Source organism: Phyllostomus discolor, chromosome 4 (assembly GCF_004126475.2).
Source record: "Phyllostomus discolor isolate MPI-MPIP mPhyDis1 chromosome 4, mPhyDis1.pri.v3, whole genome shotgun sequence".
In the NCBI taxonomy this organism is placed as follows: Eukaryota; Metazoa; Chordata; class Mammalia; order Chiroptera; family Phyllostomidae; genus Phyllostomus; species Phyllostomus discolor.
In genome coordinates, this window is record NC_040906.2 from 16,371,818 (window position 1) to 16,514,085 (window position 142,268).

Genomic DNA, 142,268 nt, shown 5'->3' on the forward strand with positions numbered 1-142,268 from the left:
GAAACAATCAGGTGAAATATTGTGGGTTTGCCCCAGAACCCCCTCCTTGCGTTGCTGGCTGTCATCAAAGTCAAAGGCATGGATTAATAAGCATGTATGCCCAACACGGCGCTGGCTTCTGTGCAGGGCGAACGCAAGATTCCCTGACCTCTGGGAGTGAACAAGCTCAGGCAAAGCCTTGCTGGGCTACATGTAGGCCGCCCCAGGGAGGAATGGAGGCGACGAGGAGGGGCCCGGAGCCCAACACAGAGCGCTGGAAACGGAGAGAGCAGACGGGGCCTGATAAGATCAAGCTAGGCTACAGTCCCATGGGCTCTGTGGGGGTGAAGGGGGAGCTTGCAAATGCGAAGAGTCCCGTTTACACTTCCCCTTTCATGCTAACTATTTGTCGGTTTAAGCGAAGCTTTCTCTACTCTCTCAAATGTATTTCAAGCTTGAATTCAGGTTGAGCCCGACTCCCAGGGAGAAATATATCAAACCCTATTGTATCAAACCCAATATATCAAACCCTAAAGCCGCTTCATTTATTCATAGCCATTGATGGTGGCCCAATAAAGCTGAACCTTTGAAAGCAATTGGCTATCACAATGGTTGCTTCAACAAAAGCACACTTCCCTGCCATTGCAAATTGTGCTTCTCTGCTGGACACTGGGTACCCTATCTCCAGGGTTACAGGTGCAGGTCCAGGGTGAATTCATTAAGGGAGAATTTGAAGAGGCCGAGTACAAATGTAATCCCCCTGAAGGTGACCTGGAAACCTTCCTGTAGGAGGTGTCATTTGTCAGGAGCTAATTGTGATTCCCAAGCTCTGCCTTGTTTGGGAATATAATTGTGGAACCAAGGACTCGAAAAGTGTAAGCATTCTTCTAGGAAGAGAAAAGTAACAACAGCTGGTGTCTTACAGCAGCTGGGAGAGCCTCAGAATTCTGTTTTCCTGCCTGTCTATCATTTTTGTCATCTACACGTTTTCTAGATCAATACCTAGAATCTCCGGTTTATGGCACTTATTTTCTCTTCTCCATGTTAGGGGTGGGGGCCAGTCACAGGTCTTCCCTGAGCTGCTCATCCTCACTTCCCCAGGCTCTGCAGGGCCCACCATTTCTCTAAGAGAAAGCCCTTTGGCAAATCTCACCCTGGAGCTCAGACCAGAAAGCAACGAAAACGGAACCCCTAATCTAGTCCCTTAAGAAGGACGGCTGCTGTGAGCCCAGATGACGCCCGCATCCCACCCCCACCCCCCAAGCCCTGGCTCCTTCTCTCCCCAGGGATGGGCCCCCAGCCTCCCTCCTGTCACCCGCCCCGGGGACTAAAACAAACAGTCCTTTGGAAATGCAGTGAAAGGAAACGGCTGAGTCAGGCCTTCTGTTTAAATAGTCCCCACCTGTTCTCTCAGCCCTTGCCTCCCCCACTCCCACCCTGTGCTCCCCCTACTTCCCTTTCTCTTTTCTTTTCTTTTCCCCTTTGTTGCTCATTTTCAAAAGGGCAGAGTTGACAGCTCTCGCCTTGAGCAAAGCCAACCCAGGAGCCAGCCAGGAGCAGCCCCGCGCTGCTGACCCAGCTCTCCCGTGGCTGCCCCACCCGCAGCCTGCACGTGGCTGTGTCTGGTTCACGGGAGGGGGGGGGGACCCAGAGAACCCCACCTACCCAGCCCCCTCCCCTCTTCTCTTGAACTCCTTTACCAGGCCCCAGCACCCAGGCACCCCCAGCCCAGCAGATTTGAGAAGCCTGTGGGAGAGAGGGCGAGGGGACAGACGGGGTAATGCCTTACCGAGGGATGTGCCTTCTTGTTCACTGGAGGCCCCGTGGACCCATGCCCTGGGTGCTGTGTGTGAAAATAACTTGTGGGCATTGGAGGAAATGAATTAGTGACCCATGTTCAAAACCGAGGAAAAATAATTTTTCCAAAGCGACACAAATTGAGTCAGAGTCATCCCCTCAACCCACCAACTGCCCTCCACGGCACACAGGAAGCCTTTTAGAATTACCCTGTTCTGCTTTAGAAGGGAACAGCGCTCCAAGCCTGTTGCTGTATAGGTCAAAGCCTTTATTTTGTTTTTTATTTTTTAAATTTGTTTTATCCTCACTCAAGGACATTTTTTTCATCGCTTTTAGAGAGGAAGGGAGAGAGAGAGAGAGAGAGAGAGAAACATCAATTGGTTGCCTTCTCAAACACACTGCAACTTCCAACTGGGGATTGAACCTGAAACCTGGGTCTATTCCCCAACCGGGAACTGAACCTTTCAGTCTGTGGGACAATGCTCCAACCAGCTGAGCCACCACACCTGCCAAGGCCATTTCTGTTTTTTTTCATTAAACTTTCCATTTTGAGATAACTGTAAGTTCATATGCAGTTACAAGAAATAATAGAGGTCTCTTGTATCTACTCAGTTCCCCCAAGGTAACATCTTGCAAAACTGCAGTACATAATCACAACCAGAGTATTGATATATATGTACAGTCAGCATGCAGAACATCCCCACTCCAACCTCCAACCAGGGCCCCCCACCTTGCCCTTCCAATGCCCCTCACCTTGCCCTTCTATAGCCAAACCCACTTCTCTCCCACCCAACCCCCTCATTAACCCCTGGCAGTCACCAGTCTGCTTTCTATTGCTATTAATATAATTTATTTTTCAAAACTGTTATATAAATGGAATCATAGTATCTGAGATTGCCATTTTTCATCCTGCATAATTCTCTAGAAATTGCTCCCAGTAATGTATCAATAGCTTGCTCCTTCTTGTTGCTAGGTGGTAGTTCATGGTATGGACGTACCCCAGTTTGTTAACACCCTCACCTGTGGAAGGACACCTGAGTTGCTTCCAGTTTGGAGATATTACAAGTAAAGTGGTTATAAACATTCATTGTTGTGTGAAGACAAGCCTTCATTTATCCAGAGTAAATGCCCAGTACTCGATTGCTGGGTCCTATGATAACTGCATGTTTAGTAGTGCACCTCTTAAAATTCTCCTCTAAAACTACTCTTTACACACTTCTAGGAGGGTTCCAGGCTAAGGGGTAAGCAGCAGAAGAGGCCAGAAGTAGAAGAAAGAGGCTTGAAACCGCAGTTCATAGAGCTGAGTTGCTGCCGGCACACACACCCTGTGACTGCACCAGAGAGTGAAAGCGTGCCAGGAGTAAACCCAAGTACGGTGGGCAAAACAATGCCCCCTCTAAAACAATGCCCATGCTCTAGTCCCCAGAAGCTGTGAGCACATTAAGTTACATGGGAAAACGGAATGAAAGTTGCAGGTAGAAGTTTGCTCATCACTTAGTTGACTTTGAGATGGAAGAGCATTCTGGATGATCAAGCTGGGCCCCGTGTAACCACGGGGTCCTTAAAAGTAGGGCAGGGAGGCAGAAGAGCAGACCCGGAGAATGATATGACTATGGAAGAAAGGCCCCAAAAGATTAGATGTTGTTGGTGGTAAAGATGGGGGAAGGCAACTCAGAGTCAAGGCACAGGCGGCTTCTAGGAGCTGGCAGATAAAGGAAACAAGTCCCCCCTCCATCCTGCAAAAAGAAACATGGTGCTGGTCTTTGTAGGCCAGAGGTTCCTGCATTACACCTCTGACCACAGAACTGTAGAACAATAAATTCACGTTGCATTAAACCACCAAGTTGGTGGTAACTTGCTATTGCAGAAAACAGAAAACCAACACACCAAGTGACCTCTCTGTGGAATTCAGCCTTCAGAGTTCATCAGCCCTGCTCCTGAAGAGAGTTCACTGGTGTGTCTTATGAAGGGAAAAAAGAACGTGGGACTTCTCCAATGCTTGGTTCAAGGCCCCTAATCTTCCTATGTGTGCCTACACTCTTCCTAACCAGCCACAGGCTCAGGCCTCTCCTTTCCCACACCAGCAGCAGGGTTCCCTGTTGCTCCTTTCCAGTGGACCCCCCAGCCCCTCTGGGCCTTGCCCCGCCCCCCCCCCCCCAGGCTGCACCTCAAGCATCAAAGACTCTGGGAGCTCTGGGAGCCTCCATTCAGCAAACCCAAACCTCAGCTGAGCCTCAAACATGAAAAAACTTAAAAAAAGCTTTACAATTTGGAACTTGTATATTCACTGGGATTTAGCACTTAATTAGTAGAAACCCATGTTTACCTGTTTCTTTTATAGCCAGAGACTTCTCCGCAAAATCAGGCAATTGGTGAATCACTAGCATATTAATAAACTGAGCTATGTTCCCTCTGATAATGACCTCAGAAAGTGATGAGGCCAGGATGTGGATGAAGGCAATCCAGAGAAGCGACATCAAAATAACCCTTTCACGAGGAAGCAAAAGTGAGGTGACAGTTCCCTAAATGAGTGATTCTCACATGAGGCGTGAATCTAAATCCCCCAGGGAATTTTTTCAACCTACCCACGCAGTCCACCCTCACCCGCTCACAAGCAGACACAGCAGACCCATTCCGCTCCCTTAGGGTTGTCGTATCTCTGCGAGGACCATAACCTGGAGAGCTTAACCTGTGTGGGCAGCAATACACAACCTAACCAAGATGCAAACACATACCTATGAAAGTCCCCTCCCCTGCCGCCCCCCACCACACACACTTTTCATTGGATCCCGTGTGTTAGCATCTAGTTAGGTTTTGGCATGCAGCCAAGACTAAGGCGCTGGTCTCAACTGGAAGACTCCTCTAATTAGTGGTCTGCCCCCAAGTCCTCTCTCACCTGAATGTGACATTCCTCACCCTCCTGTTTTCTCACTTTATACAGGCGGTTGGGCAGTAGAACTGGGGAAGGAGAATGGACAATTGTCACAGCCTCCGAGTTCTCCAGAGATACAACCAAAGAAAATATCCTACTGACAATGAGACCTCTGAAACACCAAGAATATCTCACTCATTTGTTTTGCAAATATTTGTTCTGCAAAAACATAAGAGCTGTCACCCGGGTCAGACCAAAGGTGCCTGTAGCCCAGCACTGTGAGCTCTCTGACCTCATCTAAACCTAGCGACCTCCTATAGCCCCCACCTCCAAACACCACTACATTGGAGGGTAGGACTTCAACACATACCTTTAGGGTGAACACAGCATTCGGTCCAGTGCAGGGACAGAGGTGAGTTTCAGAGACGGCCCACATGCTCAGTGGAAGACGTGAGGCCCACTGGAGAGGATGGAAGAGAAAGTGTCAGCGTGACCAAGGGGTCCACTCAGCACCACAGCACTGAAGGGAACACGGGGATGCATAAGGAAACTGGATCCTTTCATAGATTCTAAGACGTTATTAGGCTGCTATTGTTGACTGCATTGTAATAATTGCTGGCTCATTGAGGGCTATCTTGAGTTCTGTAATCATATCAAGTGTGTTTCCAATATTATGCCAGAAATGCAGAAAGGTTGGAAGCCACCAGGTTGGGGATATACTCCCAACTCTGCTAAGTTGACTTAAGCTTTCATGTCACCTACCTGTACCACATTTGGAAGGTAATACTCTTCACAGAAGGTATTAATGGCTCTGTGAAGTTTGTGTCTTTTTAAACTCTTTTCTAAAATTATCCATTGCGTGCTTCCAGGAATGTTCTCTCCTTCTCATGGAGAAGGAATTGAATATCTTATCCACGTTTAGTCTATTCCAACCCTGAATACTAAATCGATACCTTGCAACTTCTCAGTCTCCATATTTCAGCAGGAGGAACCCTCTGTAGATGCAGACAACAGCCTTCCATGAGCTGCGACAGGAGGTGAGCCTCTCTAGTATTTTTATTTGATACCCAGCAAGTAGAATGTGCTGGTACCACAGTTTGTATGAGGAGGGCAAAGCATTGACTTCTGGCTTCAATATCCTTTTTTTTTTTTAATTTTTGTACAGAATGGTACTTGTTGACATGTGACATTACATTAGTTTCAGAATTACATGACTCACTATTTGCCCCATTTGTCTTTTTATTTATGTATTTTTTATTGTTGACACTATTACAGAGGTCCTTAATTTCCCCTTCTCCTGTGTCCACCTCCACCCTTCCCCCACCCTTCCCTCTGGCCATCACCACACTGTTGGCCGCACCTATGGGTTATGCATATATGCTCTTTGGTTAATCCCTTCACCTTCTTTCATCCAGTCCCCCTTTCCCTCCCCTTCCTCTGACAGCTGTCAGTCTGCTCCGTGTGTCCACGCCTCTGTTTCTACCCTGTTCATCCGTTTATTTTGTTGATTAGATTCCACGTGTAAGTGAGATCATATGGTACTTGTCTTTTCCTGACTGGCTTATTTCACTTTGACGAAACTCAGCATTGTGTTGGCTTTCCTTCTGCCAAAGCTAATCAACCTACTTTCGGAAACAGCCTGCAAAGACTCTTAGTTTCCGTTTTTAGGGCTGCACAATTCCAGTAAACCTTGAAGCAGTCTTGCCTGACCTTAAAAAGTCATGGCAAACAATTTCCACCTCGCAAATATGTGTAGTGAATTTCACATATTTTTATCATAAAAGCAGAATCAGTTCAGTGCACTAACTTAGAAAATAGAGAAAAAGCGCAAAGAAGACAAAACATACTATGTGCACATATCTGTATGTAAATACTTTAACATTAGCAGAACCATGTATCTAATCTGTACCTAACCTGCTTTTTTGGTATATTAATAAGAGATGAACATTTTCACCTCCTATTTATGTAGATACTTGCCATCATTTTTCATAATAGATGGTATTCTATCATGAGTATATTATAATTTATTAAATTTATCCCTTATTGTTAGTTATTTAGTCTGTTTCTAATATTTTACTACTTCAAATTATCCTCTTAAAAATTATTGCATATTAAATCCTAACCTACAATTCACTATGAAGCAAAAGGTTATCAGAAGTAAAATAAGATTTAAGTATGCCAATTTCATGATGATTGACAAGTAGCTCACTGAAATCCATTTCAGCTGATAATTGTGATAGGCACAAGAAAACAAACCAAGGGAAACTGTAAAAAGTCAAATTAAAATTGAAGATGGTATTGCTTCATTAGGTTTGGAGAAGTGCATCAACCAGCTAAAAAATAATTCATTGAATCTAAGATGCATTTATTGTCAGGTGCACCATTTAGTTGAGGTTCCTCTAAGGAAGAAAAAGGAGCCGCCAAAAGTCAGATGATACCATCACTTATGATCAGCATTCACGTGGTTCAGAGGAGCAAAGGCCCAATGAAGAAAGCCTTGCTAAAGAGACACCGAGAGGAATAGGATCTGGGTTGGAAGGAATCGGTGAGTGGCTGAGTGTAAGGCAGTTTCACCCTAAAACCAGCGGCTATATTTAGAACATTGAGAATAGATATCCCATGACTAAGATGGAAATCAAGCTGACCTCCCCGGGGAAAAGCAGACGGGCATGGCCAAATCATGATCATTTTATAAGACTGCATGTTATCTGGAAATGATAAAATAAGCCTTCGGCCTTCGCATACAGTGCAGGAGTCATTCTCATCTACTCATAGCTCCCTGACTGCCCCAGGCTGTTTCAGCCTCCAGGGCCTTTTCAAAAGCGGTTCCTTCTGCCCCCATATGGTCCAGACACCCATAGTCATCCAGAAAACACACCTCAAGCCTTGTTTTCTTGGGAACCTTCCTCGACCACCCACAGGAGAAAACCAGCCCCTTCTCAGACCCACCAACCTTGCACACCAGGTACTGCATCACCTACGGCCCTCTCAGACCTAAACAAGCTGGGCCCAGACAGACGCCCGGGCAAGGGCAGTTCACATGGGGCTGCGACTCTAAGAGCCAGAATCTTGCCTGATGGTCAAGGCAGGTTCTCGGTCTGAAAACAATAACCTGGAATACTTGAGCTTTTTGAAGACACTAAAAGGATGCTGAGACAGGCAGTGCCCAAACTCTGCAATAAATTCTGTATACGTTTCACTGTAAAGAAAGCTTTCCCTTAACCAATGCAACCACGAGGCTGCAGAGGGTGTTCTCCTATCATCTGCCAGGCTCCTCTCCTGTGAACTTGAGAGGACACGCTGTTCAGGCTTGGCCTGTCCTCCAAGAAGTGCTCCCAGCTCCTCCTGCCCATGCCCTTACCTGCGCATCCTACAACTTTCTCTACATCTTCAGTTCTCTCACTTACTAAAGCTCAAATTGCTCAGTTTGTTTAAGAAAAAAAAAAAAAGCAAACCCTATCTGAGTAACAAACTGCACACTTAGTCCGGGCCTGCTCATGCAGCCCAGGGGCTTTCTCTCTAATCTGGGAATTAAGATCTCAGACTCCCAGGGTCCTCTGCGCCAGACTGGGAGGGTCATTTCAAATGGCTTTTCACAGGAAAGGGAAGTTTCTTCTTGGAGACTTAGAAAGAAATGGATCAGTTCTTCTGTCCTCTGAACCCATAGCAATTTAGGAGCTTAACTATTTAACCACTTTATGCCCATTTGGTTGCAGTCCTAATCCCTGTGTGTTAATAAAAAATTTATGTATCTATCAAGGAGCTCCTGGAGGTCTTCCAGGGGTGTCCAACCTGAGGCCCGTGGGCCTCATGCGGCTCAGGATGGCTATGAATGCAGCCCAACACAAAATCGTGCATTTACTTAAAACGTTATGAGCTTTTTTTTTTATTACGTGTCACAGTATATTAATGTATGGCCCAAGATAACTCTTCTTCTTCCAACATGGCCAGAGACACCAAAAGGTTTGGACACCCCTGCTAAACCATGTTTTGTTTGTCTTTGAATGCATATTGCCTGCAACTCTTAATAGGTATTAGTTTGAATGAATGAATGAATGAATGCACACATGCATGCATGAATGAATGAACAAACAAACACTGAGGTCAATTCAAACTGGATATAATTTATCATTTATTTGGAGAGCTCTGGGACACTAAAGGTTAAGTTAGTCACACACCCACACTACCCCTTTCACTGTGTACTTCATACGATCACCTGTCCCTGCAAGATGCTTCTCAGTCCCCTGTTCCTTTCCTTCTCTGTCCCCATCCCCATCCTCTCCCCAGCCCCTCACCAAGCACATAAGGTTTAACCTAACAAACCAACTGTCCACATAAAGTTCATTCCTGAGATGGCTCCACGCCGCAGTAAAGTTGCTTGGCACGGTTAAGTAGCTGAAGAGAGATTGTGCAGACAGTGCGGGAATGCAGGAAATAAACAGAGAGAAGGCAAAGGCCTCCAGGTTGAAGTCTTGGGAGGACAGCCCATTCTCAGCTGCCCATGACTCCACTTGCTCTGTCAACAACCCCCAAAGTTATCTGATGCACACATTAGGGAGTCTTCTTTGTTGAGGAGTTCAGGCTGCTTCTCATTGTCACCCCCCTAGTATTCTTTCTTCTCATTAGAAAACATTTCATGGACACAGCAACCTAGGATTTTACCCCCTGAGGGTATACAGCATGTGTCTATGATGGATCCAAGGCAATCATCAGGCTTATCAGTCAGGACAGACACAGGTTATGCTCTGTAACAAATAAGCCCCCAAATCTCAGAGGCTTAAGACAACACAGGTGTGTTTTATACCACAGGTGCATTGCAGATCTGCTGCAGTGCCCCATGTCTCCTCCCTCCAGGATCTGGTCTGAGATAACCCAGGCTGCCATCATCTCAAATGTTGTCACTATTAATGACAGTGGACACTGCATGGTGAGTATCAATCCCAAAGTAGTCCCTAAAGCCCCTAACCAGAAGTGATACCCATCACTTCCACTCACCTTCCATTAGCCAAAGCCAGTCATTGGCCACATCTGAACGGATTCCAGTGGGTAGGGAAGGATAACTCTACCACATGGATGTAAATAGTACCAATGACCACCGCACACTGTGCCTTCCATGCAGTTGAGGCTCAACTTGCTTGACAGGGAGGAAAACCCCACTTACTTGTCTCCAAGGGTAAGGGTAAGAAGACCCTTGCTCCCCAGGTGAGGGGGTAAGGTGTGGGTATGCATAATGAGAAGGCAAATGAGCACTGAGTTGCTCTACGTGAGAGGAAGACAGATCCAGGGGAAAGTCTAGGAGTCCTGAGCTGCCAGAGAAGGCTTGGCTCTTCTTGAGCAGGGAAATAGAAATTAAAGAGTAAGTTGGCAGAAAGGTGGAGAGAAAGAATACGGAAGCCACCAGAGGGAGAGTAGAGATGGTTAACGGAGACATTTAGAAAGCTGTGTTCTACGGGAAACGATGTGTTCTCTTGGGGCATCTCCCCTGCCCCGCAAGCGTGATGTATGAGTTTTGGAAGTGACAACATGCTGAGGCTGCTCACAGGGCAAACACAAAGCAAGGCCAGAGACTGCCAAGGAGGCCCAATTACTGTACAGGCCAAAGTCAAGTTTTGTTTTGTCTTGTGTCCCTGATCTGGCTCCAACTAACCTATCCTTTGTCCTGCACTATGACCTGGTGTCTCTGCAGGGGTGTCCTCTGGGCTCTACCCCACCACCAGATTTGGGGTGCTCCGCACTGCTTCACCCTGTGCCTTTGTTCTCATTGTTCTGCCCACCTCCTAAGCCCCAGGCCCAACTGTACACTTCCCACTTCTCTGCCACTCAAAATCTTCTCCTCCAGCTATAGCTCAGAGGCCCCCAATTCCCTCGAATCACTAAGATGAGGTTCTTGTCCCTCTCCATGTCATGGCCACCCCCTCCACAAAGGAATGCCACGTACAGAAATTACTGTTTGACATGCTATCTCCCCTAAAAGACTGGAAGACCCTTGAAGGTAGGGAGTAATTTTTAACTTTTATCCCCAGTTCCTCATACAGGATTTGCTATGAAGTAACAACCATGATGCCTCTAAGTACTAGTAACAGTAACAGATGATATTTACCAAGATCTTTTGGAGTTGGCTCTATGTTAAGGGCCTAAGTACATAATCTTTGTATCTGTACAACCACCTTGCAGAGTCTTATTAGCCTTACTTTACAAATGAAAAATAAAAGAAGAAAAGGAGGCCCAGAGAGTAAGCAGCCAGCCCAGAATGACACAGCTCTGGTGCCAGAATGACCTCAGTTTGAACACCTCCCTCCTCACTAGCTCCAGTGGCTAATTACTTCTCCAAGGTTCTCAGCACACATTTAGTGGTGGGGCTTAGCTTCCAGCCGAAGTCTTTGCGATGTCAAAGAGCATGTCCTCCAACACAGGTGCTTGTGGCAGAGACAATCTAGCTGTCGACCGAAGTTTACCACCAGGGGATTACATTTCTAGCCTGACACACGTGTTTGGGAGGAGTGTTAAACACCACCTGTGGACCCTAATCATAAAAAACTTCCCATGGGGTCCTGCATGGTCTCTCCCTCCCTCCCCTCACCTCTGACACCACATAGCTTTGAGGCTCCACGGAGGACTCAGAGCTATAGATGAAAAGAGCCACCAGATGGATGAGTGACTTCAAGGAACGGAGACCCCCACCCCAGACAACTCCACGGTCCTCCCCCAGAGATGGGAGCAAGAATTCAGCGCTTATTGTGGTAAGCCATCAGGGTCTGAGTACAGATGGCGGAAACAGGTAACCTACCCTAACTAAAACAGTGCTGGTTTTAGAGGCCGCACTGTTGAGATGCAGCCAATAGATGGCCGATTGTAAAGTGATATCTGGGGCAACGATGATATTGCAGGAACTGTCCTCTGTCAGGTGGAGAGCAGGTTCCCAAGCATGATCAGAGAAGGCTTGACATCTGTTCATCCATTGACCCGACACAGCTTGAGAGCAGGGTGCTGACTACTGGTCTGAGTGAAGGAGCTGATGTAGGGGGAGCCAGGGCTTGCTGAGCTCGGAACCCGGGAGCAGGGGGGGACAGGAGATGTGCTTCAGAGAAGGCTGCTTCTGTGCAGAAGGACCAATAGAGCCACTGAGGACAGCTAAGACGGAAGGAGTTTAGGAGTTTAGCCCTCCTGACAAGGGACGGCTAGGGAGGTGTGAGAGGAAGCCTGCGCGGCTGGCAGCCTAGGCAGCCCCGGCAGTCCAGAGGCTGCAGCTGAGATCTGGCCCAGTTCTTTCTCAAGCAGCCTCTGAAACATGATCTGGCACTGTGTCCCTGCAGCTGGTTTCCCACTGCCTACTCTCACTCTTCCTCCTCTTTCTTTCTCCGAACTCTCCTCTTCCTGCCACCACCCTCCTACTCCTCAGTCACTGCATTAAGGAGAGATTGACCATCCCCCGGGGGCACAAAACTCCCCAAACCTGCAAACAGGCCTCCCTCTGCCCACCCACACACATTCTGCCCCACTTATTTACATGTCAATACCCAGAATGCCACAGACATTAGACACAATGGACGGCAGTTGCCAGCGCCTGAAGCCCGGAGTTGGCAGAGCCAGTGTCCCTCCGAGGGCAAGGTGTTTGCTTTCAAGCCAGCTACAGTGGGAATGAGTTGCATCACCTGCAGCCTCAGTCTGTCTCCTCACAGAGTCCTGCTAGCATGGCTCAAGTTGGCACAAGGCAAAAAGAAACACAGATGCACTAAAAAATCATCTTTGAAGCCATTTGACCAGCTTTCCAAGTCCCCACACTGCTGCTCACCAAGTCCATCCACCAACACAGCCCCCTCACATTCCAGCTCAGCGCAGCCCCCAGCCTGAGCGAGAGTGCAGCCTCACTGGTCACCACAGCTGCAAGAGAACTTGCTCAAAACCTAGATTTGGGGAGTTTCTCTACCCTGTCCATCACTGCAGGGTACAACATCTTTTCGGGGGGTTCCGAGAAGGCATGCAGCTTTGACATGTGGTGCCAAACACAACACAGGCATAAAGAGCCCCCAGCCTTGTCTCAGAGTTCCCCCAAGCTGCTACTTGAGAGGGTTCAGTCCACAGTCCCCAAGAACAATTCAGGAAAAGCCCACTTCTCCAGGTCAGAGAGAGAAGAGTCAGACATCAGCACCAAGACATGTGAGAAAATAATCGTAAGGTATGATGACAAATGAGTGTGTGTGCAAACTAGGCAGGAAGCAGAGGATATAAAGATGGATAAGAAAAACAGCAAACAGGACACAACTTCCATGCTCCACCTCATCCAAGAAGGGCCTCTTTGTTTTAAGATTTTATTTATTTATCTTTAGAGAGAGGGGGAGGGAGAAAAGAGGGAGAGAATCTTTAATGTGAGAGAGAAACATTTATCAGTTGCCTCTCACACGTGCCCCAACCAGGGACCAAATCTGAAACCCAGACATGTGCCCTGAGCGGGAATCAAACCTGCAACCTTTTGCTTTGTGGTATGACACCCAACAAACTGAGCCACATTGGTTAGGGCCCAAAACGGCCTCATTTGTGTAGAGTGTATGAGACATATCTGCTCCTGCTCATACGGACTATAAAGCCCTGCCCCTGACTCAGACTCGTGTTTAATGACTCAACGAGTCATTCATTCAGTAAAACGTAACATGCTTGCTCTGTGCCTGGCCCACGGTAGTAACTAGGGACACACCGATGAAAGATGCGACCTCTACAACATGGTGCCTGCATAGCCAATGTGGCCAGCAAGCCCCTTTCCTTTCTGCCATATGTGGCTGCTCTCCAGGTGTCAGGGATGGGTCCCCCTGAATCATCCTGTACCTTGGTCAGGACAGCAGTAGGCCTGGTAGCACAGGAGGAAAAGCGGAGTCTGGAGCCACCCTGCTCTATTCTCAGGAGGCTTTGGTGCTTTCCAGCTTGTGGATCTTGGGCAAGTTCCTCATCTCCATGGCTCAGCTCCCTCATCACACAATGGAGGTAATGACAGAACTCCCTCCTAGAGTGCAGATGAGCACTGAATGAGTTAACACATGTAATGCTCTTAACACAGTGTCTGACACACATCAAGCGCTCGATAAACATTAGCTATTGTTATCATTGCAGCTGGCCGCACACATTAACAAAAGTCACTGCCAAGCTTAAGGAAGCAGCAGCCAATGGCCACAGACCTGAGCAAAGCTAAATGGTTTTTATAGGAACTAGACCATGGATCTGACCTTGTTGGATGGGGCCTTATGACCAGATAAATACAGGATATCAAGCCCTTATAATATGCCTAGACCAAGGGCGACATGGAATATTGGAATGATGATTGGCCAGTGAAGGAGGAGAATTTCTGATTTAAACACACACAGGAAGGCCCACCCCTGCTCCCTGGCTCTCAGCCACGGCCTTGCTGTGGAGTGGAGGGCAAAGGAAGTGGGGAGGGAGTCCCAGGGGGACTTCTGAGACAGGGCTGTGGCCCAGAACCAGAAAAGGCAGGGGTCCTAGCAGGAGGTTAGTGTAACCCTAGCTCCTTGAGAAAGGTGATGGGTGGGCCTCCGCTAAACGTTTCACAGCCTTGACACCACCCTCTCCTTGGTGTCTTCCTACCTGCCCTCCCCAGTCCCAACCCTCAGGGCGGGGTCAAAGACAGAGGGATTTGGAAGACCAAGCCCCAAGTCGCAGGAAAACTCCTTCCTCTGTTCCCCAGGATTAGGAGATTAGGAGGCGAACAAAGGAGCAATTCACCAGTGGATTCTACAATTCTCCCACGTCCAACGCAGCCACCTCCGAGTTCCCACCATCTCAAGTGGCCGGCGAGAGGGTTGAGACAAGCTGGCTAGCCTTAACAGTGTGCACACAGAACTCCTCCCAGAGACACTTCAGGGTCCTCGGTGCACGTAGCTTGGGGTAGAAGGGGGTGTGTGTGTGCGTGTGTGTGTGTGTGCATGCACGCAGGTTGCTCAGAGAAAAGTCAGAAGTAAAGAAGATAGATATGAAACCAGAAAACCTCTCACAGGTCTTCTATTCAGACAAATCCTGGTTCCCACCCAGCTTTCTTAAATCCAGAAGACCGACCTTGAGCAGGTGACAACTGTATGACGGACAGAACCCAATCCCGCCTCCAACAGATACACTCTGCAAAAGGGTGCATTTTGAAACTTTGGGGAAATTGAGGGGGGGAACGTACCCACAATTGCATCACGGGTAGCATTTTGGTGTATTTCTTCCAGTTTCTTCCCCTACATAACCTTTAAAATAAATACAATACCAGCCAATTCACACTTCCTTGGGTTCTGCACTGTCTTCTTGTCTTCTTTTTCCTAACATTATACCACAAGCACTTTTCCACGTTGCTTCATTTTGCCCATCCAGCTTTCTTATGAGATGGACACCAATTTGAGCTCTGACTGTTGTATTGAAGTGGTTCAAGGTGATTCACAATGGGGAAGGGAAGGCTAAAGCCAGTCCTGAGTTACCACGTTTAATCTCCTGCAAGGTACTTCCAAATACAATACAGTCCAAATAAAATAAGCGGAAAAGCAATGAAAACTGAAGCTGTAAGGGAAATTTTGCTGACTGTTAAGATAATTACACTCCAAAGTGGATTTAAGTTCCCTGGATCTTTCTGTTCAGGGTGAATTGTGGCCAGTCCTTCCCGCATGCCAAGAGATGCACAAAATGTGATTCTGCTTACCAAAGGGGGTTAGTGTTTGATCATTCTTAACAAGTCTTTGCTTGGTTCCTGCTTTCCTCTGTAAAACATATTCACATACTTTCTCGTTTCCTAGAACCACACCCTCCCACCTCCTAAGCATACACAGCCCCTCTTCCTCGTTTTCTCTAGACTTGGTATGTTCCAAATAGGTGGCATTGTGGGACTCCTAATAATATCGCTTTAACAGCAAATGAACAAACAAAACAAATTCATGCACACAGACAGCGGTATGGTGGTTACCAGAGGGGGAGGGGGTGGGGGACGGTAAAAGGAATCAAATATATGGTGACTCGACTCTGGGCAGTGAGCACATAACGCAATACACAGATGATGTATTATAGAATTGTACACCTGACACTTACATAATGTTGTTAACCAGTGTTAACCCCAGTAAATTTAATGCTTAAAAATTGCTTTTCCTATGGAATTGGAGATCTGTTGGCAAATGTAACTTTTAACAAGGGTTAGGATATCCTGTTTCTGCCAGTACTTAGCTCTACCTTCTCATTCTCTAGACAGAGATCCAGAAAAGGGTTAGATGCCATGTCTGAAGCAGAAGTATGTTCGCTAAACAAAAGTAGTCGTTAGACATTGCTTTGCTGAGGGGATAACCATCAGAAAGGTGACAGTCCAGGTGGGGGGCGAAGCAGGACAGAGCAGAGAAGCTGCTGACCGTGGCTTGGAGGGGCGATGCATCCTGCCGCTCAACTCCCTTCTCTGGTCCATAGAGCAGGAAAGACGCACTAAGACCAAGAGAGAAGCTCACTCTTCCTCTCTCTCCAGCCTCCAAAGAGACATCACCTACCTCCAGCTGGGTCCAAAATACAAAAGACCCAGCTCTGTGGGATCCTCATGGAACGAACACCCTGCCAGTTGCTTCAGGTCAGTTTTACCGTGGTCCACAGAGCTCAGGGAAGGCTCAAGATGTGAAAGGACCAAAAAAAGAGCAAATATGAGTGGTCACAGTTTGGAAGAAAAGAGGTTCTTTTTTCCAAGGTTAATTGCCCAAACACCTTGGATGGGAAGAGAATGGAGAAGTTTTTCATGATTAGGAGGTTATCATTAGAGGTTTCAGCAATCGACCGATGCCATTAATGATTGGTACCCTCCCCCTGCTTTCTTTGGAGATCTCATTCCTGACTCAGCTTTAGCCTTCAGTGTCTGAGTTCTCAGGCCCCTCACCCAGCTGCTCATGGAGCCGTACCCTATTAACCAAGGGTGAGCAGGCAGTGAGGAGTGGGGTGTGAAGCAGCACAGAATCATTACAATAAAAGCCCAAGCCCAAGTGAAAGACAAAAGCCATTGTCATCTCTAGCTCCCAGGAAAGATGCTGTTGTGGGCTTTAAGTGGTTGATAAGTGTGACGCAACAATGTGGGGACAAGGTGTTGGTGATTCTTTCAACTAGTTTTTTTCAAAGTTCTAACATATCAACTACAGCTAGCAAAAGGCCCTCAAAGATCATTTCTAAAATTCCTCCTTCTGCAGCTGAAGACATGCAGGCTCAGTTAGCCTAACTGGCCTGCCCAAAGTAATGGTGGGTTAGGTCAGAGCCAAGGTTGAAGCTGGTGTTTTTAATCCAGTTCTAGGGCTCTTTGCATGATTCCATGTTCATATGGAATATACCACCGGCCTGTGAGCCCTCCCAGCCTCACTGGTGTTGCCCTCCCCGCTCCCCGCCACAGCCCCAAGATGCATCCCGCTTTGGAGTGAGGATTACTTTCCATCAGGGCTGCCTTGACTCTTAGTGTACAGTCTGACACCATGCAGAGGTGGAGAGCTTGGGAGACGGGGGTGGGAGCACATCAAGCATGAAGGTCTCTAGGGAAATCTTCAGGAAAGGAGAAAATGGCTGAGAAATGGGGAAAGAGCAAAGACCTTAAAACATTCAGAATGGGAAAGGTCAACAGCTGAGAGTGGTGTTGAAGGGAAAGCTAAAAAACGTGTGCTCCGGGAAAATGCAAGCATTCGTGTCCCCTGTTCCTCTTCCCTGTTGTTTCCTCTCTCAGACACCAAGCTCTTCTCCGTCATAAGCAACATGTTCTTGCAGTCAAGAAACTAGTGAGCACTTTCATGCAGAAACAGAACTGACTGAAAATTCTTTCACACAGACTCCATGAGATGTCAGATCTACATGGGACCAGAACATAACATTGCCAACCCAGTTTGGAAGAGAATTTTTAAATCTAGAAGCTAAATCATACATATCATCATCATCACATATATATTGTGGGCCAAGAACATAAATCCAAGCACTTAGCACCCTGCTTGGCATACCACAAGCCCTTAGCAGGGGATGGCCCCTCAGAAGTTAACCCCAACAATGCATCCATTCTCAAGAGACCTTGACCTGGGTAGGTATTTTCAGGATCAAACGTTAATTTGTGCAAATGTCCTTGCAGGATAATCTGCCACAGACTTCACCTGAGCCCACTCTCGGGTCACCCTAAGATTTGAAAGTGTATCCCTTCCAAGAGGTCATTATCCCTTCTCTGCTAGAACTCAGGAAGAGTCCAGATGGGACAACGCACCCCTCTCCTTTTCCTTGGCCACTGCAAGGCTAACACACCAAGGGGAAGTTATATGCAAATGTCTTTGTTAAAGAATTAGGGAAAACCCTGGCTGGCGTAGCTCAGTGGATTGATCACGGGCTGGGAACCAAAGTGTCCCAGGTTCGATTCCCAGCCAGGGTACATTCTTAGGTTGCAGGCCATGACCCCCAGCAACCGCACATTGATGTTTCTCTCTCTCTCTCTATCTCCCTCCCTTCCCTCTCTAAAAATAATAAATAAATAAAATATTTAAAAAGAAAAGAATTAGGGAAAACCAAAAAGGGACTGATCATTTGGGCTAGACAAACTTCTAGAGAGCTGTAAATAATGGACTCTCTCAATGAGCTCCCAAGGGAAAGTATCTAAGTGTGGACTTTCAGAAGGAAGAGGTCATCCGTACAGGGCTGCCGTACTACACGAGTCCTGGGAGTGCCATCCACACAACGGTCTATGCAGTGGCTCCCCTGGAGGTGTGCAGGGCCTGGTGCACACAGCGATAGAGGGGGCCTTGCCTCTTCTCTAAGTTGTCCCACCTGCCCTCAGATCATTCCAAGAGGACCCACTTCTGCAAGTCTCGGTGTCCTAAAGGCTACTCCCCTTCAGGAAACTTCCTCTCTTTTCCATACAAGGAGGTCTCAGCCCCCTAAATCAGTCCTATGCTTTACCGTCTCACATAGGATTATAGATGCAGCCATGCGGTCAATGTCAGCATGTTGGTCATCACCAAGCCTTAAGGTCACCAGTAGAAGAATAAGCTCCAATCCCATAAACACAAGTGAATATAGATCCTTTGATCCCCCTACCGGGAAGAGCTCTCTCAAAGACAAACATTAAATGAGGGTGAGGAGGGAAAATGTACAATTTAAACCATAGTGTGTAAAGGCTCTGGCCCCGCCCTTGTAGTCAATAGGTGCTCATTACTGTGCAACAGGAGTCTGGATTCTCTGGGGCAGTCCCCATGGACAGCCATCTCCAGAAAGTGGCTACACTGGGACTTACTTGCTTCCCCATCTAATCAAAAAACGTTAACAGTAACCTGCATGATTCCTAGATGATAAAAACCTCTCTCTAATACATGTATTTATGGGGATAATATCATGAAAATTACTTCTTGGGAGGAATAAAAATAAAAACGTAGATGTTACCATGATTTGTAGCCTCCAAAGAATCATGGTACATGAACAAATGCAGCATACATAACGGAGGAGGGGAAATGATAAGAAAACCATGGCCTAAAAAGGCTCTTTAGGGGAATGATAGTGACAAGAGGTTGGAAAACACTGTTCTAATAGAGGAAACAAGGATGGGGGAAAGTCGCCAATTCTAACTGCTAAGATCATTGTTATTGTTGTTACTATTATTATTATCATCATCATCATCATCATCATCATCACCATTGAAAACATTCTGTATTTGTGACCTAAATTAATTCTCCTAACCATCTTAAGGGGTAAGTACTTATTCTACTCATTTAAGATAAAGAAACTGAGCTGTAAAGGTGTCGTCCAAGGTCACACAGCTAGTAACTGGCAAAAGACTTGATTCCAGCCCAGTTCTGTCTAGCTCCAAATCCACGGTCTCAACCACCCTAGAATATCGACTGCATTGTCAGCCCAGAGAAGGGAGACTGGTCTTAGAGCAGCCCATCTCTAAACTCTACCCTCTATTCCACCAGCCCAAGTCTACCTCTGAGATCACAGAGGACAGTTAGGTTCTAAGAAAGGAGACCGAGAAGTCCTGGGGAAATTCTGGTTTGGGTTGAGAATGAGGAGGGAAGAAAATGGCCTCCCTGCCCAAGAGTCTTCCTCCTCCTCTTCCAGCAGGCACGGAGCCAGTGGGACCAAGTGCCTGGAACCTGAGGCCAGCGGGAGCAGTGAGAAGGGGGAGGGTGGCCCTGCTATGTGCTCAGCTACTGCTGCTGAAACCCCAGCATGGGGCTGCAGCCAAGCCCAAGAGATGGGGTGACCTCTATACAAACAGAACTTCCCCGGGCAGCGCTTCTGCAAATATAAACATGGACTCACCACGTGATGGGTTCAACCAGTTCAAGTAAACACCAAAGGGAGAAAAAATATTCGAGAGAAAGAAAAATATGCTCCGAAGGGATGAAGCAGGATATGTAGTTTTGTGACTCAAAGAAAGGAAGACCAAGGGCTAACAGGCTCGGAACCCACTAGTCTGCAGAGGGGCTCTTCCAAACCTGGGCACGGGGAACCTCGATCCCCTCATGGGGTGGGAAGTCCTGTGTCAGGGGCAGCGATCCATGCATGGTTGGCTTCTCCCCCATATCGGAAGCACATTGGGTTAGACTGCCTTGGAATACAGAGCCGTTAGCCCCAGAACGGGAGGGCCAGCAGTTAGCTCTCAGAAGGGCTGCTCCATGCCAGGTGCCCCAGTGGAAGGACGGTGCCCCCAGAGGTCCATTTAAGCTTGGGAGCAGCTGACCTGCTTGGAGGTAGGGGATGGGTGGAATGAACTCTGAAGAAACAGCACTCGCTCCCTCCCCCCAACCCTGTTGTTTGTGCTGGCAAAGAGGATGCTTTCCCCACGCCCCACGTTATCTGTGAGAATGCCAGTGGAGTCTGTTGCTTTTGCAAATAATCCATGCTGCCCCTGTGAGGAGAGCCAGCTCTCCAGAGCATTTGCAAATATCTCGCCAGTAGCGTTTTGACAGCACTCCATCTCTGCCTTTCCCAGGCATCCATTACCCGAAAATAAACCAGCCAAGGCAAAGGCTGGCAGCTGGAGCCAGTGGACAGTAGGAGACAGGATGCTCGGTGCTGCTGTCGTGGACTCCCCAGAATTTCCAGAAGGAACCGCAGAGCTCTGGGATGCTGCCACGTTCGGGGCAATCAGAGGTCTCCAACACTGGTTGAACCGGGAGGACAGTGGGTGCCTCCCATGGCTGTGTTGGGATTTGTTCAAGCTAGCGTAGCCTCCTGGTGGCTCAGCGGGGCACCTGAGAGGCCCACCTGGGGACCAAAATTCCACACAAACCCAATGCAGCACAGGGATGGGAGAGGGACAGGGAAAGGAGACAGCAGCAGGCATAGCCTGGAGGGGACTGGAAGAGGCCAGAAGGCAGGATTGAGAAGAGAGGGGAGAAGGACAGGTGGATTTCAGTATAGTCATGACGGCAAACCTTACGTGCCTTGTTCTACACATTCACTTTCATAGTATCACATGGAGGCACTCGGGAGTATCTGTAAGGGCCAAATCAGTAAGTCTGGTAGCAACAAGATGTTTGGGGCAACCCAGTCCAGTGGACTCCTTGTGAGTCCCCACTTTCTTAATCTGTGACCTTGAGCAAGTAACATGACGTCTCTGTACCTTGGTTGTAAACTGAGATTAATAGTGGGCCATACTAGAGTAGTTAGAAGAATTAAATGAGTTAACGTTTGTGAAGCACTTAGAACAATGCCTGGCACATTTCAAACGTTACTAGTATTTGTTAAACACACAGAGGCTCAAATGAATCTGCCCAGTATTTCATGCCAAAGGGCTCCTCGCCCTATTCCTTTTTTCCATTCATTTATTTATTTGATAAATATTTAGTGGGTGCCTACCACATGTCAAGCTCGGTGTTGATACTGCAGCTGCGAAAAAGAGCAAAAACAACCATGGCCCGTCCACGCTCGGGGCTTGGAGTCTCCAGGTCAGCTCTTAAGATGAGCTTTTCCTCCAAGCACCTCCAAATCTCTGGCAGGTGAGACCTGCCCAACCTAGATCAGATCTCACCACGGGGGACACGCCCCTGGATGTTGGATCTGCGAAGGAAAATTACTTATGGTTTCCCCGCTCTCCCAGCCTTGTGTGCCAGAGAAAAAGCTGCCAGAGTCATGGAACGAGCCCCAATATTCACAATACAGGTGGTGTGAACCCAGCTTAGTCCCTGGGGCGGCAGATTCAATTGCCTTGCTCAGCACCCATTCCAGCTGCGAACAGACTTTTTTCTACTGCGTGAGGTAGAACATCCAAAATTACACTTCTCAGACACTCAAGCGGTTAAGGTTTGGGGTGCAACCTGGGACCTATGAAGCATATACACTCATTCAGGACTTTGATTTGCAATCAGGTTATAGAGGAAGAGAGGACCAGTACGGGATGTCCGTTTAACTGGAACCGACTGGAGCCACGGCAGGCAGGCTTGGAGCAGAGGCCACGGCCCCCTGATTTGCACGCAGCTTTCTGATCACGGCCAGGGCAGAAGCTTGCATAAGGGTCCAACGCTGCCGTGAGCTTTGAGAAGTCATTCCTGGAAGCTCCACCTAGCATCTTTTTCTCCAGTCCTCCCAGTTAGTCCATGCTATCTGTACCTCCTAATAGACCAGCAGCTGGCACGGATCCCCTCATCTGCAACCAGGAACGGAAGAACCTATGCGGAGCTGACCATCTCTAACAATGTAATTATGGTTAAACCAAGGCTTAAACCTACTGGGAAAACGATGTTCCCTGGGGTGCCGGGAAGGCGGAGACACCCATTTCCTTATGCTTTAACAAGTACCAACAGCAGGGCCAGCCCTGAGATTCAAAAACATCCCTCCCGGACATTTTGTTTAGAGAGGGCCTCCCCATTCACCAGGCAGAGAAAAGGTGGGACGGTTTCAGCCGCCAGGCCTGAGGAAGGACGTCGTGGAGGAAGAGGAGATGAGTGTAGCGCTGTCTCCCTCCACCCAAGCCTCCGTCAGGCAGGACTTGTTTCTCACTCTCAAACACCCCACGTGTGTTCCTGCCGCGGGGCCTCTGCTCGCGCTGACCATCTGCTGGGAGGTGGCTTTCCGTGACATTGCCCTATCCTATCATCTTTGTGGCACTTATTGGTCATTTTATTGGTTTATTTGTTTATGCATTTATTATCTGTTTTCCCCCACTAGAGCATAAGCTTCTGGAGGTCAAGAGTGTTCACTTGTCCGCACTGAACCCCCAGACGACAGAGCATGCCTGGAGCGTGGTAGGATCTCCAGACACATCTGCGCCCTGACTAACTTGTTCACTGACTCTCAGTCCTCAAAACTACTTTCCGAGGCAACCAAAAAGACCCAGCCTTTGGGGCGTGAATTACGTCCCAAGTATGTCGTGAGGACAGAAGGGGCTCATGGGTTAAAACCTGAAGGTCAATGGCGGGGAACTCCGTCTCCCCTGAGAAATTAGTAAGTTAAATCAGATGGAAATAAATTTAATCTTCTCCTGCCCCCTTATTATTCTAATTGATTTAATTTTATGGCAACTTTTCAGCATTCTTACAACAGAAAGCAACTCATGTTGCGTTGGTAGCCCAGAAAGTAATTACCCTGTGGTTTCATTCTAATTCACTAACAGACACTCTCTTTGGCTTTGAGAACCCCTAAGAATGGAGAAGTAAATCAAGAAGATTAGAAAGTGCCTTTTGCATTTCTTATGCTTATTTTACAATTAAAAACTATGCTGAAATGATTAGGCTCAGCAATTATCTTTTTCTTAATTAAAAAAGAAGGCATGTAATTCAGAGTACAATGTAAAATATGAATAAATAGATAGAAGCATTTAAATACAACTGGCATCCCACTCGCTGACCTTAAACTGGTTTCAAATATTGCTGAATGCAGACTTGGTTTTATTCCAGACCTGAGTAAATTAAACTCTTTTTGATTATCCTAACTTGGACATAATGACTCCCCCGGGCTTATCCCAAGTCTAGCGTGCTTTGTGTCTTTGTAGCACTTTCTTGTTTAAAAAAAAAAAAACAATAGTGCAGAAAGCTTCTATCTCACTTTGATGTCTAACAAAAAATAAAAATAAAAATAAAGACCTTTAGTGTCCTACTTGCAATTTATTAAGGAAAAGCCTAATTTGTCCCCAAGCTCTCTTCCTGCTTCCTCCTCTCCCACTTTGCTAGCAACCAAAAAGAAAGTAAAATTCAGATCAATGTTTTTTAGCTTCATTATAACCTCACTTTGAGATTTCCAAGCCAAGATGCCTGTGATTTGCATATAGTTACATCAGCACTCCAAGGAAATACCTGCCATGGCTAGAGACCATTCTATTAAGAAAGGCATCAATTACTGTCCTTGACACCACACTTATTTTAAGCAAGTAACAACATTATTTAAACAGGCAAGAACGTTATTTCTCTACCATGTTTGTATCCCATCCATTGCACCCAAATGTACCTGCAAGATCCTTTGAAAGCCCTGAACAAAGTGGCAAAATAGAGACTAGGATAAGTGCCAATGGAAGAATAAGGCACTGGTGACGGCCATCCAAGCGCCCCAGGTGCTTCTCGCCACTTGTCAAGCAGTGGAGCAAACTTCCCGGGCTATCACCACCAGTCAGTTCGCCCAGACAGATGCTGACAGTTTGGTTTACGAAGGACAGAGCTAGAGAGGCAGAGGAGTGGGAGCAGGAGGAGCTGGGTTTCCAAGGGCACACCAGTGCTAGGAATCCCTCGGGATTCCTCTCCCTCCTCCGTCTCTCACTCTGCTCCGGAAACTCTCTGCGCCGTGATGCTTCTGCGTGGCACAACCTCAGCTCCCTCCTCTCGTCCCTTTTCTTCTTTCTTGGTGGTTCCTCATGCTTGGAGAAGCCTCCGAGGATCATCTAACATGGTGGTTTACAGATTACACAGAAGAGTAAGATGCCCTCCGATGTTTGCGTCAACATGGGCATGCCAACGCCTCGTTTCCCAAGTGCAATGTTGGTTAAGGGGGCTTTCAGAGGCAAGTAATGGAGAATCCAATGCAAACTGGATTCTCCATCAGTACTGGACATCCATCAGTAAAAAGATGTATCTTCTCACATCACTGGAAGAGCAGAGGGTGTCACATGAGCGGCCTGAGGTCGCTCATGGAGGTCCTGAGGTCCTTCCTTCCCTCCAAACTGCTATCCACTGCATCCGTAATTTTCCTCGTGGTTGCGAGAGGCTACCAGTGGCCATGGGGACTGGAAGCTTCCACTGAACGCAGGGAAATCTCTTTCCCAGACATGGAATATAAATCTTTCCATGATCCAGTCTGATTGGACTAATTTGGGTCACTTACATAACCAAGAGCTGTTACCAGGGCAGCCCAGTGGTTCTCAAACTTTCGCATCTTGGGACCCCTTTAAAATTCTAAAAAATCATTGAAAACCCCAGAGAGCTTTAGTTCAGGTGGGTTATATCTCTTGATATGTATTATATTATAAACTAGTACGGGGAAACTTTTAAATATTTATTAATTGACTTGTTATAAAATAACAGTAATAAACTCATTGCATGTTAGCATAAGTAACCTATTTGTTATGAAAAATAACTACCTTTCAAAGTTTAGTGACAAGTGTGGCATTGTTCCATATTTTTGCAAATCTCTTTAATGTCTGGCTTAATGAAAGACAGCTGCGTTCTCGTATCTGCTTCTGCATTCAGTCTGTTGCAATGTCACATGACGGTTAGCCTCTGGAAAAACCCAGGGTATACTCGTAAAAGAAGGAAAGTGAGAAAGGCAAATAATGCTTCAGTAGGAAAATAGTTCTGACCTCCCAGATGCCGTGGAAGGGCCTCGCAGACACGTGTTGAAAACCGCTGGCTTAGACTGCTCAGCGTTACCCTCGGAAGCAGGCCGTGGGGAGAAGGTCTGAACAGGACCGGACCCTGTTGGAGGTGGGAAAGGGGTCTGGGTTTCGGTGGCAATCAACAGTGCCTCCTTCGCTGACACGAACAACATGCACACAGCCGAAAGCAGCTGCCACCTACCGCATCCCACATTTCTTTAGAGGGGGAAAAAAAAGCATTTTGATATCAAAGACACTGGGTGCACACAATTTCAGAATAAAGCGCAGTCGTTTTGATTGAACACATAAAATGTAATGAAAAGCTTACTGTACGGATTGGCTACTGAGGAAGGGAAGGGAAACATACCATCGTCTCTGGCTTGAATAGTAAATGGAAGAGGATGACATTTGCCGAGACAGAGACGTGGATGGGGGAGGAGGCTGGGCTCTGAAACGACGAATCCCACCTTGGGCATGCTCAGCTTGACTGAAGCTTGGGAGCCAGCCAAGCGGAGAGGTCAGGAGAGGAAAAGTGTGGGGAGCCTTGGGGATGTGAGTGATGAGTGAAGGCCCTGTGGTTGGGGAGAAGCCCTGGGGGACTCCACAGGCAGGAGGTGAGGGAGGGTCTATGGAGAACCCTGAGGGGCACCCATTTTTAAAAAGGAGGGGTGGGTGGGAGAAGACAGGCAGACGACAATGAAGAAGAATTGCCAGAAAGCTGGGAATGCATGTTCCGATCCACGGTCCTGTCAGAAAGGAATAACGACAGTGAGGCAGACCGGTGACAGCCACATTCCAGAGGGCTGTGGGTGTGAGCATGCAAGCTGATTTACCGGAGGCCTTCAGGTCCGCCTCTTGCCCCCAGTGCCTGCAGCCTTGAGCTTCCTCTCTGTTAAAACACAAAACAAGCAAAAAAACAAACAAAAAAAAAAACCTTCTTTCAGCAAAGAATCTCTTACAGATTTCTAATGGCTGTGCCACAGTGTCGTGGCGAGTGATCACCTATACTGCCAAATGAAAGAAGCAAGCCACCAAACAGCGTATGAAGTGTTCCTCTACTGTTCCGGTTTGGCAGGCGGGGGGTGTCCATCTAGGTGCACTGCCATGAGCGTGTGCACACGTGTAAACTGATCCATACACGGCTAGATAAAATGAGGCCCAGGGTGTGCATGGTCCGGCCTTGGCCCTTCAGTTCTTCTGGGTGCAGCTGCCGGCGTCGTAAGCTGAGGAGAGCTTCGGGGAGTGTGGGAGGACTTAAGTGCCAGGGGGCTGGAGAGGCCACGGAAGAGATTCTTAAGACAGAGACAGAAGAGAGAATGAGATGATTCTCACTAGAGCTAAAACTTTGGCAAAAGCACGCAGATGTTTGAAAGTATATGAGGGGAGATGCTTTTTTTTTTTTGCGTACCATGATAGAAAGATCTCTGCCATCTCCCAAAATAGTCTAGACAAATGTATGCATGCTCTGGGAACTGGAAAGGGGTAGGGCTGGGGACCACAGTGACTGGCCTCCAGAGAGCACCGGACAGGAGCCACTGAGTCAGCCCAGGGGCCTTCGCTATAACAATAACGACAAACAATAACAACAGCAGCGATACCACTCACACCTCCCATTGCGTGAGCCAGGCAGCACGCCAGGCACTTCACCTGTGTCAACTCGCTAAATCTTCACAATAGCCAGTAGCCTGGGCACCACGGTTATCCCCATTGTACCGATGAGGCAGGTAAGGCAGAGAGCACTCGCTTGTGTAAGGTCACAGAGACAGCAACCGGCCCAGCACCTGGCTCAGAGATTTTGCTCTGAGCTCCACACACCACTATGCTTTTCAGTAAACTGACCACTCTGCCTGTTAGAAACTAGAACAAAACCCACCGCTGTCTCTGGGTTATAAGAATATGGGTGATTTCTATTTCCTTATGTAAGCATATACAAAAGGACACAATAAAATCCTTATGTATATATCATAAATTTTCTACAGTGATTAGGTATGACCTTCATAATTTTATGAAAGTAAGAAAAGAATCCTATTACATCATCAATTACATAAACATCATTACAACTGATCAGAGCATGAATGAGACCTCTTTAGAAGGGTTTCCGTTTAGAATAAGTAGCAAATCTCTGAGCAGAAGGAAGGAGATTCTGCATCAGCAAGCGGGCTGGGAACTGTCAGAAGGGAGGGAGAGATCTCTCAGACTGTGGAGTCACCCCACTACCCACCACCACCTGGACCAACCTGTGCTCCCCAGAACAGTCCCCACAAGGAAGGCAATGGTGGGGGATAGTACCCTCCAAATGGAATCAAACCCTGTGGGGGGCTCAGAACGGTAACTGAACCCTGGGTTTGGGTGAGCGGGAAGGTGGGGCCAAGGGACCTGCTGAATCAGAAACCTGTGTCATGGCCTGGCAGCCTGCGGACAGTCGGAGCTCAGAGAAGGTGGGATGTGTCCCCCTCAGCACCCCCTTAATTGGGCACAGCGTTACCTGGTAAGTGCTCAGTAAATGTTTGTTTAGTTAATTAATATAGTTTTCCTTTCCAAAGAAGAAAAGAATGAGAACTGCCCCCAAGGAGGAAGTTTGGGGGAACTTTCTGACTCCAAAGCACCTTAAACCAGAGCTCGGGCCTCCAGAGAGACTGGATTTGCGTCCCTGGAAGTGTTTCCCACGATGGTGGACTCCGGTCAGATTGGAGGGGTGGAGAGGTGGAGGGATGGCCACAGTGACCTTTCATGGCCCTCGCGGCCTGGGCAGAGGTGGCATGCCTTAACTGGAGAGAAAACAAGCAAATAACAAAACACTTTTGGGCCTGGGTTTGAGTCCCGGCTTACAGAGGTTTCTAAACTCTGGGGGTTTGATAGGATTTTGAGGGTTTTCGCATTGCTGTCCCCAGCCCACATACAAACTCCTCGTACAGTCTCGCCATCTGGCAATCCTCTAACCTCCATCTGCCCACATCTCCCTGGTTCCCCAAAGAGCCCACTCTAAGAACGATCCTCAGAAAGTTAATAAACAAACCTCTCCGAAAGTATCAGTCACATGAGGGACAGAGACCTTGAATTATCCTAATATGTAGAGCCTGGTTGATAGCCAAGCCAGAAGGTTCATGAGACCCGACTGTGTCCTCTTTTGTATCCACTGGGGCTACAGCCTGTCATCAGAATAACCCAGACCCACCGGCCAGTGCTCTCTGGGGTGCTTGATTCATGTCTTCAAGCCTTATTTCCAAATAAGACAAATCACTGCTAACTCCTTGAGCTTGATTAAATCTCTAACCTTTCTTAGCCCTCTATTTCCTCATCTGGAAAATGAGAAATGAGATGAGACAATCTCTGCCTGACATCAGCTCCAAGGCTCTCCCTGTGATCCTGTGATTACACTTGCTGGTAAGGTGGCAGGTTGGGGGAAGGGGGGAGAGGGAGAAGGTACTCAGGATTTACGTGGGAGTCAAACCTGAGCTCCAGGTCAAACGGCCTTGGCAATTAGCAAAGGCTGAAACCGTGAAAAGTGGGTGTATTTGCAATTAAGACCTGGATGGCTGCCCAAGGCTCCAGGTACACAGAACAAGGCTAGGTTCCAAGCCACCAGGGGAGGGGCCCACCTGCTCAGCAGCTGCCAGGCTAAGGGAGAGGGTGGGCAGAGCTCCCACTCATGCTGCAGCTCCAGGAAGCACATCCACCCGGCACGGCCCTGGGCCCCTCAGGGGCTTGGGAAGGTCGGGTCTATTCCAGGTGAGGCTTCAAAAACGTCTTTGCAGAGCTTGGGGAACCACCGGGCAGGGCAATTCGTAACTGAGCGGGGGGAGGGAGGGATGAAGTGTATAAGAGGGGAGACAGCACAGGAAAGGCTGGTGAGAATTAGAATGTATCTATCCAGAGTCACGTCCCAGAAAATGCTCACCCTTTGTATGGATAGGATGGGCTGGCACCCAGATGCACCCACCACGTTCCTCGGCCCTGGCCCAGCACAGCGTCAGGGCAGACAGGGCGGTGTGAGCGGAGAGTGCCCGGCCCCCACCCCACCCCTGGCTCACCGCCTCGCTCCTCGGACCCAGTGTTTAACCTTTCTCAGCTCAGCTTCCTCCTCTGTACAATGGGGGTGATGATGATCTGTATAATAGGGAGACTATTTCCCTCCCTCATAAGTTCTTATGAGGGTTGCATGAGCTGATTTTAAGGAGCACTCAGTAAATGTCCAGAACTGGAGACACACAGTCGTGATGGTAGTGTCTGCGGTCACTGCATCTTGTCCCCTGACCAGCCCCTCCCAACAACAGAGCTACCGTTCATTCCTGAGATTCCCGACTTTGGAGAAGATGATGGAAGGGAGCATTGACCAGTAGGAAGAAAAAATTTATCCCAGTGCTAAGCTAGAAGAAAGAGTTATTTTCTTCTCTGGGTTCCCCACACCCAGAGGCGTCCCCATCACTTTTGGCTACAGGCCCGTGGGGAGGCATCCGGGACACCCACAGGTGATGTGGGCTCCCATCTGGGTCTGCGGAGTGGCCTAGAGGCTAACCTCACACGTAGCATTCAGGGGCCTAAGGGTCTGATCTGAGTAAGTCACGGCCCTTGGAGGAGAGACAAAAGAAGAAACGTTTTGCAAGGATGTGTGTGAATGGGGAGAAACAGGGAAAATCAGAAGCCAAAACCCAGTGCGGAGAGTAGGGTTGTCAGATAAAACACAGGACACCCAGTAAAATCTGAATTCCAGATAAACAAGGAATAATTTTAAAGTACAAATTTATCCAAATATTGCATGGGGAATACTTATACTAAAAAAAAATGTTGTTTATCAGAAGTTCAAATTTTACTAGATGTCCTGTGTTTTTATTTGCTAAATCTGGCAGCCTTGGCAGGAAGCACCATGACAGCATGCTGGCGGGGGTCTGTGGGGTGGGGAGAAGGGAGGGGCACCCAGCCTGGGGGGTTGGGGAGGGCGGGGAGAAGACCAGGGTCGGGAGTGTGTCCAGGAGGCGTTGATGAGAACCTGATGCTTAGGCGGCGAGAGATGACAGGGGCTGGTCAGGCAGAGGGAGGAAGAGGGAGCGGTGGGCCTTGCGCGCAAAGGGCCGGAGTCGGGAACAGCGTGGTGTCCTCCAGGGAGGCCCAAGGCAGGGAGAGGAGGGCTTCTCAGGGAGGGCCTGGGCACCCGCTCAGGAGGTGACCCTTGCTCCAAGCATGTTTATGCAGGACTGTTTCAGCGCCTACCATGTGCCAGGCTCTCTTCCTGGGACACCGAGGCGAACAGAGACGAGCTCACCGCGGCGCTCAGACCGAGGCTGACTTCCAGCAGGAAGTGAGGGCATTTCAGGCAGCTAACAAGTAAGGAAAGCGATGAGAGCCGCAAAGAGCCAGACCTCGCCCGACTCCCACATTTACCCGGCTAACTCCAAGCCTACCTGGATAGTGTCTCCTTCAGGAAGCCTTTCCTGAAGCTGAGATTAGGAGTCCTCCTTGGTTTTCCCAGCACAGCACTTAGCACACCTTGTGGAATCGAGTGTTTACGTCTCTACGGGTCACACGAGACTGTGGGTCTCTGAAGGAAATGGACCGCTATGAGGTCTCCAATACTCAGGGTAGTGATCAGGGCCTCATACATGCTTAAAAAAGTGATCTGTTGCCCTGGCTGGTGTAGCTCAGTGGACTGAGTGCGGGCTGCAAACCAGGCATCGCAGGTTCGATTCCTAGTCAGGGCACATGCCTAAATTGCAGGCCACGGCCCCCAACAACCACACATTGATGTTTCTCCCCCCCTCTCTCTCCCCCCTTCCCTCTCTAAAAATAAATAAATAATAAAATATAAATAAATTAAAAAAGTGATCTGTTGCAGAACCGCGAGGGTTTGGGACATGCAGCACGGCTGTGTACATTCTGATGGGGAGGCCTAGTCCACTGGATTTATGAATCTGAAAATGGGAAAGGGGGTCAGGGGATGCAAATCAGATTTTTAAATTCCAATATAAGGATGGTATGTTGGGGGCCCTGGATGGGAATATTCTTGTTTAGGAAAAGAATAATTATAATAAAGTTAAATTAGGTTCTTTCATTAGGAGCAAACAAAATGAACACTGATAGTCTTGAAGGAAAAAAAAAAAAGCCAAACCACACAAACAATAACAAAACCCACTTGGGGACTAGGGATTAATTGGGGGGGTGGGGGGGAGACATAGGAGGCTCCATGGGTCAGAGGAGAGCTGGGGGGACCAGGTTCACAAAGGCCAGCTGCAGAACAGGTCAGGATATTTGTGGAGCAAGAAAGAAGCTCACTCCAGGGTCACTCGATTCTCCTCAGTCCCGGGAGAAGAAAGCTACCAGGATCTCTCGGGGCACAGACCTGCCTTGTGGTTGGATCAGAACACGACTTTATTGAGACCAAGGGGTTTTTCTGCTAGATGAAAACAGGGTGGAGCCCTGGCTGGCATAACTCAGTGGAACCAAAGTGTCCCAGGTTCGATTCCCAGCCAGGGTACATGCCTGGGTTGCAGGCCATAACCCCCAGCAACCGCACATTGATGTTTCTCTCTCTCTCTCTCTCTCTCTCTCTCTCTCTCTCTCTCTCTCTCTCTCCCTCCCTTCCCTCTCTAAAAATAAATAAATAAAATCTTAACAAAAAAGGAAAAGAAAACAGGGTGGCATTATCAGGAAAAAGAAAAGGAAGTGTATGCTTATCAGTCAGTACTCAAGTGGCTTAATAATTATAAAGCTTGGCCGAGATGTCAGAATGCAAAGCATTTGAACGAGTGACCCGAGGACGCTGCAAAGTTTCTGCCTGTGGAACTTCTAAGAAAAACCATGTACAAACCCCTTCCTGAGAGGATTCGAGTGGAGCATTGACTGGAAACAGAATAAGCAAGGCCATATCTTTAGTTGTTTCCAGATCTACGAGAATCAACATTTTAGGACAACCGAAGGAGGCTGGAAGGTTTGATATCATCTGTTAGTGCGTCCTTTCTCCGTGAGATAGTATAAAATGGTGGCGTTTCACTTTTGGCGTCATGGTGGCAGGAGTGGGGGCGAGGGGCCACGACAGGTGAGCGGCTGGAGTAACCAACTCTAGGCTAGATGGGTAACGTCTAATTTACGTGTGCTGTGCGTTCCGAGTTGCAGGCCTAGATGTCAAGATAGACATCTAGACGTGTTGAGATGCTGCAGGCAAGCTGCCCTCCCTGCTGGAGCACCTGCAATGTACAGATTTAGAAGGGGCCTCCCCGTGCAAGGGACTGTCAAGAATGATGGATGCTGAAATCTCAGGTAGGAGAAAGGCATAAAGGAGGGGCCTGAGCTCTGGGAACCTGTTGGAACTTAGTTCCATTCTCTTTATCCTCAGCTTTATCAAGGGCCAGTGATGGGTGATGCCTTCCAAGGTACGAGAATAGTGATTGCAAAAGTAGTAAAAACAGCTCAAAATTCTTGGAGGGGTGTGGGGAAGAGAGAGGGGAGCACAGAGAGGGCGAGGGAGATGACGGGGCAGAGGCCCCATGGGAAAGACCAAAAGGTGATTTTGAAGGTCAGTAAGAAACTGGAGCCCTGGCTGGCGTAGCTCAGTGGATTGAGCGTGGGCTGGGAACCAAAGTGTCCCAGGTTCAATTCCCAGCCAGGGTACATTCCTGGGTTGCAGGCCATAACCCCAACAACTGCACATTGATGTCTCTCTCTCTCTCTCCCCCCTCCCTCCTTTCCCTCCCTAAAAATAAAAATAAATAAAATCTTAAAAAAAAAACAAAGTAAAATTAGAAACTGGGATGATTTTCCTTTGCGACTATTGTTTTAACAAGCAATTCTATGCTTCAGCTGTGATACCACTCACCTTCCCCCTAATTTTTAAAGTTCAAGCATGTTTTCATGACCTTCCTAAATCACCCTGCCCAGTTTCTCTTTCCTTCCACTTCCCATCCCTCTGTTTCCTGTTTAAAATCTAGACGAAACTCACGTAATAGGCGTTGAAGATGCTAAAGCCCATAGACACTTCTCCCCAATTTTGAAAAGAAATAGCAGCAATTCCGTTCATGGACATCGTCCTGATCAGATTGAAAAGCATCATACCTAATGCGATTCCATCCAGTTGTCACACTGGCCCTGTGAAATAGGCGGGTGGCCTTATTTGGCTTCGGAGCTAAGAAAACACTAATAGGGGAAATAAAGGTACGTGTTCAAGATGATGTGGCTGGTGAGGAGTAAAGCAGAGAGGTTAATCCCGATCTCCTTGTTTTGTCTTACTGCTAGGAACACTATTGATGCCTATGTGTTTAAACACTATCTACAAGTCTTGTAGTGTGGTGGTCACATTTGTTCACTGAAATAACACTAATCTCACATCTGCACACAGGCAGCTCCTTGGAGCGGTGGGCACAAGACACCTGTTCGTGGTGCCAACGGCAAACAGGACTGGAAAGACCAGGGCTGCACTGCAGCTGAGGGGAGCTGCGTTACAGGTCAAGAGGAGCTTCCTCACTCTGCTGGGGCTCGGACACACCTTCCAAGAAGGTCGGGGTGTTTCTTTTTTTGGAACTTTTTAGAAAAGGTGGACACCGCTTAATGTCCAGTGTGGCTGGCATGTGAGGGGCTCACTGTGGACAGGTGGACAGATGTCTAGTGCTCTTGAGTGACAGGAGCTGAGACAGAGGTCTCAGAGTCACAGCAGAGCCCACTGGGTCTCCATGCGGACCACGGGGGAAGCCGTGTCCGGGGCTACCCCCCTCCGTCCAGATTGGGCAGGCTTAAGGGTAAGGGAGGCAGGGACGAGGCTGTAAGAAATGAATGACATCATTTCCCTACAACGATCTGGGCATCTTGGGAGAAAGTGTGGCATAAATACCAGATACTATTGTTACAAATCAGAATTTCTTTTCTTTAAATCCCTTTTCCACTTAACACTCTTAGCAATAAGCCATCTCTAGGAAAAGGGAGTAGGAGACTTGAGAGGTGGTTTTCCAGCTGAGTGGAGTGTTTTGGATCCTTTCAATAGGGTTTCACAATCTTTTATTTTTTTCTTCTCAGGATCAAACATCACCAACTGACCAGATACCATCCTGTCTAAACAGGAAATTCCCAACCCTGACCTCCACCTTCTCCTTCCGTCCTCCCCCACATCTTCTTTACCCCTTGACCTGAACATAATATAAATGTTTAATCTAATTTATTACCTGGAAATTATCTGTATTCATTCTGTTTGCTTAGTGACACTTACATAAAAACAAAACAAAAACTCCAGGCTTGGGTCAAACAACCACTGTGTCCAATTTTTCCACTGAGGTACCAATCCCGTTTGGTATTTAATATAGATAATTGACTGATTGCTTCCCAAAGACACACCAGGGATTTTCCCTCTTCTGTTGCTTTCAGTCCTTCCCTACCCCCACTTCTACATCCCTTCTCTGCTGGGGAAAATCCCCCTCCACTTTAGATTCCACATGTACGTGAAATCCTATGGTATTTGTCTTTCTGACTGACTTATTTTTTTTAAGATTTTATTTATTTACTTTTAGAGAGGGAAAGGAGGGAGATAGAGAGAGAGAGAAACATCAATGTGCGGTTGCTGGGTGTTATGGCCTGCAACCCAGGTATGTGCCCTGACTGGGAATCGAACCTGTGACACTTTGGTTTGCAGCCCGAGCTCAATCCACTGAGCTACACCAGCCAGGGCTTCTGACTGACTTATTTTAATGAACATGATAACCTCTAGGTCAATTCATGCGGTTGCAAATGGTAAAATTGTATTATTTTTGCAGCTGAGTAATATTCCATTGCATGTCCCACTGCTTTTTAATCCATTCCTCTATGGATGAGCCCTTCCATAGCTTGGCCAATGTAAATAACACTGCAGTGGACATAAGCATGCATATAATCCCTCCAAATTAGTTCTTCAACTATATACGCAAGAATGGAATCACTGGGTCATCAGGCAGTTCTGTTTTCAATTTTTTGAGGACTCTCCATACTGTTTTTTACAGTAGCTGCTAATGAACATAATAAATGAATACACAAAATAGAAACAGACTCATAGATACAGAGAACAGACTGACGGTTGCCAGAGGGGAGAGGGGTTCAGGGGCTGAGTAAAAAGGTGAAGGGATTGAGAAGTACAAACTGGTGGTCACAACACAGTCACGGGGAGGATGTAGAATACAATATAGAGAATAGAGTCAATAACACTGCAATAACTATGCATGGTGTCAGGTGTACCGAAAATATCAGGGGGATCCTCACTTCATAAACTATATGATATACACCTAAAACTAATATCAAATAATATTGAATGTCAGCAGTAATTTAAAAATGATTTTCCAAGACTTATTTCAAATACCCCTTCTCCCAGGAAACACCCCTGACAGCCCCTTCCACCTTGGCCACAAGGCTGGCGCTCTCTTCTCTGTCCCCAGAGATCCTGGCATACACCTGCATCTTTGATCTTATCACAGCGTGCGATCCTCTGGGACCTCCTAGGAGACGATGAAATGGAGATGTCCCTGCAGGACTACAGTCATGCTTCCTGACTTCTAATACAGACTCTACGACTCTCTAGTTCGGAGACACAAGTTCAGTGTCTTTGTTTTTCTACCGACCAGGAACCCCACATCACAAACTGAGCGATTGGGGAAGGCATCAGGGGACAGGAAGCAAGGGGTGAGCTTCTGGCTTCTAGGAGATGCTATCCAATGCTTAGAGGGTGGATAGACAAAGAAGAAAAAGGAACTAAACAGAAGAATAAATAAAGATGGCAGTTGGGGGAGCTAGAGGGAAGAGGCAGGAAAAAAGGAAGGATTTTTCTAGTGAGAAAAGAACACATGTCGTGACCCCTAAGTTAGTCCCCCACACCCCAGCCTAGCAGCCGCTATGGCCTTTGGTTTGGGGGTTGGAGTTAGCTCGTCAGCGGACCCTGAGCTCCTGCACACCCGCAAGGTCTGGAGCTGAGCTGAGGCTTGAGAGCCTCGGCAGGATGAGACGTGAACGGGCAGGTTCCATCAGTCTTTGCTGGCACTGCTCACAAAGTCTGCCTCCAGGGCAGGACCTGGCTTTGAGACTGTCCCGCCCCTACCTTACCAAGCCAGATCTGCTTAGCCTCAGGCTGGAAGAAGCCCAACTCCACATAACTTGGGATCAACCTATCCTTTTAACACACAAGTCAGACCATGCCTGTCCCTTGCTTTCTGTGCCCTGATGGCTTCCTTAATCACTCAGCACACCATCTAGTGTCCTTACCATGGCTCAGCCCTGACTACTTCTCTGCCCTCTCTCCCCACCTGGCCTCTTTGCTCGGTTCCCTCTAAAGGCTTTTGCACTTACTGCTCCACTCTTCCAGATACATGCAGGGCCTGCCCCGTCCCCTTATTCAGGGCCCCGCTCAGATATCACCACTTCGGAGACATCATCCATGACCACCTTATCTAAGGTAGGCTCCCTCCATCTGCTCCCACATACCTTGCTGTGCATACCTCCATCACCCTCATCTCACCTGCTGTGACAACTGTTACTTGCTTGCTGCTTTATTTGGTCTGCCTCTCTCCCCGGGACACAGGCTCTGTGATTGCAGAACTTGTATGCTGTTCACCACTGTATCATTGAAGCGCCTGGCACATAATAAGTGCTCAGAAACGGTTGTTGAGTAGATGGCAAAATGCCAGACTCCAGCCCTCTCATTCACAGTGAAGACCCAGAGGAGGAAGAACTTGTTCAAGGTCACACTCCCTGGCCAGTATGTAGCAGATCCTGAATTCAACCCATTTCTCCTGGCTCTCAGATGGAGGCTTTTGTGCCACTCCACACTGTAATCTGGGGCATGACTCACTCACCCCCACCATTCATCCATGCACACACAGCAGGGTGGGCTCTGGAAGGAAGGCTTAGCTGAATAGAGCCCAGTGCACAAGGAAAGCACCTCTTGTTTCCCGTGCTGCACCAGAGTCTCTTTGCATCTCTTATTCCAAACAAGCTCTGAATCTCAATGTAAAGTTGTGTTAAGAACCCAAGTCAAGATGACCACAGTCTGGAGGTGACCAGTCGTGGACTATGTGCACAGAGGGAGAGACAACAGTCCGCTGGATTTGATTGGAGTGGGGTTCGAGAGCAAGAGGAATCCCTAACAACAAAAAACAATCAGAATCGGAATGGGCTTCCAAGACAGGGTGAAATATTATCAGAACCCTGCAGAGACAGGAGAAAGCCACAGCTATCAATTTATGTAACAATCATTCAATCATTCAGCAAATATTTATGAGTGCCTACTAGAGTATTTTAGGATATCTAAGAACAGGTAGGATGACCTGTGAGGCCTCACAAGCCCAAGGAGCCTGCATCTGTATGACTTTATCCTGAAAGAGCCTCTTTGAAGGACAGCTTCTTCATCAGTTCAAGTCCTGAGCAATGGGGACAAGTAATTTCCAACAGGGGGACACCGTCTTCCTCTCCCTTGGCTCTGCTTCAGTGGCTCAGATAACAATGACAGCCATATCACAGAGTCACAGATGCTGATGTTGAGCTACCTGGGTTCTCCGGAGCTCATTTGGTCCTTCCCCTTGCACCTAAGAATAAACAGTACTTCCTTGGACCAAGGCGCTGGTAGATGACTTTGGAGATTCCCCAGCACAGTTAATTCCACTGCCTCCTTTGTTCAATAGTCAGTGACTACTACCAGCCCTTTCCATCACAAAGGTCCTTCTGAGGTCTGCCCTCACACTTGCTGCTACACCTTTCTATGTTGTTTTTCAAAGTTAGTCACTGTCACCAGAGATAATTCTCCAGATACTAGACACTCTTTTGCACCATTTACTAAAGAATACATTAAAAATCAACCAGCCAACAAATTGATGCACTGGACATCAATTATATGCAAAAGTCTATGGTAGGCTTAGAGAAGGTACAAAGAGAAGGAGAAGGAAAGGGTGGTGGGCCTGGAGATAGATATTAAGTTGGAATCACATCTCTGACACTTGACCCCATAAGGACAAGTTCTCTTCCTCATGGCAGAATTGTCATCTGTGAAATGGGGCGAGCAATTCTGGTTTCCACCTGTCACACTGGGCTGTTGTGAAGCTCAATAAAAATTGTAATAAGCAGGGGCTTTATAAACTGTAAAATTCCATAGAAACGTGAGTCAAATGCAATATGGGGTAGTGGAAAATCACTGAACTTACAGCCACAGGGTTGGCAGACATGACTCTATCAGTACTGACTTCATCACTCACTTCCCCTGGGACTTTGAACAGGTCACAGAACCACAGTTTCCTTCTCCGTAAAAATGACTGTTGTGCAAATGAGGACACTGCGAGTAGAAGCCTCCATCATTAGCTCCTGATACCTAGCAGGTCCTTGGGGCATATTTGTTCAATCATTTGCAGCTGACGGGGAGAGAACAGTGTGAGCACACAAGATAACAGCAGTGAGGACCTTAGTCTGACAAGGCTTGAAGGGCCCGCTGAGGACCCAGGAGAAATGCCACTGGAGAGCTATGACGAGGAGAAGGGGAGGAGAGATGCCAGGCTAAGGATTCTGGGTTTGAGAAAAACATTTATGGGCATTAAGGAGCCATTGATAATTTTAGAGCAGGGGAATCATTGATGAAAAGTATTTCTGTTCTTTGTGGGAAGTGGCTCAGGGATGGGGAGCATTCTGGAATTGTGGGGTCCCCACCTCAAGGGCTAGTCAGCTAACCTGCTGGAATGGAACACAGATTTCAGAGGACCAAAGCCTGACCAGTACCTCCTTTGACTAAGCTAGAGCTCAGAGCAAAATCCCAGCTTTCTAGAACTTGGGCCTTGTCTTAGTCATGTATAGCTGCATAAAAAATTACTTCGGGACATAGTGGCTAAAAACAAACAAGTAAATGTATATTATCTCACAGTTTCTGAGCATGTCCTAGCTGCGTGGTTTAGACTCTGTGTCTCTCATGAAGTTGCAGCCAAGATGTAGCAGGAACTGCGGTCATCTGACGGCCAGGGGGCAGGGATCCACTTGTATGACGGTTCGTTCACATGACAAGCAGATTGGTGCTGGAAGCTAGTGGAGGGCTCAGTTACTCACCATATGAACCTTGTCATAGGGCTGCTGGAGAATGCTTGTGATGCAGTGTCTAGCTCCCCAAAGCGAGTGTCAGAGAGAGCGACTGCTATTCTTTGATGCCCAGGCCTCAGAAGACACAACCCCTCACTCTCACGCTGACCAATCCTGCTACAGTGCAGGAGGGGTCCACACAAAGGAGTGATTGAAGATCCTTGAGGGCCTTCTTAGGGTCTAGCTACCACAGCAGGGAGAGTGGGGTATTTAAGAGAAAGATCTTAGAACCAAACAGACCTGGATTCAAAGCTCAGGTCCTTGCCTTATTCCCTGTGTAAACTCAAGTCACTTAAATCTCAAGCTTTTGTTTCTCTCTGTAAGAATAAGAAATAGTAGTGCCAGCATCAGAAAGGGTTGTGAGGAGTCAGCAGGGCACTGCACAGGGAGGGCTTGGTCCAGCTGCAAGCACGGAGTCCATGTTTGCTATGTGGAAGCTTTGTGTACCGGTGTGATGCACAGGCAGGTAGGTAGAGGACTGTTCTGGAAGCACAAACAATCCCTGTGGTCAGTTGAATAATGCTCCCCAAGGATGTCCATGTCCTGATCCCTGGAACCTGTCATCAGTTTACTTTAAAGGGCAAAATAGATTTTATAGAAGTAAGCCAAAGGATCTGAGATGGGAAAATTGTCCTGGATTATCTGAGAGGGCCAATGATGCAGTCAAAAGGGTCCTTGTAAGAGGCAGGCAGTAGCATTATAAGCAGAAGGCTACATGAAGAAGAAGCAGAAACTAGAATGATACGGCCGCAAGTCAAGAAGCCAAGGTACGCCAGCAGCTTGAAACTGAAAGTGGCAAGAAATGGATCCCACTCTGGGGCCTCCTGCCATCCCCTGATTTTGGTCCCTTCAAGGCTCACTTCTAACTTCTGACCTCCAGAACTGTAAGAGAATAAACTTGTGTTGCCTTCATCTACTAAATAAATGTGTGGCAATTTGTTACAGCAGTAAGAGAAAACTAATATATACTTTGAGGGGATCTCGTTGTGACACGTTATGACAGGCACACATGACTGAACTGCATCGAGGGAAACCCACTGCCCTCTCCCAAGAAAGTGATGTCCCGATTCTGCAGGATCTGGTGCTACCTGAGTAGGAGGCATGGATTCAGGACCTGAGCAGAGGCAGGGAGAGAGAAAGCCAAGGGAGACAGGGCGGGTCTGAAGATGACTGGCCTGGCCATTTATAGCGCCTCTTGTTTGCCCTGATCAGTGTGGCTCAGTTGATTGGGCACCATCCCACAAAGCAAAAGGTTGCCAGTTTGATTCCTGGCCAGGGCACATGTCTGGGCTGCGGGTTTCTTCCCTGGTCTGGGCGTGTACAAGAGGCAGCCAATCAATGTTTCTCTCTCACATCGATGTTTCTCTCCCTTTCTCGCTCTATTCTCCTTTCTCTAAAAATAAATTAAATTAATTTTAATTAATTAATTAGCTAATTAATTAGTAAATTAATTGCTTAATTAACTAACTAACTAATTAATTAATTAAGTGTCTTTTGCTTGGCAATTGCATCGGTCAGTTCCTGATTACCTCAGTGGCCCTGCTCCATGACGACTATTCTGCAAGCTTCTTTCTCTCCCAGAAAAAGGACTGGGAGAAACCATCTCCTGAAACCTTGGGGAGATGAGTGGAGAGGGGAAAAGAAGGAGGCTCCAGAGGCAGGCCTTCCATAGACAGATCCTAAAGGAAAACTAGCACAGGGTTTGGAGGCAGAAAAGGTTCTTCAGTTCCAGGCTCTGCCCCTTTCTGCTTAGTGACACCAAGGAAGTTAGTTCCACTTCTCTGAGCCTCAGTGTCATCATTTATCGGCTGAGATTGTGATGAGGATTACATAGGTGAAGGCATACAGTATATTCTATACCATAGGCATACAGCAAGCAATTGGTAAATGTTAGCTAACAGTATGATGCCCAAATTTATTTTAAAAGCATTTATTAAGTGATTACTATGCATGAGCTAGTGCAGATGCTAAATAAGATGCAGTCTCAGCTCTTAATGAGCCTGTGGTCTGGTGGAGGACACAGGCAGACCCCCATGGGACCCAGTGTGGCATCTAGGATGGGCTGGAGACCCCCGAGGCTTTCCTGGCTCTCTGAAAGATACGCAAAGGGCTGCCGCTGGAGCAGACTTCCTCCGCATGGCCACTGTGAATGGGCCAATCAGAAGAACTGCAGGAGAAAGTCTGGTCTCAGCTTCCCACCCACAACGTTCCATTCATAAGAGGGCAAATGCCCTACGGTTGGTGCAAAACTTTCAGTGAAATAATCTACCTGGCAACGGCCTCATTGACATCAGTTACCCATACTACTATGAAGAACCCAAGCTTCGGCATCACAATTCCTCATCCCAACGCCAGTGGCATACTTGTAAGCAGTCAGTCGGTAGACTTCACTTTACCGTGTAAAGTCAGTGTGTGGTTTCAGTTCAGTAAGCATCATGGATTATCCATGCAATAGGGATGGTTATCCCCTATGTACAGAGTTGCTCAGCAGAGAGGAGACACTAAATGTAGTTAGTGTGCCTGCATGTAATCTACTGCTCAGTACATGAGGGTGGCTACTGTGGTTACTGGCCTGGCACATGTGCAGGGAGAAATCCCTCACATTGGGTGGAAATTGGTAAAAGCACCTCTATCCCCTATGACCTTTGTCACTCACCTGGCTGGCCCTGCTCAAGAGTAATGACAAAAGTGCTGAGCTTTGGCTTTGTGCCAGACACAGCCAAGTGGACAAGTAGGAGAGGAGCAGTTACTGAGCCAGGACTGGTGCTAGCCAGAGTACCACAGGGCGCTCTGTTCCCTGGGCAGCCACCTCCAGGCAGCCTCACCAGCAGCCTGCCCTGGCCCAACATGAAGGCAATGCCTTCGTCTCCAGGGGCCACACCGACTGGTTACAGGCGGAAGTTCTCGCCAGCACAAAATCTCAATCCTTTCTGGGAGGACTAGGCCCTGGGTGGGGTGAGAGAGTAGGTGTGTCCATGTGGTCTCCTGCAAAAGCAGACATAATAAAAAGCTTGTATCTATGTTGATTGTGTGCCAGGGGCTGTGCAAAGCAACCTTCTTAAGGAGGTACTTGACCATTAGACAGATGAGGAAACTGAGACACAGAGAAATTAAGTGACCACAGGTTATTCAAGTGGTAAGCAGAGACTCGGGATTCAAGTGCCGTTGTCTGACCTTAGAGGCCCTTCTCTTCCCCACCAGGCAGCCGTGGGGCCTGGGCATGAAAACCGCTCTCAATGAAGGCGTGGTATCTGTAATGAGGACAGGAGGCAGAGGCCCCTGTGGCCATTCTGGGACCACAAGGGGCTCCCTGCCAGGGAGAAACCAACCTGACTGCCCTTGCCCCTCCTGGACCCTGGACCCCCTTCTTCTGCATGGCTCCCCCCATACTGTTACAGAGTTGGCCCCCAAATCACCGGTGAAGAGAAACATCTTTCAACCAATTTCTTGTCAGCATCTCCAGACCAGCCCTGGTGGGAAGCCTTCTTTGGCCAGAACGCTAGAAAGTTTCCAACCCTTCACACCATTCCCTCCAGGCAAGGAATTAAAATAGAAAGATAGACAGACGGAGGGAGGAGGAGCCCTCTGAGAACTAAGCTTTCCTCAAACACTGAGCAAGCCTGAAACATCCTGAGGACTGGAGCCCAACAAGTTGCAACTCAACAACAGCTCTGCCCCTCCAGCTGCACCAACTAATTATAAGGGAAAGTTGAAAGGGCAGCTTCGAGCTTTCATGACGGTGCAGTTTTCTCTTTCCCTCTCTGTTCTCTCCCCTCCTCCACTCTCCCTTCCGCACTCTCTCTCTGTGTCTTCCTCCTGCTCTGGGTCCTGGCAACACGTGTCCACAGAGTAGGCTGTGGGCACTGCGCATAGACGTACATTCTGAAAGGACCCTCCAGAGGCCATAGAATTGAATCCCTGTCTTCCCACACTAAAGTCACTGCTTACCTGCCAGCATCCTCCAGCAAAATGTTAGCAAATGGCCTGGACTTCTCTCTCTCAAGAGAGCCTTCAAAAGGGATGTTTGTTTCTTCTTATGCAAGTAATGCACACTCACGCACGAGGTGCAAAAAGAAAAGACACTTAAGATCTATAAGAGATAACACACCAGCAACATTTTGAGGCACAGGAAACCCTTGACATTCCCAACAATTTCATCTCAAGTTCATGAATCTCCAAATTTAAGAATAAAGGCAACCCCTAGAGCCTTTACAAAGAGACTTTTTTTTTTACCTCAACCTCTAGTCTATTGTACATCATTAAAGGTTTACAGAAGGGATGTCCTAGTTTGAGGCTGGGGATGGATGAACTGGCAACTATTGTACAGATGAGGAAACTGAGGCCAAACTGATAGATTAGTTTGTGACCCTCAGCTAAAAGGGAGTCAAAGATATGGCACAGAGAAGGGAATGCCCCGGCAGGGTTTGCACAGGACTGGTTGTCAGAGGACTTGACCAGGATTGAGCAGTGTTAACTGCAGCGCAGCGCTGAGGAGGCAGCTGGTTCCAGGCTTCCAGCTCTGGCAAGCTCTCCCCCGTTTGCCTGGGTGGGACGCACACTGGTGCTGGCATTGGCCAGGAACTTGGAGGCATGAGGAAGCCAGCGGAAATCCTGTCCTCCTGCTTACAGTAATGGGTTGAGTCTCCAGCTTGATCAACCCCAAGTTTTCCAGGATCTGCAGCCAGGTGTTATTTCTGGGTCTGGGGTATGAGACACTGGTGGGCTGAACGGCCTCCCCACTCCCACCCCCTGCCCAGGTGGCCCCTCACTGAGACAGGATCTGTGCTCCCAGGTATTAGAGCTGGAACCTACGTATCCCCAGAGAAAGTCGCCGAGGAGAGGAGCGGAGGCTCGCCCTGGATGCTGCGGGAACACTCGGTTCCAGTGTGTGTCTCACCCAGGCAAACAGGGAGAGCTTGCCAGAACTAGAAACCTGGGACCAGCCCGCCTCCTCACCCCTGCCCTGCACTTAACACTGCTTAATCCTGGTCAAGCCCTCTGACAACCACCATCAAGCAGTGGCAACTCTCTGCCTTGAACAAAAAGATCCAGACACCCCAGCCTGGCGGTTGAGCTAACACCTCCATTCCAGGGCAACCAAAGAGCCCTGGGCAATGCTTCGGAGTTTGTAGCAACCTGCATTGCTGGCTGACCCTCCCCTTCCTCCTGCAAGATTTAGCTTGGGGCTAAAAGGCCTCACTTGCCACACCCTTCGCACAGCCCGGAGCCAGCTGTGTAGAGTCTTCCATTCCTAGACCTGCCCCGACTGACTCATCAGCTGCCAGATTTCCCTGAGTCCTAGCCCAGGGCCTGTTCTCACCCCACCCACAGAGCCCCCACTGGACGCCCCTCTCCCGTACGCTGGAATCTCTAAGAGATGATTTATTTTTCCCAACCACACCTAAGCTCCTACAGCTTCTGTCTTCATATTTTATCTCCTCTGTGGCTCATCAAAGAGAAGAGGAATGTGATGAGAACAACTCTAAATAATCATTTTTCTTTTGTTGACATTTTTTAAGTTATATTGTATGATTATGCTATTATAGTTGTCCCAATTTTTTCTCCTTTTACCTCCCTCTACCTAGAATCCTCTACTCCCTCAAGTAATTCCCACACCTTTGTTTATGTCCAGTGATCAATGCATGTAGTTATTTGGCCACCCCATTTCCTGTCCTCTACTCTACATCCCCATGCCTACTCTGTAACTATCAATTTGTACAATCCCCTCACTTCTTCACCCATTCTCTCCCTCCCCCCTCCCATCTGGCCACCCTCAAAACACTCTCTGTGTCCACGATTCTGTTTAAAAGGGAGAGAAAGACCTACATACTCCTCCATGAATCCCAGTTACCTGTTCTTCCAAATGACTTACTGGGGATATTTAACTTAGAAGATCAATTGTTCAAGTTTCAGGAGGGCCTTTTGAATTCTCCAATGATCTCCAAGCTCTTAAGATATGTTTAGAAATAAAAATTTAATTTTGCAATTATTAAAAAAAAAACACAAAAAAACACTGAAATGACCTCTGACCAAGATATTATTTCCTTCACAGATCCACTTTTAACACATACACCCTTCTTATTTGCTTGAGTACCCATGCCTCCTGCAGGCAAAGGAATGCACCTACTATCCTCACACAGTCCCTGAAGCTACCTGGGATTGTGCCCACCCCAAGTAGAGTTGTCAGACTTCATAAGTACAGAACACTGAGTTAAATTTAAATTCAGGTAGATGACAAGTTTTAGTGTAAGTATGCCTCGAATACTGCATGGGACACACCTTCACTAAAGTTATTCATTGTTCATCTGAAATTCCAATGTAACTGGCCAGTTTATATTTTATTTGGCATCCCTAATCCTAAGGCATGTTCTCTTAGGTCCCACACTGAAGTACTTTCACCTGGCCCCATATAGACACTCTACCATGAACATGAACCTGAATCCTCTGTGAATTTAATCCTGTTTTTATATAGTCATCTGGAAAATACCAAGGCTGAGGCTCGGGGGAGTGGTAGACTCTTCGCAGGCCCTCTACCATGTGCCTGACTCTCGACCTCAATCAGGAATGTGGTCAGGGACTCAAAGATGGGGACACACAGGTGTCCAAAGTCATCAAATGTCAAAGATCTTTAGTATCCCAAACAAGTCTTAGCTCGCTCATTCTAAAGTTTTCCTCCACAATAGCACTAGTTGGGGCTGAGAAAAGGCTGAAAACATCAGCTTATGTGATGAGTTTAACTCCTAGGTGCTAGAGAAAGTCAAAGAAGTGAATGAGCTGGTTTCTAAGGTAACATCACAGAGAGGTCCAGGACAGCAATGGGGCTGTCTTAGCAGATCTGTCATTAAAAGGTTTGAGGTGTGTTTTGTGCCTGTTGGGAATGGCCCCCATAGAGACTGACCACGGCCATGGAGACAGGATCTCAAAATATCTCAAAGTTCTTTCCCTGCTCACAGCCTGGAAAGCTGAGCACCCTCCAGGTTGGTGGGCTCTTTCTTCTAGTGGAGAAGAGCAAAATCTTCCAAGTCTTTGAGGGCACTCCTTGAAACATCTCCTTTGGGGTCCTTTCCCTTACTGTGCCTGTGTGGACAAGACTCCCTCAGGCTTTTGACTCAGCCTGAAATGAGCTCTGCCCAGGGCTCTGGTCTCTAGCTGGGAGCTTGGAAGTGAGCCTGGAGGGTAGGAAGGAGGCATTCTCCCTAGGTTTCCAAAGCTGACTTATTTCAGAAACACACACTGCCAACCAGCCTTCCTCTGAGCTTCTATTTCCAGGTTAGTAGAACAGGTTCACTTACCCAGCCAGGTATGGTCCAAAGGACCAAGAAGATGATATCTGTGATTTTTTAAAATTTTCAGAAGGTTAGGGTCCAGATCTGAAACATCAAGCATCTTTCAAGGGTAAGATAGGGTTTAAAGCTTTCAAAAGAGATTTTATTTCTCCAGGACCTCTCCCCTAAGAAACTCTGTCTTTAGGATGCAGAAAAAAGAACTGCAGTCTCCTAGAACACAAATAATTTGAAGAAAATCAAGAGCTACAAGACTCCCAGAGGGAATATAAAGAATGATGGGAAAAAGAAGTCAGACTTCAGAAAGAGGTCCAGTGTTTGACAGCTCAGGAGTTTCCTAAGAGTACAAGACTTCCATGTGTGAGAATTGGCAAAATAATAAACTCTTATCACGCGATGTCTTGCAAGGTCAACATTCTGTAAAGACACACAATCCCAACACTCTTCAAGATGGGAGACGAGGACTTCAGTGACAGCCTAGGACCACACAAAATTTTAAAATCCATGAAGAAGTTTTAATAAAACCTCTTTGGTTTGCAAAGAACAGAAACCCTCTCCAACCAGTTCAAGGGGAGGGTGGGGTTATTAAAAGGATATCAGGAATGTCAGTGGAATTGTGGGGGAAAGTATTGTGGGATCTTGGAACAAGAAAACAAATAGCCTTGGTGATCCAGGGTCATTTGCTCATCTCTAGCTTATTGGTTCACTTGCTACTGAATATGTGTTCATCCTGTTGTCCCAATATCCCACCTTCCAAGCCTTCTCAGTGCCCACAATCACCACCAAATTGTTCTTCCTTCTGGGTCTTTCTCATTTGTAAAATGGTGATGGAAGAAAACGTAACTTTGGGTGGTGAACACACAATACAATATACAGATGATGTATTGTAGAACTGTACATTTGAAACAAATACTTTTATCAACCAATGTCACCCCCAATAAATTCAATAATTTTTTTAAAAGAAAGAGGATCTAATGGGCTCAGCTTTACTGATGCATGAGCCCTGATGGTGTCAGATGTCCTACCCTGAGCTGGTCAATGTGATGAGGCAGGGAGGGTTCAAGCCTCACCACCCATGAGCAGAGGTGGGACCATCATCGTTATGCTTCATAGAGAATGGAAAAAGGGATACATTGAGAGGGGAACCAAGGCTATCTTCAACAGAGGAAACGCTCTCGCTATTCACAATGAGCATGAAAAACGAGAACTTTGGATCAGAAACCCATCCATCTAGTGGGCAGTATGCTAAGAATTTCACATTTATTAACCCATGTAGTATTCCCATCAATCCTGTACAGTAGGCTAAACTATTTCTATTTTACAGGTAAGGAAAACTGAAGGCCAGCGAGGTAACTCACCAAAGTCACAGCTGATTGACGGAAGCACTGTGGTCCAACTTAAGTCTGTGTGACTTTTAACCAGGATGTTTGCAGACCCAGGAAGCCACTGAACAAAGTTTTCCCTCTGCAAATGGAGTCCAATGAGATGCAGACAACAAAAGGCAATCTTCTCTCAAAATCACCCTAAATGAGGAAGAATGGGGAGGGAGAGAAAGGCCAGGAGGGAAAAAAAAATGGATTTGCTATTTTCTGGGTAAACGGGAAAGAAGAAACAGTAGAAAAGGGGAAAACATCTGGCCTGACTGGGAACCCTGGGAGTGAGGTGGAAAGTAGGAGAGAAAAATGAAATCCAAGGACATAGAAAAGTACTTGCTTTAAAGGAATGATTTTTGTTGTTGTTGTTCTTTGTTCCTGTACCAGAAGTGGCTATTAAAAAAGAATCTTTGCCGTTGCTCCAGCAACAGACAGAACCAGAGCCCTGCAAGGCTGTGCCGGGTCAAGAGCGTTTCCTATTGCCCCGACCCCCAACATTCCCATTGTCAAGGAGAGAGACAGAATCTTGCCAAGACACACCACTCAGGAGATGCAGCAGAAACCAAGACCTCACATGAACTAGAAGGGAAGCCAAAGGGAGGCATAGGGCTGGAGGGGGACACTGTGGGCTCTGCCCAATCAGACCTGAAGACAGAGACATAAGTGGAGACAAAAATCAAGTCCTACAGCTAACAGAGAGAAATAATCAAAGAGAAAACACACACCCCCCACCCAAAGACCCAGAAACAGATACATACACACATTCACACCAAAACAGAGAAATGGAGACCAGAACGAGAGGACAGTTGCCTTGTTTATTTTCGTGAAAGGCATCTGGATTTCTCTGCGAGATCCTGACTTGGGTATTTTCCTCATTTTCCAGCTGGACTGAATGGTGAAACGCCTGGCACGAGAGGTGCTGTGAGTCAGCCACAGAGTCAAGCCCAGTCCCTCTGCCCCTCTGCTCTCCTCTTTGCCAGACCACACAACCTCCCTCCTCCTTCCTGCCAAGCGTGGCTTAGCTCACCATCCAGGTAACACACTTCAAAGACTTGGGGAGAGATGGGGTACATTCGGCCAGCCTCAGGATGGGACCAGATTCCACTCCCAACCCAAACACTCTTTGTCAGTTTTCTTGAATGTCTTTCCCTCCTCTCACATCCCTGACAATTTGAGTAACCCCTGGAAGTTAGAACTGGAGTGGGGCTGTCAGCCCCTTCTGCACGGCGGGTCTGTGTGGCTTTAGTACTGTGGGGTTGACCAGATGTCAGCCAATGCTGAGCAGCACAGCCTGGCAATAACAGTCTGTGTTCTTCTCTGGAGTTGGTCAGAGCCCTCCCTAGGGCACTCAGACAGACAAGGAGTTGCTTACCTGAGCAGAAACCATGGGACATCTCTCCAGGTGTGTGTATTGTAGGGATGCCCCAGGTGCAGGTCTTATGGCCCTCAGGCTGGTTGCCTGCCTCTCTTCAGGCATTGCCTTTGACCAGTCTTTTACTAACTGTATGTGTCCAATCTCCCCTAGAAAGCTGTAAAGATCTCTGTGACCAGGAAACACACTCATCTTTGTGACCCTAGTGACACAAAGTGAAGGACAGTGCCTAGTGCTAAAGTGCTCTCATTAAATGTCTGCTGACTCGAGTTCACTCACTGGTAGCCTCCTCTGACTCTTTTAAAACAGTACAGAACTTGAGAAGCATGAAAACAACTTGATGTTTCTTCCTTTCCTAAGTCCTTTCTCTGTTGACAACTGAGTCTATCCATGAATCCAAGGACTTGCAGTCCTATTATATCACACCGGACAATAAGGGCATCATCAACCTGTCAAGCATCGTGGTATGCAGAATTCTAAAACAACCCCAGTGATCCGTGTTCTTATATAATCTCTGCCCCCTGAGTGTGGGTGGGACCTGTAATTTGCTTTTAATCACTAAAATATGGCAAAAGGGATAAGATATTGCTCTTGTGATTATGTTACCCTGTAGGGCAAAGGTGAAGGGATTTTGCAGATGTAATTAGTTTGAAGTTGACTTTGAGTTAATCAAAAGTAAATCACCCTGGGTAAGTCTCACCTAATTAGTGGAGCTATTTTAAAAAGAATCTAGATGTCCCCTGAAGGTACAGATACATTCTGGTGTGGGTACAGGGGTTTGGTTTCTGGGTGGGCAGGCAGCCACCCCCTCCTCTGACTTGCCCAGGAGTCCTCCCTCCCATCCAGTCCACTCCAGCTATTTCAAACGCTCATTTCTCTCCACATATCCCAGTCTCTTTCCTCCTTGTCCTGATGACCAGCTCTTGACCTTCTTCTCCAAGGTCAAGTCAAACAGATGCCCTCCATCCCTTTCCAGCACCACCTCTCTGCCTTCCTGAGAAACTGAGTATGTTTCCTGGCAATAACTGAGGTGATTAACTGAGTAACTGAGTAACCGAGGTGATCTCTGCACAGTGTCTTCCCTCTGGGATTCCGTGCCTATAGCGCCAAAGTTGGAGGGGCGATCTCTGGATCTCCACCACTAGCCCTGCTCTTTGCAGACCTGCTGTATTCTCTGTGCTCAGTGGAGCTTCCCTGGATGTCCCACCTCCTTCTCTCCACCTCTGTTCAGTGCTTCCTCTGCCCAGATAACCTGCCTCCCACCCCATCCTCTCAGATGTGCAGACCTGGAAACTCAAAGTCCTTTATCATCCACTTTCCTCAAATATTCTTGTGTTGGTCACCTAATTCTTCCTCCATAATATGAAAGGGTATCATCTACCTTCCTACTTATTATTGGGGAATGTTTGAGTGAATGTTCAGAGTGTGATGAGAAAGAAGCTCTATAAACATAATAGTGTACCTGAAGCTGAAGAGTTATGTTTTTATTATATTTTAAAATTCAGTCCATGGAAATGGAGAACAATGGACAGAGCTGTGTATGGATGGGGCAAGATAGCCATGGCATAATGGTTGTTCAGGTTCAAGGATAGACATAAGACAAGGGAACCTAAAAAAAAGGCAATTATCTTCTGGCAGCCAGGCCCCTTGTAGTACAGGCTTTCGCCACTAAGTGAGTATTCTAGGAACCCATCTGTATCAGTGTGCCAGCTGGTATTGTTGTGAGAGGTTGCATTGGGCTTCAGTGAATTTTTTTTTGAAGACTGTTTCAACATGTTGCATGATGGGTGATTTACGAGCACACCTGACCACTTTGCACTGAGTGTTCAGCAATCTTTGACCAAAAACAGCATGGCCCCCATACTCACCCTCCCTACTTACCTGATCTCATCCCGAGAGACTTTTTTTTTGTTTACCCCGATGAAAAAAGTCCTCAGAGAGAAACATATTGCTGGTGTGGAAGAGGCAAAACAAAAAACAGCAGAAGCACTAAAAGGCATCAAAACTGATGAGTTCAAAAACTGTTTTGAGCAGCGGAAAACGTATCAATAGGTGTGTTGCATCAAATGGAGAGTGCTTTGAAGGTGACTGAAGTTTAAACATGTAAGAATAAATGCACAATATTTTATAAATAAATTCTGGTTCCCTTGGGATCCCCCCTCATATATAAGAAGTTATGGTACTATTCTGCCTACTTTTATGTATGTTTGAGAGTATTCTCCACAAAAGAAAAATAAAAAGGGTTTTTAATAAAATTAAATAGATATCCAATCAGATCTTTAAAAAAAAGAAAGAAGGAAGGGAGGAAGGGAGGAAGGAAAAGAGAGAGAGAGAGAAAAGTTCAGATGAGGGTGAGCCGATATGGTTTTCATAGTCCCGACAGTAACGCTAGGCTGAAAGTAAATGGTTACTGCCCCTCTTGAACCCACGTCTCTCCCCAGTGCCCACGGGCCCGCATCCTGCCTATGTCTTGCCAGGGGCTGTGTGCATGTGTAATGCCTGTTCTACAGCTGTGAGAAAATAGCTAAGTATTGGCAGATAGACAGACACATATGTACATAGATGATACCAGTCAATCGGTAAATTACAAGTGTCTTTTCTATCTGCAGTCGTTTCTTTTTAGTCAATAACAATTCAGTCGCGGGTCCCTAGAACACAGAGCACTGTCTCCCTACTTTTCACTCTCCAATCCCTGCCCAGGCCCAAGATCGCTACAACTTGTGACTTGTTTTCAAACCAGGAGCTCTATGATGAAGGTAGTCACATTTTGGGGGCCTGCATGTGTGGTTTGTGGACCAGGGACTGTCACGCCAAATGAAAGACACATTTCATTTGCATCACATGCATCACACTTTTCTGAGGACCTGACAAAGTCCTTGTACCTTTCCGAGTCTGCAGCTCCTACTTTAGAATTTGACTTTCAACTTCTAGAGCAATATTGACCTCACTGGTGTCTTCCCAGTCCCTCAGAGCAGAGTTGGGTCCCATTCACTCCGAAGTCCGAGCCTTGGCCAAGCCCCAGAAAACGTCCAGAGTGGGCTCCGGCGATCTCCCACACAAGCCCCTTCACCCCAGCCCCCACCAGCAGCTCCCCTCGCTCTGCCCTCTGCCATCTGCCTGAGTCTCTAACTGGCTGCAGGAGCAAGTGCTTGGGAAGAATTGAATAATTATCGACAAAGGAAGTTACAATGTGTGTGGTTTTATTTCTTGTGCCTTTAATACTTTGGCAATCTAGAAAAGATAATGAGGTAGAGAAGCTGGCTACTGAGAAATCAAAAACGAAAAAATAGAAAGGAGAAAGGAAGAAGAAACAGGCTCTGTTCATTTATCCAATCACTCATGGAGCGTCGGCTGTGTGGCCACTGCTGTTCCAGGAACCGGGAAAGGAGTGTGAGCCCAGCATGAAGGCTCTGGCTCTCACGGCACTTTCTTTCTAGACAGAAACAGGCCCGGAAGGACAATGAGAATAGAGCTCTGATCATTCTGGCTATAAACACATCCCACTGAAAGGCAACTGAAGAAGGTATTATGAATCACAATAACTACCACCTGAGTGTTGTTGGAATTGAACTGTGTCCCTCCAAAATCCATAGGTTGAAGTCCTAACCACCCCCAATGGGACCTTATTTGGAAACTGGGTCATTGAAGACATAATTAGTTAAGATGAGGTCATACTGGAGTAGAGTATACCCTGAATCCAGTAGGACCACACCCTTATAAAAAAAAAAGAACTGGAGACAGACTCACACTCAGGGAGAACACGGTGTGAAGACTGGGTTTCGCTGCCATGAGCCAAGAAACGACCAGGAGCTGGGAGAGAGGCCTAGACCAGGCTGCGCTGGGGCTCGCCAGCACCTTGATCTCAGACTTCCCGCCTCCCAGCTGTGAAACAATACATTTCTGTTGTATAAGCCTCTCAGTGTGTGGTTCTTTGTTCCAACAGCCCTAGCAAAGTAACACACTATGTACTAGGTGCTGTGCTAAGTGATTTACACAAATTATCTCATTTAAGTCTCACAACTACCCATTGAAAGGTACCGCAGTCCATTTTGCAGAATGCATTGGACCTGAGGAAGGCTAAGCGACGTGCTCAAGGCGAAGCTTTCATGGGAAAGGGCAGTGGTATTCAAAGCCTGGGACTCAGAGCCACCTGCCCTCCATGCCCAGTCGATCCTCACAGGGTAAATCCCACATCTACGTCCACTCAGAATTTCAAACCTTGCTTTGAACAGAGGTTGTCTGTGGTTGGCTTATGGTTAAAATGCTTCCATTCCGTGCTTGGAGGTCAAATTGGTGCCTTTTCTTGGTAGGTCTATACAAGCAGCAGGACCAGTGAGTCGTGGTGGTTATGCTGTATGCAGAATCTAATTCCCACCTCTTCATTCACCAGCAGAGTGGGAGCCAACTCTCCCGGCCTCATGCCATCTCTGTCAGCAACCTCCAGTATACCCCCAAACACACACACACACACACACACAATCAGACATACACACAATCAGACACACACACACACAAATGCCAGCCATAACAGTACAGACTGTCCATGTTATCCATTTGCTTCATTTGTGGTTTTGTCCAAGACTTGTCACTCAGTTGTGTGCACGCTCCTTGTCTCAGCCTTCTGTCTAGGTCTAGAAGACATTTTCCATTTTCAAAGACATCAGGTCCAAGCAACACCATTTTCATTGTCATTTGCAAATGGGCTAAAGAGCAGACATGGACTTGATCCTGAGACAACACGTGGGAGCTGAGCGGAAGCTGGACGACACGATGCTATGTGGCAAAAGTGAAGGCTTTGCAGTGCTGCTTTGTTTTGCTGTGAGTTAAGGGGTTTTCAGGGGTAATTTTGATTACACTTAATTTTTGCATTTCAATCTGGCTTTCACCACTGTATAAGCCATGACTCTGCTGTAGTTTAAAAAAAACAGTGGAGGAATGAACTCATCAAGCAGGGCATCAAACGTGCACGCCAGCTCACAAAACTTGCACTGTAACAGCTAAACCATAATCACAACATGAGGAGTGGTTTCCTTCCAGTGAAACAGCAGCCCAACATCGACCAGCACACTAAGTGAATATTGTCATTTTGCATTTTGTTGGGTTTGTAGTTTTCATTGAATTTATTTATGAACTTGTTGAATTTTACACCGAGATAAGTTTATGGAGTTTATACCTTGATATGTTTGTACATTTTTAGGTTACACTACAATGAACATATTTTAAGTCCGACAATAGGAGTATAGTGGAATTTACTGTTACTTTAGAAGAGTCGATCAATACTTACATTTGAGACAGAAAGGGTTGACCAGGCTAGTACATAAAGGGACAAAACAGAAACACATCAGTGTGGACATCACCACCAGTCGGAAGGATGCAGGACTGTAACAGGGTGTTCAGGAAGATGTTGGAATGCTTAGGGGATGGTAAATGTTTTTCAATCAAAAATAACTTAAGTGCCTTCTGTGCTAGGAACTATACCAAGGACTCATGGGCAAGAGGTAGGGAAAGAAGGAGAAGTGGAAATAAGATCCCAAGATAGTAAGATCTTGGGTCCTTCAAGACTTTCAGTTGAATGGGAAGGTAGGGCTACAGTAGGCAAAACTGATTAAGCACCAATGAGGTTCACCTAGACTGCCTCATTCAAGGCTCACAACACCACTATGTGGGAAACAACTCATCCCGGTACTTTACTGATGAGGACGCAGAGGACCACGTGGGATAAATGCTGCTACCCAGCTACGTGCCCTCAGAGAATCACACATGGAAGTCAGGAAACCCTCCCAAAGTAGGCATGATTTCATTTGGATCTTTAAGGATGCCTGAGTTCACTAGTGGGCGCAAAGGAGAAAGGCATTCCTATCAGAATAAACAATACGTGCAAAGACGTGGGGGCACGGAAGAGCATGGTTTCTCTAAAGAGTGACACGAAGGTATAGACCAACCAAGCTGCGAACATGGCTGGAGTCGGCTGCTTTGAAGCCCATCCCTCAACCCTGGTGATGAATCAAACCCTGTCCCTGGGCAAATCCTTTCCACGTAAGCAGAAAAGCGGTGTTTCCTGGTGGCTCGGAAACCAGGCGGGCACGCAGAGCTGGGCAGGCGGTGCACCGTGCAGGGAAAGCCACCTCTGAGTGGCACTGTCACATGGCACATGTCGGGGGTGCACACATGCAGGAGGGCAGTTTCCTGGAAGGGGCAGTCAAGAGTTTTGTTCTAACAAAATCTGTATTTTATAACCATTGTCTGGTGATTAGAAGTAAAGGGTCTTGAGGAAGGGCACCGTTTCCTGTTCACACAGATTTGCCCTAAGAGCTAGTGGCGGCGAGCTGGCTCTCACCGCCTCTCCCTCCTGAACCGTAACAAAACCTAGATTCCAGCCATGCGCCATAACTGTCCTTGGCTTCTTCATGGCTCCGCTGCATTCTGTTAAACCTACTCCAAGCGGTTAACACTTTCTATTTTCCCCTCTCCCGTGCAATTCCATCTTCTCCCCCGGCCTGTGGCTCTCCTCCTAGATAGGGTTCTAGCAACACCTCCTCTAAGTCACAGCGAATCCTTTTTCCTGGTTCATGTTATTTCTTCAAAGTTCAAACACACCTCTGGGGTTTGAAAGACCCCAGAATCCCATGAACCAAGAAGATAAGGAAGCCTGCAACCAGAAACTATTTCTAGAGCCTTCCCCCGCCCACCCCCACCCTGCCATATCTCCCTGGAACGGCTCCAGAAGCCTCCTAAACATCAGTTCTTAAAACGATTAACTTATATATTGCTCACACAGAAATATAAATCACTCTGAGTCATAGTTGGCTCCGGCTCCTTCAAAAGTCAGCCAGAGGGTCAATTTAGACTCTAATTAAATTGCCACCATAGCAAGCACCACTACACAATTAACTCTCAAGTAGCGTGTGGTTTCACCCTCAAAACGGTCCTAACTCTGTTCTGGGAGAGGATTCATGCAAAACCTCCCAACAGGTTGTGCAGAAAGGACACAAAGCCCCCTCCCCGCGCGGAGGGAGGCGGAGCAGGGGCCTGAGCAGCACGAGAGCCGTTCCCTCTACTTAACAAAATCTCAAACAAGAAGGGCAAAATGTTAACATGTGTCGAATGTGTGTGGTGAGTAGAGGATATCTATTTTGTTATCTTCTGCTCTTTGAAGGTTTGAAATATTCCATAATTCATATTTTGAAATGTAAAAAGGCCATTTGCTTATGCACTGTGGCAAAGTTCATGTCCTAATTATTTATCAGAGAAGCTTTAAGGCTTTCTACGATGAACCCAAAGTAATGGCGTTGTGACCTGGCCAGGCCTCAACTCGCAGGGGAAGTGGCCGTGAATAAAGCCCGTTGGTGGACCTCAGAGGCCCTGCACCACCCGCTGGATTGGTGCCATCATGGCCAAGGGCAGTGACCCGGCCGGGGGCGCACACAGTGGGCCCACAGAGCGTGGAAGTGGCCCTCCATCCCAGCGTTTGCTCCCACACCCCACCCCCGTTGTTCAACTTCCATCAGCCTCCGCTCCCAGCCCTTTTGCAAAAGAGGCGTGTTTTAAATGATGTATCCATTCTGCCACCTAGCATTCAGCAGCGCCACTGCAGCCAAGCTGCCTTCAACTGCTCCTCTCTAAATTTCGCTGAATTTCCCTGGTCTGCGGAGGGACCTGAGAGGCTAAGTACTTTATTTCTCGAAGGTCACCACACCAGGATGCGGCGGCAGCATTAGTATGCCTGGTGTGTCCTGGCTTCTGAGAAAGGGACTGATGTCGGCCTCATAGGGTCTTTAAAACAGAACAGTTACTCGCTGTGGAAAACAGTAGGCAAAGCTGCCTGAGAGTGTGGTAAGAGCAATGAAGACAACAGCAAATGAAGACAAGATCCGTTGCTGACATTTTTCCTTTCCAACCGGAGAAATGCATGATATTTTATGAACTATTAAACATCTAACATTCCCAACCCATGGTATCAGGCATCACCCTTGCCTTGACAATGATCAGAGGGAAGGCTGCAAGCTTTATAAAGCACAAATGCCACGCACCCTTCGAAACGCTGTGCATGTAAAAGCATCAATTTTTACTTGGTTGCATTTCTTGAAATTTGGTTTTGATATCCAGTTAATCACTCAAAGGAATGGGGAGGGGTAATCTCTGGGGAACGGCACACAGCGGGTGATATTTAACTTCGTACTCCTCCAAGAAGGATGTGGTTGGAAGGCATCAAAAGTGGAGTTAAGAAGCAGAGGGTGGAGGAGCGCGTGGCCATAAAGAGGGGAAGCGAACCTGGCCTCAGGCGCCTGTATCCAGCAGGAATAAATGAGCCCTTCCCAATTGCGTTCACCAGGGCTAATGGTTTTGTTGTTTTTTTCCAGAAGCAATCTTCTGCGGGTGACTGTGAACCGATCTAGGCCTTCAGAATGGGAGCGGGGGATGAAATCAGGAAAAGCTCATGGGCGGCCCCCTGATCCAGCTTCCCAGAACAGAACTTCCCCCTCCACCACCATGCATTCACTAGGGCCTTGTAGAGGCGAACCCGTCTGGCCAGTGTCCCATCTCTGGACACAATTACTTTAGACAACCCCAGGCAACGGAGAATTCTTTCCCATGCCCTTCCAGAGAGCCCACCTGAGGGCCCCCTGGAGGGCAACTCATACCCCACCCGTCTCCGCCCCTCCTGACTAAGCCCATTTCTAAGCCGGAACACAGCGGGTCCCTGATTTACATTCCTGCAGGGTCCCCTCTCTCCCAGGCCCCCTCTGCAGCGCCCCCTACCCCAAGGGCGGGCTCCTGCCACAACCTCCCCTTCCGCTGTCTCCCTACCCTTTTCGTCTTCCCTACGAATCATCCCCGCTCCCTCCTACCTGTCCTCATACATTCTACTTTCCAGCCACTGGAAGTCGGCTGGACAAAAAGACATGTCACTGGAGGCCATCTCTCTCAGAATGGAGAGTGGCTGGAACCAGGCAACTCGTGTTTCTCTGGAAGGAGCACCACAATCTCCCCATTCACGCCACAGGCTCCCAGCGTGCCTGGGGTCGGCCCGGCTGCTGGGCTGGTGCAGAAACAGGAGCAGGGGCCGCGGAGCACACAGGGCACACTGTCCGGCCACTCTTCTGGTCTGAACTTGACACAAAGGGGAAAATAACACACGATCACCCTCACTCCTCAGACACTTCAACGAGATTTTTTTAAATATTAATTCCCCCCTCCCAACTTACCAAGCCCCAGACAGAGGGGAGAAGAAACGATGAGGAGCCTCGCTCCTTTTTTTTTTTTTTTCATCATTACACACAGCTCCTCCTCCCTCTCCCAGCCAACACCTCTGGCAATACAAGCGAAAGCAGGACTTTAAACTCATTTTTTTTAAAGATGTGCCTTTCAGCAAGTAGATAAGTGAGAGGACAGATCAGAATCTGGGAGTGTTAACAGCATAGAGAGAATCACTCCTGAACCAAACCAGCAAGAGAAACATTTTCTCCAGAGCAGTGCTGCAGAAAGAATTCTTATCATAGATAAGGGTGCAGTCTAGTGGCAAACTTCGAGAAATGCAGCCCCTGCTCCGCAGGCACGTTAGAGCATTTCCAAGGGGACCAAGGGAAACGCAAGAGGGAACAGTGCCACCCCCGTTTCTCCCAAATAGGTCAGCAAAGACCGGTCATGTCTCTCCGACCCGGCTGTGAGGGCCACAGCCCGTCCTGTCAATTTCAGAAAAAAAAAATCGTCACTTTCCTTCTCTTAAGACTTAAGCTTTCTTCTATTTTCTAAGGAAAGGAGGAGTCCACAGTGTCTGACTAGATTATCTGAGGTTTCAAATGGGGTAATCATGTTCCTGGTCAGAATCCCTTCACAGCCAGTCCCAGGGGCTGTCAGCCAGCTCAGACCCATGGGGGGTACCTGTGTGTGACAATTACCCTGATAACTGGGTGTCCTTCTGGACTCCCATCCGTTCCCTCCAAAGGTGTGGACCTGCCCACTAGAAACGTCCCTTCAAAAGAACATGAAGGAAAAGTATTACTCCAATCAGCCTGCCTCCCATTTGAAAATCCCACCCCAGGACCTCGGAGATGGCCGGGAGACTGAGCGTTCCCTCCAACTGCCAGTGTCTGTCTCACTGTCCCTACAATGCAGTGGCCTGAGTGTTCCTTCTGCGAGTACACGCAACACTGACACACACACACACACCCCGGGTCAACAGTGTACCTGGGGGGAGGCGGCCACCCTCTCTTCACCATGTGCCCACAGAGAGTCACTCCACCGGCAACAGAAACTCTTGATTAAATCCCCTTCCCCGGGCTTTTGGCAGTGAATCCAGTTTTTCTTCTCTTTTTTTTTAATTCAGTTCACCATCCATCTCTGGCCATCCCACACTAACACCCCCCCCCCCAAGCGTGCGTGCACACACACACACACACACACACACACACACCTTACATGGTAACTGAGACACTAGCAGACAGCCATTTCCCAAAGCTTGGGAAGAATTTCTTGGGCACTGTATATATCCAGTTGGCAATTAAGAAAAAGCTTCTGCCTCCAGCCTGGGCCTGGGCTAGTTAAGGGGTGGGAGGGAGGGGGAGACTGAGTTACTCCTCATTGTGTCCACCGTGCACCGAAGAACTCCCTCGTCCACACGCCCCCGACCACCTCCTCCCTCGTGCAGCCCCAGCCCAGTCCCCCATTCCCCTCTCTTACATTCCGGGGGGAGGAGGGCGCTGTTCACGGAGCGAAGGGGAGCCCCCGTGTGTCTCGAAGGCCTCTCCCCACCCCCACCCCGTGTGAGTTCGTACTGCAAAGCTCCTTGGCATCCTTGCCTGGGTTGGGTGTTGGGGAGCTCAAATTGCAGCTACAAACTGGCTGGCAGCCAGGGCCGTCTATTTAAAAGCGCCTGTTCGGCCAGAGCCGGTAGTCTCTTTGGAAACTTCTGCGGGGAGAGAGCTAGGGAGAGCTGCAAAGCGGTGTGGGGCTTTTCCTCTTTTTCGCTCCTTCTAATTACCCTCTCTTCCGTTTGCACCCTTCTCCCGACTTCACGCAGAACCTGCGAATTTCTAAGAGGTGTTAGGGTTTGGGATCTTTTTTCTTTTTTATTTCTTGATTTCAACATTTTCCCTCACCCTTGCTGCAGCCGCCGCCTCCTACCTGTTCCGCGCAGCCGCGCGCCGCCAGCAGCTGAGGGTTAGAAAGGAGTAGGGTGTACTTTAGATTTTAAACAAAATTTTTGAAGACAAATCCATTTTTCTCCACCCACCCCGTCTTCCCCACAGCCTCCGAGCTCCTTATTCCGGTGGTTGCTTTGGGGTGGACAGTTTTTGGCTTGTCCCCCTGCACTTCTGACCAGGTCGGGCTTGGGGGTTGTTTGTCCAGCCCCAGTCCCAGTGCGTGCACCTGGCGCTGCTCTTTCCCCCCAACCTGTTGCAGATCTTTAATCCTTGTAACTGGGACTTGCCTGCAAGCACCCCAGCCCTCCAACTCTCCCCACATTTTGCAATTGTCTGGGGGAAGGGCACCTGCTCTACCTGCCAGAAAAAAAAAGATTTTTTTAAAATTTTCTCCGGCACCCTCCTGGCCCCTTTGTCCCTGCACTCTCACTCTCCTGCCCCGCCCCAAGGTAAAGGGAGAGACTCGGAGAAGATGGTGCTCACCGCGGTCCTACTGCTGCTGGCCGCCTGTGCGGGACCGGCCCAGGGCCTGGGCTCCTTCGTGCACTGCGAGCCCTGCGACGAGAAAGCCCTGTCCATGTGCCCCCCCAGCCCCCTGGGCTGCGAGCTAGTCAAGGAGCCGGGCTGCGGCTGCTGCATGACTTGCGCCCTGGCGGAGGGGCAGTCGTGCGGCGTCTACACTGAGCGCTGCGCCCAGGGGCTGCGCTGCCTCCCACGGCAGGATGAGGAGAAACCGCTGCACGCCCTGCTGCACGGCCGCGGGGTTTGCCTGAACGAAAAGAGCTACCGCGAGCAAGTCAAGATCGGTGAGCGCGCTCAGTGTGCCAGTTACACGGCGCACGGGCAGGGGACCGGGGACAGGCCGGCCAAGCGCGCTTTGCCCAGAAAGCGGCTTAAAGCCGGGATGCAACCCAGGGTGACGGGAGCGGGGGCGGGGAGGGTCTTTACTCAGGCTGATCCAGCTACCCTAGGCTGCTGTCTCTCCGAGTGTCTCCGGGTCTTCGCTTCGGCTCCTCGCCCCCGCCCCCACCCTACTCCACCCCACCCCTCCCCCCTCGTCTGAATACTGACTCCGAGCTCCTATTCAGTCTCAAGGTCCAAGTCCCCAGGTACTCAACCTCCAGTCTGAAAGGGTGCATGTTTCATTATCAGCTCCCTCCTCCACCACCTCCTAGCGACCCAACACGATTTTATTATTTTCCTGGACTTGAAAAAATAAATCTCTTTGTTAAAATATTGCTTTAACTGGGGACCAGGAAAGAGGGGCTTTCTGTGCTCTTTCCACCTTTGTCCCTCCCAGACCCTAACTCGGTACCCGTCCCTTCTGATGTTTCTATTCATCTACCCCAACGCACTCGCTCGCACGCGCGCGCGCGCGCACACACACACACACACACACACACACACACCGGCACGCACCCTTGGTAGCTATTGCCTTTTGGGTGCGGGCTTCGATGCCCCTCCCACGTGCACACCCATTACTTTTGACTCGATATGATTGATTGTGGTAGATGGTAAAACAGATTAGAATGCAAAATACCCTTTTTTCTCCCTGGAAGGGAACGATTACTTTAGACACGCACGGCGGTGGAGGGGAGGTCAGTCGGGCAATGGTGGGGGGGGGGGGGGCGGTGCGTAGGAAAGAAGGGTTTGGTGTTCTGTGTTGGATGTTCATCCCTGAGCTTAATTACTTTTTCCCCCGCCCCAATTCAGATCTTTACCTAGGGCGAAAGGTGGATATATAGGGTTGGGAGGCAAGAGGGGATGTGAAATTCAGACCTCACGACTTCCCCCTCAGTACTAATCCCCGCCCCCATCCTCGCGCCCGCATCTCTCAAACCTGATCACAAGTGGGTGTGGTATAACTGTAAAAGAAGCCCTGGAAACACAAAATAAAGGGGACAGAGGCTGGAAAAGCCACGCCCCATTGCTTCTCAGCCGCCTCCAAGTAGCCCCGCCCCCAGGTTGCCCTGCCCCCAAATTCTCAGCGCCTGGAGTCCGGGTTTAAAAGGTTGACTGTGCTACGTGTTTAAAGAGAACAGTTCTGCCCCCTTTAGACGGTGTTACTTTTTAGAGGTAACTGATCTTAAAATTTTTTTAATAGTTTAAAGAACTATACATACAAATCTGCATTCCGAAACGTCAAACTGGTTGTTGATTCTTTTCAAAAGGCATTACGAGTTGGCTAAATAAATGTTTATTCTCCGTAGTCACCTCCTGGGACAATGCTCTTCTCCCCTATCCCCTCCCACTGTGAGCACCCCAACCTGAGTTGTCTTAAAACTGCAAACTGCAGAACTACCACGTAGGAGAGGAGTGCGCTGGCGCTTAAGAAGAGCCAGGAGAGTTTTTCTAGGTTCAAACTAGATGTCCCAAAACCTGCAGGGTTTGCCTCTGAAGACAGGCGGCCGCCCCTCCGGCTTTGCAAGAGGTAGTCTCACTCCAGATCGCTGCCTGCAAAAAAGAGGCGGAGAGCAACGTGCAGACCCCGGAGGCCCCAGAGGCCAGTTTGTTATTTTTATTAAGAATCACTTTTTAAAAGCAGTCCCGCCCGCTTTCGTCGTGGGGGTTGTGGATTTGGAAAAAGTTGGGGGGGGGGGGGGGCGTGGAGCGGGTAAGAGGTATGAATCCATTTCCTGGCTTGGAAGAGCGAGCGCTCTGATTAAGAATCCGGTCACATCGAAAGTACGCCAGGTATCAGCCACATTCCGGCCCCGCTTTTATCTGCCCAACAGTGTGGCTGGTGTGATGTGGTAGGTGTAGGGTGTGTGTGCGCGCGCGCGCGTGCGCAATTGGTGGTAGAGCAAACTACCACAGGCGCATCCAACTTTCCAGTTCAACCCACCACACACACACACACACACACACACACACACACACACAGAGCAGCTTTTGTCCCAAGCAACGTGCCCTTTAGATTTCTCTGCAGCCCTTGCCTCAACCTCAGCCTTCAAGGTACCTCTGGGCCAATACCTAGCAGCCTCTCCGTCCCCTCCCCTCTCCCGCCCCCCAGCCCTGCTCTTGGATTCCACTCCGCCTTGGGCAGGTGCCTAACCATCTGCAGTCGCCGATGGCTACGCTCCACCGGTGGCCAGGGCTGAAGCCTTTCTCCAGGACAGATAGGGTGGGAGTGGGCATTCCTGCCTATAGTTTTTCAACTCGAAAACCGTTCAGGGAGCCCCCCAAAAGTTGAAGATGGCACAGAGGCACTTCTTAAGGAGTGGAAATTGAACAGCGAGTGGAGGAGAGTGTCAGCTCCTGTAACCAAAATTCCTGTTCCCCAACACACACTCACCACCCCACCCACCCACCCACCAAAACCAGCAGTGTGAACTTGGGTGTGCCCTCTCTACCGCGGTTTCCATATAAGCATAGGTACCACAGGTATAGATCACACACACACACACACACACACACACAATATATGTGCATACGTAGAGATAGATCAATATCTTTCTTCAATCCCCCCAAAAAGGAATGCATTTGAATTAGTATTGGGGAGCTGAGGATTGCGAGGTGGCAGGCAGCCAAAGCTTCTGGGAGGAAGGGCGGAGGGCGGGAGGGCAGGCTGAGGCTGGTGTTTTGCTGCGCGCGTTGCTGCGCAACAGGAGAGGGAGTCGGCCAGAGAGCTTGGGACTGGGAGCGCGCGGGGCCCTGCATTTTATTTCGGCGAGTTCAGGGGCCAAGATAGATATAGAAACAGAGGGCAGTGCGCAGGGGACTGGAAGGAGGCGGGAGACGAGTTATTTATTGGACCAAGCTCAATAAAGATCGGTGAGCTGGATCGAGCTGTGGAAGGGCCCAGCTTTGCTCTGGGCATTGTTTGCAGCAGCCTTGTGGCTTTGTGGGCGGGAGGGTAGCAGAGCCCGCATCTTGGCCCTAGTCTGGGAAATCTCTCCGGTGCCTGGGATACGTTCAGCTGGGGATGCAGGGAGAAGTGGCTTCTGGGCTTCAGGGCCGTTTCATTGAAAAATAAAGAGAGAGAGAAAGTCAAAATGTGCTCTGGGAAAGAAAGAAAAACAGTACCTCAATAAAAATGAATCCGGCCTTTGCCTCTTTTAGGGGTTTGGCCTCCGTCAACCCTGGCTTCCACTCCAAGACCTGGTCCAAATGCCATGTTGAAGTCAAGTTCCTGAGTTAGGTTTTAGTGGCCAAATTTGTGTCTGGGTTGAACAAGATCATGGAAAACTGAAGGGGGCAGATGCCGTTCCCACCCGCACGCCCTCCCTTTGAAACGGGTCTTTGAGAGGCTGGCTGCTCCCTGCGCCAACCAAAACCGAGGTGGGAAGACAAGTGATGATGCTTTTACCTTGACTTTTCTTCCTGCCCCCTCACCACCACCACCCCCCACCCCCCCTCACCCCCGCCCACAGCCTGCCCCTGTCTGCTGCGTCAGCTCAGGCTGGGAGAGCCAGCACAGTTGGCCACAATTTCTTTCCATTTAAATTTTCCCCCACCTTGTCCCTCCCTCTCCCCACTGCACCCTCCCCCCTCCAACTGCCAAGGCGTTCCCTGAGGGCTTGAGTTTTTAAGTCAGAGCAGCTGTGTGTTAGTCGCAGGGCTTGGGTGGGATTTGAGCGGGCAGGTGGGCTTGCAGCTGTAGGGGGAGGTCAGGCCTGACCCCGGGAGCCAGAGGTCACCATGAGGGTTATGGCAAAGGGCATGGGAGCAGGAATCCCAGCAGAAGCCCTGGTCCCCTTAATGGGGGGAGGAGGGGAGAAAGGGAATAGCAGGAAGAAAAGGTGACTTTTGTCTAAAGATTTTACTTTGTACCTGAGCAATGCCTTTGAAACTTGGAGTTATTTAATGTGTGAAAAATAAAGCTTTGAAGAAGAGATCACCACACTCCGGGCCCACTGCATCCAGAAACTGGAAGAACACCCTACAGGGTCCAGGTACCAAGGAGGAACAGACCAAGAAGTAGGATGGTTGTGGCGAGAGACGAGGAGGCAATTTGAAGGGGTTTTGTCTGAGTTTTTGTTTTGCATTTTTACTACAGTTGGTCCAGAAGTTGCGATCCTCAGAGAACTGTTTTTCATCTGGATAAGTTTTTCAAAATAACGATTTACTCAATACTTGCAAAAATAAATAAGCAAATAAACAAGGAAGCCAGTTCTAAGCTTCTACTCCCCTTTCCTCTTAAAATCCCCCACATTTTTCCAGTTCCATTTCTGTCCATGAGTTCTGTTACAGTGTCTTTTTTTTTTTTTAAATTCAAAGGAGTGACTGGAGATCTCTATAAAGGGCAAAGTGGTCTTTCCTGCCTGGCCACTTGGCTTAACAAGGCCCTGACATCTCTCCAGGAATTGTCTGGGGATTGGCCCAAGAATGCTAAAGCTGGAAGGGGCCCCTGCAATCGTGAGGTCAGGGCCCTCCTGTTACGGATGGGGATGCTGAGGCCCAGAGTGCAGAGTCACTTGCCCGAAATCAGATGCAGGGTTAGTGGCAGAACCGGGACTAGAACTCAGCGCTTCCCTCTTGCGTGTAGGGCTCCATGCTGCTGCTAGTCCTGGCTCTCTTCACTAGTCACCAGGACTCTTGCCTGGGTCCAGTCTAACCTGCGATGAGGTTTTTGGCAAAATATCACCTGATGCTCTCTCATCCCACAGCGAGGCTTGTGAAGATGAAATAGGAGCTCAGAACTTGGGGGGCGGGGGGTGCTCCATTTTAGGGGAAGAGGCAAAATAGCCCCAACGTAGAGAATGCAACCCCCCTGTTATTTTTCCATCACTCTCTGTTCCGTCCTTTTTCTACCCAGTCGTGCAAAAAAGGCTGGCTTTGGCCAGCGATCTGGTGAGAGACAGGGGGCAGAGGGGAAGGAAGGGACTTCAGGTTCATGTGCCAAACCTCACTTCCCTGGGGACACCCCTGATGTGGGAAGGCAGGCAGGCCCTCGCTGCGCCTTGGCCGGGCAGTGGTCTCTATAGGGAGAACGTTGCATGGAGTGGCCTGCTTCTCGGGGCCAGCAGCCTCCGCCAGCGCAGGCCTTTCACGGAGCCAGGCGAGGGGATGATGAGAACTGAGCTGGGGTGGGCCAGGGTGGGATGAGAGAGTGGTTGGGAGATTTCTATGTCAGAAAATTTTTTTAAAAAAGCAGAGAAAAATGCACACCACAGAGCTGATAAGGAAGAGGGCAAGAGGGCCACAGGGCTTTTGAACACATTCAGACTTGTAGGCGATCTTGCAGTAGAAGAGAAGAGAGAGGCCTCCAGGTTATTGGAGTCGATCTGAGCTATAGAGCCTCCTGACGCACCCTGGAGGCCCCGGCAGCTGCTCCCCCGAGGGATCTTCAAGAAGGAGGCCAATAAGACACACCCCGATTTCCAGCAGGTTAGACCGCCAGGTGAGCCCACGGGGATTCCTAAAATAAAGACCATCTCAGTTTTGATGGCTCACGATTTCCCTTGCCAAAGCCTAAAACAAGACCCAGACGGAATCTGCACTCGGAACAGAGCCCCGTAGGACCCCTGCCGGCTTGCCCAGGGTTTTACGTGGGCTGCAGGCGTGCTGAGCCTGGATCGCTCAGTTCCATCACAGCTGTAACGTCTGTCTGTCACCCCTGCAGAGACGACACTCAGCCCTGTCCCTCTAGAACAATAGCACCGCCCAAACGAACTGTAACCAAACTCCATCTGTCAAGTTCTCTAGCAGCCACATCTCTTAAAAAGGTGAAAAGAAGCCGGTGACATTAATGCTAGTCATCTACCGTAATATACCCAAAATAAACAATTATAAGACACGTTGCACGATTTCTCCCATCCGCAGTCTCTGAACTCCGAGGTACCTTTTACACGTACAGCACCTGTCCCTTCGGACACCGAAGTGTCACTGGAACACTTGACTGGCCGTTGTTTAGCTGAGAAGTCGATGTGTGTGCTGGCGTGGTTCCACACGTACTCAAAAACAGCCCGATAACCAAAGCAAGCGTCAGTGTTTACATTTAAATTAATTGTCAATGAAATAAATTTTTAAAATCCAGACCCACGACCACATTTCAAGGGTCAAGAGCCACAGGTGGCTGGTGGCCACCAGCGAGCCCCTCCCACACTGAGAGGGGACTGCCATCTCCACTCTCTCCTCCTGTACCCAAAGCATTGAGAGGAAAAGGAGTCTGAGCTTGGATTGCTGCACAGGGGATGGTCCCCTTCTTTGGCTCATACCAGGGCATCTCTTCTGGGGGTGGGGGGGGGGGACCGGGGAAGATTTCAAACCACCTGCTCCCTGTCGCCCCCTGCTGGCCATGCTGGTCATGCAGGGAATGTGGCTGCCTGATTGTAATGTTCTGAATGAGCTGTGATGAGTCATGAGTGGGAGTGTTGCCAGCTCAGGAAAATGGACCAGAGCTTCCCCCACGTCCTCATCTCCCATTCTTCCATTCAGAGGCTGCTTCCTACCTAGCCCCTCTGTGATGTTCTGGTTTGGGGTGTTAGGAAAGAAGACATTTCTACTGAGCCTGCTCACTTTCCCCACCCCCAGAGAAACCTGGCTGGAGACACTCACTCATCTTGGGAGTTCTGCATCAGTGTGTATTTCTTATGTGCCAATTGATTACCGACTGTCTCCCGGGGGTCAAGAAATGTGTACCAGGGTCACAGCCCTGAATCACGGTTTGGCCACCTCTTCTCTCTCCATCCGTAGGGAAGGAGACCAGCTGCCTTAGAGCATGCAGCACGAAGGAATGGGCTTAGACCGAGGGAAGAACTGCAGGGTGAGTTCTCTCCGTGGGAACTGCTGCCCAGAAGCACTTGTGCAAAGTCCCTCTCACCTGGGGTTGGCAGCCAGGCTCCCCAGAGACAAGGAGAGAGCCATCTGCAGCGGAACTTTCTGCGTCCGGGGAGCCTTAGATCTTGTGATGTACATGTCCATATCTGTCAGTCAGGTGCCAGGCAACCAAATTTTTAGTTGATGATCGGAGCGAGCAAGGTGAGAGGCAACAGAGACCTGTACTGGGAGGTAATTCACACATCAACTCAGTGCCCTTGAGAACCCTGTAGGAAAGGGGCTGTTGTCATCCTCCCGTAACTCAGATGAGAAAACCGAGGCAAGGAGAGGGGAGGAAGAGACTAAGTGTTGTCCGAGGAAACCTGCACCGAGGTTTATTGAACCATTGTCAGCAGCCCCATCTTCCTCCCAAGAAGGGTGACCGAAGGTCACAGGCAGGTGGTCTGGCTATATTTGTTTACTTTGCTAGATGATGTCTTTATGTCTCTGCTCAGAATAGAGACATGACATGGCTACGTTGGCCAACTTTGCTGTTGGTTTACGGCGCCTAACCACGTTAGTTCTCCTGGCCTGGATTGGGGTGGGGGCTGGCAAGGAGCTCAGCAGGGTAAGCCTGTTGCCCTCACTGTCTCGTCACCGACCCTGAACTTGCCCCCTCCTCCGCCACTCACCCCAAGAAGCAGCAGGACTCCCCTTCTGTGTGTTCTTGCAACTCTTCCCATCTTGCAGCTGAGGATGATGATTGTTTGGGTCTGTTTTCCTCTTGGAAAGTCTACTTTTTTTCCTTCTCAGCCCATAATTCGGGTTAAAAAGAGCCCAGCGCAGGCACGTCTGTGACTAACCACAGAGGAAACAAAAACAGTGTCTTCCGAGAGAGACCGGGACAAGGCAGACGCTGGCTGGGGGGTGGAATGGGCAGGAGGAGGGACGCTGCAGCTCTCCTGGAAGGCCCCGCAGCCCCTCCCTGCCGCGCCAGCCCCGGCTCTCCCTGCAAAGGCACGCACGCACACGCAGTGTAATTGAGTCATTTGGCGTCTACAGCTGGGGAACCGTCAGACTTCAAGAGACTGAGACGTGCCTTATGGTTTCTTAAACAGGGAGCAGCCAGCCCGTCCTTCTCCTATGAGCCCTGTGTTGTGCAAAGAGGAGGAGGCTGCAGGTTGGCTAGGAAGCATGGCAGGGTAGAGAGAGGACGTGGGGCATCCAGCCACACCCCGGCACGGATCTGTGCCCTCCGACCAGCTGTCCAGCAGAATTTTCCGCAGTGACAGATGTGGCTATTAAGTACTTGAAATGTGGCTAGAGTTGAATTTGTAATTTGATTTATTGTTCATTAATTTAAATAGCCATGTGTGGCTAGTGGCTACTGTGTTGGACAGTGAAGCCTCAGATCAAAGAGAAGCCCAGCAAATCCAGAGGATCCTTCCTCCTTCTGTCCCTGTCCTGTGGGGCTCCTTCCTCTGCTTCCTTGCTCCCCCTGTGGCAGTCACTATGCTCCAAGACAGTGGCACCAGTGAGCTGACCTCTGGGGGCATCCACTGAGCACCACGGGACCCCGGGTTAGGACCAGAAAAGCCCCCAGGCCCACGTCACTTTGTCTCCTGTGTAGATCCATGCATCTCTGCATTTAAAGAGTATTCACTGAGTACCCTGCATCACAGAGACAAAGATAAATAAGGAGCCTCTGCCCTTAAGAAGATTAGTGTTTAAATTCCACACAGGGAGCTAGAAGGAGAGCCAGTGGAAACCCAGCTCCCTTTTTCATTCCTGTAACAGAGGTTCTGGGCAAAGCCATCTTGTCTTCTGGCTAGAAAAGGAGACTTTCCTCTCTCCAGGCCCAGGTGGCCTGGCGCAGCCCTCCATGCTTCCTGAGCTGTGAATTCCAAGGACGCCTCGGTTTCTTCCGTTTCCGTACGCAGAGTCACAAGACCTGGGCCACCCAGTTTCCTCTGAGGTTTGATTATGAGGTTAAGAAAGAATGGGACCTACCAACTGCCCACGAGCGGGCTATTAATGGCACGAGGGTGGGACCCAGAAGCCAGGGGTGGGAGGTCAGAGTGCAGGGAGCAGCAGGTTCCTGGCTGGAACCATCCATCTCTGTAACTGGGGAGCAGGGTGGGATCAAATGTTTAAGAGCATGTGCCTGTTTTGCCTGTTACTGTTGCTAAGGCTTCCTGCCCCTGCAGGACACCAGCAGCAGTGAAGAGGGCGCGTGGGAGACGGTGGTGGAGCCTGGGTGGCGGGGAATGCATTGTGCACCTGCACCGTGAGTGGATCCGCCCACCCTGCGGCGCCCCTGGGTTCTCTGTGTTTGCTGGGACATGAGAAGGGTGCAGTCCTCCAGCAGGTGTGCACGTTGGCACGGGGAAGGCTCGTGCACCCATCTGTGCCTCAGTGAGTGTTACTGCACCAGTGTGGTTGGGCAGCCCTTGGGAAGGAAGGGGGAGCTGAGCTGGCCAGCATGACTGGGCAGGGCTGGTAGGGAGGGGGCTGGGAGCCAGAGCAGAATCACAACTCACCCCAGAGGTGGCGGTCAGGACAGTGTGAGGGCTCTTGCTCCCCCAGCCGTCAGGCAGGATCACAGAATTAAAGGGGAAGGAAATGATACTGAACCGTCCACATTTTCCATCCCCTGCAGAATCCTTTCAAAATGGCATCTGGAGATGGGAAAGGAGGTTCCGGATATGCTTCACTTTCCCTGACCATTTTTTAATTGCAGATGAGAGAAACAGCTCGGGGGTGGGGGCTCGGGGGTGGGGGCACGGCACGGTTATGCACAGATAAAGCCTTGCCCTCTCCCCTCACCTCCAGTTCCCACACCTGCCTTCTCCACCCTCCCCTCCTGTGGGTCCTTTCCAGCCTTCCCTTGTCCAGCTTCCTGGCTCTCCACATGCTGCAGACACACAGAGAAAAAGCAGAGGGTTTGAGTGGTTGTCAGAGAAACAGGCGCACAAATTCCAGATTTTAAAATGACTTACAGTCCCTAGCAATAAGCACCAGGGACACCTTGCATGGCCATCAGTCTCCTGCGCCACCTACTGGCCATGGGGAGATATTGCCCTGTCTGTTGAACAGGTTCCAGAATCCCCTGCGCTGTTCTGTTCCTTCAGCGGCTGTTTGTGTACAGGGCAACCTAAGGGGGAGGACCTCCCTTCAGTTTCACTTAAACCCCTCCCGCAACCTCGGTCCACTTTCCCGTGATGCAATAGCTCAGGAGCGGCTAGTCTACTGGTGCCTTCTAGTTTTATCCCAAACTTAAACCCTTCCCAAATTGAAAGCCTATTTATGACTCATCCACAAAGCAGCTGAGTAGGGCTTGCTGGCTGTAGCATTCCAGCCCTTTAATCTCAGTGGCTCTGCCCTGGCTTTGTTCCAAGTTTCCACTGTCTCTCTGGAGCCTACAGGTGACCACAAGACCCTGATCAGTATCTTTGATACTTGACTCGCCACCACCACCACCCCCCCACCCCGCCTAAGTAATAGGTCCCATGGGGTTAAGTGGCACCAAAAACCAGGAGGCACATCAAAGTTCTAAGTCTTCCGGTCAGAGCAGCCAAAGAGCCGGTAGCCTGGGGAGGGTGTCCACCTCAGGAGCCCCACCCTGCTGCGGCCAGAGAAGGGAAGGGGAGAGGGTATGGGAATCGACCTTTTGTTTCCCAAGGTCATTGTTGCTTAGCCCCAAGGCGATACTTGAACGCTTTCAGATAAAAGTCTGAGAATGGTCAAGGTTAGTTTGCCCCAGAGTTTTTTTCAAACCATTAACAGCCCCACCCTCCTCCCAGGAAGGGGGACCCAAAGGGAAGGCTTGCTGGCTCGCAGCCCTTCTCAGAAGAAGCTGCAAGTGAGGAGACTTGAGAAGAGCTGTTCATAACACTCAGGGCTGTGAGCCAACGGGCTTCTATGCCCACGAAGACCAGAGGGAGATACCCTGTGAAATGACCAAAGGGACAGAGGGGTCCCCCCAGAACAGGTGGCCAGAGGAGGAGGGGAGGCATACCCATCCCAGATGGCTTTGAGAAGTAGAAAAAGTACCACTGGGATAGGTGCATGCACTTATTTCCGCTCGGACACAGGGGAGGCACTAGATGGTCTATTGGAAGGACACCAGGGGCTGGGCCATACCCCCAGAGGGGAGCAACTTCCTGGGGTCTCTCCCACTGGCAAGGCAACTCCTGCAACCTGGGTTCCCAGGTGTCCCTGAGGACAGTTTGCTGGCCCTCCAGGCCAGGCCAGAGCAGGCCCTGAGGGAAACACTCATCTGTCTTCCCCGCACTGGCCAGCACCCAGCCCCCTCCCCCACCTCCCCTCACTTCATCTGGTTTCAGTACTGACTGGGGAAGCGGGGAGGGGTATGGCCATGCACCCCCACAATGCCCCCAGCCTTTCAGGGACAACCATGTCCTGCTCTGTGCCCTATCCCAGTGGTCAAATGCGTTTTGAGAATTAGAGTGCTCGGTGATGCCCACAGAGGCTGAGTGAAAAGTCTCGAGTCGCTCAGGAAGATGGGCGCAGCAACCCACCCTCTCCGTGGTCGGCTTTTCCTCTCCCCACCACTTTCCCTCCGCCCCCCGCCCCCAGAGTCTGGTTTGGGCGTGAGTCACCAGATAACAGAGCCCTAGCTTCTCGGTGTGCACAGAGTCCCCCACACGAGCTATGCATGTCCCTGCATCCCAGCCCCATTCTAGCTCATCCCACAACCAAGAAAAGTAGGGTTAGCGCTGGCTGGTGTGTCTCAGTGGTTTGGGTGCCAGCCTGGGAACCAAGGGGTCGCCAGTTCAATTCCCAGTCAGGGCACATGCCTGGGTTGTGGGCCAGGTCCCCAGTAGGGGGCACGCAAGAGACATCCACACACTGGCATTTTTCTCCCTCTCTTTCTCCCTTCCCCTCTCTCTAAATACAAATAAAATCCTTAAAAATGTTTTTAAAAAGAAAGAAAGAAAAGAAAAGTAGGTTTACCACAAAGCACCACTCTGTGAGCTAATTCCTAGAAGGCCACATTCCACAGTCCGGGCACATCACGTGTGGATGAGTCAACACAGCAGGTCCCAATAAGTGGAGTCGGAGCAGTGAGTCAGGTCACGGTGGGAAGACAGAGTGAAAGGCCAAGAGTAGAGGGCAGGGATCCTGGGGCGTGTGTGTGCACGCGTGCACACGCACGTGTGTGAACTGTTGAGTAACGTAGTCTCCATTTCCCTCCCCAGCCTGGTGTTGAACCGGGTTCAGAGAGAGCGTGCCTCTGGCTTGGCTCCTTGCTCTCTCCCTGTCGTCTTCCCCTCCCGGGGCTACATCCCTTCCTCTGCTGTGGATAAAGAACCCAAATCAACGAACCCCCCCCCCCCCCCCCAGAGCCCTGCAAACCTGTGGAGGCTTCTTCGGGGCCGGGAACTTCCCTGCCAGGGTCTTAAAGGCCGGATGCCTGTTCAAGGAAAAGTGACAAATCCAGAGCCAACAGACAAGCAGGTGCTCGGGCGCTTCCTGCCACCTGCCACCCTGACCGGGTTTGGACGCCTTCCTTAACACACACCTGTAACTTCTCCTGGGCCCAGAGCGGCCGCCCCCGGGACACAAAACAGCGTCTTCTCACCCAGATTCCCGCTCCCTGCGCCCCCCTTCCCCACCTGCTGCCGAGCCTTTCCTTCTCCTTCCCACCAGAGCACCTGGCTCCCAGGTCGCCCAGCGACAGCCAAATGGGTGCAGAATAGCTTCCCCCTGCACGCCATTTGGGTTATTTGGGGTCCCCTCCAGGCCCTGTTTCCTTTCTCTGCAATTTGAAAAGAGAGCAATAAAGACAGGGCCTCCCTGCCCCGACCCAGGCACCTGGTCTCTCCGTGGGCATCCTGGCCACACCCTGCCCCCTGGGCAGGGCAGGGCAGCCCAGACCTCCCCGATCTGGCTCTGTGTCGGCGGGTGGGGCCACAGAGCTGAGAGGAGAAACAGGGACCCAGGAGGGTGCCTGCGGGATCAGAAGCAAATGGAAATCTGTGGGCTGAGAAACGGCCAGGCGGGCAGAATTAACAGAGCAACAAATAAATGAACAAGGTCCTACTACTTCTTTAAAGGTCATAAGTCAGCTAAGTATAGACTGTCACCGAGTCACCCCTATATATAACTACCAGCCCCAGCCAGCTGTCGGCCTCTCTCGGCCGGAGCTGCAGCCCTCCCGGGGCCCAGAACGCAGAGCCGGCTCTGAGCCAGAGCCGGGAGCCGGCCTTGGGGTTCCTCGTCCCCCACGGCGACCTGCCAACACAAGTCCCCTCCAAGCCCCACATCTCGGGCTTTCTAGGCCCCCTCCTTCCGTTCTTCACGATGGTCCGCCCCCCCCCACCCCGCCCAGTTCAGTCCCCAGGGCCCTCCTGCCCAGCCAGTGGCCCTCCTGCCCAGCCAGTGCCCCAAATCCAAATACATCTCACCCCCAGGAGTTCTGACAGCACAAAGACTTCACAAGAGGTTAGACGGGCTCCCCTGTCCACACCCTGCTGCCCCTGTTTTCCGCCAACAACCAAGATCTCCAAGTTGTGTTCTTACATCAGAGCCGCACCCCCAGGCACTGCTTAGCCTGCCCCAGTGAGCAAGCCCTTGACCCGCCCAAGTCCTCCCACAGGCCACTTCACTCCCACTTCCCCTTCCCTGCCCCCAGAATGTCCTCTCCCTCCTGCCAAATTTCTCTTGCTTATCAGCCTGACTTTTCCAACATCTCCCAACTCCATGAAGTCATCCTAGCTTCACTCCACAGGACTCCAATCCTTCCAGCAACTTCCTAACCACTTCTGTGAGTGCGACTCGGGCCCTGGTCCTTATTTCAGCTCCAGGAGGGCAGAGACCCCGTCTCTGCACCCCAACCTCAGAGCCTCGGGCTCGGCCCATCTGTGTCTGGGCTGCAGAGGCTGACCCTCCGCTCCCCTCTCCCCGCAGAGCGAGACTCCCAGGAGCACGAGGACCCCACCGCCTCCGAGATGGCAGAGGAGACCTACTCGCCCAAGATCTTCCGGCCCAAGCACACTCGCATCTCCGAGCTGAAGGCCGAGGCCGTGAAGAAGGACCGCAGGAAGAAGCTGACCCAGTCCAAGTTCGTGGGAGGGGCGGAGAACACCGCTCACCCCCGGGTCATCGCTGCACCTGAGATGAGACAGGAATCCGAGCAGGTGAGACTCTTGGGTTCTCCGCCGCCTCCCTCGGCACCCACACGCGCCAGCCTCTGCCGCCACCTCTGTCGCCACCCTGACTTGTGTCTAAATGAGCATTCGTGGCAGCGGGAGGTGCTTGGGGTAGACCTAGTGCAGGACCTGCCGCTGGCAGTGGGGAGTTTGGAGAGCCTACAGTCATCGGGGCCCAGGGCTTGTCTGAGCAGCAGCAGGAGCAGAGGCAGCGCTGGCGGGAGGTGCGGACACTCGCTAGAAGTGCCGGCAGCCGCAGCGAGCCCACTCGCCCCGGAGCTGCACCCTCACTTGGGCAGACACTGGACATGCTCCCGCAGCAGCGACTTTCGACCTTTTCATCTATCTCATGGCACACATAAATGAATCACTAAAATACTGTGGCATGCCAAAAAATATGTAATTGTTGCCTCTCTGACCAAAAAATGGGTATAATTTTGATTCATTCACACCAGATGGCTATTGCCGCTTTTTTATTTGACCATCAAGGGAAAAGAGGCCGGTGCCCCTGAGTGAACAGGCAGGCGTCGCGTGTTTTAGAAATTCTTGCGCACGCCACTTGAACACCACCGCCCTAGAGCACCCGCAGACGCCCACCCCTGGGCGCAACTACTCAGCGTCATGGAAACGTCAATGGGTCTTATAGAGACGGGGGACAGCGTGCCTCTGGACCTGGTCACAATGCACACCTTGCACACTCTATATGCCCAGGTTGCATAACAAGGAAAACAGAGGAAAGATCTTGGGTAGCAACTAATCGGAACAAAAGGCGGACCCCTTTTCCCGCAGACCCTTTAGTCCCCCCACCCTGGGGCCACACGTTCTGCACAGGTAGGTGGCTTCCCCCTGGATCCCGCCACGCCGCTCACCCTTCCTGTCCACCCGCAGGGCCCCTGCCGCAGACACATGGAAGCTTCCCTGCAGGAGCTCAAAGCCAGCCCTCGCATGGTGCCTCGTGCCGTGTACCTGCCCAACTGTGACCGCAAAGGATTCTACAAGAGAAAGCAGGTACGGCCCTGTCCCATGCCCCCAAGTTCAAAGGAAAACCTCTACCAGGGAACCTCCACCTCTAAATGCCTAAAATTTCTCTTATTAACAATGGTGTTTCTCAAACCTCAAATATCCTTACCACAATTGTGATTTTTCCCATATCTTGCTATACTATACCAATCCACTTAAGTTTTAATGATTTACCTTATTTACATGAATCTTGAAAGGAAAATGTATATCCCTGTGTGACAACGTGTGTTGTATGTTACTTTCTGATACACAGGAATACACACACATATATGTCTTTAAAACAGATTTGTACCATGCACCACCTGAAGCCGTTTTGGGTCCCATTCACCACCAGGCTCCCTTCTGAGCAGCCCCACTGTGGGTTAACCGGTGGTACTTGGCTGTTAAACCGGGTCTGCGTCACCTTCAGGCACTGGTCCTCAGCCTTCCTGGGGCATCAGAATCACCCAGCAGGCTTCTTAAAACTCCAATTACTTTCCCCACCCACTCCCCAGAGTGTCTGATGGGTGGGTACGGGTGGACTCTGAGAATTTTGCTTTTCTAACAAGTTCCCTCCCACGTGACCCCGATAAGGGCACCCTCATCCAAGTTAGAGGTCAAGAGCCAGGCAGCCTTGGGTCAATGCTTGGCTCTGCTGCTTACTAGCTGTGTCCTCTTGCCCCGGTTATTTAACGTCTCCGTCTCCAGTTTCTCATGTCAAATGGAGAATGGTCATACTTATTATTTTCATGCAATTATGAAGAAAAATGGGTTAATCTCTGTAAAGCACTTAGAACAGTACCTACTATACTGTAAGTATTAAATAGCAAAAGTGATGCCTCCTATTTATTATTATTATTATTATTATTATTATATCATTAAATCATGAAGCTCTTCAGAGAATACCAAGTTGGAAGATCCTGAAGGGGTGGCATAAAACAGAAGTTATAGGAGGTAGCCAAGGGCAGGCTGCCTAAATTACCTTTTCCCTAGGCCCTCCCGTGCTGTGGGGACACCAGAACCCCGAGGGCTGGGTACAGCCCCCTCAACTCCCTGGGGGTGAGAGTCTGTCTTCGGGAGGGAAGACGAAGGGCCAGGCCAGAGCGGAGCCTGCTCGGGGCACGGCCATCCTCACCACCTGTCTCTCTCCCCACCACAGTGCAAGCCTTCCCGTGGCCGCAAACGTGGCATCTGCTGGTGCGTGGACAAGTATGGCATGAAGCTGCCCAGCATGGAGTATGTCGACGGGGACTTTCAGTGCCACACCTTCGACAGCAGCAACGTTGAGTGATGCGTCCCCTCCCCACCCTTCCCTCACCCCCTCCCACCCCCAGCCCCAACTCCAGCCAGTGCCTCCCTCCACCCTAGGACGCCACTCATTTCATCTCATTTAAGGGAAAAAATGCATATATCTATCTAATTGAGGAAACTGAGGACCTCGGAATCTCTAGCAAGGTCTCAACTTTGAAAATGGCAACAGCGGAGATGAAAAAAAGCTAAGGAGACCCCCGCCCCTTTAAATGGTTTTCTTTTTGAAGCAAGTTGAATGAACGAGGACAGGAAGAGAGCAAGCACAGGAGGAAGCGAAGGGAAGAGGCATAGGTGTAGGAGAGCGGGAACGATGAACAGGGTTAGGAAAAGGCAGGAGGCATGTGGGCAGGAAGGAAAGCCCAGGCACCGTGGCTGGGTCCACCCTCCATGAGCAGCCCCGGCCCGAGCTGGGGACATGTTTGGGCACTAGAAGTTGTGGCCCAGCATGTATTTGATGGCACGCTTGGAGCTTTCGCAGTGTAGATGGGTCACAAGGGGAGAAAGAAACAGACAAAAAGGTGTCATTGCCTCTCCTGTATCTATCTCCTCCTCCAGCCAGCAAAGTGGGTGGCTCGAACCCTCCTTCCTCTGTCCACCCCAGTAGGGTGTTCTCTCCCCCCAAATTTATAGACACTAAATGCATTCCATTCCTCTCGAAACAAAACAAATGAACAACTGAGAGATATTAGATAGATAGGATTTCCTAAGCAGACACATAAGGGTTCAATGTGTGTGCAGATTTCCCTGTGCAAACTCTTAGAAATCAGCACAGACCCCAGCAGTGGGAGGACTCGTTCCTCCGGGGAGACTGAGATGCACGTGGAAGCGTGCGGTCTCAGCCCCTCCACGCATTCAATTCGCACCTAGCACAGCCTCTGTGGGGGAGGATAGGCTGAAAAAAAAGTGGGCTTGTATTTATCTACAAGGCTCCATGTAGTCATATATAGGCATATAAATCTATTTTTTTTTCTTTTGTTCCTTCCTTCCTTCCTTCCTTTCAAAGGTTTGCATTAACTTTCTAAAGTAGTTCTTATGGGGGCATTGAGGAGCTTCCTCATTCTGGGAAAACCAAGAAAATTCACATTCTCCTAACACGACCCATAACACCAGAGTTGCCTGCCTCCCGTGAGCAGCGGCCCCCTTTGTGGGGCACAGTGTGGGACTTTTCCCTGATTTCCCACAGGCACATGCGTTCACACACACCACCCAGCCGGGTGGCCGAGAGCACTGGGTGCGCCGTGCTCTCCCAGCAGGTCCCTGCAGACCCTCCGGAAGTAACCGTCTCTGGAGCCCACACTGAGGGCCCGACTGAGCCACACTGAGAGCCCACACTGAGGCCCAGGTGTGACCGGTGCCCCCACGCAGCCTTTCCACATCACCTGGGCAGAGCCTGTGCTTTGAAAACCTCTCTCACTCTTCACGCTGGCAAAGCAGGAGAGAGCTGGACATGAGAGGTGGCGGAGAGGGAGATAGAGGTGAACAGGTTTCAGAGCAGGGAGGCAGTAAAGGTGATTGATTGTTCAGGCCAGAGAGATGGAGGGAGGGGACAGGGGGCTGGGGGAATGGGGGTGGACAGCCCCACTCTAGCTTTGAAGCAAAGCAAAAGAAAGGGGGACAAAGCCAAGGGCCACGTCCATGGCTTCCCACCCGATAACCCCTCTGGGATTTGAGAAGAAGCAGAGAGGAAAATGCGGGGACAGGTTGTAACAGAGAAATGAGCTAACTCCAGGCCTTAGAGCCAGGGAAGGTGGGTCACTTAGGTGGGCTCTAGACTCAGCAGCTAGCCCAGAGAGAGGATCCACGGAGACTGGCCATGTTTTGAAGGGACGAGACTTTGTGCTCAGACGCCCGTCTTCCCCCTGCAGCGAGGGGCTGAGGCCAGAGAGTCTTCTAAGCTCTTCCTTCGCTCTGGCCAGTTCAGGCTCCCTCCCTGGGGTGGGGGGTGGAAGAAAGGCCCAGGCCAACCAGGAAATGGATGCTCGGAAGTGCTGTCCTTTGGCAGCCACGCTTCGACCCCAGGAGACTCCCATTCTCCACTGACTTCCTCGACAAATGGGTGGCTTTGGGGCTGCCCCCTGAGGCTGGAGATAGCCCGCCAGGAAAGGGGGTTTGGACACTGGCAAGGAGACCCTTTCTCACTGTGAACCCAGCTCTGTCTACGCTCTCCCGACGGCACGGCACCGTGGAGACCCCTCCAACACTGAATTGGGGGCAATGAAGAGGGGCAACGAAGAAGTGGATCTATTCCAGCTAGCAGAAAATTTGCAGCTGCGGAACATGGGGGATGGCTCCTGCTCCCCGAGACAGGACGGTTGGCTGGGGATGGGAGAGGTGGTGGATCTTCACAGGACGAAGGGCCTGATGGGAATGGAATGGCAGCCGCAAGGACTCACTGGACCTGCCCCGTCTCTCCGTGCGATTGCCCCCAGCCCCCAGCTCCCATTCAACGCCGTAGGCCAGTATCGTGAACCTTCCCCGCTTGCCCCTTTCTGTCCACACTCCCTTTGGATCTTGAGCAGCCATCTAACTGGGACCTGCCAGGTGGATACTGGGGTACCATTCCCCCTAAGAAAAGACTGAGCCAGGCACTGCATACCCCACTCCCACCCCTCCCCAGGCTTGGACCTGGCTCCTGAGAGGGGTTCTCTCCACGCCCCACCGATGTTTACTGGACTTTGAACGGGCCTCTGCCCCTTACACTGACTCTTTGCTATCAGCCACGAGACGGGGGCCAGGGCCTGTAACTCCACCAGTCTCTTCAGATTCCCAGAGTTCGTGGCACCTAATTCATGCCTGTGAGTCTCCAGTGCTCGCAGGGGGTGATTCTGGTCAGCTGGCCACTCCCTAGAGGACACTGGACCTTCATGACAGGTGGAACTAAACCTCTCCAAGGGGAGGTCCGGCCTGAACCCAGAGTGGAGAGACCATGGGGAGAGAGTCTCGGGGAGCAACGGAGCCCAGGCCCTGGGCAGGGGTGGGGTGCTGCCGGCCTCGAAGTCCCAGCCAGCTTCTCCTGGCCCCCAGGCTTCCCGCTGGCCACTGACTGCTCACCTGGAGGCCTCAGGCTCCCACAGTTCTGTGGCCTCAGGTCTCAGTGTTGCAGCCCTGGACAGGAGGTCTCTCTCCCCATCTCCCTTTTGACTCGCGCTGCACTCCAGCTGTGCGACCCACAACCGCTGCCCAGTGACAGAGGCAGGCCCAGCCAGGACCGATCCCCCTCCTCCCCCGGAGCTGCCCTGCCCCCGCCCCCGGCAAGGGAGGGTGTTTGGGGAGGAAGAGAATTCAGACTTTCTCGGACAGCCAGGCCTGGACAGGCAGGCCTGGAGACATCCAACCCTCACAGCGGGAAGGAAGGGAGGCCCGGGAGGCCCTATAGGGTCCCCCCTCCTCCCTTCACCCATTTTCCCATTACTACCTTGGTGGTCTCCACGGTAACCCCTGCAGGGCCAGCCTCCTCTAATGTCTGCGGGAGGCGGGCCTCAACCTCCCTTCTCTTGCAGCCACAGGGCTGCCATGGCAACTGCCCAGCCCCCTAGGAGTGGGCACCGTTCTCCCTCTCCATCCGCTCAGCTGCCCAGAGCGCTCCAACTCAGAGTGGGAACTTCAGAGAGGAGCAGTCCCAGGAGAAGCCACAGCCCTCTGGTCTCAGAGAGGACCCTGGGCTGCCAAGAGGAAGGAGGCTAAGTTTTAGGACGTGGTGGGACGAGGGAATGGGGTTTGACCTGCCAGCAGCCCGGGCGTTGTACTGTCTGTTTTTGAAACCACTAAAGTGCAAGGCATGTCTTGCACTTTTCTCCACTTTTTCTTTCTCTTCAGTTTTTGTGTCTTTTTTTAAACATACTTTCTTGGTTTTCTAATGGAGTATATAGTTTAGCCATCTCCACAGACTCTGGCCTCCTCTCCTTAACTCCTTCCGGAGGGGAAAGGGAGGTGGGAGGGCCCCCTCCCTGCCTGCGCCCACCCCACCCCCGGTCTCTGGTCCCCAGACACCAGCCTGAGTCCCACCTCCCGCCGCCACCACCGTCACACAGTAGCCCACACGGATAGACAGTTGTCAGACAAGATCCTTCAGATTCCGAGTTGCCTACCGGTTTGTGTTTTTGGTTTTTTTTTTTTTAAGACAGCAATAACCACAGCACATATTACTGTAGTTCTTGATAGTTTTGCATACATACATACATACCATAGCTCTATTTTCTCCTCTTTTTTGTTTTCAACTTTTTTAAAGAAAATAAATGCTCATAATCTTTACTGGTAAAAAAAAGGATGGATAAGCAAACCAGCAAACAAAACCAGTTTGTGGTGAAAAAAAAAATGCGGGGGGGGGAAAAAAATCACCCGAATGCGGAAGAACTCGCCTCCTGTTTAGCATTTTGTACCTATGGAAATAAAAACGAGAAAAAAAATACAGAGGATCTCACGTTTTATTAAAAAGGTGAAGATTTCTGTATACTATTTATTCAACGTATAATTTATGTTACTCCTTGATCTTTGTCTTTGTGTCATGACAAAGCCTTTATTTAATAAAGTTATGCGTTCAGTTAGCTTGCGTCAGCTTCCTCCTGGACCCAGGACCCTCCTCCGGCCACGCTCCAGAGGGAAGGACAAAGGTCAAGGTGGAGGCTGGGCCCAGGGGACCCCCCCAAACCTGCCCTCCCATCCGGAACTCGGGTGCCCCCTTCTCCATCCCCTCAGAACTGTCAGTGAGCTCATGTACGCCGTGTGCTTAGAACAGCGAGGAGTTGATGCATGTTCGGCTCCTGTTATTACTGTTATATTCTTATCATTTAACCTCAGCCCCTGCTATTAAATAAAGTGGCCTTAATCTACCCTTAAGCAAATGATGGCTCTCTTCTCTTTGGAGAGGATTCTATGAAAGACACTTCTAGAATGTTCCTCAGTCACTGCTGGGAACCTCTGGCCAGGGCAAACTACCTCCTGCTGCTGCCCAGCCCCTCTGCTGTGTCCGCCCAGTGAGGACGGAAGCGATGAAGCAGCTAGTGACTCTGGGTTTAACCCTTCAGGGGCTTAAAGAGCCCGGTTCCCACATAGTCCTTTCTGCCTCCGTCACTCCGCTGCCGTGCATCCTGAACCTCTTCTCTCGGGCTCTTCTCCCAATCCCCGTGTCCCCGCTTCCTCTGGGGGGGGGGGGCCCTCAGCAGCACACTGCCCTTTATGCGTCCTTGTGACCGTACCTTATGAGGTCCCCCCAGTCTGTGGGCACAGCAGGGAGACAGAGCTGGCGGCATCTCCTCCCTGCCCGGCCCCCTGCGAGTCATTGGACTAGTTGGGAAAGCCCCCGCCTGGCCCGGGGGTTGGCCAGTCATCGGGCACACTCCTTCCGAAGGGTCCCTGGGTCACTGAAACTTCCCTGAGACCTCTCCCCTGTCTGTGCACAGCGTCGCAAACGTGCAATCTTACGCAGCGAAGACAACAGTGGGGGATGTGAAAGCGTTGCCAGGAGGCGCAGAGAGGGGCTGGGTGTCTTGCCCACCTCCTTTTGCAGGGGTGGGGGTGCCGAGGGGACAAGAAGAGTGCCATGCTGTGCAGGAAGGCCTTGTCGGGCCACGTCAGCCCACAGGACACCGCCTGCCCTGGGACCGTCTGCTGGCTTCTCCACCCGCGGCGGCTCACCCACCCTGTGTCATGCACACTCCGCCTGAAGGGGGTGTGAGCAGGACTCTCTTCAGCTGCTGCTCCTCCTTCAGGGGTCCTCCACCCCTGCCCCACCATGTTCCTGTGCCCCCCTGAGACTCCCCCCACACCCACATCCCTCGCCTAAACACTCTTAGGATTCTGGCTCGCAGCTGCCCCACCCTTGTCCCACCCCTACCCTGGAACCCACAGAGCACCTTAGTGATCACGCATTCACTGCGGTCTCTGGGGTCCAGTAAGACGGGCTGGAGTTTCGTGTCACTTTTAGGACACTTTCAGAAACACTGTTCCATTCCACTCCCCAACTCGACCGAGTCTCTCTGTGTCCATCAAAGCCACACTCTGAGCCCTGGGACCCAACGTTCCCACGGGGACAATCGGAAAAGCCCACTGTCCCGTTCCACTCCCAGTTACTATCACAGCGACCGGAACGGAGTGACGGGGCAACAACATCGGCATTCTACTGAAGGGACAATGGAGTCTTTGGCCTCGCCATGCCCAGTTTTGATCCGTCAACCCTCCCTGGCTCTGCTTCCTTCCCCGAGACCGGAGCCCATGGCCCCACTGACAACTGCCACCTGTCTGGGTCTCCCCTGCCCTGGGTACACCTCACCAGCCAACCTTGTCGCCCCTACACAACCCTGTGGAACCCCGATGAGAAAGTCATCCCACCGTCCTGTGAGCGGACACCACCCCAAGACCCGAGCTTCAACACCTACCTGGGGAGCCCACCTGGGACCCCTGCCTGCATGGTCTCCCTCCCATGCTCCCCTCAGGTCTACAGCACAGCCACGTGCTTCTCCCCACACTGCCTTCTCCCTGTCAGAGAAAGCCAAGACCCGCCTGTGAGACGGCCCTCATCCTCCCCTCCCAGATCCTCCAGAGTTAGCCGCAAAACCGCCATCACGGTCTCCTTCCCTCCCCAATCAGCCCCCCTGTTTCCAAGGACAGCTCCCTTCCTGTGCTCCCCCCACCTGCTGCTCCCCCACCTCCTCCATCAGCCATCTCCTCTCTCATTCTGCAGGTGGCAAAGGAGAGGGAGGGAAGGGGGCGGCCATGAACAATGTCCCAGAGGTAGAGCCAACGGGACTTTCCCGGCAGCTGGGTGTCAGGATCAGGAGGAGCAGAAAGTCAGGATGTCTACTCCACCCAAAGCCCCAGGCAACCCACACCCAGCAGGCCCGACCTGGGCTCGCCCCTTAAGCTCAGGTACTTTGCCTGTCTTATTATATCTTACCCCTTAGGAGTGCAAGTTCAACAACAAAGAGAAATTTGAGCTCCTCCTTCCCCTAAACCATCCCCACTTCATCTTCCTTTTCCTTCTCCTCCGACCCCGGTCGACCCCGGTCTTCATCTTCCTCCTCTATTTGCTATCTCAGGGAAAGGTGCCACCAGCCATGCAGTCACTGCAGCCTGACCCTCGGCCACCATTCTTTCTAAAAACATTTTTAGTTTACCTTTGTTGATTTTAGAGAGAAAGAGGAAGAAAAGGGGGGAGAGAGAGAGGCAAACATCAATTAACTGATACATGCGTTCATTGGTTGATTCTTGTATGTGCCCTGATGGGATCGAGCCCACAGCCTTGGTTCATGTGATGATGCTCTAACCATCTGAGACCCAGCCAGGGCTGTCTCAGACATTATTCTTGCCTTCATTTACCCCCTACGTCCAGTGAGTCCCTGGAATAAGCTACCTCACTGACACCTCCGGAACGTGACCCTTCTCTCCACCTCCCCCGCCTGGTCAGACCACAGTCACTCCTCACCTGGACCACTGCAATTTCCTCCTGCCTGGACCTTCTGTTCCTTCCCGTTCCGCGTCTTACCTTCCAGCCTAGACATCTCAGTCGGAGTTCACTTTCTTTTCTTTTCTTTCCTTTCCTTTTCTTTTCTTTTCCTTCTTTTTTTCCCTTTCCTTTCCTTTCCTTTTCTTTCCTTTTCTTTTCTTTTCTTCTCTTTTCTTCTCTTTTTCAGTTAGCAATAATCGTGCTTTGGAGAAACATCAGTGGCAAAAGTACTGCCAAAGCTGGAGTTCACTGTCCAAAGCAGATCCCATCATGCCCATCCTCAGCCTCAACTCCTTCCTTGGCTCTTGAGAACTTTTGAGCCAAATCTGAAGCCCCTCAGGCAGACCTCCAATGACCTGCCTGGTGAGCTTTCCGCTGGCTCCCTCTCTAGTGCCTCCTCTACCTGCACCCTCCCTTCACCACAGGCTCATGGTATTCATGTTCATGGCGTAGCTCATGCTCTTCCCTCTGTCTAAGCTCCCTCCCTGACACACATGTGCCCACTCTTGCGCACGTACACACACACACACCCCTCCTTTCCCTGAATTCCTACTTCCTCCTTGCAACTCTGTTTTTGCACTCCTGAGGCATAGCTAGTCTTCCTGCTTGCACCTGGGCACACCTCCATCACACCTGTAGTCAACATGGGGTTACACGGCCTTTCCCTCCTCGGGAACGTCAGCCCTTCAGGACAGGAACCATAATCACTTTTAACATCATATCCTAAAAACCCTAAGTCTAGGATACACTACTGACTACATTTAGGCAACACTCACTGTATGACAGAAGTCATTTTATATTCTCAGAGCAATTCTTTGAGATAGAAACTATCCTAATATTTAAAGATGAAATAAATGGCCCTGGCTGGTGTGGCTCAGTGGATTGAGTGATGACCTGCAAATCAAAGGGTCGGTGGTTCGATTCCCAGTCAGGGCACATGGCTGGGTTGCAGGCCAGATGCCCCATAGGGGACCTGAGACAAGCAAACACACATTCATGTTTCTCTTCCTCTCTTTCTCCTTCCCTTCCCCCTCTCTAAAAATAAATTAATAAAATCTTTTTTTAAAAAAGAATGTAAAAAAATAATAAAGATGAAATAAATGAGGTTTGGAGGTTAGAAAGGTGCCCGAAGTCACATAAGCCATAAGTAATAGAGTCCAAGTTCTGTTCCAAGAACAACTCCCCTCCAAGCCGATGCTCTCAAATACCACTTCATATGTAGCTGATTTTCAAGATACATCGGACAGATGTGGTCACAACAGGGAAGAGCCCCTGCATTCAGAGAGCACCAGCCCAGGGCCAGCTTCCGGGCCCGCAACCTGTGTGGTAGCCCAGGTCCCGTGCTTCACTTAATGCTCTGCTGTTGTTGCTGTCTTCAAATTCGTGACACTTTCTGAATAAGGGACTCTGGATTTTCGTTTTACCCTGAGTCCTGCAAATGAGGTCACCTAGAAGTCAGGTGATTCTACAAATTAGAATCACCCCGGAGGCAGATTTTAACGCATATTTCCCAGTCCCTTCCTAAGGTTCTAGCCCTGGTGCAGGTCCTATAATTCCCCAAGTTTATCAAGCGTTCCCAGCTGACTCGTTCTAGACCCCTGGGATCACATCTTAAGCAAAATAGACTCAGAAGCCACTGAAGCTCAGCTGCAGTTTCCCGTGGTGCCACACAGGGGCAGTATAACCCCAGTATGTCAACTGCCAGGTTTTAAACTTTTATAAGGCAGGTAAGTTCGAGAAGGCGAGCAATAGGCTTGACATCTCCAAGATCCCTGCCCAGTCAACCATCTTGCTACATGGGGGCAGTTATGCTTTCCCTCAGCAAAGGCTTCTGGTCATTCACACATCGGTGTGGCTCCTGTAGCTAGAGCCTCCGCGGCGATGCTGCTCACACACCCATAAAATCCCTCTCTTCCCACGGTTCAGAGCACATACAAGATGGATCCGGCAAGTGACACAGAACTGGGCAGGGAGAGCGCGGCATCCTCAGGAGCATTCTACAAAAGTGTTCCAGAAATGGCCCGAGCAAGCTGGCAACCATGAGGTGTAGGGGCTGGCGCCGGGGCTGGCGCCAGGGCTGACCCCAGCGATAACCCCGTGACAATCCCTTCCATTTTATACAGCCCTCCAGTGTGCAAAGCACGTTCACATCCACCACCTCACAATGACACCACCCTGTTATTTGAGGCTGAAATCATCCCCGTTAGACAGATGAAGGAAACTGAGGCTCAGAGAAGGCAGGAGACAGAGCTGCAGAGTGCTGGCATAAGAAGTGGCGAGACTGGATTCAAATCCAGGAATCCTGACTCCAGCGTTCTTCTTGCCTCCCCTCTGGCTCTGCATTAAAATCACCTGGGAAAACTTGAAAAAACAACCCCCCCCCCCTGCCCTGGCTGGCCTTAACTCAGTGGATTGAGCACAGGCTGTGAACCAAAGTGTGGCAGGTTCGATTCCCAGTCAGGGTACATGCCTGGGTTGCAGGCCATGACCCCCAGCAACCGCACATTGATGTTTCTCTCTCTTTCTCCCTCCCTTCCCTCTCTAAAAAAATAAATAAATAAAACCTTACACAAAAACAAAAACAAAAAACCCTTCTGGGCTCCACTCCAGACCAATCAGGTGAGAACATTTAAATGTGAGGCAAGGGCATACTTCGCCCCCGCCCCCCCCCTCCATGCCCTCGGTCATTCAATCGAACGTCAGTCAAGGCTGAGCCCTGCACTTCCCCGGAGAGCCAGCAGGGGCCGCCCCACCCCAGGACAGGAGCTGGCTATAGCTGAGCGGACAGGAGAGAGGCGCAGAGCACCCCGCAGTGGAGAAAAGAAAATCAGACCCGGAGATCCAAGCTGGGGCCCAGAGCACTGCAGCCTCTCCACTGATCTCACAGGGGTGGTTTAACTTAAGGCTGAGCAGCACCCACACTCTGAGGTTGGGGGCTTCCAGGCACCGGCTGGAGGTTGGGCACTGCTACGGAGGCCTTCTCCTCATTTCTAAAGTGGAGCTAGTAATAACACCTCGTGTGTGGATTCATGAAGACTGACTAAATGAATGTACTTCCCTGATGGCCGGCCACTAGCTAAGGGGCCACAGGTGGGCAGGGACCTGTCTGTCTCTGGGGACCTAGTTTTCTTCTACTCCCGGGAGAGAAGCTCCTCTCCCCCAGGTGTCCTGTGGCAGGAAGGATTCAGACTCGACACAGAAGAGGGGGTGTCACGATAGGTGGGGCTCTGCACCTCCTGTTGGCGAGAGGAAGAGGGTGGACAGTGGGCCTTCCTCCCCCGGTGACCCATTGCAAATTCGTGAGCCTCTGTAATTCACCAGGGGTTGGGGGCCCCGCAGAACCAGCGGGGAGAGCTCTTGCGTGGAATTCGGCTTCAGAAACGGCAAACGCACCTGTGCAGCCTCGCAGCCTTCTAGTCCCTGTGATGCTGGCCGCTCTGGGTCCAGCGACCTGGGCCCTCAGAGCCCTGCCCCTGAAGTCTGAGGCGGCACCTCCGTGAGCACACTGGCCCTCAGCAGCCCCACTCCCTGTCCTTGGGGGCTGAGGGGACGTCTCCCTGCACAGAAGGAAGCTTTTCTTTCAGGGGCGAGAGGCCCCCAATCCCAGTGTTTCTCCCTTTGGAGTATCACCTGAAAGTGGGTGAGACGGGGGTCCCCTCCCCGTCAGTTCCCCACCCCCCCCCCGGGGGGCTGGTGGAGGCCAGGGCCTTGGCTAGGGGTCCAGGCTGGAGACACTAGGTCCTGGGCTGCGAGGGAAGGTCCCACCTGGATCGGGGACCTCAAGTTCCCACCCGCCAAGGCCACTGGAGGGAGATCTGCCTTCCCCCTGCCCCATCCGTCTCCTTCCTGTTTCAGGACGGAAAGCCGAGGCTGTGCCTTTCCCGCTTCCGGGGGAGTCAGGGGGACCCCAAAGACTCAGGCAGGACACACACTTTATTTTTCCTTTCTTTAATTTTAAGCAAAAGAGACACAGGGGTTTAAAAATAAAATTTCTTTTTCCCCCTCCCAAACCTGGACCCCAGCCCTGCCTCTGCATCAGCGTGCACCCCTCCCTCCCAGCAGGGACTCCAGAAGGGGGGTGTGGCCTCTCCCGCTGGGAGGGGCAAGGCGGCGGGTGTGCGGAGCTCGGTGCTGGTCTCTTTCCAAATATAAATACATGTGTCAAGACTCCTGGGAAATCCTCCCCCGCCCACCACACAAGCTCTCTCCTCTCTCTGCCCATGTTTGGAGAGGTGGTGGGGGGGTGCCAGGCACCGGCCAGCTGTGGTTTACTGCATCCGCTCATTGTAGAAGCGATGGCACTCCGGGTCCCCACGGACTGTAGGGGATCCCTGAAGCAGCTTCCCGGTGTTGGGGTTCACACACCAGCACTCCCCGCGCTGCCCATTCACAGCCATCTTGCACTGGAGGGAGAGAGAGAAGAGACCGTGGAAGCCACCCAGCAGCCGCCTGCTTTCGTTCCGCCATCAACCCAAGCGTTTACTGAGCAGCGCCCTGCGCACTGAGCCAGGGCTGCAGCGCGGCGCCTCTCAGCCCTAAACGTGTGCCAGGGGAACTTGCTAAAAGTCAGATTCCCGTCAGTGGGTCAGGGGGGAGCCTGGAACTGGGCATAGCTAACCCTGAAGCTGCTGGCCAGGGACCATACACACTCTGATGTGCACCGCTGTGAGGGTGCCGGAAGATGAAAAGACTCAGCCCCCAGCTGCAGGGGGTCCCAGCCAATGGGGACCCGGCACACTGGAGTTCAGACACAGCATGAGACGAAAAATGCACGTAATGGTAAAAGCCAACAATAGCACAGGTGTTACCATGGGCCAGGCACCATGTGAGCAATCTATATGCCACTTGGTTACAATTTATATCTAACACACATTCCTTTAACCCTCACAGCCACCTGGGGAATTCCCATTACGTCACCACTTTATCGAGGGTGATACAGCAGCACAAGTGGCTTCAGTAACCTGCCCAATGTCCCACAGCCAGGAAGAGCCAGAGCTGAGATGCCCACCCCTCCCAGGTGCCTGCTGTACCCATAAACGAATGACTCTCCCAAACCCCTTTAGTTACCCATGTTGTACGGTACACAGTCCATGTTGTTGGTTTTTTAGGTTTGTTTGTATTAGAAAAGATCACTATTTCCCCTTTTGAGCTCCAAATAAGGTAGCTAGCTGGCTTATGTTCAGAGGGCATGTGCACAGCCTTTACTGCTACACGTACATGGAGAGGGGCAGGGGGCGCTGTGAAGGACGTGGGGAAGAGAGACACCTCTGCCCCAGGATCAGCAGAACCCCGCCCCCCACCTCCGGCTCCGCACGCCCACCTTCTACCTGCACCCCGACCGCCCGCTGGCGGGGACCGCGGGGCGGGAACCTCTGAAAATCCCGGTGCCTGGCAACAGCCCGGACTCATAAACTTGAAACTCCCCGGGTGCAGCCCTGGCATCCTTGACGGTTAAAGCTGCCGCACCGGTCCCCATGCGCAGCCGCTGCCTGAAAACAGGATGTCAAGGGACCCACACTCCTCGCCCCTTTCTCCCTCCCAGGCTCTCGCTCCTCCCTAAGTGAAAGGCGTTTGTATATGCTTGCCCTCCGATACAGTGGACCAGTGGGAAGAGGTGAGGGGTGGGCTGCTCAAAAGACAAGTGACCAATACTGAACAGCCAACCATCCCTGCAAACGCCACGTGGCCGTGTGAAAACAGTGATACTGTTAAAGGGAAATAGCGCCCGTACACACTGATGATCAGAAGGCACTGGAACAGAGTGGGGGGGGGTGGTTTCTGGGGGGTTCACTTACACTTCCCTCATGCTCTCTAATGAACCTATAGTGCTGTTCCAGTACCATCTTCTACAACTATTTTAAGTGGCCTTTCTCTGCTTCTCTGATTCTCCCTCCCCTGAGATCCTGGGACACCAGAGCAGCTGGTCAGTGGTTTAAATCAGTGATTCTGGAAGTGTAGCCCAGGGGCCACCAGCATGCCCTGGGAGCATGCTGGGAATGCCAACACTTGGTCCCACCCAGCCTTCTGAATGGCGGTCTCTGGGGGTCAGGCTTGGGGATGAGCCCTGGGTGATTCTAATGCTCAGTGAAGGCCGAGATGCACTAGCTGGTGTCAGCCCCCATGTCTTCTCCAAGAGGCTCCCTCCCTACCTGGGCACCACCCGCTGCCACTGGCGGGTGGCTGGGCCAGCGGAATCAGCCTCTGCCAGGCTTGCAGCCAGGAAGGGAAGCCTAGCTCCCCAGCATGCAGCTCTCAGACCTCTGGCGGTTACGGGTGGGTAGAGCAGGAACAACACATCCCAGAGGCCCAGGTGTATCCCCTCTCACCTGTTTGAGGTTGTACAGGCCGTTCTTGTCACAGTTGGGGATGTGCAAGGAATACAGGTGCTCCAGAGGGCCCCGCTCATCCGGAAGGCGCATGGTGGAGATCCGCTCCAGGACCTGGTCCAGTTCCTGCTGGCAGGGGGTCTGTGGGCACAGACAGGCACAGAGGATGCTGGGAGAATGGCCGTGGGAGCAACCCCAGGGAGAACTCAGCCCTGACTGGTGTGGGTCAGTGTGTTGGGCATCGTCCCACAAGCCCAAAGGAGGGATCGAAAGGTCACTGGTTCGCTTCCTGGTCCGGGCACAGGCCTGGGTTGCCGGCCAGGTCCCCTACTGGAGGTGTGCAAGAGGCAGCCAATCGATGTTTCTCTCGCACATCAATGTTTCTCTCCCTCTTTCTCCTTCCCTTCCCTTCTCTCAGACAATAAATTAATTAAAATCTTTTTTTAAAGGGCTACCTTTAAAAAAAAAAAGTGGCTGGTGGAAGGAGGGACTTCTGACCCCCAGCCCAGTGGGCTCACTACCCTGTCAGTGTGTCCCGCCCACCCCCAAAAGAAGGTCATATGGCTGCGAGTTTTCACTCCTCTCCTTGCTGTGCTGATGGCTTTCAGGGGTCAAGACAGAATCCACTTGCAAATCCTGAATTCAAGTGGTAGTCTCTGGATACCCCTACCCCGGCCCCGTGGCCCAAGCTCCACTCCCTTCCATAAACCCAGCTGGGACCAAGACCCAAGACAGCGGAGCCAGGCTGGAGAGAGGAGGAGGGGAAGCCAAGGAAGGGGAGCGCATGGCAACCCGAGTGGGCAGCATCAGTGGCTCCGTCTCCACGGCTAGCGCCCGGTTCCAAAGCCGAGCAGAAACTCAGAGGCGGTGGAAGGAAAGCACTGCGAGAAACCAAATGTCCAGTGCACTTCGCAGCCAGAGACACTGAGGCCCCTGAGAAGAGATGCTCATTGTCTGTTTGGCCTCCAGGTCACTGACTATGTTAAGGGCAAACCCGGAAAGTGCTTTGCCTTCACGTGCATCCCATGGGGGGGGGTGCCCTCCCCCACTGTAAGCCTCCCTCCGCGTGTCCTCCCACCCCCCTCCAGCTGGACCCGACCCGCTCTGACCCTGGCAGACGGCGGCCGAAGCTTCTTGGAGTCCTCGGCGCCGGGTTGATGCTTGCCGCCTTTGCCCATCTGGCGCTGCTGGTCAGTGACCTTCTCCCGTAGCACGGCCATCTCCTTCATGCCTGACGTGAAGGCCTTCCGGCCGGCACTGCCTCCACCTCCCAGGACGGTCCCGTCCCCGTGGTCATCCACCTCAGCGCGGTCATCGCCATTGTCTGCGGAGAAGAAGCGAAGAAATTCCAGAGAGATGGGCCCTCCAGGGACTGTCTGGGCCTCTGACAGTGAGGACGACAGAGATAACTAGCATCTAAGCAATCGTGGGGGCGACATGTGTGGCTTGGCAGTGTCGGTTTCATGGCAACTCTTTTTTTTTAAGATTTTATTTATTTACTTTCAGAGAGGGAAGGAAGAGAGAAAGAGAGGGAGAGAGAGAAACATCAATGTGCGGTTGCTGGGGCCCGTGGCCTGCAACCCAGGCATGTGCCCTGACTGGGAATCGAACCTGCGACACTTTTGGTTCACAGCCCGCACTCAATCCACTGAGCTACGCCAGCCAGGGCTTCATGGCAACTCTTAGGGGTCCTATCTGCACCCGCCCTTAGATGCCTGCCTGGGGTGCCTGCTCGGTTCTGCCTCCGTCCCAGGAGCAGGGAGCTGAGCAGAGGAGCAGAGGGTGACTCTGTCTGCCTGCAGGCCCTCACCGTGCAATGGGATTAAGTCCCTTCTGGGGTCCTTCACTCTCCCCCTAGGAGGACTTCCCAGCATCACCTGCCACTAACCCGCAGTTTAAGGGACTCATCACTCGTGGTCTGAAAAGGCACAGACTGGGTGAAATTTTAAAACGTGAAGAAGGTGGAGGCATGTCGCCACCAGAAGCTACAGTTCCCAGCACCCCCTGCTGTGACACTTCATTTGTCCATCTGCCCCTTCTCGAGTTCCCCTTCGGCCACTGCAGCACTACCCCGGTGACCAGGCTTGTCCCCACGGCTGCTATGCATCCCACTGACAACCCCAGGACACCAGGAACCCCAAGAACGGGAATGGTGACCTGTTCAACTTGAAGTTTCATCTTATCACATCTAGACATTTGGCCAAAGAACACCCATGAAGTCTCTTCTAATATTTACCTATTTATTTTTAGAGAGTGGGGAAAGGAGGGAGAAATAGACCGAAAGAAACATCGATTGGTTGCCTCTCCCACATACCTCAACTGGGGACTGAACCCACAACCCAGGCATGTGCCCTAATGGGAATCGAATCGGTGACATTTCCCTTTGAAGAATGATGCCCAACTCACTGAGCCACACTGGTCAGAGCTCCTTTGACTTTCTTAAACCACCGGTAAGTCAATTACAAGGGAAAAGCTCCTATTGTGTGCACAGCTGGGGCGGGGGGGCCTGAGAGCAGCCCCCAGCTCCCGAGGTCTCCCACTGGCTCAGGCACGTCCAGACGGGCATGAGCCAGAAGATCAGAATGCTGTGCAAGGGTGGGAACTGGAGAGGCAAGTCCCCTGAACACAAGGAGGGCAGGGATTCAAACGGCCCCTTGTAAACACAGCAGAGCAAACAAGGCCTCAGACCAACCTGCCCAGAGCAGCCACCCCGCAGGTTCCAACAAGACCCGGGGGTGCAGACTGAGTGTTTCTAAACAAATCTTGCACATTTCCTCTTCCCTTTCTACACACCTTCAGAAACTCACAGCCCCAAATACAGCTGAATGGCTCTTAAAGTATCTCTACACACAAGTTTCAGACTAAGTTCCCAGTGTGGGGCAGTCCCTTTAGAATTCAGGCACAGTGTGGGGGGCTCAGGTGGGCGCTGCCTGGGGCAGGGTTGCGGATGGTGGGAGGAGCCAGCCCCTTCCTGTAAAGGACAAGGTTGTTGTGGCTGGTGGCATCCACTTGCTCACGAGCTAAGGGATGGGGCCTGCCTCTGTGCCAGGGGGAGCTGGCACTTGATTCCAGGGACCAGGCACCGGCACACAGAACGTCCAGTACAGGTTGGCTCCCATCTCGTTCCTCCGTTCAGGGCCCGATGCCGGGTCGGCGCCCACCAGCTCCCACAGATTCCTTTCCAGGCTGGCCCATTACCTCCAGCCTAGACGCGCTAGGGAAGTGGGTGCCCTCGGGTGACAAGCCAGCCCTGCCACTGTCTGCACCAGCAGCATTTCTCCTGCGCAGAGCCTCACCATGCCTGTTTTCGTGACCATGCATTCATAGATAATAACAGTTCCTACTTCTCGGAACTGTTGAGCCTGTGTTATCGATAAAGCAGTTAAGCTACGGCCTGGAAGACAGCAGCTCTACGTTAGGTTGGTGGTAGAGATCACTTTGAGGATGACGACGGTGATGATGATGATGATGAAGAGGACAATGGCCTCAGTTCTCGCTGCCTACACAATATGGAACCTGACCAAGTCCAGGAAGCAGAGGAGGATAAGCCTCTGAGCAGCAGAAGAGCCGTCACCACGTCGTGCCTCATCGGGACGGGGTGTGGGGGTGCCTCCCTCACAAGACTCGGGGGAATGAGTGGGTGCCTGTCCCGACGGTTCCCAGCCGCCATTTCTGAGGCCACTGCGGAATAAAATCAACAAAATTAAAAGGAGGGGGAAAAGGAAGGCACGCAGATGGAGGCAGGAAGTATCAGAAGGCAGGGAGGAAAGGGGACACAGCCACACTTAAAAAAAAGAAACATAAGAACTTCAGGGACATCTAGGTCATAGCCAGCAACTCCGCACCCATCGTGAACCCTGAGGACGTCCATCCTGTGTAGCCCCCAACCAGAGTCGTGATGATGATGATGATGATGATGATGACAACCTTGTGGTAGTGTCCAAAATGGGAAAGGGGTTAACATGCTAAACATTCAACATTAAAAAAAAAAGATTTCTACACCCAAATCATTAAACTTTAGAATAATAAAAATGGAAATATTTAAATAAGTAAGTCCCCTGAAACCTGGAAAACTCTTCTCTTTAGAATGGCTATTTCCCCAGGGGCTCCGGGTAGCCTGGGTTTTACCACACACAAACCAAGCACAGACTAAATCCTATTCTGAAAGTCCCAACACCACATGCAGGGGAAGGCTGGTTTGAAGCAATTGCCACCCAACTGGGCGTGAGTCCTGTTCCCTCCCAATCAACCAGGCCCATCAATCCACCCCAACTTTCCTCTCCCACCGTGCCCTCCTCTCTCGGCTCCCCGCAGCTAGAACGGCAGAAATCCAGAGGCCACAGGAGTGGTCCTGGTTCCTGTGCTCAGCTGCCCACCGGCATGGAGACACTGAGGAGCCCTGCCTGGCTGCACAGCCTTTCTCTGCCCCACCGGGTCTGCACAGGGGCGTCCTCTGGGGCTGGCGAGGCAGGTGGGGCCAACCTCGAAGAAGACCATCCCCCTTCTCCCTTCAGATAACAGAGGTGGAGGGCAGGAGGCTGGAGGAGAGAGGGTTGGGCGAGTTTGAGAACAACTTGGAACATAAGTATGATGGTCTGACTCAGTAACTCCCCTCCTTCACACTAATCTTTAAATCACAAGCCAGTTGTTGGCACAAGTAAGGGGGGTGGTCAACCCCATTCCCACCATCTCAGTTCTCCCGCCATTGGCAGGCTTCTCTGCACTGGACCTGGTGTGACCGTCTCGGGCTTCCTGTCCCCATCCCTGCAGACGCTGGCCCGGGGATCACAGGATGAGGACAGGCAGGTGCCTAGAAAATCCCTTCTCCACCCTGCACTGGAACCACCCAGGATCCAGTGGGAGCCTCCTGGTTGCCCGAACCCCTGTACCTGATGAGGCTGCCCTTGGCGCGACCCCATCCTCACAGCCCCCTGACCAGCTGGCTTCCTGCCCACAGTGACAAAGAGAATTTCCAGGGACCTCAACGCCACATGCAGCACTCGAGACCTTGTGTTCTGCTCACGTGGAAATTAGACAAGACACGGCTCTGGGAATCGGCTGGTACAGCACACTGCCACCATTTCTGGAGCCATCCGCTCTGCTCTCAGAAACCTGTGACTCTCAGAAGCACACCTGGCTCCTCTCTTTTTTGGGGGAGGCTTGCCTGCCCACCCCCAGGCCCAGCGAAGACTGCTGGCCTTCACTGTGGCTCTAATCACACATTCTCTGGTTGAAGAAGGGGAGGCTCCACTCGCCTGAACCCAATGCCTGGAACACCCTCTGGACCAGGGTCTCCCGACCCGTCACTACTGACACTGGGGCCAGATGACTCTTCACAAGGGCTGCCCTGTGCATTGCAGGACGCTGAGCAGCCTCCTGGGCCTGTACCCACCATGCGCCAGCAGCACCCTCCCTCGTTGTAACAATCAAAAACGTCTCCCTACGCTGTCCAGCGGCCCCTGGGAGGAAAAACTGCCCAGGTGGATAACCACCGTGGAGGAGTTCAACTTCATCCGGAGGCCTAAAACTGTTCCAGCCCAGGGCTGCAGGCCCCAGGCCCCACACGGAGCAGATCTGGGCTCCACTCTGCTCCCCACCCGCAGCTGGGACCCCGCCGCTTCAGCCCTGGTCCACCCATCTGCCTTCTTAGTGTGGGCGGGACCTCCCCTGGGCACCCCAGAGGACCCAGCCTGCTGCCCCCTCTTCTCCGAGCTCCCCCGGGGCACGTGTACCCCTGACAGAGCGTAAGGTGCCCTGACAGAGCCAAGCCCTAGAGGTCGGCGCTCAGAACAAGGCGAGGCCCTCCGCAAGCCCTGGACACAGGTCGGATGGAAAAGAGAGGCACGAACGAATGGGAGCCGGGCCTGTGGGCTCCGGGCCGGGCCGCCCCTTCCCCGGGCACCGCAGGCTCTGTGCCTAGGGGTCTAGCAAAATGTCTCAATTTCTTGTAAAATCAGAAGGAAAAATGAGGTCCCAGAAAATGTCTTAACGTACTGTACAAAGACTGGTAGCTTCCCAGTTATAAGACCCAGTTATAAAATAGGGTTTTAGAATTTTTTTTTGACAGAGGAAGGGGCCCCCAAAAGTTAGTAACGAAGCTCCGATCCAGGCACAGGAGACGGGGGTTTCTCGGGCAGGCTTCTTCCAGGAGAAGCTGGCTTCCTGCCCTGAGATGCCCCCGACCTGTCTGAGGTGAAGGTCAGTTTGTCCGCCCACATGGAGGCCACCTGGATTCAAAGATGCATTTCATTCCATTCCTTTATTGATGTCATCACTGCCATGAGCATGCCCATCAGATGAGGAAACCCACAGGCCTGGGTTGCTGGAGCTCCACATCCCGAAGTAAAGCCCCGGGCAGGGGAAGGAAGTCATTCACGGGGTGGAGGTCAGACAGGGCTGTCGGCTGGGAGAAGCCTTGGCTCCTTGACTGTTACTATCCCCCACCAAAAGGTTCAAGACTTCAGGCTCCCATATCTCACCCCCTGACTGGATCCCCACTTCAGCCCGTAGCTGTGCTGCGCTCGATACGTGGCTTAGGCTCTCGGTGCCTCCGTTGCCCATCTGCACCGTGCAAACCGACAAACAGCAGCCGCCTCCCATCGATGGCCGGGGGGATTCCAGCAGATGGTCAGCGGCTTCCTCCATCCCCCCCTCCAGGGGAGGGAGGACCCCCACAGCCCCTCACACTCAGCCAGACAGGGCCTGATCGCACATGGGCGAGCCCCTCCCACACATCTGTCACATGAGGTGACAGAGGCCATCCTCAGGGGAACATTCCAGATGTAGAACTCCAGCTAGAGATGGAATTTACCCTCAGAACAAAAATACCAAGATGCATTTTTTTCTGCCTAAGAGAGTTAGGTTCAGAATAATATTTATTAAGCAACCACTTATGTATGCAGCTCCGTGGGATGCAGTACAAAAGTCACTCCAAGTCACAGTGCTTAAAGCCAAATTGCATAGCTGGAAAAGGCTTCGGGTTTGGAGATGACCGCTGGGGACCTCCAAGGCCCGGGAAGAGATGTTCCTGAAGACTAGGAAGCATTAGCTATTCTCTGCGTAGAGACCCAGGAAATGGGTCAACGCTGAAGCAGGGCGCTTCTGGATTATGTGCAGAAGGTCAAGCTTTTCCAAAGACGTCAGAGGAGAGTGGAGAGCCCCAGTCTCCTCTGGGGAGGGCAGGGAGAGCTGGCAGGAGTCCCATCCTGAAAGCGTGGTGGGATGACAGGAAAAGGACAAGCGGTCCCATTTTATAGACGGCAAACCCAGAAGGACCACCATCAGGGTCTATGGAGCACACACACGACCTCTCTGCCGCCACCAGAGGTGCTTCCCAAGTGGCATGTGGTCCCCACATCGTCCTCTGACCCAGCCTTGCTAATCTAGCCGAGCAGGGCAGCTGGGAGCTGACACTCCAGGTTCAAGAGCTTGGTGTACTTCCATGCACTCACTTCTTACCCTGGTTTTACTACTTCATTTCAGCCTAGCCCTCCCCACCCCCGGCTGTGATCTTTTTCACTGTAGCCTGACAACCTCCCTCAGTGAATGAAAACTCTTGTGTCCAGCAGACCCTTGCACTCATGAAACTTCATTCTCTCCTCATGCGACGCTCTGACCTCTGTGCTCCATCGGAGGGTTGGCGACTCCTGACCTAAAGGAGACAGACACCTCAGGGTCCTTCCTGCTTAGAGTGTGAGGCATCCGCCCCTGTTCCAGCCTGGTGAGAAAGGGGGCCTTTTTCCAGAACCACCACGCATCTTCACAACAGGTTAATGCGTCTCCTTTCTTCTCTCCTTTCTTCTGAAAAAAACCCTGGTCATTTTCTAACCTCCTCCTTAGTCTATCTCATGGTCGCTTGGAAATTCAGGAGCTGGGGGCACCAGAGAGATGACCTAATCCAGCCACGCATCTCCCATTCCCTCCGGTGGATTTACCTCCTTCAACAGGCAACAGCCCTTCACCAACGGATTCCAGCTGACGGGCCAGGAGGATGCTGGCTGCCTTCCTGGTCCCAGCCTTCCTTGGCAGTTTCTCCCAAAAAAAGCACTTACCCTTAACATATGGTGAACAAAAGAATGAAACTATCATCCTCTTCCTCCCTGCGAGACAACTTCTCTATCGACGCCCATGGCGGTGGACATTTACTAACAAACCCAATGGTGCCAAGAGCTCTACGAGTCAAGAGCCCGGAATTCCAGTCCTGGTTTGTGGCCGCTTATACACCAATGGTCATTCTGGCCAAACCCTGTAACTTTCCTGAGCTCTTATTTCTCAAATCCGGAAAATGGGAATAATAAATCCTACATAAAGTGAAGGCTGCTACTTAAATAGGATGCAAAAGGATTATCACCCAAACTCCCAATGTGGAAACAATCAAGCTTTAGGAGAAGTACGCTATTTCTTGGATGGGTAAAGGAAGGCTGTATTTGACAGACAGCGGGCGGGCGGGAGGTGGGGGGTGGTGTGGGCTCTGTAAAATGACCAAATGAATGAGGGAAAAAGCTATAAGAGAGTTCTGCCTATTTGCTTATTTCTTCTAAACCTTGATTTTATTGATGATGTAAATCCTGTATGTTGCTAAATCTCTGCCACTTGACGGAAGTCTTTGGGCAAGTATGGATTTGCCTAAATTAACTCTGTCGACAGAATTTAGAGGAAAGGAAGGAGGGAAGGAGGGAAAGAGTTTGGGAGGGAGGGGGACGGGCGGTGGCTCACAACTGCCATGCATGCACAGCAGGGACAGGGCTCAAAGTAAACTCACCGACACTCAAGGGGAACGGCTTTTGTTGGAGAGAATTTGAGGCCAGGCTCTTTGGGTGGCTGACTGTGGTCACCTAACTCTTTCTCGCGTGTGGCCACTATGTTCAATGACACAGCCCACCAAGAGGCTGGGCGGATATTTCGGGCCACGCTGGGAGGTGGAAAGGGAGGCAGAAGTCAGAAATGGGGTGGGCAGGGGGGCCTATTTGTTATTTTTCCGCTAAAGTTGAACCTGAGGTCCTCAGTGTCTCTGGGTGAGTGACACCTGGTTTTCAGAAGGTCAGAGGCAGCAGGTGGCGGGGCATACACAGTGTGTGTGCGTGCACGGAGGGCCGCTGTGGTGCCGGCTGGCACCAAGGACACAGCCCAGCTCACTTCACTGCGCTCTGCAGCTCGGTCCATCCACCCCCTGCCGACAGCCAGCTTCCTTCCAAACTCCCTTCCCCTTCTCTCCCACTCTGAGCCCCTGCTCCCCGCAAGGGAGCCAGCTAAGCAAACCTGGCATCTCTCAGATGCCACCATGATCTGGGAGAAATCATCTGGGAACAGACCAGTGGCCCCTCCCATGGTTTTCAAACAAAAGGAGGTGGTTCCTTCTCTCCGAATTCCCCTCGTGGGAGGCAGTGGCTACAGGCAGCCTCCTCAGACCTTCCCAATCCCCAAGTCCTCCAGGTTACACCACACAAGGGCAGGAACTGGCCTTTCCCATCTGGGGATCATCTCTCTGTACCACAGCTATGACAGGCCTGTCACCCAGCCAAGTGTTGAAGAGCTCAGCAAACTCGGAGTGGAATGGCCAGTAGACAGAGGCCCCCGCCATCATACAGGGCAGAGCCAAGCCACCCTGAATCCTTCCTAAGTTTCTTTGGAATACCAGCTCTTGGACTCAAAAGCCTTGGCCAGCTGGTTCTAGTGTGGCAGGAAGATCGGCGCTGGCCTGGAGGCCCAAGGCCCTGATCCCGATGCTACTGCCCCAGGCTCTGAGCGAGGCCAGCAGGAAGCTCGGATGTGTGGGCTTCAGTGTGCTCATCTGTAAATCAGGGGAGTTCGCCCAGGTGACTGGTTCGCAAACATAGCTGTTCATTGGAAACCAACTGAAAGGCTCTCTAAAAATAACATCCTGAACTCCAGCCCCAGAAGTTCAAAGACAGCAGTCTGGACAAAGGTCAAAGGATCTGTATTTTTAACAATCCCCTTCCAGCTCGGGCATTTCTAGGGCCCTATCCCTACGTGGTTCTCTCTCCTGACTCAGTTTCTTGAAGAACTTCTTGGCGATGGGAAAAAGACGCCTCTTCTTTTCAGGAGATACGGCTTCACATGTCCGCCATGTGGAGGCGCAGTTGAGTAATTAAGCCCTTTCCACTCGACGCATGGGCTCACAAGCAGACACACGTGTGCTTGGATGCACACGGAGGAGCCTTTCTTGGCCAGGCCTCGTGGCAGTTTCTGGAGTGAGCCCCCACGTCGCCGTCTCCCGAGCGAGCAGAAATGGTACAGCCCCTCCGGGGCCTCCCTGCCTATGCACTCTCAAAGCGCTGCTCTATAAACACTAGGGTCATTCCTGGAATCACAGAGGCCTGAGGAGGGTCAGGGCTAAGGCAGACAGCTTGAGAAAACAAAAACAAGCTCAAATTCAGCCAAGGTCCTCTGGGCCTCTGTGAGCCAGGCTGCCCTTGAAGAGCCAGAGAAATTGATACCAAGATAGCAAACAGCACTATCGGCTTCCTCCTTTCCACAATCCCCAAACATTTCTCCTCCGGCTCAACTAAAGCCATCCATGCACCCAGCAAGGTGACCCATCTGCCGAAGGCGCAAGGGAATGAATGTAGCACTTCCTTTGATGCAAACTTGGACCAGGGGCTGTGGGAGCGGGAGAATGTGCCTGATCCAGCAATTCTGCTTCTCTGCGATGTGTGTGCAAGGGCACACACACCACAGTGTCCACCACAGCATTATTCACACTGATAAAAAAAAAAACTACTAGCAACTGGAATCAAACGTCCCCCAGTAGGGGAGCGGATACGTAAATCTGTAGAATAATACACTGGAATGATATACAGCAGTTAGAAAGGACAACTCTGACCTGTGCGCACTCCTGCGATCCGCTCAACAGGAATCGATCTCAAAAACCTGAGGTTGACAGGGAAGAAAAGCTGCCGAATGGAAGTTTTTATGTACGTTTGCAATTTGCTTTCAGAGAACAAGCCTAACAAGGCCCACCCATTACCAAATCTGTTTAGATAAGAAAGAGAAACATTAAAGAATGCACGTGGGCGGTCACCTCTGGGGAGAAGGGACAGCAAACAGGAGGCTGGTAGGGAGGCCCATCAAGGGGAGCTTTAAAAAATAAGACATGGCCCTGGCTAGCGTAGCTCAGTGGATTGAGAGTGGGCTTCGAACCAAAGTGTCACAGGTTCGATTCCCAGTCAGGGTACATGCCTGGGTTGCAGGCCATGACCCCCAGCAACCGCACTGGGGGTCATGGCCTGATGTTTCCCTCTCTCTCTCTCTCTTTCTCCCTCCCTTCCCCCTCTAAATATAAATAAATAAAATCTTTTTAAAAAATCTTTAAAAAAAAAGACATGAAGAGCTCCTTCCGCCCTCTGAGGAGACAACCAGGCAGTCTGCAGCCCGGAGGACAGCCCTCACCTGACCACGCCGGCCCGCTGAGCTTGGACTCCCAGCCTCCAGGATGGCTGTGAACCAAAAGCCAACAAAGATCATCTCTTTAAGGTGGAGGGTGATGAAAATGAGCACCCATGGTCTTTACAAATGGTCGGTTCAGGGGCTGTCGCAAAAGATAAACGGCACCGTGTTGAAGCAGAGGCCATGAACCACGAAGGCAGTCCACCTGAAGCGACATGGCAACTCTGAAAATGTCCGTACAGCCAACGGTTGCCACTGGTGGCTTTGAAACAACACCACAGGTGCTCTTTCGGATGAAGCGTGGTTCAGGGCCTGTGTGTATCAGTGGGCAGCCCTTCGTCGCTGTGCAGGAAGACGCAGGGTCAGGAGATGAGGAGGAGGAGGTGAAACTCCTAACTGTGTTTGGAAAGCCTTCTGCCCCTGGAAGTGGTACAGCAAGTGTCCACAAAAGAAAGTAAAACTTGCTGCTAAGGGGGACAACGATGATGATGAAGATGAAGAGGATGAGGATGATGATGTTGAGGATGAGGAAACTGAAGAAAAAGCTCCAGTGAAGGGATCTAACGAGACACTCCAGCCAAAAATGCACAAACATTGAACCAGAATGGAAAAACCATCAATACGAAAATCAAAAGGTCAGGAGTCCTTCAAATAACAGAAAAAAACTCCTGAAACACCGAAAGGACCTCTCTCGTTCTGTAGGAGACATTGAAGCAAAATTGCAAGCACATACAGAAAAAGTGCATTGCACATCCCGGGCACAACTGGCGAACGAAGCCCACAGAGGGGGAAAGAGGGAGAGGAGCGACAGACCTAGTCCTTCCTGAGGACCGCCAGCAGTCCAGGGGGTGCATTCTGTCTTCATCTCAGTCCCCTGTCCCCATGGACCGCTCACCCACACCCCCTTCTGGGCTGGAGGCACCTCGGTCTCTGATCGCACTTTTCTTTTGAATGCTGTGATTCGGCGGACTTTTCTATTTGTTCATTTGTCTCCCCTCTCTGACCAGGTATTAAATGCCTTTGTATCTCCCTAACTGTTCAAGAAACATTTGAATGAATCAAAAAAAAAAAAAAACACCTTGAAACAAATATGAGAAAATATCAACCACTCCCAGTTCTGGATGGTAAATTGGTGTTATTATACTACTCTTGGTACTTTTCTGCATTCTTTATCATTTTCTTTTAAAAAGTCACCTCTCACTCCATCCAAGCCTCACCCTCCTTGTCAAGGTGTACTAGTAACGTTGGGGTGCCCTTGGCACCCCACTGACTGGAAGAAGACCCAACAACAGTAACATGGCCAACTTGGCTGTACCCTCAGTGGCCAGTGCTGCCAGTCGGACCCGGAACATGGCTCCCGGTCAGGTCCATGTGGCACGAAGGACTGGGAAATGAGTCAGAGGAAAGACTGAAGACAACGGAACACAGTCACAAGGTCAAGGAGGGGAAGATGAAGGACTCAAGATGCCCAGGCCAGCCCTGGCTGGTGTAGCTCAGTGGATTGAGCGCGGGCTGGGAACCAAAGTGTCCCAGGTTCGATTCCCAGCCAGGGTACATGCCTGGGTTGCAGGCCATAACCCCCAGCAACCGCACATTGATGTTTCTCTCTCTCTCTCTCTCTACCTCCCTCCCTTCCCTCTCTAGAAATAAATAAATAAAATCTTTAAAAAAAAAAAAGATGCCCAGGCCAAAGAATGGAAAACAGCAGGACAGGCTCTTCCTGGTGCAGCACAGAAGGGCTCTGGGGGTGCCCTCAGGGGCCGACTGGCGGAGGCACCCAAGGGCCAGTCATGCCCAATGGAAGGGAGACACCCGTTGGGTTCCTGGAGGACAAGCGAGAAAGCAGCCTTACACTGAGACAAGAGCGATCCAGGTCAGAGGCCACCCGAGAGTTTCAGGGGAAAGAACCAAAGCAAGTGACGAAGGGCACAGACGTCCTGGCTGAAAGGTGGCAGAAGGAGCCACCCATTTGTTTGCATTAGCTTTTTATATGCACCTCCACTGATTCGGTTTCTTCTTAGACAGTATTTGACTTTTTCCAGTGCTTTTCCTGCTCCCCTCCAGGGTCAAAAAGCATGTGCTACAGGTGGTACCGACAGCTGCTCTTTCGTGTAGTTAGTCTCAGAGCTGGCACACGAATGTGCTCAAGACACTGGGAAAGCAGACTATCCAGAGAGCATCTCACCACCTCCCACCTGGAGTCTCACATTGTGTCACTTCTTTGTCTCACGTTCCTGGCCGTTCCCCGCACCACCGAGGCCCCAGGGCAGCCGAAGTGGTTAGGAGTACAGAAATGCAGCTAGCCAACGGAAGCAAGGGCTGGGAAAGGACGGACACTTCCCTCTGCTGGGACACTAATGACTGTCCCTCCGCTCAGTTTCAATGACGTGACCCAGCAAACCAGCTCTCACACAGGAATAAAAGGCTGGGACCTACTCATCATCTCTCCGTTCCCACCCTTCCCCTTCCGGCCACCTGTTCTCCATGCCAATAAGACTGTTCTCAGATACTGACAAACTGAACCCCGAGGATAAAGAGAAAAAAGAAAAAAAACACACTAAAAACCTGCAGAGATGCCCAGGATTGCCGGCCACAGTCTCAAACCAGCACAAGAAGCGTCCTGAATATAAATAAGTATCTTTAAATGGGTCACCATGCTTTTCTTTTTCTTCAACTAAAAGTTCACTAATTTTGTCTGATATAATGCTGCGTCACATCAGCTGCCTCCCCTGGTTATCCTCTCCTGGTCTGGAGGCAGCAAACTGGGCCAGAGACAACCAGCAGGACCAGGTGAAACTCCTCACCTCTGGGGCACATGTGGGCCACGGCCGCGGCCGGGAGAACCGTGACGACTGACCAGGGCAAAGGCCACGTCTGCCCACGGGAGAACCGCCCCCCCCACCGACTTCAGTCTGGACTTGCCAAGCAAAGGGCGAACGTCCAGGTAAGCCACACCCGAAAAGGATTCTTAAATATCTCTTCTCAGTAAACTTGGACAATCAGAAAACATCTGAAACCAGGCATTTGCCATTCACCTCCTACCCTGGGTGCCCAGACCAGGGGGAGAGGGAAGGAGGGGACCAGAACCCGCATGGCCACATCTGACTACCCAAGTCCCCAACACCCAGCTTCCGTGTTGAGTGGTGTGTGTACATAACTTTGTTTTAATATCAGTCACACGAGGTTGATAATTTCTTATCCCTGCTCACACACGACGAAGAAGCCGTGGGGTCTGAGGCCACTTGTACGAAGTCACGTAGGCAATGGCAGTGCCAAAAACAAAGCCCGGGGTGTTTAGCCTCACAGCGCTAACCCACCCCCAACAGCATCTGGTCACTGGCATCTCCTCAAGAAAGACTCTCAGCCCGGCCTTTTAACCCCAGCACTTCTGCTCTTCGGTTCCCCCTCACTGCGCCCCCCACCCCATCTCCAGAGTACCCCCACCTTCCCAAGAAGAAGGCCCTCCCTCACCTACCTCAAAAGCCCTTAGGATCTAGTCAGCCCATCCCACCCCCACCCAGCGTTCTCCTGCCCCACACGCCCCCCTGCCACTGTTGCTATGGAAACTACCCAGCCTTATCAGGCAGTGACTGGGGCAGGGCACAAAAGAATTGCCATTTGCATTTTATCTTGGCCTCAGGCACTTAGAAAAGCAAGGTCACCCTCCAGAGGCAACTTGGCACCACCACCCAGAAGTCGAGACAATAGACCTGAAAGAAGTTTCCTGGGAAGTTGCATAAAGGAACATTTTTGAGAAGTTATGCCTTAATTACTACCTCCCAGGGAAAAGGAGCTTTTCCAAGCAGCAGTATATAATTCACTGCTTCTTTGCATGCGCGCGTCTGATGGACTGGAGCCCTGGAATGAGGAGCTGGAGAGCCCGACTCCATTCTGGGCCATCCATTAGGGTCTGTGCTTGCCTTGGCGTTGGAACCTGAATGCAGCCCTAATTTCTTTACCTGTCAAGTGGGGAGAATCCTGGGACTAAAACAGAGATGAAAACTAAAAACCAAACAAACAAAAATTAAACCCTACAGGCACTTTGGTAGAGATGGACAATGTCTTAGAAAAAATAAAACAGTTTTCGTTGCCGTTGTTTCGTGGTTTACCCTTTGAGGTTGCCCCTTTGCTCGCTGCACCCCCACAATCCAACTCGGACCCCTCCAGCTGGAAGGTCCCCATCTCTTCAAGTCCTATCAGGGTGGGACCATGTGGAGCATCCCCCTCTTGCCTCGCCTCCACCCCCACCTCCCCACATCACCAAGGCCTTGCTGGGCTCAGTGCCCTCCCCTCCTCGGCCTCCTGGCTCCCAGGAGCTCAGTTCCTTGAATGAACACAGGCTGACACACCTACACCCGTCCACTAATTAGAAACCTCCCCAGGCTCTTCTCGGGCCAACTCAATCAGAGCCTGTGGGCCAGTTCCCCTGCCCAGCAGCTGGAGGCCTGCCAGCCCCTGCCCCCTACTCCCCAACTTTCACTCCCGCTCGCCTCCCAAAAGCCAGGAAGAGATGTGGGGCCGGCGGCCAGAAGGGGCCAAAGGGCTGCCAAACGTTCCCCTCCCCCGCTGCAAAAAAAAGGGGGGGGAGGGGGAAGGGAAGCAATTCCTGCCTACAGTCCACTTTGTATTTCTTTCCGGAGGAGCAGCTTTCTAAGCAAGGTTTCCCCCTGCATGCTGACTGACACCCAGGAGCTGCGCCAGCCCAGATCTTCCCTGGCTTTGTGAAGGAGCAGGAGTGGGTCGAGGGTTAGGAGCCAAGTAGGCAGAGAGGCACAGGGGGAGGGTCCATTTTCCAGCGGAAAGAAAAAGTCGCCCACAGTCCATACACTCTACTCATCGTGGAGGTGAGGTGAGGGCGGGGGTGGTTACTCTGGAACCTGAAAGCCAAGAAATTTCTCTGCACTGACTATACCCACCTGTGGCGTGGGCTTTGCTGCCCCACCGTGCACACCAGGGAGGCCCAGAGTCTAAAGGGGCCAGCCACCCCAGCTTCCCAGCAGCAAATCCTGCGCTTTGACCCACTGCCCCGGGTCTCCCCGCAAGCCTGTGCTGACCGTGAAGGCTCGAGCACCCATCTGCTCTGCTTCCTGAGGCCTCAGCTGCATCCGATGCTTGAGAACAGTCGCCGCTTCGTGCAGACGGCTGTCACTCCAAGGGCTCCCTGGGGCCACAGATGCAATCAGGCACCAGGAAAAACTCCAGCGGGCCTGTGGAGACTCTTCACCCCTCCACCCCACCCCCTGCCCCGGGAAAGGCGATGCTGCTCCCCGCTAAGAGTGAGGTAAACTCTGGAGGCCCACAGCAAGGAAACGTCACTTTTTTTGGATGGAACATCCAGCTTCTTTGCCAGGATCACGTTCAGCTTTCTGGCTCCCTCGGCTCAGACAGGATGGATCTGAAAGCCCATTTTCCTGAAGCAGGAAACGGGCACCATGGGGTCTTTGCTGGTTCTGACAACTCAAAAAAAAGCTCCCCCTCGTACAGGCCCCGTGTCCTAAGTGTGTTAGGGCCGGCTGGGTCCGAGCAGGACCCCACTGTTCTGAAGTCCGGGTCCCCGCAGGTTTCCCGTGGAGAGCCACCCACGGAGGAAGGGGCTTCCTACTCAAGATGTGGCCTCAGCAAGATCGATCCTCCAGTCCTCTGAACACAGGCAGCTGGAGGGCTGGGTCCTACAGGTTGGCTGGCCAGGTGAAGGCAGGCAGGACTCAGCCCTTTGTCCCCTGTGAGCCACAGGGCCACCAGCACAAGTATCCAGTACCCCAACTCTGGAGCCCCCTCTGACCCCCCAGTCCCTACACCCCCATCTAGGCACAACAGAGTGAAGCCCCCATACCAAGCATGGCCAGTCCCAGACATCAGAACATCACCCCCAAAGAGCACTGCCTCACTCATGCATTGAGGGTGCAGGCCCGCTGACTTCAGACCATGGTCTGTTGCCAGCTGGGTTCATACTGCATTTAAAGTAGTTTCCTTACCCTTTCTGCAAAGGGCTTCGCCAGCGCCTGTGAAAGTAGGTCAGAGGTATGGACATTTCCATGTTGTAGGTGAAGAGATAGAAATCAAGTGACCTATTGCTAAACAGGAAGAAACCCAAGTGCTTAAGTTTTATATGCATTCTCTCTTTTTACACACGCACACACATGCACACACGTGTGCGGGCACAACCACAAGGAGCTGCTTCTATCAGTTCCTGATTCGCAGACGTGGACACGGAGGCTCAGAGAAAATACATGTCTGATGAGGCCCCTACACGCCATGGTAATAAAACCTTGGAGAGGGGCGGCTTGCCTGGCACAGTGTCTGCCCTTTCTGCCTTCTTTCTTCAGGCCGGCCAGCTGAGGACCGGAAAGGAGACATCGCCAAGACTAAGGCAACACCATGCATAAGAAGCTGCTCCCCACGACCACAGTGGCCCTCACACGCACCCCATCTGAGGGACACAATAGAGTCAATGACATTGTGATAACTATGTACGGGGCCGGGTGGGTGCTGGAAACACGGGGGAACACACCACAGAGTGTGCGGTTGCCGCACACCTGAGACCAACACAAAATAATACTGAAGGTAATCTGTAATAGAAAAGTTAAAAAAAAAAGTTAGGGTAAGCAAGTGACTATCTCTAAGCATAAATGTTTCAAATAGAAATTTTAAAATGGGAAAAAAAGACCTACGCTCACGCCATCACCACTCAGGTGCCCAGAGACGGGCCTGCACCGGGACCCAGGTGTGCGGACGGTGGAGGCGAGGCCGCTTCCACCCCCGTCTCTGCTCAGTCCCCTGGCGCCTCTGCTTCTCCGCTCCAGAAGCCCCGCCCGGGGACCCGCTGTCTCTCCTGACTGCCGCACCCTGGCCACTTCCATCTCTGAATGGAAGTCCCCAAGCTCCAGGACTTGGGCATCTCAAAGGAGGCGAGGGAATGCAAATAACTGAACATGAACCTGGCAGGGATGAACCGAGACCCGTACATCACCAGGGGTCCAGGAACAAACCTTTCTGGCTGATAGGACCAAAGGCTTCTTTTGCCAACATTCCACTCCCTCATGTGTCCAGCCAGGTGAGTCTCTCATACTTTACTTACCAGTTAAAACATCCCTTGACAAAGCCCAAGTTCACACCTACGAAATGGAGGCAAAAAGCCTCCCTCTCAGGGATGTCGTAGACAGAAGACAAAGCAGGCAAAGAAGCCGGTTCACAACAGGATAAGAACAGAGGGGAGGACGACCCATCTCCTGGCGGCCGCCTGCCACCTCAGCAAAATGCTGGCCAGAGATAGCAAGGAGACACAGAGGGGCCCAGAATACCTGCCAACCAGATCACCAGCTCCTCTGGTGAATTGCAAGGATAACCTCACTCCTCTGAGCCTTGGTTTCAGCAGAAGCAGCCCTAGGACTGACACTCTTTTAGGGGGCAATGGCCACGCCCCCCACTGACCAAGGCTGGCCCCAGCACTGCCTGCCAACCACCCGCCTCATTTAAGGATTAGATTTGTTTCAAACATTCCAGTCTCCAATCACCTATGTGGTCTCCCTCTAATTGGATCCCTCAAGAAGGCCAGGGCGGACATATTTTCCATGCCATTTTCCACGTCCAGCCAGGTGACCCAGACCAGGTCCCAGTGGGAGACAAGGGTCAAAAGGGCATTGAGAAGACAGGATGGAGAAAGCAGGGGAGGAAAACGGCAGCTGTGGACACGGAGGACAGATTGGAACTAAATGTAGTCCCTGGATATGGAGTCTCTTTAAAAATAATAACAACAATAACTTCTTTGTACCGTGTTATAGAACATGAAGAGAGCCAACAACCAACCCAAACAAGGGCATAATCTGTTTATTTTCTGCTCCTTCCCATTAGCAGCCCCTGGCCTGCCCTGCCACCACCGTCTACCCACCTCCCTCCACTGAAAATGAAGTTTCTATTCTGCCTTTCTTTAGAGCCAAGAATTTTCAGAACTTCCTGATAACAAAACTTACCAGTTGTGTGTCCCGTTTTCTATGGCGGAGAACACCTAATCTGAGAGCCAGCTAGAACCCAACCTGACACTGGGCTAGAGAGCAATGACGCTCTCAAGGTAAGCCCGCAAATGTTTGACAATGGGTGACTGAAAATGCTTCTGCTTGCAGGCAACCCAAGGGCATGTTTATAGAACTAATTTCCATGTTGCCCCCCTTCATCCAAAGAACTGATTTGCCTGAAAATTTTATTTTAAATCTCAATGCTAAAGTAAACTCTCCCTTTTCCCTTTGCCTGCCAGGAAACTCAGTAGTCCAATTTGGCCAAGAACCACTGCATAGATAGATCTTCATGACCACACCAGATGACTCCTTCTTTCCTCCAAGACTATCACCTATTCTAACTTAGAGTCCTTAGCCCTGTTTTTGTTTTTGCAAAGTCTTGTAACATTGTTATACAGGATTTGCTTTTTTCTCAAAGCTTCCTGAAATACCTAGTCAAGGGAATGGTTGGGGTCACTGTTACCACACAAAGGGAACTGCCTTCCTTGAACACTTTGGACAAAGGTGTAAGGTGGGTAGTGAGACTGCAGGCAAAGACCCTGATTCTGCAACTTCCTCCAATCTCAGGCCTCCAGCAGAATGACAGCCCCAGGCCACTGCCTGCCTAGCAGGTTCAGGACCTATGGAGCCACACCCTCCAGACGAGCCCCACTCCATGGCCAGATTGCACCACCCCTGCTAGGTCTCCAGAGTCAAGGAAATGCCGAGTCTCCAAGAAAGGGGATCCAGAAGCAGCAGCCCTCAGCTCCCCCATGTCCTTCCAATGGGGCGGTGACTCAGGGGGAGCAGCTTAGCAGCGTGAGTTCTGCATGTTCTGTCCAGAAAAGGGGAGGGAGCGGAAGATAGTGGTGCTAGCAATCCGTGAGAGTGGGTCCCACTCATTCCCCAAGTCTATTTTATGACTTTGAACTCAGTATGCAAATTTATGCAAGACAAGATGCAAAGCAGCACTTTGAGCCAGAAGTCCCATTGCTTTTCTCCCCTTTTTTTTGAAACTGCACTGAACCACTGTAAATCAGTGCTTGCCTCTGCCCCCTTCCTCCCCCCACCCAGCAACCGCAGAAGCAAAGCCTGTGCACCCCACCAGCCTACCGGCCTACCGGCCTGCCTGCCTGCTTGCCCTGTGACTTTGAATAACTGCACAATCCTATAGTGCCTTTATATGTGCAACGGGCCAGACACCACTTGGGCAGCTCTGCCTGACCCCCTCCCATCCCCCCCGCATAATCCCAGGCATTGTACACGGCAGAGAAGGAGGCAGCGCGCTGCTCAGGGAGGCCCTGAATTCTGAAAGGACCCAAACTGGCCCAAATCCTCTTCCCCAACATTTCTAGGCACTACTGCCCACTCCCACCAGACACAGCCACACACTTTGAAGGTCCACACTCCACACGCAGGCCTCAGTCTTCCTCTCATCTCTCTTCCAGACCCACCCACTCCAACCTCCAGGCTGACTTCTGGGTTTCTTTGAACTGGCGACAAGTCCCAGCCCATCACCCCCAGGGGATGCGGGTTTAGCACCGGCTGAAGTGCCCACCCCACCCCCCTGCATCCCAGCCATCCCCAGGAAGCCAGCGACACAGCCCCTGAGCCCTGGGAACAAAGACAAAAGAGCTAACAGCGAAGCCGGAACTGCTGGGGTTTGCTGCCTCGAAATGAGAGGGTATGTTTAAAATTCTCAAAAGCAACCTGCTCAAAGAGGAATGCAGGCTGGGATGGGGGGTGGAGGGGTGTAGGCTCACTCTTCAGAGCGGGGAGGAGAAGGGATAGGAGAGGAGTAGGAGGCAGCACTACTCAGTGCTAAGGTCTCTTCTGGGCCTGGGTCAGTCCCTGCCCCCGCCCAATTTGGACCCCAGCAATCTCCATGCAGCACCCCCTCCCTGCTCCAGCCCAAGACCCTCTTCTGCACAGAAGCCTCAAAGCTTGCCTCTCCCTCCTCCTGACACCCCAAAGCCCAGGCTTCTCTCCACAGTGCAACTGCACCCCCCCCCCACCCTGCTCATGCCTCAGGCACCCTGCTTGTGGTCACTTCTTTCCAATATGCTGACTAGGCTCCCACATTGAACTTCCACCCCGCCCCACCTTGCTGTTCCCTCTTACCAGTCAGGAGCAAAGAGAGAAATGCCAAAAGCTCAGGAGGCAGCTGGGGCTAGCGGGTGGAACGAAGCCCCATAATCAGGAAGAAAAGCCTGAGTGGCATTCTTCTTGTGAACTGGCCCCATTGTCCCCAGGCTCCCCCGACAACCCCCCTTACTGGCCCCAGGACGGGGAGCACGGGGAACCCCTGCATACGTCCTCTTCTGAGGACCCTACCCTGCTGCTGGGGTTCCGGAAGCAGGGCAGCTGGTTTTCCGGCCCACAGGGAGAGGTAGGAAGAGTGAAAAAAAAAAAAGTTGTAAAACGTTTAGGAAGGCCGCGTACCACGTACTTCATTACAAACCATCAACATCCAAATGACCTGGGAAGCTGGAGGCCTTTTGAAAAGCGCACCCTGCTGAGGAAGATGTTCAGTGTGTCAGAGTTCAGCTCGGAAACCGCAGAGTCTCCCTGGTGGGCCAGAGGGGTCGAGGGGGCGACGGAGGAGGATAGCGGGCTAAGGGCCTGGCAGCCTCAGCACTACTTTCTAGGAGAAGCAGGATGGTAGGGTTAACGCGGAGGCAGGCTGGGGGTGGGGTGGGCGCAGCCAGCAGGAGGCAGAACGCTGGGCTCGAGGTGTCCCGGCTCCGAGTCCGCTCCGAGGAAGCCCTAACGTGCTCTGCACTCAAGGTCAGAATGTGCTGGAGAAACAGAAAAAGACGGCAACTCACACCCCTAATTCCATTCTCAAGGAGAACAGGGGGAAAACATGAACAGGTAGAGAGAGGGGGTGTCCGGGCGGCTGGGGGGTGGTTGTACAATGACCACACAAGCTGAGAAGCCAGAGTGGTCTCGCTTTTTCTTTTCTTTCTCCCTTCCTTTTTTCTTCCAAGTTGGAGAAACTTGGTCGGACTCACTTTTTAAACAACGGCAGGCAGGGGACACATTTCACCCCTGTCTCCAAGAGGAAAGAAAACAATTACAGCCTCCTCCAGACCACTGAGGCAGGAGGCTTTTGTCATTTTACAACAATACGAAAAACAAGTGAGGTCCTTACAGTTTGGCTGGGTTCCTCAAAAAACTTTGGGGGGGAGGGGGAGGGGATAAAGGTCCCTTACGAAGGATCTCAGGGTCTCCATTCTGTCGGATCGGAAGAATTCCCTCAAATTAAGATGGGGCGGGAGGACACACCTCGTCCCGCCGAGAGGAGCGGCGTCCACCGCCCAGGCACCTCCAGCTTCGGTTCTGGGGCCCAGAGGCTGCCCCGGGGCTGCTGCAGCCGGCGACCCAGCGGACGTGACATTGACTCAACTCCTGGGGTCTCTTCCTTGCCTCCCAAATACCCCTCTTTTATTTATTTTTCCATCCCACATAATACCAAGATCCGTTTCCATCCTCTATGTTTAAAAAAAAAAAAAAAGCAGCGGCGTCTGTTTTTATTTTTTTCCCTAAGCAACCCACTCTGCCGGTACCAACGAGTCCTTTCTTCTCACCTCACGATCCCAGGGAAGGAGTTCCTCTACGCGCCGCTGCCTTTTCCTTGCAACCCTTTTTTTCACCAGCGGTCCCCAGTGCCACCAGCACCCGCCCCCTCCGCCCCGGTCCCCACAGCGCCCTCCACCAGGACCTTCCCAAGACCCTTCGGTGCCTGCTCCCACAGATCTGACCACCCCCTACACCCCAGTAACACTCCCTCCGAACTGTAAGTCAGGGTAAGTTCCACCCGGGGAAACCGTGGTGATAGGGGTGTCTTTCCTCTCCCCCATGTATCCCCACACTTAAGTAGCCAGGCTCCTCCACGCGCTCTAACTGCAGCCCACTCGCAGGCTTGACTTCTGAGTCCTCCTCCCAGCAGTATCCCGAAGCCGGCCAAGGTCCCGCTAACAGCGTCTCTGAGGTCCTGCCGCACACGCCTTCCCCGCAGAACAGCCGCCCGCCAGGCCCCGCGCTGCCTGCCCTCCAAGTTTCTCCCAACTAGTCGTCCCAGCCCGCCGTACCTGCAGCCTGGTCCGGATTGTCGGAGTCGCGGCGCTTCTCGCAAGTGCCTGCGCCCTGGACCAGTGCCTGCAGGGGCAGCTCGGAGCCCGGGTTGGGATAGCAGCGCAGCCCCTGGGCGCAGCGTGGGGTGTAGACGCCGCACGTCTCGCCCTCCAGACGGGCGCACACGGAGCAGCAGCCGCAGCCCGGCTCCCGGACCAGCTCAGCGCAGGGCCGCCCGGACCCGGCCGACGGGGTCCTGCAGGAGGCCAGGCGCTCCGGCGTGCAGGGCGGGCAGCGGAACAGCACCTCGGCGCATCCGCCAGTGCCCAGCAGCAGCAGCAGCGGCGGCAGGAGCAGCAGCAGCGCGGGGCCGCTCAGTCTCGGCAGCATGCTGGCGATGGGGAGCGCGACCGAAGCGAAGAGAGCGGGCAGGTGGCACTGCCTCGAGAGCTCAGGAGCCGCCTCCTGGGCTTTCTCCTCCCCAGCCGCTGCAGCCGGGTCCTAAAGGGCCCTGCTTCTCCCCGCCCCCTGCCTTCTCCCCTCCCCCTTTTGGAGACCACCCCCTTTCCCCAACACTCCCGCGCGCGGGCCAGTGCGTGCGCGCACGCCCACTTGTCCACCCTCACTTTGTTCTCGGTTCTGTAAGTCCTCTACCCGCCCACCCCGCCTCTGCCCCACCCTTCCACCCGGGCTCCCTCACTCCTGGAAAATAAGAATCACTCGGGGGCTTGAGTGGGATCGGAGTAGGGGTGAGGAAGGGGAGGGGAGTGCTTTTTCCCTCCTGTTTTCGGTTCAGTTCACAATGAGTTCGTTTGCGCGCTTCCCATGTGGCTGACACTGGGCTGACTGCTGGGGGAATGCAGAAAACAAAAGGCATGGTCTTGACCTTCAAGTAGATTTCACTCCCAACCCCAAGGACTCCCTTCATCCTCCGTTTTCACAACCCACTGATATGTTGCTTGGGACAATAATTTCCGTGTTGAGAGACTCGGGAGGAGGTTCACATCCTCTAGACCAGCCTAGCCCCTACCAGCCCCCCTTAGCAACCATGTCAGTTTCCCGGCCCTGCAGAGCACATGGTAACATGTAAGTACCGGAAATGCAGTTACTGGGCACGGAGAAACCTGCTCCCTTCCTCTCTCCACCTGCTCTGCCCACCTCTCTCCATAAAACTAGTCCCTGAGCCACCTGGACCCCCACCCGTAAATCTGGAGGCATTTGCTGCAGGACTGATCCCAGAACACCCTTCAGGGGTCGGGGGGAGGTCAGATCAGCCTTCCAGGTGTGAGAGAACCCCCTGGAGTGAGGCCAGCTATCATCCTGTCCAGGAATGCAGACCGATGGGGAAGGAGGGCCCCCCTTCCTTGTTCTGTTTGATTTACTGAGTCGTCTGTCCAAGTTGTCGCCAACCTCCCAGCATTCCCGGCTGGGCCCGCGATCTCCCAGGGTGGTGACACTAACAGAGAGACCCCCCCTGGTCAGGGAGATTCTCTCGGTGAGGGATGGACCATTAAGCTGCCTCCAGCCCAGGTTTAATTTCTCAGTACGGTCATGCACCACATAAGGACATTGCTGTCAGCCAGGGACTGCATGTACGGAAGCAGTTCCCTAAGATTACAATGGAGCTGAAACACTCCTATCACCTGGTGATGTCATAGCCATTATAATTCCCTTGCCCAACACATTACTCATGTGTTTGTGGTGATTCGGGCATAAACAAACCTCGGCTGCCAGCTGTGCAAAAGCATCGTTCGTAATACAGGAGAATGGCGGTAAACAACTGTTACTGGTGTACGTGTTTATTACACCACCTTTTATCGTCGGTTTCGAGCGTTCTGCGGAACAACACGTGGCGTTCCGCTGGCAGCGGCCTCATCCACCTCCTGCTCACCGAGCGTCTCGATTGCCTCCTTTTCTCTCGGGCTTCGTTATGTCTTGTGTTGTTTTGTGCAGTAACGTGCCATACAGGCTTGTGGAATAGTAGCAGCAGGTTAAGCGCACCCTGTGAGGGTCCCACAATGAAGAAATCACCCAATGACACATTTCTCAGAATGGATCCCTGTCACTCAGCAGGGACTCACCTCTGCACCACACTTCCCCCACCAGAGCCCTCCGCCCCAGAGGGCGAGCGTTTTCTAGCCCGGAACCAACTGATTCAACTCACCAGCTGCTTACCAGGTGGCCACCTGGCCCTGACGATGGGCTAGGTGCTCAGGAAGGCAAGCTCCTGATCTTCAGAAACTGACGATGTTATGGGACAGAGTGTAATAAAATGAACAAATAACTGGTTGTCAGAGGCTTTGAGGAGGAGAAATGTCTAGGTGGAGATGCAATGGGGGGGTTCGTGGGGAAATCGGACTTGAAACTGAAGCTTGGAAGTCTCCCGGGAGAAATGTCGGGATAGCAAGGGCACCCCAAACAGGAAGACCAGCCAGAGCCGGGACGTGAAAGCAGGAAAGTGAGATTGGAAAAGGAGGCAGAACGCTGAGGAGCAGAATCCAGTGGACTTGTGTGGAGGTTTGGCTTCACCTGGTGGGCAGAGGGGGACAGCGTCCATGGGCGAGTAGGGAAACAGGCGGAGCTGGACTTCTGCAAACCACTAGGGCAGGGGCCAGTGCACATCTGAGAGCAGTGAAAATCGGCCGGCACGGGGGAAGTTGCTGGTAGCTCCTCTTTGGTGTGCCCGGACACACTTTGGTTTGGTGTGGCCTGCCTGGTGACATTTGTTTCTGTTGGCCTCACCCCCTGGAGTCTGAGCACCTGCAGAGTAGGACAGTGGAAACCTACTGCAAACCACAAATGGGAGCCCCATGTGCAATTTTCCATTTTCCAGCAGCCACACTAAAATAGATCAAAAGAGAAATAGACAGCCCTGGCTGGTGCAGCTCAGTGGATTGAGTGCCAGCCTGTGAACCAAAGGGTCGCTGGTTCGAGTCCCAGTCAGGGCACATGCCTGGGTTGCAGGCCAGGTCCCCAGTAGGGGGTGCATGCGAGGCAACCACACATTGATGTTCCTCCCTCCCCTTCTCTCTGAAAAATGAATAAATGAAATCTTTTTTTAAAAGAGAAATAGACGGAACCCATTTTAATAATATACTTCATTTAACCCAATATAGTTGATTATTATTTCAATGTGGAATCAATGTTAAAAATTATTACTGAGAGATTTAACCTTCTTTCTTTAAAAATACTGGATCCTGATGCTCGGATACATATTTCATACTTACAACATATTTCAGTTTGAACTAGCCCAAATTCAAATGCTCCGTGGCCACATGTGGCCAGTAGCTACCACATTAGATGGAGCTGGGTCTAAAATGAAGTGCCTGGCACCTAGTAGGCACTCACTACATGTGCTGAGTGAGTGAATGAGTGAATGAAAAGCAGCATCTCCAAAAACACTCCTGGGAGGGCCCTTCACTCTCAATCTCCATGGCAATGCCCAGCAGCTGGGGATGAGAAGTTGTAATGAATGCATTGTGAGGACAGGATAGACATTTGTTCATTCAGCTACTCACGTAACTTTTGAGATTCTCCCTCCGCCTTTGTATAAAGCTCTTGACCCCTTAGCCAGGAACCCTGCAGACAAGCAGGCACAGTGAGGCTAGCTTGACCGATGCGAAGTTTCGGTGGGCTTTTTCTCTTGTCAATGAGTCTGAAGACCACTCCCTAGGTCTCTTCTCCTAGCTTCCAGGTTAATAGTCTGACACACATACACACCCCCACCACCACCAACAGCCTCATCTTTTTAAGTTCTTTTCTAAGTGCCATGCGGTTCATAGCTCTACTCCAGAAAGACTCGAATCACAGCACACCCTCTACCAGTGGAAGCTTAGAGAGGTGGCGGGGCTCAACCAAGGGCCCCAGCCAGGTCCGTTCTGGGGGCCTGGAGCAGCAGTGCCTGGAACCCAGGGGCTCGGTGGAGCTTTGTTGAGTGAACCGAGGTTCTCTGCTCCTGATCCCAGAGCACACCTTGCTTTACATTCCTCACGAGTCCTCTGTAAAGTTCATGCATGTCCTTAGGCCTGAGAGTCTGTCTGTGCTGTGCACGAAGGACTCATTGAGAGATGGAGACAGGCCGAAACTGGTTTCCTCCCCTCCCCCTAACCCCTGCCTGCCCCACTTGAAAAGTGTTTCACCAACTCCACCCTCCCAAGGTTTACTGTAACTAAGTACCACCTGCACTGTTATTTACACAATGTTTTAATGTAAGTCAATTCATTTCTTTGTTACTTAAAGCTACTTTTTAAAGAAACTTTATATCACTACCATAAATGGAAAACCTGTACTGATGGCCATATATAGATAGCCGCCATAAAAATAAACACAAGGAAACAAAAGTCATTCAGCCTGAGGCTTACTGAAGTGGCTGAGCCTGGCACACTCCCTCTCTCTGGTCCCCAAGAGATGGGCCAGTCTCGGGGAAGCAGTAAGGCAAGCCAGACCCCAGCTGAGATTTTCTCCATGACGCCGTCAGAAGGAGAGGAATCGTTTGCAAAACATCTTAGTGAAATATGACATACACACAAAAAAAGTACACATGCCATAAACTTGATCAATGTCCCGAGCGGGCCATCCCACACCACCAGAACCCAGAGGAAGAAAGAACCTCAGCACTCTCAGAAGCCCCTCTCTGGCCCCCATCCAGTCATGACCCGCCCCCCGCCTGGATGACCATGACCAGACTTCCACAGCGGGGATGCATTTTGCCTGTTGCTGTGTTTCAGATCAGTGAGAACACACAACGTGCAGTCTTTTTCTCTCTGGCTTTCTTTGCTCGACGTTAGGCTTGTGCCACTCAGCCATATTCTTGCATGTAGTTGTGGGTTCCTTCTCGCTAGTGGGTAGCAGCCCGTGGTGGGGCCCCACCACAGCCTGCTCATCCTTGTTCACCGTTGGCGGGCGTTGGCAGGGTGTCCGGGTTTTGACGCGGTGGAGCACAGCTGCCGTGAACTTCCCGGGGGGCGTCCTTCATAGAGCACGCGTGCGCGCATTTCCATTGGGTCTGTACCTAGACGGGGAATTTCTGGGCCATGGGGCCTACATGTGTTCAGCTTTAGGAGAGGCAGTCAGAAAGTTTTTGCCAAGTGGATGTAGGAATCTATACTCGTATCACAATATATGAGGTGCTGGGGAGGGGAAATGCCCCCCCCCCTTCCTTCCTCTGGTTCTTTCGACTGCTTGAATAATTAAAATGAGGTAATTCGCTAAGAACTATAAGAAAGCAGATGCTCAGTAATTAGATGTCTGCCCTATAAATAGTTCATAAAAAGTTATTTCTGGGAATAACTCTTATTATGGACAAGGCCCCTAATTTAAATTCTTCTAAGTAGTTAAGGAAGGGGGTGGGGGGGGAGTCTGTCTTAAGCCCAAAGGCCTAGCTCAAAATAATCCATGTACCACAGAGGCACATCTTGGGGTGTCTGGTTCTGAATCCCTGCAGGGAGTTTCGCTTGCTCCCTGTTCTTGCCAACACTTGGCATTTTCCATTCTTCTGCAATGTACCCATTCTGATGGATGTGTAGTTGTATCTTATTGTGGCTTCATTTTTTATTTCCCTGATGACTGTCGAAGTGAGCGCCTTCTGAAGGAGGGAAGAGGGGGAGTTTTAAAAGGGAATCATGTCATATAATGTTATATAACATCATGCCCTTGTATCCTGATTAAGCTTGTTGAGTAACACCTAAAATGCATTGGGGGTGGTTTGTTTTCATTTGTCAGTGTCTCAGGAAGATGAGAAGAGGCGGAAAGAATGAGTGTTGCTGGACCAGGGCAGAGTGCTCTCCTCTCTGGGTCCGCGCCCCTGGGATCGCCCCCACCCACCTCCTCCTCGCTGAGTCCTGAAGCAAAATAAACAGGCTCGAGGGCCTCTGGTTCTTCTGATCTGATTCCTTATTTGGAAACTCCGTAATGAAAATCCAAGGAGCATAATGGTGGAAAAGATGAAGAATAGGCTCTGGAGTAACTAAGAGGCTAGGGCTTCGGGCTGATTTCTCCAACAAGCCTCAAGTGCTGGGCCAACAGCTTGACCCATCGCCCTCTTTGTCTCCAGAACGTCTCCACCAAATGCCTCATCCCAGATGCTAGCTGAGGCTTCTGCGTGGCCCTGCCCTCCAGAAGTTACTGAATTAGGCTGAACGACTTCACAGTGACCCAACAGAGACAACACAGAAAGGACCGCAACGAGAACGTGAGCTCCACAGGCCGGCAGAGGACTCCAGAGAAAGGGTGTGGAGGCCAGCGGTGGGATCCGCATCCGCTTTCTCCGCTCGCTGGCTTTGGCATTTGGGTCAAGGGACTTCGAGCCTCGTTTCCTCATCTTGGAGGAGAGGATGGTGATAGTGGCAGCTATTTTAGAAGGTTGCTGGGAGGAGTAAATGAAACTATCAAGGTAAAGGCCTTAGCACTGTGCCTGGCACGGAACCCGTGCACTGTGGCTCAGTGCACGAGGGGAGCGTGAGGCTGCACGCCTCCGAGGGAGGTCAGGAGAGCACCACGGCCAGCCCTTCCTCTAATGAAGAGCTGTGACGGTGTTTGCAGGAGGAGGACTTCGCCAAGCTGGACGGGAAGGGCAGGGGGTTGTTCCCCGGTGCGTGGTGAAGCAGAAAGGGGAGGCCTGGGTACACGGAGCCTCCGGGAATTGCATGGAAGGTGATCAGAGAAGACACAGGAGAAGACATCAGAGCAGAGTGGCCCTCAGAGGCCTGGAAGAAGGCGTGGAGCTGGCCACGGGGGTCCAGAACCTCTCCCTGCTATGAGGAGCTCCAACTGATGCGGTGGCCATAGCAACAGGCAGCCGAGGGCAATAACAAGAGGAAAAAAGGAACCATGCTAAGAGCGGTAAGTCTGTGCAAACACTTTCACGAGTGGTGTTTCATGGAATACTCGTGTCAAATGAGGGTAGGGAGGTTGCCCACAGTATGTTACACAGCCAGATGTCAACCCCTGCCCTTGCCACCACCCCAGGGAGCCAAGGGAGCAGAGCTCCAGTTCAAGACCTGCCGCTGACTTCCAGGTGCGTGGCCACAGTTGTGGGTCCCCCGTGTCCCTTGCGGCCCACACTGCCATTGACCTTGTTCTGCTTATCTCTCGCTGGGTAACCATCCCAAAGCTTATGTCTTAAAGCCACCATCTGTATCATTTTTCGTGGTTCTGTGGACGGACTGGGCTCAGCTGGGTAATTTTCACACGGACTCTTCCATGTGGTCATAGTAGACAGAGACTTGGGTCATCTGAAGACCTGACTTAGCTCAACACCCAAGGGCGTTGCTCACTCGCTTGGCCAGCAGTTGAGACTGGCTGCCAGCTGCCGGCTATCCACTGAGCTGGGTCAACAATGGCACCCACTGCGGCTCCTCCTCACGGCTGGGCTTCTCAGAGCATGGTGGAGGGTTTGGAGAGGGAGCACCAGGAGTGTCCCAGGGGGCCAGGTGGAAGTGGCAAGGCTCCTTGGCATCCAGAAACTCCCACAGCATCACTTCCCCTCCACCAGCCAGACAGTCACCAGGCCAGCCCATCTTCACGGGGTGGAGAAGCGGCGTAGGGGACAGAGGATGCTGCGGAGGCCACCTCTGGACGGCACGATCGGCACAGCCTCGGTGAGAACGCTGTGGTACAGGCCAGGCCATCGCCGCTCAGACTGCTGGCCCTGCCCTGGGGAGCCCCTGGTGTCTGCTGCTCTCCAAGGCAGGCCGGCAGCAATGAAATAAATGAACCCTCTCCCCTCCACTGGGTCACCCACTCCCCCCCAGCCTCTGAGGCTCAGTTTTACAAAGCACTTCAGGCCTGGGGTGGAGGGGCTACCCGTTAAACAAATCACCCATTTCCCCCTCCCCTTTTGAAAGGTGGTTGAGGTCAAGGTGCTGTGGAAATCCTTGAGGGGTCCAAGACCCTGGGACTCCTTGCCTCTGGAGGAAGAGTGTTAAACAAAGAATATCCTTCTGCTGGAATTCTCTAGATGGAGGGTTGGCACATCCATTCAGTCAGAGGTCTAGGTCTTGTGAGCTTCACGGGGTCTCTGTCACGACCCCTCGCTCTGCCTGCACGGCCTCAGAGCGGCCGAGGCCGATACTCAAACAGACGAGCGAGGCTGCGTTCCAATAACATTTCACGTCCAAGAACAGAGGGAGGCCAGAACTGGCCCGAGGTTTGCCATGGGCCGACCCCGGCACTGGGGCCTCCTCAATTATAGAGAGCAGGCTTGCAAAGACCCTCAGGCCCAGGAGATAATACAGACCCTGGAGGATGACCTCCCAGCCTGCATCCAACCGACCACTCCTCTTAGCATCCCCACACGTGACCTCCAAGGAGCAACAGAATGCCCGTTGGAAAGGCCAGCCTCATAAACAGGAGTGTCCCAGCCTCTGCGGCTTCCCTCTCGGTACAGTGAAGTATCTGGGTCCCCAATGTCACCAGTAGAGAGTCTCAACCCAGCATTTGGCCGGGTCCCAGCAGACCCTCCTGGTGCTTCTGGACCAGACGCAGAGCCCGACAGGGCACTTCCCGACAGTCCTCGGAGAAGGCAGGCAGGAGAGGAGGCAGGCGCAAGAAGGCCAGGCAGATGCTGAGGATCAGAGCGGAGAGAACTGGCTGTTTCCTGAAGAGGTCTCAGGCGGGGCACAGCATCTGTGGGAGATCTGAGTGGGGCTGCTGCCCCCACTGGACGGGTCTGCCTCCCACCCCTCCCCACTGAGGCTTGCTTTCTTTCTTTCTTTCTTTCTTTCTAGGAACAAGACTACATCTGTTTGGCGATGCTCTATCTGGAATCGTTAAATAAACCTTTCAGGCCCTGGCAAACAACGGCCCATCTTATTCTGAAGGGGGAACCCCTGCAACAGCGGACTTCTTAATCCTAAATCTGTCTGCAGGCACCCCCCACCCCCCCAGGAGATCCCCGCTGGCCCCACTCCCTGGCCCTCTGCTGAGGGAGACCCACCTCTCCCACTTGCACTGCAGGCCCCTATCTCCAGACGCTTGGTTTTGAGTCTCCTTCTGGTGACTTTTGGTTCACTTTTAGAATTGCTGTACTTGGTTTTTCTCCCTCTCCCCCCCTTTCCTCCCAGGGGGTCTCTCTCACTCTCTCTTGCTTGCTCAATGGATCTCAGGCACACAATACTGTCTGAGCAAACTTGCTCAGGCCCCCACAATTATCTCATCTCCCCATTCCCCCCACCCTCACCCCCTTGAGGCCACTGAGAAGCAGGCAAAGACAAACAAATAAAGGACGGGAAGAGACCCAGCCAGCTTTTGCAAGGCACTGGCAACGTGAAATCACAAGCTCACTGGCTCAGCTTGCCTCCTACGCCCCAGGGGCACCAGCCTCCCCCGGAGTCCCAAGAACAACAACAAAAAAAAGCCAACCCTTCCTACAGGTGAAACCCAAGTCCCCTGCACAGGAGTTCTGCAATGCAGGCTCCAGGATCTGTGCGTCCAGCTGAGCACACAGAGCGCCCCCCTCCCCATCCTCTCACTCCTTTCCTTCCAAGGCACACATACATTACTGCCCTAACCAACGCCCCTTTGCAGGAAATGTGTTGTTTCAGCAGAGACTTGGGGAGAGCAAGAAGTTGCTATAGGCACGTAGGTAGTTAGGTCTCCTGCAAAATTGCTGCCTGGTGGTGGTGGTAAAAAGTGGGTTTGCACAGCACCCTTCTGCATCCCCACCTCTTTCCCACCCGCCGGGGAAGGCTGTAGTGTGGGGATCGACCACACACCACAGGTTCACAGGCAGCCCAGTTTCTCCTTTGCTCTGGAATTAAGACTCAGCCTCCCTCCTCCAATCAGAAGCCAGTCAGGGAGACTGCAGTACTCTGCTGAGACCGAGGAGGAACGGAGGCAGACCTGAGTATGGGAGGAGATGACAAAGTCATCCCGTTTGGAAACTAAGTCACTTGGGATGAGGGGGCAGCATCAAAGAGTCTGTCCCTGAGAGGAAGAGGATGACCCTCAATGTGGAGATTCTTTGCACACCAGGGTGAGGGTGAAGGAAGCTCCCCATCACTGGGAGCCTCTCTTCTAATACCTTTCTTGCTTCTCTCCTGGTGGAGCACCTGCCTGGAGGTGAGGCACACCTCCTGTGTCCCCCCCATCCGTGGCTCCTGACTCCACCACCCAGGGATGGAGCTCTGTGCAAACTGTCCTGAGGTCTGAGCTTATACTGCTCTGTGTTTCTTTTGTGTGTCCTCCATCCATCTCCGTCACTCCCCGTGACCCCCAAAGCTGGGTGAGGGCGGGGCACCCTCCCCGCTCACACACGGCTTCTGCCTGGCCCTGCCCACGGCACTCGGAGATGACGTGAGTCCCCGACGTGCCTGCCTGTGGACGACCTGATGCGTCCTCTTCGCACAAACGGGAGGACTTAGGCCTGAAGAAACAAAGCTCCTCTTTGCTCAAGGTCATTGGAAAAATCTATGATTTCACTCTCGGAGCGCTGGTCACTCCACCTGGCACTCCCTGCTCTTAACCCGAGCTGTGGGCCGGCAACAAAACCCCACAGACCGAGGGCCCTCCCAGCGGCATTTCCCAAACCTCGGTCACGCGGGAACCTGCTTCTCATTTTTGCTGTATCTTTGAACTACCTGTGTGATTATTTCTTTCATATTTATCTTTAGACCAACTCACTCGCTTTATTTAAGTACAATATTGCAAGCAAGAATGTGTCTGAAAGCCCCTGTTTAATATACTACTTTTTCTTTACACACGACAACAAAATACATAACTTGTCAAATAAAAGATGACCTTTGGCATAGCACCTAGCATCGGCTTATGTGCCATTACAAAATGTACAAAGTTTTTCATCTCTTGCAAGTTCAGTATTTTAGGCACGTCCCCGAGGTTCAGTCCCCTCCCCTACAAAACAGGAACAAAATGCCTGCTCTACCTTCGTGACACAATAAAGCCCCATGAGGGATGTGAAAGATGATGGGCAGCTTAAAGAGCTAACAAGTAGAAAGGGAGTTTTTAAAAGAAGACATGGCCAGGAGCAATGGCATAACGTTGAGTAAGCATGGGGATTTTTTTAAAAAAGTGTAAGTTACTAAAAGATGAAGGAGTAGAACTCAGAAGAACAGGAGCCCTGCACCAGATACTGCAAAGATGTAACAGAAACAGTAGAGAAATGTACAAGTCTATTAAAAGAAACAATACCCACCCACATGAAATACACAAATAAGAGAGCCTATGGGAATTATAGCTCTGATTATAATTCTGTTCAGCTGTACATGCAAAGCAAGGGGACGATGAGCCCCTGAATGGCTCGCGGGGAGCTGAGCAGCCTTAACCGTGGGGTGGGAAGGCTTCCTGGAGATGGTGTTACAAGTCAGAGCTCTGGCTCCGTGGTGGCGAGGGTGTTTCCTTTCCCCCCTCCTACATCTCGCCTCTACATTCCCCTTGGGTTTTGGCTGTGGACAGCAGGCACCTACCTGGTGGAGATTGCTTTTCTGGGGACTGGTGGTCAGTAGGGCATCGGGACCATCAGAGACAGTGCACCCGTCTCTCTGGGGTGTCTCCCAGCACTCAGCACCCACTGCTACTCTGAGTCCCTTCCACAGGCCCCCATTTACCTCCTCTCAAGGCCCATAGCCTCCATGTGCACGTTCTGCCCATGGGGTCCTGTCTGCCTGCCACCGCCAGGCTTCCTCTCTGTCTGCAAAGTATTCCTCCCTCCTCTCTGCAGTTCCTCACAGTGCAATTGTTTCTATCCTCTGTTTTGTTGTTCTTCTCTGTCAGTGTGGCTTTTCTGGGGTAGGTCTCTTCTTCACTTTCTCTGTGCATTTTCTGCCTCTTTTCCTCTATCCTTGTTGTCTTCATGAGGGATGTTATCTTTTTATCTCCAGCCCACCCCCAGCTAGAAGCTTATTTCTTTGCCCCAGCCCTTTCCTTCTACAGAAAAGGGTCCTGAGGACTCTGCTTCATGGCAGGAGGCCACAGGACCTAAAGGTGTCATTGGGTTTGGGCAGAAGGGAGTGTTTAGAGCCACAGCGAACCCTCCCTCACCGTCACACGTGTGCACATGTACACACTCATGGCCGTGGCACAGCACTGGGCACCTGGCCAATAATCTCCAAACTGCGCCTTTGCCCACAGCCAGAATGATGAATCAGCAATCATTTCCATCCAATCAAAAAGCTGTGGTACATATGTACGTGGAATATTACTTGGCCATAAAAAAGAAGAAAATCTTATCTTTTGCAATAGCCTGGACAGACTTAGAGGGTGTTATACTAAATGAAATAAGTCCATCAGAGAAAGACAAATACCGTAGGGTTTCATTTATATGTGGAATCTAAAACACAAAATAAATGAACAAACAAAACAGAAACAGATTCACAGACACCGAGCACAGAGTGGTGGTTGCCCAAGGGGAGGGGTTTGGGGACTGGGTGAAGAAGGTGAAGGGATTGAGCAGTACGGATTGGCAGTTATAGAATAGTCACGGGGATGTAAAGTACAGCACGGGGAATACATCAGGAATGTTGCAACAACTATGTATGGTGACACGTGGGTGCCAGAAATATCAGGGGGAACACCTTGGAAGGTGTATGATTGACTAACCACTATGCTGTACACCTGGAATGAATACAAAAGAACGTTGAGTGTAAAATGCAATGGAAAAATGTTAAAAATATGAAATGTAAAAAAAAGTATTATTTTTTCCATCCACATCTCGACAAAACAGTAAACGACCCCGAGGCTCCGCCAAGTCCATGACCTCAGCACCTGCTCTTGGTCCCGAACCCTGGTCTCTGGACCTCCAGTGCACAAAGGGACGTGTGAGTTGCAGCACCGAGGACTTCAGCGCTTGGCACGACCAGCATGAGGACAACATATTTTAAGGCAATTATTTGGGGGTCCCAATGCCAGCTTTTCCACTAACCCACAAGGTGATTTTTTGCAAATCTCCAAACTGCTTGGAGCTTCGTTTCCCCCTCTGTAAGACAGAGGAAGAACACCTAGCTCAGGAGGCTGCTGTGAGGGTCCAGTGGAATCACTCACGAAGGTCTCTGGAGGGATGTCTGGTCCAAAGAAGGGGTTTAGCCCTGGCTGGTGTAGCTCAGTGGATTGAGCACAGGCTGCAAACCAAAGCATCACAGGTTCGATTCCCAGCCAGGGCACCATGCCTGGGTTGCAGGCCATGGCCCCCAGCAACCGCACATTGATGTTTCTCTCTCGCTGTCTCTCCCCCTCCCTCCCTTCCCTCTCTAAAAATAAATAAATAAATCTTTTTAAAAAAAAAGAAGAAGAAGGGGTTCAAGTCAATGTCCACTGAACCCGAGCTGGGTTTTTCCTGTGGGACTCTGGTCTCTCAAACCTGCCCTCGGGCTTTGAACAACTCCAGCCCAGAATAGGAGGTGCCCAAGATTCTTCAGGAACACCTGTCGGTTGGCACCTGAGCCCCAGCCCTCCTCCCTGGCCGGGGGACCCACCGAGTCAGAGCAGTGCCCCTGTGGGAGACCTTCACCTTGCAGGTGTACTACCTGCCACTGCCTGTCTGCCTGCTGGTCCTGGCCGTCTGGAACAGGACCTTCTCTCTGAGGGAAAATATTATTGTTTTTTGGACACCTGTTTGATCCTCCAGAGTCAATATTTGTGGAGATAAGCACAGTGTCGTGTAGCCAGTGGAGATGTTTATGACTCTGCCCCATCCCATTGGGTTCCGGTCCCTTGGGGCCACAGTAGGAGGCAGGGGGTGTATTTCAACAGCGGGTCCGTCTTGTTCCTCACCCGAGCTGCCTCGGTGAGGACATGGAAAGAGGGGTGGGGTCAGGCCTCACGTGTCCCTAAAGGTGCCCTCAGCCCGCTGGGCCGGGGATGCTAGATGAGAATTGAATGTGACCTTCCGGGCAGCCGGCGGCCTGGACTCCTGTCCCTGCAGGCCTTTTCTGCAGCACGCATCCCGAGCTGACCCCAGCCTTCCCCGTGAGAGTGCAAGGTTCTGCAATGGTCTTTTTTGTTTTCCTATAAAAATAAGATTTCCTGTTTCCACGTCACATAAAAATGCCTGGAGAAATTTTCCACCTGGTCTGGAGGACTTCTTTCAAAAGATTTGACTTAAAATATAGGGTTTGAGGGGGGTGCAAAACTTCCTTTGAAGTGGCCTGGAGAGGAAGTCACCCCCGGGGCCTGGATAGGGAGCCCTTCTCCTGTGCAGCTCTGCACGGGGTGCCGCGGGAGGCTGGAGCGACATCCCAGGAGGCGGGACTTGCTGCACTCAGGAAGCCATCGAAGATGGAGAAAACAAACCTGTTTCAAATAAGGCCCCAAACCCAAGTCATGAGGACCTGCTGTCAGGGTTGCAATTGAGCTGCTTCACAAGTGGGCAGTAGAAGCAGGGAGTGATTTATTTAAACGTGGTTAATGGTTTTCTGGAGAGACACCAGGCAGGCCAGCCAGCCAATAATAATAACAACAAGAGAGGAGGAAGCAAAGGGAAGGGAAGGAGAAGGAAGGAGGAGCAGGAGAGCAGTGGCGTAGCTGGGTGGTCTGCTCTGTGCCAGTCTCTTAGCAAAGCCACTTGCAAAAATAATCTCATTGAATTATCTTAGCTCATTCTCTCGGCAACCCTAGCAAGGGAAGCGAGGCTCTGCGAGGGGAAAGTGATTTGCCCAAGGTCATACAGCTTGATCAAAGGACTTCAAACAGGTCTGTTTTTTTTTAAAAAAAAAGATTTTATTTATTTTACTTTTAGAGAGAGTGGAACAGAGAGAGAAAGAGAGGGAGAGAAACATCCATGTGAGAGAAATATCGATCAGTTGCCTCTTATACGCACCCTGACCAGGGACCGAACCCTCAACTCAGACATGGGCCCTGACCAGAAATCAAACCAGCGCCCTTTCCTCTTGTGGAGCAGTGCCCAACCCACTGAGCCGCACCAGCCAGGGCCCAACAGGCTCATTTTTGAGAAACTCACCCTTCTGAGCTGTAGACAGCCCGGCCCTTATCATCCTGCCACGTCCACGTTCTTGGCACGTGTCTCTCTTCCCCTTGAGTCACTGTGAGGAATCCTTTGTGTCCTTGGCACCACCGGCGCGTGCTGGGCCCCAGGATAAGTGGGTCATATGAGTGCAGAAGGATGATACCTTTTTTAGCCAGAAAAGAATCTGAAATGGACTGCAACCTGCCCTGAAGCACGTGGGGAGTTTGGAGGCACTCGGGAATTTGGGGGGCACTTGCTGCGTGCCAGGCACTGTGTGGGATGGATCAGTGAAGAACACTGACAGTTCTGCCTGCCCTGGTGGAGCTGCCAGGGGAGGGAACGCAGGAATGACTGGCAGACACCAGAAGAGCTTTCTGCTCAGAGCTTTCCTCTTAAGAAAGCTCCACTGAGCCCCAGGCTGCAATCCACATAGCGCCCAGAGAGGATTCTCTCCACACACAAATATGCTCAACTCAGAGTCCACTCAAAACCTTTCAGCAGCCTCCCTTTTGTTCTTAGGATGAAGACCCAAAGCTTCAGACCTGCCTTCTAGGGTCTACATGGGCTCCCTGCGCCTCTGCTGCTTCGTTCCCTCTCTAACAAGCTCTCCAAGCCCCTTGCACAAGGACTGACTGCAGTGCTCACCACTGTGTGCTCAGGGCCTCGGCAGGGCCTGGCCCAGCACCGTGTGCTGAATGAGTGACTTTCACACCACCACCCCTGCACCCCTTCCTTGTAATGATCTCCTCATCTGACCTGTGTGAACCTCCCTTTGCTAAAAGGTGAAAGGCCAGGGGATCAGGAGCTGTGGGCAGGGTGCCCTTGGCACCTAAACCTCAAACTGAGAACCGTGGTGCATACAACAAGGACAAAGACGAAATGTTCGACCTCTGTCCAGGTCGTACGATCACTGTGCCTGTGTTGAAAATAGAAGCCACTGCAGAGTGAAATCCTGGAGAGGAAATGGGTGCGAAGTGAGTTCACTAGCCAGTCCTGTTTCTAGAAAAATGCTGAGCAGAAACCCTCCAGCCCCACAGAGCTGGGAGTTGTGCCCCTGAGAGCTCTGCTCCCTGTCACCTACTCACCTGTTCATTGGAAATGCGCAGGACTGCGCTGCACAAGTTACTCTCTGACTGGAGGCATGAGAAACATTCCTTTACTTACTCATCCATTCAGCAGACATTGAGAGAACCCCTACCGTGCTGTGGGGATATGAGAATGAACTAGACTCTGCAGTTCTTGTCTTGAGTCCTGCCACACTAACAAGGCAGGCAGGCTGTGGGATGAGGGGTATGGGAGCAGTGCTGTGCTAAAGATCTCCAGAGCTCCCCTGGCTGGTGTAGCTCAGTTGGTTGGGCATTATCTGAAAGGTCACGGGTTCGATTCCCAGTCAGAGCACATGCCTGAGTTGCAGGTTCGGTCCCCAATCGGGGCATGTGCAAGAGGTAACCGATCCATGTTTCTCTCTCACATCAATATGTCTCTCCCTCTCTCCCTCCTTCCCATCCCCTCTTTCTGGAATCAATAAAATAAAACAAATTTAAATGAAGGTCTCTGGGGCAATGTTGCAGGGCACTAACCTCAGCAGGAGAAGGGATTCTTGGAGGGGGTGAGACTTAGAACTGAGTTTAGAGACAGGCAAGAGTTGGTTGGGTTGGAAAGGGCTTCCTAGGCTATTGCGCCAGCACAGACGAAGGTGTGGAGGTAGACAAGCCGGGGTGCTACAGGAACCACTACCTGTTAGTGCTGCTGGGAGGTCAAGTGTAAGACTGGGAAGGGCGGGAATGCAGCTGGAGCAGTAGGGAGGGGCCTGGTCTTGGAGCGAGTCCTATGAAGAACGTTGAACCCTTTCCTGTTGAAAGAGTGGGCCTGCACTGAAGGTTTTAATCAGAAGAGTAACATGGACAAAACTGCATTTTAGGTAGATGCCGAGGTGGGGAAAGGGGGTTTGAAAGGGACCAAGGGAGGGCAGAGAAGCCAGTTAGAAAGCTGTGGGCCATGTCCGTGGAGATAAGACGAGAGCATGGTCTTGAGTTGTAGGGGAGGCAAAGGGAGGAGGGACTCAAGAAAGATTCAGGAATCTGCACCCGGAGAGCTTGAGTAGGATAAAAGCAGTAATGAAAGTTTCCATTTTCTGAACTCCTTCTTCATGCCGGGCACTCTGGAGAGCCTTTCCTACATAACTATAAATTTTGATATTCATCCAGGTAGGTAGGGGCCCCACATCAGTGCCAGCTTGGAGGCCCTGGGACCCTCTGGGCAGGATCTAACTGTCTTGGAGACGCTGTGCAGATGTACTAATGCCAGCTGAGCTGAGATTAAGGGTGAGGAATGGAGGAGGAGATGGAGTAGAGAGTGGAAATGACAAAGACAGTGTTCCAACAATTCGTTAAGGGAAGTCTTTAATTGGGGGCTTTGTGAGAGTCCCCAGTTTAGATCAGGGTTTATCTGCCCACGTGCTTCGTGTGCACCAGAAGGCGAACATAAGTAAGTGAAACAGGCAACAGGCCAGCGTGAGTGGTGGGGACAGTGGCAAGGCACATGCCGTCAGGACAGGCCAGTCTCTGCTCTGCTCCAAAGGACCATGACCTTGAAGAATGACTCAAGGTCGCCAGCCTGGGTGACTGTCAGAGTAAAACCAGTTCTCCAGACTTTTGCATGAATTCGGCCCATTTGAAAATGTGGGCAACTGATTCCAAATTTAGCAAAGAAAAGGAAAACGTGGTACAGAATGCAGGCAGCACACCTGTGAGCTGGATGGGAGCTGAGGGCCGGCGACGGGAGGGCTCCGGCCGAGGTCACTTCCAGCAGCTGAGTCGCACGAAGGAGAGGGAGAACCAGGCTGGCGCACAGAAGTGCAGCCGGGACCAAAGACGCAGCGTCCCAGAGACTCGCCAGCCTGCTGGCGGAAGAAAACGCACCACCTGAGGGACAGAACAGGTGTGGTGATACTCCCTCCCCATCAAGTGACAGGACCTGCCAGGACACCCCCTCCTGGTGCCAGTGAGAGCTGTTGAGGTGTGAGCAGGGGCTGTCAGACATCAAGAACACCTTTAGCATTCCAGAAGCTCAAGCTGGAAGCTACATGCTCAGCACCTGAAAGGTAGCTGTGAGTTGGTGGGGTGTCTGCTGGAGTCACACCCACCGGCTCCCATTCCAACCCTTGTGCTGCCCTTGCAGAGTTCCCTGTCCAGTCCCTGTTCTGTGACTGGGGCTCTGTAATCCCCACTCCTAGCCTGACCCTTTCTATTCAGACCCCGGAAACTGCCCTCGGCTTTCCTCCTCCATGCCATCCTGACCTCCCAGGCCGTCCCCAGGGCTGACCCACTGCTTGGGTCTGGCCCTGCAACCCCAGGTTTCATCACGTAGCCCGAGATTTAAGATAGGCGGTGGGCATGGAAATGGCTCCACACTTGGGGAGAGAACCGTAATATCAGTAATTACTCTAAGAGCAAACGAAGCGTAGGAAGTGAAGGTACGTCCTCAGAGACCTCCAGAAAGAGAGTCAGTGGACAGAGACCTTGGTGGTTCAGCCAACTCAAAGCAGGAAGCCCCCAAGGGTGAGAGGGGCACTACGCCAGCCCTCATGGTGCCAGGCACTCACTCCCCAGTCCTCCTATCCAGAACTTACGGAACTTCCCCAACAATTCCACAAGGCAGCAGCGGCTGTTATCCCCATTTACGGAGCAGAAACAGAGATACGCACAGAGGGTGAAGCCATGTGCCCTAGGACAAGCGACCTCGTTTCCCACCCAGAGTCCAGGAGGTGGGACACTGGAAGAGCGCCTCTCGAATCATCTCAGTGACAGACTGGTTCACCACCCCCTCCCGACTCATCACGGGCCACCGCTTTCGTAAAATATAATAAAATCAATTACTAGAAAAAACGATCGTGTGCTTGGATGGCACAGTAATGCAAAATTGTTCTAAAGGTTTCAACACGTTTATTCTCAGTTTCTGTATCAATCCAGTCAGGTGCAGCGCATCAGGGGTCACACTCGCATTGCGTGGCAATGATCCCCTTCACCACCGTCCCTCAGGCCTGAGGATGTGAAGGACGGAGTTGGGCACTGAAAAAAAAATCACTTGTCTGAACTCCAAAGTCTGAACGGTTAACCCCCGAGGCTCACCCCAGCATTAAGGATTCCTGAGAGCCGCTCGCACCGTGTTCCTGGTTTGGGTGATTCAGGGGGAGGTCCCCTGTGTTGTACAAGAGTGAAATTAATTAGCTCCAAAGGCCCCTCCAAAGCCGAAACACGAGGATTCCGCCTTCTTTTGCAACACCCCAGCTCAGCAGAAATGTTTGCAGGGCCAGCTGGTTTTGTTCGTGCACTCATTAATAAAAGTGGTGAATGCAACAATAGCCACTCTTTTCTTTCCTTTGTCATGCCCCGAAAGGGGGCAGGGCGGGAGCAGGACAGCCTGCAGACGCAGGGGACGTGCCCTACGTGCCACAGGAAGGGCCCCCGCGAGATGGAGACTGTGAGGAAGAAAGGCAGGTGGGCGGGTGGCAGGCGGCGCCCGGCGGAGGGGCGGGGGAGGGGCCGTGCGACAAAGGCTGATGCAAGGATCCAATTACCCCGGGCAGTGGGGTGGGGGTGCACGTGAGAATTAAACAACACCTGGCAGTTTCTGGAACACAGGAGGATAAGAGCTGCTGAGGAAAATGAGGGTGATGATACAGCAGGGCTGGGTGAGATGTGAGGACCCTCTAATAACTGCTCGGGGAACTCTCCTGGGAATCTTACTCGGATCCCCTGGTGACTGAGGGCAGGGGTGGGTGGATATTTCTCATAGTATTTCAGCAGGACTCGGGGGTGGGGGGGGGGGTAGGGGAAGGACGCATTCTAGGCCTTTTATTCGAAAAGAAGGAAATCAGTTACAGAGGTCTTGGAGAGCTCCTTTGGGTTAGGGGGAGCCAGGGCCGCTTAGGAGCAAGGATTCTCCCGCCAGGTTGCCACATAAAATGAAAGACGCTGGTTGAATTTGAATTTTAGATAACTATACAGTTTTTGGTATAAAAATTTAGTATATAATGTGTTACATTTAGCCAGAGAATTGCACTTTTTAAAATGATACAAATGATAAATTCTGCTATTTGTATTGTAGCATAATAGAAGCGGAATATAATGTTTTCTTTCATTTATTGGAAATTCAGATTTAACCAGTGTTCTGTGTTTTATTTATTAAATCTGGCCACCCTACACTCAGCTGAAGCTAGAACATCAGGGGCTTGCTCAGAAGGGTCTGGGGCCATAGAGGTGACAGGGTCTGCTGCCACCGCAGCCGCTGCTGGGGACACAGCACACAGTGGAGGGAACGCAGGGGAAGTGTCTGGCTCCGCCCCCCTCCCACCCTTCAAAGACCTGTCAGGTCCTCTCACCAGTCAGAGCTGCTAGAAGCCAGAGGGCAAATGAAGGAGGTGATGGAGTTAGTCAAGGAACATGTTTGAAGGACCCCTGGAAATGGACAACAGCGTGCAGACTGACTGTGGAAATGGGGGGCAGGCTGGGCTGTTGGGGGGTGACAGGGAGGCAAAAGGGGAATCATTGGGACAACTGTAACAACATAAACAATAAAGCATTATGAAGAAAGAGAGAGAAAGAAGGAAGGGAGGGAGAGAGAAAGGAAGGAAGCAAGAAAAGAAAGAGGAAAGGAGAAGAAAGATGGAGGGGCAGAGAGAAGACCCAAGAGCAAACACACAGTTGTTTTAAATGACGCAGGATGGCCAGACTTGCCGGCCCCAATGATCCTGGGCTGAAATGAAGTCCCAAGACTCAATCAAGTCACCTCCCCCCGAAAGTCCTTGCTTTTGCTGGAGCAGAAGAAAGTTTCCTCTACTGTTATAGGTGTTGTTGGCTTGTCTAATAATTAAATCAACATGAGACAGACTAACGAGATAAAATAACCAAATTTAATTTTACACACACACACACACACACACACACACACGGTCCCCATGTGCGTGAGAAAGTCCGAGAGCCCACATACACGAGAGGTTCAGAGGCAGGTACAATGAGGTGTCTACGGCATTCGGAGCTGAGGAGTGAGGTGAGGCGCCTGTGACTTCAGAGGGGAGGAGAGTCATTCATAGAATAAGAAGAGCAGAAGTTCAGCAATTCGATGTTTGCCTTGCAAACACAGGTCATAAAATGTACTTTTTCGTAATAACTCTTATTATGGGCAGAGCTCCTGAGAGAGCCCAGAACAAGTCACTCCAAAGTGCGCCTCTGTGGTGTGCGGATTGTTTGGAGCTAAAGGCACATTTAGCCGCAGGCTCAGGAGAAACTTCTGCCACCCACCCCTTAACCACCTGGAAGAATCTGAATCGGAGGCCTCGCCCATGAGAAATGGTCAGCGATAGCCTTTTTCACCCACCTGAATGAATAGCAGGGCAAACTTCTGTTTACTAAAGGCCTGCTCTTCTTAACATCCTGCAACACCTATTGAAGCCCCCAAGGCACCGCCCCTCATCCCTGCCCACCTCAGGGTGTCTTGTCTACCCACGTTCCCTTTCTATCTCTGAACCTCTCTCGTGTATGCGAGGTTCCCGTGTACATGTATGCATTGAACTTGGTTGTTTTCTCTTGTTAATCTGTCTCACGTCTGTTTGATTTCAGACTGGCCAGCAGAAGCTTGAGGGTGGAGGAAAGTGTGTTCCTTCCCCTTACTCCCAGTTTAAATTTTTGAAGGGAGAGGTAAAAGTTTTTTGAACCCACAGGGTCTCAATTGCCTTCAGGTCAAAATAGTCCACGTGCCACAGCGGCACACCTCAGGGAGGCCTGTTCTGAACTCCCCGCTCTCACTCTCCCGGCCCACGGGGTGAGGAGTTGCTGCGCGCTGCTAAGGCAGCAGACGAGAGCACGTGCGTGCTCCTCTTCAAGTGAGGAGTCCAGACGGAGTGATTCAAGAAGTGAAGGCCGTGGTTCCCGCCTTGCAGCTGCCCCCCACCCCCATCTATTCATACCCGCACCCAGCATCTTCTTGTGAGACAGGCAAGTGTACGGCAGTAAGTTCAACAGACACGTTCCGCATTCTCCAGGTGCTTACTGTTCTGGTTGGTTGGGGGAGGGTGGATATAAGATGCAAGGAAAAGTAAATAAAACACAGATGTAAATGACAAACGTGAAACAAGGCTAGCAGAGAAATGGCAAGGCAGCTCACAGTGAATAAGAAATGGATAGTCTTGTTGGGACGTCCAACCTTTTGGCATCTCTGGGCCACACTGAAGAAAGGAGAGTTGTCTTGGGCCCCACATTCATACATAAACACTAATGAAAACTGATGAGCGAAACAAGGGTTTTAAGTAAATTTACCATTTGGTGTTGGGCCGCATTCATAGCCGTCCTGGGCTGCACACAGCCCGCAGGCTGCAGGCTGGACACCTTTGGTAGGGGATACCTCCAGTAGGTGGAGAATGTGCCCAGCCTGGTGTTGGGGGACCACAGAATGCAACTGGACACATGCCCCCTTCCTTCTCCAGGAACTCATGAGGTCGCCCACAGAAATCCCCAGAGGCAACCACAAATATTTGCTCACTTGTCTTGGCTTCTCATACCCCCGCAGGGAGGCCGTTGGAGGGACTGAGCGGATTTAGTTGCCCGGAGCTCTTGGTTCCCTACCAAGCTCTGCCCCCAGCTCTGCGGTCCCGGGCCTCAGCGCCCCCATAGTGAAGCAAGCGTCTGCCCTTAGTGACCTCTGCCTCGGCTCTGTGACTCCTCCTGTCCCTTCACATTGGCACTTCTCTGTTTCACGTCGGATCATCTCTAACCATCCCTCCCCCCAAACTGATGGGAACTGCATCCAGTCATTTGTGACCCTAGAGCACTGAGCCCGAAGCTATGAACCGGTGACTCGTACATTTACCCCTCACCCTGTGCAGGCAGAAGCAGCAGAAAATTGGAACGTGGTTCTGGCATTGATAGGGGACTCAAGAGTTCAAAAGTTTTAGTTTAAGGTAAATTGTTACAAGCCTAGTAAGTCATGCATATGTTACAGCTTTTGTTTCAGAAACTACAGATAAGGCCCATCCTGGCTCCTGGGAGAGACAGTCGGCCTCCTGGGGCACTGTTAAAGATACCGCCTGGGGACAATGGAGGCATGGGGGCCTTTGTGTTCCAGCAAGAGACAGACAGACAGACAAACAGACAGGCAATCAGACAGACAACCACCTGCCCCGGGGAACAGCTAACTGCCCAGGGCGAGAATACTGCAGTTTTTTTTTTAATCTAATTTCCCCTGAATTTCAAAACCTCTCACCATGCTTTGTTCTCTGTTAGAAAAGTCTGGCCTGAAGAGACAATGGAAGATGGTCTGTCAGGGTATGAACCCTCTGTCTTCTCAGATCACCGGCCATCTGTATAAAGTGCCCATAAAGATCCAGCCTCTGTCTCTGCTCACTGGGTCTGGTAGTGACAGGCAGCCCCAACGCCAGCGTCTCTTCTGGTTTCAGCGTCAGGCTGCCAGGGTTGAATCCTCGCTCTGCCAATAACCAGTTTGAATGAAGTTATGTAACTCTCAGTGTGTCCATTTCCTTATTTGTAAAATGGAAATAATAGTACCTCATGGATTTGTAAGGCTGAATAAGATAGTGCCTATGGAAGTGCTTAGACCTGTGCCTGTTAGCTATTATTATTTATTATCATTATTCATTAATCGCCCTTCACAGATTTAGAAACCAATAATAAATTTTCTCTCAACTGCCTATCTTCAGGTCATTGTTTTACAATCTATGGGTTATAAACAATGAGTGTGTCGTGAAGTCAGTGTAATAGGTATAGTATTACGCATTTGGAAAGGGTTTCCTGGACCCTATTCCAACATGTGGGACCCCCACGCTAACAGACAATTCTAGGACACCAGCAAGGCACCCAAGAATGCAGTTCAGTTCTGACACTACCTGGAGATAGCGTCAGACTCCTCAAGTCAAGGGTTCAGTCCTTCGCTGCCCCCCCCCCCCACCTCCGGCACACGCCCTTCAGGCACCAGCTGCAAGCCCAGGCTCCCACCTGTGCCTCTGACTCAGCAGCTACAGACCAGAGGTTGCAGTGACCCCATCCCACTCAGAAAGCCAATCACAAGTCCAGGTCGTTACCTGTCCTTCTGAACAACTGTCTATAAATAGAGGTTCTTACGGCCTCTTTCTTGGGTTTGATTAATGTGCTACAATGGCTCACAGAATTCAGAGAAGCATGTCCTCTACTAGACCACTGGCTTACTGGAAAAGGATATAGCTCAAGAACAGCCAGGTGAAGAGACGCACAGGGCGAGGTAGGCCGAAGGGGTGTGGAGCTTCCAGGCCCTCTCCGGGCACCCTGCCTCCAGCACCTCCACGTTCTCGCCAACCCAGGGGCTCTCAACCCATTCTCCTGGGTTCTTCTGGAGGATGCGTGACCTGGGCACAATCAGTTCAATCACTGGCCCTGGGTGAGTGATTCAGTCTCTAGCTTTCTTCCCCTTCTCAGAGGTGTGTGTGTGGAAGGGGGTAAGACTGGAAGTTTCACCTCTTGAATTATATGGTTGGTTCTCCTCAAAACCAGCTCTCATCCTTAGGTAGTTCCCTACCTCATTTGCATACCAAGAGTCACCTTTATCCCTATTCTCACTTGGGGAATTCCTAGGATTTCTGGAGCTGTAAGCCAAAAGACTAACTACATATGAGAAATATATTTATCTGAATGACCAAATGTATATTTCTTATAAATCACAATATCACAGTGTCACTGTACGTAGTTAACTAGTTATTAATAAGAAACACAGCAAAGGGAATTAGACATGGCGTTTAATGAACTGGGAAGCATGAGCCTGTTTGCTTCACCAGGAAGCTACAGCTTCACACCCCAGCAGATCATAGCATTGCTCCACCAAGGCGATTTACACTCCTCCCTTCCCCCTCAGGTACGCTCAGGTACCAGTCTGTTGCGGGGTGTAGGGAGAGATCCACAGAGTCCTGCCAGTGTAACTAGGGGGTGGGCCTATCAAAAGCCCACAGAAGCTTGGGAAGTTGATTGGTTATTTTGAAAAAGCACCTGGTCCATCCCAACCCCAGCTAATACAATCCCAGGGGAACAAAGAAGCTCTCACTCTAGCCCTCTCACCTGGAAGCACACACCGTGGGAATCTAGCAGCTACGAGGCAGGCCTGCGGCAGATGGCGTGGGCTCCAAAGACTAAGCACTGGCTTTTGTTTTGGCCTCGCTGAGGACACAGGTGGATTTTCCTCATGGCATGATGGACAGAGATGGGACATTGGAAACCCGGGGTCAGCTTCTATTTCCACCTGAATGAACCTTGCTACATTGCAGTCTCCTGTGCAACGGTCCTTGCAGCGCCTTCCTCATGGAAGAGCCTGATTTCCACCGACCACAACAGCACTTTATTATAACCTCACAACAAAACAAGTATGTACAAAAAAAGAAGGAAAATAGAAACTATCAGTATGCCACATGTAATAAGGGTATAGTCCAGTAAAACCAGGGTTTTAGTTGTGTGTGAAGGGCTGAATGGGTGTGTGTGAGAGTGTGTGTGCTATGTAGAGATGTAAAATGTATTCCTTACTGTGGGTCATGGTCAAAAAACATTTCAGGTTAGATCGCATTCCTCATAAATTCTACCCTCATGTTTTTCAACACCTGTCCTCCTGTGACCCCCAAACAAACACCGCTTACTTTTTTCTTCACACATATATTCACCCCTTCCTTTCTCTTCCCTTGCTCCTTGCTACTCCAGAGACCTGGGCTTCCTCCCCCTCCCTGATCCTCAAGTGGCCTCCCCCTCCTTCACAGGTCCTTCCACTGCAGGATACCAGGAAGGTGCTCTGGGTGCCAGAGAGGTGGAAGGCAACAGAGTAGCCTGCACATGTGGGCAGCCCCCGGGACCGGCAGGAGAGGAGGGGCCAGCAAGGAAGCAGGCTTGGCCTTTATAATCACAGCAAGGAGCAGGAGCAGAAGGAAGCAGGCTTTGGGTTAAGTGATAGGTTTGTTGTTCCTCCCATTTATGCGTTTGTTGGTGGATTTTTCATTGGCTGATACGCTCTGACCAACGACGGAACCCACAAGCTTGGTGAATCACTTCAACCAAGTGAGCCACCTGGACAGGGCCAGAACTGAATCTCTAGCAACCTCATGGGTGATGCTGCAGCAGCTTCTCATGAGGCATTGTCAGTATTCTAGATAAGTAGAGTGATGGTGATGATGATGATATGATGAAGATGGTGATGGCAATGAAAATAACAGCCTAATTTCTTAGAACAAGTCCTACATGTGGTAAGTACTTTATACATATTAAGACCTTTAGGTATCAGAGGCATCCACAGAGGCATCAAAGGAAGACATTGTAAATAGGCCCTAATTAATGATGAAAATAGCTAACAGGTAATAAATCTGAAGTCAGACAGTGGAACACCAGGGACCACCTCTCCCAACAGGACTCCCAGCTTTCTCCTTATACACTTGATCACATATGCAAATCCTCTAGATCATATTTGTTATAGAGTTGTCTCTATAGGTCAAAGTTACTTGTGTGTTAGTTAATCATTCATTCATTTAATGACTGTCTGCCCTTAAAAATATAACTGCAAGTCAAGCCAAAACGAGAAACAGAGCAAACAAGTCAAAGGAATAAGGAGTGATGTGCGGAGGAGAGCAGGAAAGAGCTCTCCGAGGAGGTGATGTCCGAACAGAGACTAAGTGCAGTGAGGAAGTGAGGAAGTGAGGAAGGAGGAACAGCAAGTGCAAAGGCTCTGGGGTGGAAACATGTGTTCCATGTTCTAGGAGCAGCAAAAAGAACACCTAGGAACAGGGTGCTGAGAAGAACGGGGGGCCATAGCAGGGTTTTCCCCGCATAGCAGGGTTTTGAGCAGGGGAGCAACCCCCTCTGGTTAGTTACGGACCACCATCTGTCCAGTTGCAGGGTGAAGACCGGACAGCAGAGAGGCCGGAGTAGGAAAGGTGGAGCTGGTATCTAAGGTACAAGCTGCCCAGAGATGTCTGATAGATGAGTGGCTGTGACCTGTCTTGGCCCTGGCGGATGGGGGGTGGCTAAAGGATAAGAAAGAGGAGAGAGAAAAGAAATGAATGCCAGATGGAAAAATTAAAATGATCTGACAAATCAGGGCATGGGAAGTTCTGTCTCCCTGATGGGGACCCAGAAAGATGTAGGAAGAGAGGTGGTACAGCCACTTCTAAGGACATCCAACAACCAACCAGGTTTCCTGACTCCCAATGTCGGCAACAGTGCCCTGCTCTAGGGCACAGGGAAGAGAGGTGATGACCTTTGTTGGACTTGGATATGCAGCAGGACAGTTTCA

The 142,268-nt window shown here is 51.1% G+C and overlaps 2 protein-coding genes, 1 long non-coding RNA gene and 1 pseudogene across 4 annotated transcripts; 2 read left to right on the forward strand and 2 right to left on the reverse strand.

The window, feature by feature from the left end:
* Window positions 1-57,512: 57,512 nt before the first annotated feature.
* Window positions 57,513-59,111, reverse strand: LOC118499995. Its single transcript, XR_004902515.1, has 3 exons — window positions 58,684-59,111; window positions 58,286-58,588; window positions 57,513-57,875 (listed from the first exon to the last, which is right to left on the reverse strand). It is a non-coding gene; the product is annotated as an uncharacterized LOC118499995 (long non-coding RNA).
* Window positions 59,112-60,374: 1,263 nt separating this feature from the next.
* Window positions 60,375-82,204, forward strand: IGFBP5 (insulin like growth factor binding protein 5). 2 transcript variants are annotated; one of them, XM_028509145.2, is made up of 4 exons: window positions 60,375-61,427; window positions 75,256-75,485; window positions 76,386-76,505; window positions 77,656-82,204. In XM_028509145.2, exons 1-4 carry the CDS (start codon window positions 61,094-61,096, stop codon window positions 77,785-77,787), a joined length of 816 nt encoding a protein of 271 aa, XP_028364946.1. In that variant the 5' UTR covers window positions 60,375-61,093; the 3' UTR covers window positions 77,788-82,204. The 2 variants fall into 2 exon arrangements, with proteins under 2 accessions (XP_028364946.1, XP_028364945.1); XM_028509144.2 differs by having other exon boundaries at window positions 60,382-61,425; window positions 75,251-75,485.
* Window positions 82,205-89,395: 7,191 nt separating this feature from the next.
* On the reverse strand, window positions 89,396-115,512 carry IGFBP2 (insulin like growth factor binding protein 2). The gene is made up of 4 exons (XM_028510641.2): window positions 115,066-115,512; window positions 92,684-92,898; window positions 91,575-91,715; window positions 89,396-89,651 (listed from the first exon to the last, which is right to left on the reverse strand). The coding sequence occupies exons 1-4, from the start codon at window positions 115,436-115,438 to the stop codon at window positions 89,517-89,519; spliced, it is 864 nt and encodes a 287-aa protein (XP_028366442.1). The 5' UTR covers window positions 115,439-115,512; the 3' UTR covers window positions 89,396-89,516.
* LOC114493994 lies at window positions 102,904-103,807 on the forward strand (annotated as a pseudogene).
* Window positions 115,513-142,268: the final 26,756 nt, after the last annotated feature.

What these genes read in the sequence shown, in the direction of transcription:
- IGFBP5 (XM_028509144.2), top strand. Translation starts at nt 61,094, where the DNA reads ATGGTGCTCACCGCGGTCCTACTGCTGCTGGCCGCCTGTGCGGGACCG. An exon ending in TGAGACAGGAATCCGAGCAG is followed by an intron (nt 75,486 to 76,385) that starts GTGAGACTCTTG and finishes GTCCACCCGCAG; the next exon opens with GGCCCCTGCCGCAGACACAT. An exon ending in GATTCTACAAGAGAAAGCAG is followed by an intron (nt 76,506 to 77,655) that starts GTACGGCCCTGT and finishes TCCCCACCACAG; the next exon opens with TGCAAGCCTTCCCGTGGCCG.
- IGFBP2 (XM_028510641.2), bottom strand. Translation starts at nt 115,438, where the DNA reads ATGCTGCCGAGACTGAGCGGCCCCGCGCTGCTGCTGCTCCTGCCGCCG. An exon ending in CAATCCGGACCAGGCTGCAG is followed by an intron (nt 92,899 to 115,065) that starts GTACGGCGGGCT and finishes TCTTCTCCGCAG; the next exon opens with ACAATGGCGATGACCGCGCT. An exon ending in TTCGGCCGCCGTCTGCCAGG is followed by an intron (nt 91,716 to 92,683) that starts GTCAGAGCGGGT and finishes CTGTGCCCACAG; the next exon opens with ACCCCCTGCCAGCAGGAACT.